Raw genomic sequence first — 123,120 nt, 5'->3', positions numbered from 1 at the left:
TATAATGGATAGATGACAAGAATGTGAAATGGAATGAAAAGAAAAAGGAAGAAAGGATATAATCCCTTTATGATATGTGTAATTAACATTTTGTGGTCTGTGGAAAATGTAAAGAAATGCTATTGTTTGACTATAGATGAAAATGACTTCATATAGGATACAAGTAATACAACTTGACTCTGATTCAGAGGGGTTGGGATAAATGCGGTAGACACATTTCAGTTGAATGCATTCAGTTGTACAACTGATAAGTTGTCCCATTTCACTTCCCTTTCATATATGTAGGCTATGTGATATTTCATTTGATTCTCTTCTGGCATGTAGTTAATGCAAGCTCTCTAGCTATCCGGTTTTACTTGATGTAGCCTATAGCCTATATATATTTGTATTGTTTAGTTGTAATGAATTACCTGGAACAAAGTAGCAGTCTGTTTCAATTGTTTTTGTTGTCTTACGAATTAGAACTACAACCTGCTTCTTCTGCATTCACAAAACTGACATGAATTTCCATGTAGAAAATCTTGTTTGTTTATAAATATTTTATGTTTTTCATGTAGGGTTTTCTGTGATGCTTTTAGGTCGAATTATTTATCAATGGGCTTTCCAATATTCAAATAATTAAGGGTAGGCTATATAATTATTGTTCGGCCTATAGCCTACAATTATTGTCATTATTATTTATTTCACGAATAACCTCTTTGTCCAGCCAATATGCTTTTTTTTCTCTTGTCCATAATTCCCAGGTCACCTCTCCCTAAGTGTGTGTGTGCATGTGCCCGCCCGTGTCCCGGGGGACGTGGCAGACAGATGGGCCGTAATGTGGTTGTCTCGGCTCGTCTGGAGGAACACCTGCCCCGTCCGTGGGGAGAGCGTCTGTCCGCCGACTACAGAGCGAAGCTCCAGCTCGGACACTGGCCCAGTGCCCCAGACCTCGTCTCTCCAATCTGGAGAAAATATGAAATAGCCTGGCGTCACCGACATCTTTAGCAGATTTTTTTGTTTTTCGAAATTCCACATGAACGTCTGTCTATCTATCCAGAATGTCCATACAACACCAAACATTTAAGAATATTTTAAATTAAAAAGCTGTTTATTTGATTTAACAAATTCTATTTCTATGTTTCATATCCATGGGTTACTACGAAAGGACACCCTGAAATGTTAAGCAATCTTTGGAAAGCAGGTATTGGCTACAGTAAACTATGGAGTTTTTGTCACCCCCCAAAAAATGGTCTAAAAAAAAGCAAGAAACCAACAAACTTCTGGACAATCGAAAAATCTAACAATTAAATTGTCAGCCTAAATCTGAAACTGTCTCACCATACTAAACGAAATATTGCTATTTCCCTTGCAACCTTTGGACTTAACAAGGATATCACCTTTTTGGGGAAAAATGTTAAACAGATCAAATCTCATAAAAACTGCAATTAAAGAGCAGCAATATCAGTTCTGTTGTCAGAGTATAAATGATTGTTATATAATTAAAATAAATATGCATGTGCAAACACCAGACATAAGAAATTACACAATGTAAACATTCATTGACAAATAAATAACTTACCAGGCCTAATCCACAAACCAACAACGAATACAATATAAAACATCTAATTTCTGTAAATAAGTGCAGAGTTATATTCTACTTTGAACATCAGTGCTGATTTCAGCACGTCTCTGCAGCTATAGGTCCTTTAAATCAGCCCTGTCCATGGAGAGAAGTTTGGCCCTGGCAGTAAAGTCTATAAGCTAACAGTACTATAGCTTTCAATACTAGGAACATAGGCCTATAAGAAGTAGGACAACCCGACATTATTGCATTTTCTGACAACAAATTTGGATTGAGGTGACTCAGCAGCAGCACTGAATAAGTCTGTGGGGAAGTCCAGTGGGGCAGCAGTTTCTTTCCATCACAGCACTGTGAAAGAGAGAGAGACATTAGGTCCTGTTTTATTATGTGTCCCTGGCCTAGTGGCACCACACCAGGGGACTTCGGCAGACACCATAGGCACGACAGGGCTCCGAGGTCAGATATGTGGCAACAATGTCCACCCTTCTCGGTCTCCATGGGAAGATCTCAATTACGTACTCCTTGTGTCCTCTCTTCTCTCTCCTTGTCTCCTTTTCAAAACCCATTGGAGGAGATGGTCAGAGAGGAGTAACCTCTGGTTTTCTCATCCAATTCGTTTTGAGAAGGAGAAGAGAAGAAAGGAGAGAGGATGCGAAGAGTATGCACTTGAGATCTTCCCCATGTTCAGTCTTCTCTCCTTCACTGACAGATGTCTATCCCTAATGCGTTCCCTACGCGTCCAGCACATGGTTGAGGTAGGTGATGTAGCAGATTGCCAGCCGGAGGATCTCGATCTTGGACAGCTTCTTGTCTGGCGGAAGTGTCGGGAGAAGTTTCCTCAGCTCGGCGAACCCAACGTTGAAGGCCTCAACGCGGATGCGCTCTCTCGTGGCGTGTGCGGACCGGTACTTGTCTGTGGCACGCCGCCGCCTCCTCTTCTCCTCCCTGCTGAGGGAAGGCATGGACAGAGATCGCGCCTTGCCCTCGCCTTCTGCGGGCTCCGCGGGCATGGGGGCGCACTCCATCTTGATGCCGTTCAGCAGGGTCTCTGTGGGCAGCCCGACATCTGGCTGGTCTGGACTTAGCATCATCTTCAAGCAGTCTGTTCTGTGATCAGTTTTCAGATCAAAGGTTCAACAACCCCTGTGTGAGATATATGGGTTTAGTCTTATAACAGGAGAGATCAGGCGTGAGAATGTGTTAGGTTTCTGTGGACAATTAGATTTTTAAAAGTGAGAAAATATTTTGGTGAGATGCATGTTCGCACTCCTGTTGTGCACTGTCCTTGGTGCTGATTCTAACAACTCACTTCATTGTCTAGGCCTATTAGGCAGCTCAATTCTGATCTTTTTCTGGCCAATCAGATCAGCTCTGAAAAAGATCTGATGTGATTGGTCAAAAGACCAATTAGTGGCAAAAATATCAGAAGTGGACTGCCTGTGTAAACACAATCCATATGGATTGTCTTATCTGGATTTTAAAAGCCCTATTTAGTAGGGTCTATCGAAATAGCCTATTAGCCTACTACTCATAAAGTTTAGCAATTCTAGCTAGTCTGCCCATTTTAAAACTGTCTCGTCTGTCCATTTCATGGGAACAAATTTCCACAGGCTGCATTCGATTAAATCCGATAGCTACGAACATACATCACAAAACAAGGCAGACATTAATGAAGACTTAATTGAAATTAATTATTGGGAGAGCTCTGAATTCACGTGAGCAGCTGACCATCTGTCTCGCAGACGATTCGCGTGCTGTATAGGCTATGATTGGATGACGCGCGTCTGAAATATGCTGATATACAAACGATATATCCTTTATGCGCGTTATATAAAGGCACAATATTTATCATGTTAATTTTAGATTAGAGGGGATAACATAAATAATTATACAACACTGGAATTATTTCCATACCAAAATAAACATCATTGGAAAATGGAAACAGATAGGCCTATAAAACGTTCTTATGTTCTTCCAAAATGTTTGTTTCAATTGTAGGAATGTTTAAACTCACCTTATACATTTGTTGAACTTTATCCAAGAAGTGTGTACCGCTGAGGAGTTATTTCCACGTTAAAAACTGTGACTTGGTTTCTCTCACGGCCAAACATTTCCAACCCTTCTCATCAACATTTCATGTTCGAGGAAAAACTACATTTAAAGGTGATGCCATCAAAGGTCTTCAAATGAAATGTTTGACTATTCAAAACTATTTTACGTGACTATTAACTAGGCCATAACCAGGTGTTAATGTTTTCTTTCACTTTTTCGGAGCATCACTTGATTGTCTGAGGATAAAGATCTTCAGAAGTGTTGTCTCTTGACCTCCGCTATAGGAAAACAAAGAAAGTTGTCGTCGTGACAGGGTGCGCTCGTGGACAAAACGACTGCTCCTGTAGTCCGTCTTGTTTTTCCGTGATATTATGATCATATCAGACGCACTATAGTAAACTGCATGCCAGGGGCCATTCTTCTGTGAGGGGACCGATTACAGGGAATCCTCCTGCCTCCTCTAGACTTGTCTCTCCTCCACACGTGCTGCCCTCTTGCGCGTGCCAGATCGTGTGAGAGATAAGACGAGCCGACCCCTAATAAAGCCTCCCGCGGAGTGACGGCACAAGAAGCAATACATGTGGAATTGTATTGTCTGCTTTTTTCTTCTTACACCCTCTTTCCTTCTTTCCCCTGCAGGGATATATGGACACCAATGGTGACATATGGTAGTGTGTATTGGACAGATCCCGGTTCTGGACACATACTTTAATCATTTGACTAAATGTGTTCCTGAGATGATCATGATGTCCATAAGTGACAGGACACCATAGTGATGAATCAGTTTATTGATGTAATGCAACTGTTCCAGTAAGGATTTTCGTCTGTTTCTGTGCCTTGTGGCTGCACTGTGTGCTTCATTTGTTGTATGTGTTGTTGTATGTGTTCTATGTATGTTTCGAACTGCTTTGCTTTATCTTGGCCAGGTCGCAGTTGTAAATGAGAACTTGTTCTCAACTAGCCTACCTGGTTAAATAAAGGAGAAATATAAAAAAACAATTAAAAAAAATGTGTATCTATATGTCATCTCCAAAACACAAATCAACTCCATTACTGAATCAACCTGAAACAGCTGCTATCTTACTCCCCCATCCACTCACACATAGCTGACCACCACAGTCAAAGCAGATAGCCACCAGCCTGTTTTAGGAGCACCTTTAGTATTGAATAAGTAAAACGGTCTAATGGTCCGAGGCAGCCCAGCCTTGGTGGACATGGTCCTGGTGATGAAAAATGCAGGTTTAACAGCTCAATACGCTCATAGACAGGTCTGGGAGCAGTAAAGGAGGAGAGAAGATAGGGCTTTGTTACCTCATATGCTGTAAAACTACAGAATTACACCTGCTCTGCTATCACTGTCACTTTAATAGGCCTGGGGAGTTAATGGAGCTACTCTACAAGGTTGGTAGGGTGAGGTGGAGGAGAGATGGAGGATATATTGGAAGTCACGTGTTTCCCTGTATAACCAATGAGAAACATAAACAGACCAACAGCAAGCTCAATAAACGTTACTCTATTACTTGGACCAGTTTCCTGAAATATCATTATATTAAGCTCATGCTACCACAATACATGTACAATATGCCCCCTCACACTCAGAAAAACAAGCAGACTCTAATAAATGAATGAAACAGCATCGATGAGAAAGGAACATAAGGTGTGGTGTGGCCCCATCCCAGTCAGACTGTGTAGGGGTGTCATGGGAATAAAGAGGCCATACTGCCAGAATGAACACACACTGTCACAGGGGAGGGGTGTGTATAGGTGTGTGTGTGTGTGTGTGGGTGTAGGTCAGACAAAAAAGTGTGTGTGTATAGTGTGTGTGTGTGTGTGTGGGGGTGTACGTCAGAACAAAAAGTGTGTGTGTGTGTGTGTATAGTGTGTGTCCCAAGGTAAAACAGCTGTTTACAGTAATTGGACCTTACAGAGGGCAGAGTATTGCACCTCTCACCTTGGCTCAGAGGCCAGGGGTGAAGTAGAACAGGACCGAGCCAGACTGAGGAGTGTCATACAAGGCCAGGGGTGAGGAGTGGGGAGGCTCAGTGCTATCATGTAATTAGGCTTTCTCTGTCAAACCAACTTCCCCCTCCCCCCCACACACACAGACCCTGTCACCACTCATCACAGACTCACATATAAACTCACTGTTTCCCTGTAACTCTACAATGCATAATATGACAACGGTACCACATGAAAACTAACTTATGAATTACTTTGCTATTAATGCTTGAAAAAGACTTGCATAACGGAGCCCAGAGGTTATTGTTATGGGAGGAGTCATGTTGTGTACTATGAAAAGGAAGTGTCTCAGTTCCATGTTGTCATCATTTTGCAGTAATGTAATCGTGCAACAGCATATTCAGCTGCCTGTCACCCAGACCGGAAGGATAGATCACACCTATTGATTTTCTGTGGCACCTTTTGACAGGATGATGAATTGGGAATCCTTTCAACAGCTTAATTCACCTTAAACACTGAATCAATGGGGATGGATTCTACCAACTTTCAGTGGGGATGGATTCTACCAACTTCCAGTGGGGGTGGATTCTACCAACTTTCAGTGGGGATGGATTCTACCAACTTTCAGTGGGGGTGGATTCTACCAACTTGTGCTCTCTCCAGCGTGCTGTAGCCTACCAACCAGTTAGCCACCCAAACAATGGACCCTTATGGGAAGCCCTCATTGTATAGTACAACAGTAACAATATGCCAACTTCATTTTCAAGTATATTTCTGTATGGATAAACCAAAGTAAGACTCTCCCCCTTTTCTTCTTCCTCTGCTCCACTCTCTCTCATTCTCCCCCTCTCTCTCTTCTGGGTACCCCAGGTCTGCTCTAGCATGGAACCCATCTGTTCCATCATGTAAAAGGATGGAGGGAGCCCCAAACCTTATCTCTCATCTGTCTGTGTGTGTGGAACCAAGTCAATCTGTGACCCTTAAAATATGGATCCTTCCTTGTATGTGTAGGGACATTTTATGAGAGTTGTTATTTTCTGTTTCACTGTTGGTTAGTCAAAAAGAGTGTGGAATCAGTTGTTTGGAATGGTAATTTCTATTGAGTATTTATCTAGAAACCACCTTGCTGTTTTGTGATTGGTGGAATGTGAGTTAATTTAAAGAGAGAACAGGAAGTAGCTGAGTTCCTGCATGACTGTATCTGTGTGCAGTTGATGATTAAATCTACGAAATAGTGATCAGTCTCCATCCCAGTTTATGTCCTCTGTAGAGAGTCATCCATCCACCATTGAAAGAACCCTCAAACTACATACGTGTTATTGTGGAACCAAATAAAATATTCAAGTGTGTGTCTGTGTGTGTGCGTGCGTGTGCTCTCCCAGTCTCCCTTGAGTCTAGGGTGTTTGAGGACCATCTGTTACTTTGTATTAAGCCTTCTTTTTCCTTCATTTCACCATTCCTTCTCTTTCATCCCTTTCATCTTCCCTCTCTTCCTCCCTACAGTGTTTTCTTGTCCAAGGTATCGCCAAGGTCTGTATCGCCAAGGTTTTGAAGCCGTCCCATTTCTCTCACTCATATTCTGACTGTTTGCTTGTTTCTGTATCTTTCATTGTTTGAGTGGAGACTCTCATCGACTGCAGATGGTGAAGTACCATGATTGACCAAAATGCAGAGTGAAACTCAGTTCATTTCTCTGTTCTCTGTTTTCTCTATCTCTGTCTGTCTGTCTGGTTGCCATCTGCTGTCATCTTTTGTTTCTGGTGGTCTGGAATCAGATGGCATCTAATCGATCACCTTTGTAACCATGGCTACTGGAAGACAGGAGAGGGAGGGCATGAGGAGTAAGGGAGGGAATGAAGGAAAAAACAAGGGATGGAGTGATTATTCCATTGCTTCACACACACACACACACACACACACACACACACACACACACACACACACACACACACACACACACACACACACACACACACACACACACACACACACACACACACACACACACGTGTGCGCAAAAAAACAAAACATGTAATAGTTAAAGAAAATAATAATAAATCCTTTTTGCTGCATGTGTGTTGAAAATAATTTGGGTAATAATTCATCCCCTGCTTTTTGGTTCATGCTGAGACTGAGACTGAGCTCAGGAAAGGTGCCTGCAGAAATCAATACAAATTATTCCAAGGTTTTCCATGTTATATTGATCCGATTTGGAATGCAGTTTTACAGGCAGAGGTATTTTATTTATGGAATAATACTAGCCCAACTGTATGGCTGCTAGATGTCACAGACATATACACACATTGTGTGTGTGTGTGCGTGCGTGTCCCCACACACTTCCCTTCAGTCATCTCCTCTCACCTGAAGCAACATTCCCCACCCCTCTGACTAAGAATGGTAGGAATACAATAGAATATAGAAAATAGTACAATACAATACTGTACAGTAGTCCATCCATTGCATGTTAGCTTTGAAATCCATTCCAGTTTTTCACCCAAGCTTCCTTCCACTTAATTCCCACACTGAACAGTGATTAAAATACAAGCAAGAAAAAACAACAACAAAGCAGCAGAAAAACAAACGCTTAGCAAATGTGTAATTGGTTCGGAGAAGGGTGAATGAAAAAGGAGAGGAGATGTATTCGCTGTGGGCAGAACACACACCTGAGACTGAGAGCATCACTGCTGGGCATCCCCATGTATGCATGACTGTTGGTGAAATGCTAATGTTAGCTTCCCCATTAAAAAATCCATCCACTTCAATTAGCGACGCACGCTAAGCAGCTAAATGCTACGCAAATCTCAGTGATGTATTGAAATAGGCATCAGACAGGACACCTGTTTCTGGTTTACAGGGTGTTCAGGAGGGAACTGGATGGGTATGTCAATGTCACAGAGATTCCTCTGAACTGAGACCTGTAATCAACAGGAGAGAACTGGATGGGTATGTCAATGTCACAGGGGTTCCTCTGATCCACAGAAATGGTGAAAGAGAGAGAGTGAGGAGAGAGAGAGAGAGAGAGAGAGAGAAAGGTTAGAAAGAGAGATTACCACTTGCCTCTACCCTACCATAATGACCCATAGTGTCACAAGGAGTGATTCTGAACAACATATGTCAGGATCAATGAACTAGTATATGGTAGATCTGTAACATGCTACAGTAATGTACAGACCCACACAAGATACTTTCAACAGAATGTCCATTATAAACTCCCTCTGTGTTGGGGCTCTCTCTGTTATGGATGAGTGAACATCACTTCAGCCCCTTGGCCCTGTGGGAGTATGGGTAAAGAAAACAGAAAACATCCAAAGATGGGTGCCCAATCATCCTTGAGAGGAGAAGAAAAAGGCAGAGAGGAGTGAAAGGAGAGGTGGGGAGGAGGGAGGAAAGGAGTGAATAGGAGAGGAGAGGAGTAAAGCAGAGGACAGGAGATAAGAAGAGGAGAGTAACACACTCCCTTAGAGGATGTGAGTGACCTTTCCACTATACGACTATGCAGTAAACTCAGGGTCTAATACATTTATTCAGTCCTGACTGTGACACACTGTGCTCTGAAGGTCTTCACCCAGCTCAGTACAATCTATACAGGCTGGACATCACTTATGTGTGCTGCACTGGGACATGCAGAATGTGTGTGTGTGCCTGTGCGACAGGACCACTCTTGCCTGTTTGCTCACTTCCACAGATGTGTGTTTGCCTGTAAGCTCTGAGTGAGTCTGATAACAGTCTGTTGTATGTCTCTGTCTCCATAGATGCCCATCTCTCCCTCTAGGGATCTATCCAATTTTCCAGACACTGATTAAGCCTAGTTTAGGACTAAAGCATTGAAAGAGCTTTTTAGTCCAGAACTTCACTGAACCTAAATGGTTCCATATAGAACCCTACATGGTGCAATTTATGAATTATGGCTACTACTATAAAATAGTCATATTTTGAGCTAAGAATGTATTTTAATAAACAAATAAATAATGGACAAAAGTATACCAGCATAGTTTTCAGAAGTTATTGTCATTATATGCGTTGGTGGCTCGGGGGGAATCTCTTCGTTTGAATGATGGCCTCGTCAACTCTGGCTGACTTCTTTACAATACATTACAATACAATACAATAAAATGCAATATACTTTGGCCATTAGTTACAGTGAACAACAGAAATGTATCTTCTGCTCCATTCTCAACCCCCCCCCAAACAGCAGACCTCACACATACAGTTAAGATTCAAGCTTCAGGTTCAAGCTGGTTCAGGCTGCGTGCAGTGCCTCTGGATGGAAAGCATGTTGTGGGGTTAGGAGCCTTGCGCAAGGGCCCAAAGGTAGTGGAACGTTTTGAGGATGTGAACACCCAGCAGCCCTCCAGTTGTCAGATCAATTCCACCCATTTTTGTCCAGCGCCCGTCCCGGGATTCAAATCCTTAGCTGCAGGGCTACCTGTTTGACTGGTTCCAGAGAAAAATAAAAAAAGAGCAAAAACATGAGTTAATCTGCAGAAATAAACAAGAGTTCATCTGCAGAAATAAACATGAGTTCATCTGCAGAAATAAACATGAGTTCATCTGCAGAAATAAACAAGAGTTCATCTGCAGAAATAAACATGAGTTCATCTGCAGAAATAAACATGAGTTCATCTTCAGAAATAAACATGAGTTCATCTTCAGAAATAAACATGAGTTCATCTGCAGAAATAAACATGAGTTAATCTGGAGAAATAAACATGAGTTAATCTGGAGAAATAAACATGAGTTAATCTGCAGAAATAAACATGAGTTCATCTTCAGAAATAAACATGAGTTCATCTTCAGAAATAAACATGAGTTAATCTGGAGAAATAAACATGAGTTATTAATCTTCAGAAATAAACATGAGTTAATCTGGAGAAATAAACATGAGTTAATCTGGAGAAATAAACATGAGTTAATCTGCAGAAATAAACATGAGTTAATCTGGAGAAATAAATATGAGTTAATCTGGAGAAATAAACATGAGTTAATCTGGAGAAATAAATATGAGTTAATCTGTAGAAATAAACATGAAGACAAAATGCTATGAAGACATATAATTATTACAATGTAGAAGAACAATTTACATGCATTTATTGTTAGCACAAACCAGAAGAGATATCATCTGCCTCTGATAGTTCGAAGTTATTGGCAGTTTGAGGAAAAGATAGTGCGTTTAAAGTCATGTAATGATTAAATAGGCTATTGAATCACCAAGACTTGTTATAAATAATTTATACATACTGTACCTCCTCTCAGCCAGCAGATAAACAGCAGATAAACTTTGTTTATCTTGACTATAGTTTATCATATGACCTTGGCTTAATATATTTGAATTAAATAATCAACTTTGCTTAACTTGGTAGGCTACTTGCAAGTTGGTTCAACCACCATCCTCTTGCCTCATCATGCTGGATGGATTGGCAGTTGTTTTTTTAATCCAATGGCATTGGGAGTTACATTTTGAATTGACTGATCCAAACGGTTCTATATAGCAGGGGTTCCCAAACTTGGTCCTGGACTGAGTTTGGGAAACTCTGCTAAATAGAACCTCTTTACTTATCTGATTTTATGCTTTTAATAAACACAATATCTCCTCTTGCTTCTAGCTAGCATTTAGCTTGCAGCAGCACAGGTTTGTATGAACCTTGTTGTTTGCCACTTACACCTCGGCAACAATGTTGCAAAATATGAATTTCCCCTTGCCATAGAGAGCTGTGTCGGATGTCTGCTAGCCATTTTTCTGATCAGGCAAAATCATGCAGCATCATTAATATGGATACAAATGTCAATGGAAAACAGTTACAACAAATTAAAAGTTGATTTCAGCTGTAATTTCAGAGTTTGATGTAACTGGTTTAGCTTTTCTTAGCTGTTGATTTCTAAAATCCCCATTACACTCTGGGGTAGGGATAGAACCCCTCAAAGTTCTTTGCCTTCAATGGGTATATACACTTATTGGCCAGTTCATTAGTTGCCCCAATCTAGTACTGGGTCGAACCCCCTTTGCCTGCAGAACAGCTTGAATTTTGTGGGGAATGGAAACATCGCTGAATAGGTATCAAGAGACCTTACGTGTGCCAGGAAGATTTTACCACATCTTTACACCACCACCACCAGCCTGTACTGTTGACACCAGACAGGATGGGGCCATGGCTAATGCTGCTTAAGCAAAATTCTGACTCTGCCATCAGCATGATGCAAGAGTAACAGGGATTTGTCAGACCAGGCAATGTTTTTCCACTCCTCAATTGTCCAGTGTTGCCTACTGGAGCCGCTTCTTCTTGTTTTGAGCTGATAGGAGTGGAACCCGGTGTGGTCGTCTGCTGCAATAGCCCATTTGTGACAAGGACCAACGAGTTGCGCATTCCAAGATGCTGTTCTGCACACCACTGTTGTACTGCGCTGTTATTTGCCTCTTTGTGACCCACCTGTTAGCTTGCACGATTCTTGCCATTCTCCATCGACCACTCATCAACAAACTGTTTTTGCCCATATGTCTTCTGCTGACTGGATGTTTTTTTGTTTGTGGCAGTCTCAGTAAACCCTAGACACTGCCGTGCAAGAAAAGCCCAGGAGGCCTACCGCTTCTGAGATACTGGAACCGGCTCACCAGGCACCGATGATCATATCACACTCAAAGTCGCTTAGGTCACTAGGTTTGCCCATTCTAACATTCAATCAAACAGTAACTGAATGCTTCAATGCCTGTCTGCCTGCTAGCAAGCCATGGCCATGTGACACTGTTTGTAGGAGCGAACCATTTTCGTGAACGGGTGGTGTACCTAATAAACTGGCCACTGAGTGTCTATATATGAACCTTTTTTAGTAGTGTTCTTTAATCTCATCCAAAGAACCAAAAGGTTAGAACCCCCCAAAAAACGGTTTTCTAAGAGTGAATACACTATTTTCTGGGCTTAACATGTTGCTAGGTAACCCTGGGTCACAGCTGTTGGCTAAGTCAGACCCTTATTCTACCATTATGGTAAATCTGGGCCTAATTTATTAGTCTGATACAGGCAGGATGAGCCAGGATGAGCTTGTACAGGAGTAGGGCCTTGCAAAACGCTACTGCACACATTTCCACTGCATTTCTTATGAGACTGTAAAGACATTCTATTTCATATGTACTATTTCTGGAGATAAATTGGACCTGCTACCTGTCTGATGAGGACCTACAGTATATATCTGCATATCTGTCTCACCCAGCAGTCTGCTTTAGACCGACTCCCATGGTGACGTTGTTAGCATGATTCGATGTTTGTGTGCCATGGGGAAACAGGGCTTCATGCCCTCTTCTATCTCGATTGTCTGTGTATCCCACACATAGGCCTACCACAGGACGATTTATTATGGGATGATGAGGTCACACTAACCCGCGGGAGCGCCAAATAATTCAGCCCCATGGACAGCACACCATTATTGGCTCTATTGAAAGATTGACAAAAATTGTGCTCAAAATCAGCACCATGGACGAGCATTGGTGTGGCTCCACGAAGCTGTCCATGGTCTTGAATTGTAGTTTATATTGACAGCTCTTAAAAGTGTCCTGCTGTGACATCCATCAATTTGAGGTTTGGACATATTTGGTAGGACATGGCCTACTAAAATTTCATGAACACTATTAAGCGGTGGAACCAATCAATCCCCCTGTTTTAACTCCATGGACTTAATTGGAGCATCCACGTTCTCTAATTAAGTAAACACGCTTTTGAGAAGTTGCTCTTCTGGTGAGAGGATAGTTTTTTTGATGCTTTAAATCTCGGACAGTTCTGCTAGGCCGTTTTTGATCAAAACCCAACGCACCTGCACTTCTAGAAACACTCTCCCTCGAGACCCTTGGGGGCGTAGTCTCCCCTGGCTTGCGCCTCAACCTAATTACGCGCCATCTGCCCATCTCCTCGCGCCTCCACCAAAGCCGTGGCTGATTGTTATAATATTATACGGAGCAAAGGGATGCAACTGGGGGACAGGGAATGAAGAGTGACGGAACGGGAATTAATCGAATCTAGCAGCAGAACCGAGCCATTCCCTTCAAGGATGGATGGCCGGACCCGAACCTGCCCAAAAACCAATCCCATTATTTATAAACCCACAGCTGTAGACCAAAGGATGGAAAATTAGGGTTTGTTTGGACATTTTAACTGTTATTTTTTCTTGGGAAGTCCATACACTGTGGAATAACACATGCAAATCGATTGCTCAGTTTGTGCGTTGAATGTGATTTACCAGATCTAGTGACAAAAAATGTGTTGAAGTTGAAGTTAACTATAGGACAGGAAAATCTCATGGTTCCCTACCATGCCTAACCAAGATATAGGCCTACATACAGACCTCATAGGCAGCTTTTTTGTCTGCTCGTAGGCCTACATTATTGGATGGTGGCACAAGAACAGAAGGATTTATACTGAACAAAAATATAAACGTAACATGTAAAGTGTTGGTACCATGTTTCATGAGCTGAATAAGAGATCCCAGGAATTGTCTATACTCACAAAAGCTTATTTCTCTCCAAATTTGTTAACATACCTGTTAGTGAGCATTTCTCCTTTGCCAAGATAATCCATCCACCTGACAGGTGTGGCATATCAAGAAGCTGACTAAACAGCATGATCATTACTCAGGTGCAGCTTGTGCTGGGGACAATAAAAGTCCACTCTAAAATGTGCAGTTTTGTCACACAACACAATGCCACAGATGTCTCTAGTTTTGAGGGAGCATGCAATTGGCATGCTGACTGCAGGAATGTCCACGAGCGCTGTTGCCAACATCGTTTTAGAGAATTTGGCAATACGTCCAACCGGCCTCACAACCACAGACCACGTATATCCACGGCAGCCCAGGACCTCCACGTCCGGCTTCTTTTCCTGCGGGATCACCTGAGACCAGCCACCTGGACAGCTAATGAAACTGAGGAGTATTTCTGTCTGTAATAAAGCCCTTTTGTGGGGAAAAACTAATTCTGATTGAATGACCCTGGTTCCCCAGTGGGTGGGCCTGGCTCCCAAGTGGGTGGGCCTATGCCCTCCCAGGCCCACCCATGGCTGCACCCCTGCCCAGTCATGTGAAATCAATAGATTAGGGTCTAATGACTTTATTTAAATTGACTGATTTCCTTATATGAACTGTAACTCAGTAAAATCGTTGCATGTTGCGTTTATATTTTTGTTCAGTATATATGCATAAGAAGCCACACCAATAATGTTGGAATCCATCTCGAATATAACCGATAATTTAACACTGTTTGACAGCATTGCAAGGAAACGAGAGACAACGAGACCACATCTAATGCCTCTATTGGAAGTTGTTCCATGTAGCCCAAGCATTTCATCAGAATTTCCTTATAATCAATCAATCAATTTTATTTTATATAGCCCTTCGTACATCAGCTAATATCTCGAAGTGCTGTACAGAAACCCAGCCTAAAACCCCAAACAGCTAGTAATGCAGGTGTAGAAGCACGGTGGCTAGGAAAAACTCCCTAGAAAGGCCAAAACCTAGGAAGAAACCTAGAGAGGAACCAGGCTATGAGGGGTGGCCAGTCCTCTTCTGGCTGTGCCGGGTGGAGATTATAACAGAACTATGCCAAGATGTTCAAAAATGTTCATAAGTGACAAGCATGGTCAAATAATAATCATGAATAATTTTCAGTTGGCTTTTCATAGCCGATCATTAAGAGTTGAAAAACAACAGGTCTGGGACAGGTGGCGGTTCCATAACCGCAGGCAGAACAGCTGAAACTGGAATAGCAGCAAGGCCAGGCGGACTGGGGACAGCAAGGAGTCACCACGGCCGGCAGTCCCGACGCATGGTCCTAGGGCCCAGGTCCTCCGAGAGAAAGAAAGAGAGAAGGAGAAAATTAGAGAGAGCCAAGATTTTCAAAATGTTCATAAATGACAAGCATGGTCAAATAATAATCAGGAATAAATCTCAGTTGGCTTTTCATAGCCGATCATTAAGAGTTGAAAACAGCAGGTCTGGGACAGGTAGGGGTTCCATAACCGCAGGCAGAACAGTTGAAACTGGAATAGCAGCAAGGCCAGGCGGACTGGGGACAGCAAGGAGTCACCACGGCCGGTAGTCCCGACGTATGGTCCTAGGGCTCAGGTCCTCCGAGAGAAAGAAAGAGAGAGGGAGAAAATTAGAGAGAGCCAAGATTTTCAAAATGTTCATAAATGACAAGCATGGTCAAATAATAATCAGGAATAAATCTCAGTTGGCTTTTCATAGCCGATCATTAAGAGTTGAAAACAGCAGGTCTGGGACAGGTAGGGGTTCCGTAACCGCAGGCAGAACAGTTGAAACTGGAATAGCAGCAAGGCCAGGCGGACTGGGGACAGCAAGGAGTCATCATGCCCGGTAGTCCTGACGTATGGTCCTAGGGCTCAGGTTCTCAGAGAGAAAGAGAGAACGAGAGAATTAGAGAGAGCATACTTAAATTCACACAGGACACTGGATAAGACAGGAGAAGTACTCCAGGTATAACCAACTGACCCTAGCCCCCCGACACATAAACTACTGCAGCATAAATACTGGAGGCTGAGACAGGAGCGGTCAGGAGACACTGTGGCCCCATCCGAAGAAACCCCCGGACAGGGCCAAACAGGAAGGATATAACCCCACCCACTTTGCCAAAGCACAGCCCCCGCACCACTAGAGGGATATCTTCAACCACCAACTTACAATCCTGAGACAAGGCCGAGTATAGCCCACAAAGGTCTCCACCACAGCACAAACCAAGGGGGGGCGCCAACCCAGACAGGAAGATCACGTCAGTAACTCAACCCACTCAAGTGACGCACCCCTCCTAGGGACGGCATGAAAGAGCACCAGTAAGCCAGTGACTCAGCCCCTGTAATAGGGTTAGAGGCAGAGAATCCCAGTGGAGAGAGGGGAACCGGCCTGGCAGAGACAGCAAGGGCGGTTCGTTGCTCCAGAGCCTTTCCGTTCACCTTCACACTCCTGGGCCAGACTACACTCAATCATATGACCTACTGAAGAGATAAGTCTTCAGTAAAGACTTAAAGGTTGAGACCGAGTCTGCGTCTCTCACATGGGTAGGCAGACTGTTCCATAAAAATGGAGATCTATAGGAGAAAGCCCTGCCTCCCGCTGTTTGCTTAGAAATTCTAGGGACAATTAGGAGGCCTGCGTCTTGTGACCGTAGCGTACGTATTGGTATGTACGGCAGGACCAACTCGGAAAGATAGGTAGGAGCAAGCCCATGTAACGCTTTATAGGTTAACAGTAAAACCTTGAAATCAGCCCTTGCCTTAACAGGAAGCCAGTGTAGGGAAGCTAGCACTGGAGTAATATGATCAAATTTCTTGGTTCTAGTCAGGATTCTAGCAGCCGTATTTAGCACTAACTGAAGTTTATTTAGTGCTTTATCCGGGTAGCCGGAAAGTAGAGCATTGCAGTAGTCTAACCTAGAAGTAACAAATGCATGGATTAATTTTTCTGCATCATTTTTGGACAGAAAATTTCTGATTTTTGCAATGTTACGTAGATGGAAAAAAGCTGTCCTTGAAACAGTCTTGATATGTTCGTCAAAAGAGAGATCAGGGTCAAGAGTAACGCTGAGGTCCTTCACAGTTTTATTTGAGACGACTTTACAACCATCAAGATGAATTGTCAGATTTAACAGAAGATCTCTTTGTTTCTTGGGACCTAGAACAAGCATCTCTGTTTTGTCCGAGTTTAAAAGTAGAAAGTTTTCAGCCATCCACTTCCTTATGTCTGAAACACAGGCTTCTAGCGAGGGCAATTTTGGGGCTTCACCATGTTTCATTGAAATGTACAGCTGTGTGTCATCCGCATAGCAGTGAAAGTTAACATTATGTTTTCGAATAACATCCCCAAGAGGCAAAATATATAGTGAAAACAATAGTGGTCCTAAAACGGAACCTTGAGGAACACCGAAATGTACAGTTGATTTGTCAGAGGACAGACCATTCACAGAGACAAACTGATATCTTTCCGACAGGTAAGATCTAAACCAGGCCAGAACTTGTCCGTGTAGACCAATTTGGGTTTCCAGTCTCTCCAAAAGAATGTGGTGATCGATGGTGTCAAAGGCAGCACTAAGGTCTAGTAGCACGAGGACAGATGCAGAGCCTCGGTCTGACGCCATTAAAAGGTCATTTACCACCTTCACAAGTGCAGTCTCAGTGCTATGATGGGGTCTAAAACCAGACTGAAGCATTTCGTACACATTGTTTGTCTTCAGAAAGGCAGTGAGTTGCTGCGCAACAGCTTTTTCTAAAATTTTTGAGAGGAATGGAAGATTCGATATAGGCCGATAGTTTTTTATATTTTCCGGGTCAAGGTTTGGCTTTTTCAAGAGAGGCTTTATCACTGCCACTTTTAGTGAGTTTGGTACACATCCGGTGGATAGAGAGCTGTTTATTATGTTCAACATATAATATAATAATATAATGTATAATGTATAATGTATAATGTATACAATGTATACATAATATAATGTAGCCTGTGTGTTCCCAATACATAGGCCTAAGGTTGGGGAGTAACTGATTACATGTAATCAGATACCTTTGAACAACTAGATTACTTATTGGATTAGTTTTACATTTAGAAACTCAAAAAGGTACGTTACTGATTAGTTTTGGAAAGGTAACTACTAACGGATTGCTCTAAGCACAAAATAAAACGTTTTATTACATTTTAATTCATTATATGAAGAGTGCCTTGGTCCTCCTTTCTTTTTGATAGTAACAGATTGCATTTAGAAAGTAACCTACCCAACCCTGGTAGGGCCTACAGTATTATAACTGATATTGCCACCATCAGAATAAACACAAATGATCAATGGATGATGGTTCAAAACAGCAGAAATGCTAATAAAATAAAAGTGAACATGGCTAACATACCATTAATCGATGCTGTACCTGGTACCATCACAACCCGTGTAAGGCTCAGTGCAGTCGAACTTCAGTTTTTCCATATTGTACAACAGCTTTTGAAACTAGTGTTATTTCCTGATAGTTGCTGGTTGAAAATACAATATACACAGGATCTTCTAATCAGGTTTGCATTGGCAGGAATTTCAGCTTTCCATGGTGGCATCCCAATGTGGTAAATTGGTTAATAGTTCCAAACCTCTGCCAATGAGAGCTTGTTTTCCCCTCGCCACTCAATCTACACCCCAAATAGCCCTAGCAAAATTCTTGCTTGAGAATACACTAGTATGTGAACACCCCTTCAAATTAGTGGATTCGGCTATTTCAGCCACACACGTTGCTGACAGGTGAATAAGAGAGCACACCGCCATGCAATCTTTATAGACTAACATTAGCAGAAGAATAAACCGTACTGAAGAGCCCAGTAACTTTCAACGTGACACCGTCATAGGATGCCACCTTTCCAACAAGTCAGCTTGTCAAATTTCTGCCCTGCTAGAGCTGCCCCGGTCTGTAAGTACTGTTAATATGAAATGGAAACGCAAGCAGCAACAACGGCTCGGCAGCAAAGTGGATTGGCCTCACAAGCTCACAGAACAGGACGGCCGAGTTCTGAAGCGCATAAAAAGATGGTCTGTCCTCGGTTCATGAAATGGGTTTCCATGCCAAGTGTCGGCTGGAATGGTGTAAAGCTTTGGACTCTGTATTCTCATTGGACTCTGGAGCAGTGGAAACTTGTTCTCTGGAGTGATGAATCACGCTTCACCATCTGGCAGTCCGATGGACAAATCTAGGTTTGGCAGCTGCCAAGACAACTCTACCTGCCCCACTGAATAGTTACAACTGGAGGAATAATGGTCTGGGGCTGTTTTTCATGGTTCGGGCTAGGCCCCTTAGTTCCAGTGAAGGGAAATGTTAACACTACAGCATACAATGACATTCCAGACAATTCTGTGCTTCCAACTTTGTCACAACAGTTTGGGGAAGGCCCTTCCCATTACAGCATGACAATGCCCCCATGCACAAAGCGAGGTCCATACAGAAATGGCTTGTTGAGATGGGTGTGGAAAAACTGGCCTGCAGAGACCTGACCTCAACCCCATCGAATACCATTGGGATGAATATGGAATGCTGACTGCAAGCCAGGCCTAATTGCTCAACCATATTAAATCATGATTTTGGAATTGGATGCTCGATGAGCAACTTTTGGACATGTAGTTATGCTAAAGAGCCATTTGGCAAATTTAATGGAACTCAAATCACAGTAAGGTACTTAATTGTCACCCAGAAATGATTTATTAAATTAGCTGCATTGAACCGTAGATGGTATATGCTGGTTCCCAGATGCTCCTCTTATGAACCACACATGGGACCTGAGAACATGCAGAATTCTGCTCCTTGGTGGATAAATTGTGTCATGACACCATGATGTCAGCATGACTGATACTTGCAGCACAGTAGTCAGTCCAACAGGTGTAAGACTGACCTGGTTGACCGTAATAACTGAAATGACAAGATTGTGGACTCTTAAGCAATGTACTTTGAAGGTAGTCTTTGGTCACCTATGAATAAATTAAGTGAACGCACCCATCACCACGCCTTAACCAGTCAGCGCGGCTGGTCATTTTAATTTGTTTGCTACCCAAATGAGCAATGTTGTGCCAGTGCTAAAGGATTAACAGTAAATTGTGTTTGTTACTGATTAGATCAGTGACATTAATTTGGTTTAAGTTTAGTGTTTGTGCCTTTGAGGCAGCGAGTCCTTCCAAAATACAGCCACAACTCATGGACCGCCATCTGGGATGCTCATTATTCACATTCAATGAAACATGTCAGACAATGGGAAACCAAATGATTCAACCATGAAGTCTAAGATAATTACAAACAACTCCACTGGTACAGCAGGCTAACATCTGTCTCCATCTAGTGGAGGAGTGGCAGCAAGAAGCCCATCATGCATTCTGCTGGCCAGCTGAACATTAAGTCAGTGAACCACCGCCAAGCAAAGACAAAAAATAATTAACACACAGCACCCAGGGAGGTAGAGAAAATGCATTGCTGCCATGTTTATTATTCATTTCAGTTAAAGGTTGTGGGTAAATCACTGGAGTAGGTATTGGGCTTGTTCCTCATGTACAGGACAGTTACCAGAATGCCCACACAGAGAAGGCCCAACACCATCACCAATCCCACCACAACTGCCTCTGCAGAGACACCTAGGATACAAAAGGACTTGGATTTAACGTGATCCAACAATGCGCAAGGCTACATGAAACAATGCGCAAGGCTACATTTAACGTGATCCAACAAGGCTACATGGAACAGTTTATTTTAAGATTAATAACACTCAATTAAGGTAAAGTTTGTGTTGTAGCATAGTTACCTGCTTCAGATGGATCCTCAGCCAACATATGAGAGTGCTGTGCTTCAGCCTGCACTTCCTGCTCTCCAGCATGTACTTCCTGGTCCCAATTCACGTAGGTGTCCTGGATGAAGATTGGCCCCAGCATAGCATCCTCTTCCCACACTACATCTGGAGAGAGAAGAACCCCAGTCACACATAGCTCTTGTATAGGGCTAATTTAGCCATTGAAATCACTTAAACAACTTTTCTCCATATAGGTCAGATTCATTCTAGCACAATTACACTTTTCTTCATCTTCAAGCATTCCCCTGCTCCGATGTTGCATGCATTAACCAATGGTCACGTACCATGTCGTTGGGCACCAGATTGCTATAACATGTTATTTGACATGCAAAATACCTATCCAGGCATTGTAAGACCTGGCATGCATCAGCAGAATCTGAGGGGGAACACAACCCATACCTGTATCAGAGGGCAGACTCCTCCCCTTCCTCTGGCCACAGGAAGTCTGACAGCAGCCACACACCTCATCATCGCCATCAGCTCCTACCCAGCTGGAGAAGAGTGGATTATGACGCTATACCATTGATAGGCCTCTAACAATACCAATGCCAAAGAGAAGCCCATGCATACCGGTTGGATCCTAAAGCAAAGGAGCAGGCCTTGTGCTCCATGTCTAGGGGAGCAGTTGCTACAGAGGCCTTCAGGCTACAGGTGATGTAGATCTATGAGAGATTTCTATTAACTGGTGGAAATTTAATATGGACTCCACACACCATATGCACACATCCCAAGTCAAATACATTCCCTTTGTTTCTGATATTTACATTAACAGTCCTAAGCCGTGCATACATATGGCCCACATTCAAAGCATCTCAGAAGTGCTGAACTACGATGAGTTTGACCTTTGAAACAAAGAATTTAAGAGTAGACCTAATTCTAGATTAGAATTACTTTGAGACACTGAATACAGGCCCAGATTTGGCATGTTTTAAGTAAACGCCATAATGGTATAACCCCATCAAAGGCCTGTCCGCAGCCCAGACAAAGTGACTCACATTGGGGCTGGTCTGCTGCTGGAAGCGGAAGGCCTCTAGCTGGAGGTGGAGTCTGTCCAGCTGAGAGCGGACCAGGAACTGGGAGACAGAGCCTGTCTGCAGGGCATCAGTTACACACCTGGATGGACAAAGGTAGGTTAGGAGGGTAGTGGGACATCCTGGTCCCTCTGATGGTAGCTACTTGCGTTCTACCATAGCTATATATGGATAAGGGGAAACATTAATTTCCTTAGTACAAGAGTGAGGTGTGGAAAGCACTCATTGAGGGGAGTCTAAATTCAAGACAGTTGCAGGAGGGGGGTGAATGCAAATTTAAAGACAATAAGATATACTTTCATATTGGCCCTTACCCATGGTTCTGGATGAAGTCATATATGGGAGTGGAGTTGGTGTCAGGGACCAGGGTGGCCACACAGCTGTCCACAAACACACGCATGGGCACATGGTGATACTGCTGCACAGATGCCACCAGATGAATAATGTCTCCCAGGAAGTAGACATTAGATGACCTCTCATACTTCCAGTCATCTATGAAACATTTTAAAACAGATGCACTCACTGTACAGTAAACAGAGCAGATGTGCATAGATGGATTAACAGTAGGTGTGCTCTATTGAGCCCAGATTGTTCAGAGGATTACCCACCATTCATGAGTGCAAGGGTGAAGGTCAGGGAGTCCTCAGCTACTTTGGTAGCACCATAGGGAAGCCAGGTGGGCCTCAGGGCATTGCTACTCGCATTGAGTCTCCTGGGGGTAGGCAGAGGGTAAGGGATCAGGTTTCCATTGATCATAGTATAATGGTACATTGATTCTGGAACTATAGTACGCCACACACCTCAGATAGTGGCACTCAATGCAGACTGTGGCATCATTGGTCCTGACAATGGAACTGACACCTTCCGGTGTTGGGGTGTAGATCAGGGTGAAGGCATAGACAAGGTAGTCCTCTGTCATCTTACACCCCAAAAAACATTACACCATATTTAAGTAACCTTTATGCAGTGGAAGAAATCACAGTACATGTAGAACCGTATTAAATTACTACCTAGCTATTCCAAACACTGAAGCCCTTACCGTCAGCACACTTCCACAGGCGTGCAGCTCCGACTCAAACAGCAGGACCTGGGCTGAGAGGTCCAACTCCGTGGAGACGCAACCTCCCAGGGAGACATCCTCCGCCTTCACTAGCTGGCCCGTCCCAAACAGGTCCAGTTTGGCCTCCACCCGCACCCTGCTCTCCCCACAGCGGGCCCCCACACTCCTGACAAGCTCTGGAGGGGTCAACACCACCTTCACAACAGACTCGGGATCAGGAGCCCAGGCTGTGACCTGGGGCCTGGCTTGGTCCTGGACTTGCTCCCTAAGCTCAGGTTTAGTTGGTGACACATCATCGTAGCTCAATGAGACAGGTTGTCGAGCAGGCCCTCTCTGTGAGTTCCAATGTGCTTCACAAACCCAGCCCAAACAGAGAAGCACAAATAAATATAGAGATCCTCGCGCCAGCTGCCCCATGATGATGTTGATGACGATGATTATTATTATGACTATGGTCTGCTTTACAGCAACCACAATAAAGACCTCTCTGTACTAAGAACATCTTTTATAGTCACATGACTCCTCCCTGTTTCTCGTTTAGTGAATTGCCTACCAGCTAAGATTATTACACACACCTGTCAGCATTGTTTAAACACACTGATTGGCTCTGTTCTTACACTTTGAAAAAGCCTTAGTATTTTTTCCCTTCCTTGAAGTTATCACTGATTTAACACAATCTAAGATGGTTGAAAACAAGGGTTCCACTACAGCTTTTACCAATCCCGTCATGGGAGATCAGTCATTACTCAAACTTTCAGCACAGATAATATCAGCATCTTTGTCTTTGTAAATGGATTTCAAATGTAACAAGTAAAACATGAAAAATGTATCAATATTCCTATCTTAAAATGTTCCATTCAGTATTTACACCAAGGATGAACCCATGGCTCGTTTTCATAAAATGCACTGGAACACTGTACAATGACCACAAGATGGCAGTAATACCTCCCATTTCCCAACCCAGAGCATCATTGGCGCTTCTGTAATGAAAATGTGTGTGTACATGAAAGTGTTTGTGACATCTGTTCACTCTGTAAACTGCATGGTCTGCGTTATACGAGGGGACCTTTTAAAGGTGCGTTGCATATGTTTCCTTCGTGCTGTTATAAACCCCTGGAGCCTGTGTGCCCCAGTCTGATATCTAACCTTACGCAACACCACTGGTGTAAAGTACTTTAGTAAAAATACTTCAAAGGCACTTAAATATTTAGTATTGCCCATTCACCCTCTGAACGGCATACATACACAATCCATGTCTCAATTGCCCCAAGGCTTAAGCATCCTTCTTTAACCGGTCCCCTCCCCTTCATCTACACAGATCTAAGTGGATTTAACAAGTGACATCAATAAGGGATCATAGCTTTCACCTGGATTCACCTGGTCAGTCTGTCATGGAAGGAGCAGGTGTCCTTAATGTTTTGTAAACTCAGTGTATACCCCCCAGCACAACACATGATATAGGCAACACTCACAATAAACATATCCCCAAGCAAAACATATGACATATATTTGAAGTCGGAAGTTTACATTCACCTTTGCCAAATACATTTAAACTCAGTTTTTCACAATTGCTGACATTTAATCCTAGTAAAAATTCCCTGTTTTAGGTTAGTTAGGATCACCACTTTATTTTAAGAATGTGAAATGTCAGAATAATAGTAGAGAGAATGATTTATTTCAGCTTTAATTTCTTTCATCACATTCCCAGTGGGTCAGAAGTTTACATATACTCAATTAGTATTTGGTAGCATTGCTTGTAAATTGTTTAACTTGGGTCAAACGTTTTGGGTAGCCTTCCACAAGCTTCCCACAATAAGTTGGGTGAATTTTGGCCCATTCCTCCTGACAGAGCTGGTGTAACTGAGTCAGGTTTGTAGGCCTCCTTGCTCGCACACACTTGTTCAGTTTTTGCCCACAAATTTTCTATGGGATTGAGGTCTGGGCTTTGTGATGGCCACTCCAATACTTTGACCCTGTTGTCCTTAAGCCATTTTGCCACAACTTTGTAAGTATGCTTGGGGTCATTGTCCATTTGGAAGACCCATTTGCAACCAAGCTTTAACTTTCTGACTGATGTCTTGAGATGTTGCTTCAATATATCCACATAATTTTCCTTCCTCGTGATGCCATCTATTTTGTGAAGTGCACAAGTCCCTCCTGTAGCAAAGCACACCCACAACATGATGCTTCCACCCCCGCGCTTCACGGTTGGGATGGTGTTCTTCAGCTTGCACGCCTCCCCCTTTTCCTCCAAACATAACAATGGTCATTATGGCCAAACAGTTACATTGTTGTTTCATCAGACCAGAGGATATTTCTCCAAAAAAGTACAATCTTTGTCTCCATGTGCAGTTGCAAACCGTAGTCTGGCATTTTTATGGCGGTTTTGGAGCAGTGGCTTCTTACTTGCTGAGCAGCCTTTCAGGTTATGTCAAAATAGGCCTTGTTTTACTGTGGATATAGATACTTTTGTACCTGTTTCCTCCAGCATCTTCACAAGCTCCTTTGCTGTTGTTCTGGGATTGATTTGCACTTTTCGCACCAAAGTACGTTAATCTCTAGGAGACAGAACGGGTCTCCTTCCTGAGCGTTTTAATGACTCCAACCTAAGTGTATGTAAACTTCCGACTACATCTGTACCTTACCTTCACAACATACTGAGCATAATACATGTACCTTTACAGTGAACTGAGAAACATTCCAGTAAGAGCAACACATGATACACCATCAGCACCCTGAAAACACATCAGCATGGGCCAAACATACACTGAGCAAATATTTAAAACGCAACATATAAAAACTGTTTATTACATGTTTAATGAGCTGAAATAAAAGATCCCAGAAATGTTCCAGACACACAAAAAACTTATTTCTCTATCATGTTGTACACAAATACACACAAGTGTCGCAAATCAAGAAGCTAATTAAACAGCATGATCATTACACAGGTGCACCTTGTGCTGGGGACAATAAAAGGCCACACTAAAATGTGCTGTTTTGTCACACAACATAATGCCACAGATGTCTCAAGTTTTGAGGGAGCGTGCAATTGGCACACTGACTGTAGGAATGTCCACCAGAGCTTTTGCCAGAGAATTTAATGTAAATTTATTTACCATAAACCACATCCAACGTTGCTTCAGAGAATTTGGCAGTATGCCCAACCAGTCTCACAACAGCAGACCTCGTGTATGGCGATGTGTGGGCGAACGGTTTGCTGATGTCAACATTGTGAACAGAGTGCTCCATGGTGGAGGTGGGTTATGGTATGGGCAGGCATAAGCTACAGACAACAAACACAATAACATTTTATCGATGGCAATTTGAATGCATAGAGACACGGTGAGCAGATCCTGAGGCCCATTGTTGTGCCAGTCATCCACTGCCATCACCTCATGTTTCAGCATGCTAATGCACAGCCCCATATCTCAAGAATCTGTACTGAATTCCTGGAAGCTGAAAAGTCCTAGTTGCATACTCACCAGACATGTCACTCCCTGAGCATGTTTGGGATGCTCTGGATTGATGTATGGCAGCATGTTCCAGTTTCCGCCAATATCCAGAAACTTTGCCCAGCCACAGGCCATAATCAAGGTATCAACTCTACGCAAAGAGATGTGTCATGCTGCATGAGGCAAATAGGGGTCACACCAGATACTGACTGGTTTTCTGATCCACGCCCCTACCATTTTTTAAAGGTATCTGTGACCAACAGATGCATATCTGCATTCCCAGTCATGTGCAATCCATAGACTAGGGCCTAATGAATTCATTTCAATTGACTGAGTTCCTTATATGAACTGTAACTCAGTAAAATCTTTGAAATTGTTGCATGTTGTGTTTATATTTTTGTTCAGTCTATATCTTCACACTGGACTGCTACCATCTTGCAATGCCCTGTACCAGTCCACACATACCACACACAAAAAGACTCCCCAAAAAAGCACGTCTGTACTGACGTCAAGCAAACTTAGAAATAGAGATAGAGAGAATGGCGTGACAAACCAAACCCATATGTCTCACTCATGTTCTGGCTCATTCTGTGTTTACATGCATGCATACCCAAATGCTAATGAGTAGCAGTTGTTCCTTAGTACCCCCATGGAAACAGGGTTAGTGTGTGTGTGTCCAGATGTAGGCCTGCCCAGGCTTTGTTGTCTTTTCCGTGTTGGTCAGAGTTCCTTTTCATGAGACCGCATCCCGTGAGTCAGTTTAACCGCAGAGAGACCACTGCCTGGAGAGGGGACCTATAACAACATTACAGGAGCAACACAGCAGAGTAAAGTGCACAACTACTCAATCACATCTGCACATAGGGTTGCACAACTACAGGTTATTTACCACAGTTACCAGTATTTTCAGTAATTTTGGTAATTATCAGGTAAACTATGGTAACTTTGGTCATTTATACTTGAATAACACTTTTTTTCTTCATATAAAGTATTACTTTTTTATGTGTCCATAATGTCCATGTGTTGTTAGTAGATCGACCATATGGTTTAAGAGAAAAAAGCCTAATTAATGATTAAAGCATAATCAACAATGGTATTAACTTTGCAACTCCTCCAACTATTTACTTTTCACAACTTTGCACTTTCGTGCCAAAACATTTACAACAAAGACAGATTGACATAGCTAGAAAAATAAATATGGTGTTCACTAAACTGATAGGTTATCCTAAATATAACCTTTTATAGCCTTGTCATTATATTTTCTATTTTAAAATCAGATTGTTTTATATTTTGTACATGTGGTAAATCCACACAGGGTCACTGATAATTAGACACCTGTGATAATCTGGGAGGAAAAAGGCCACTAGATGTCATGTTATAAATTACATACAATCCTTGAAAGTTTACTGCTAAGCTTCGGATGTTATCAAAAATATACCATCCCTTTAGAAACCTATCTGCACCTATAGCGAACACACACACACACACACACACACACACACACACACACACACACACACACACACACACACACACACACACACACACACACACACACACACACACACACAAAACACCCTGATGCCAGCATGAAAATACTCTAAGCTCACACACAGATGCACACACCTGCACATGTACACATATACGAAAACCCAGGGATATAGTTTGGTTGGCCAAGGTCAGTCGTTCCACACTGTCTGCACCATAGGATACAAATATTGTCCAGAATAGCTTCAACAATGCTTGGCATGCTTCACAGGCAATAAGGAACACTGTCCAAAACTGTGATAAGGGGGGATATTCTCAATTGGAAAAAAGTCTGTCCTCTCCTAGACTTGTCCGTCCTCCTCTCACCCGAGATCTGGAAACCGATAAGTGGTCGAGGAGAGTGTCAATTTGTTAGTAGGCGAACAGAAGAGTGCCCTCCTCTCCTCGATAGCCTCCTTCTGCCGAGGAAGCTGTAGTGTATGGAAGTGCATGGAAGGGTTTTGAAATCCACCACACCCCCCTTTGAATCAGCTGTTGTTTTCTCTTATAGTAGAAAAACATGGACAGATTTCAAAACCATGTGCTACATATCTTTTATCTATAAAATGTCTGGCGGAATCAGCTAAAAGTCGCACAAGCCCATTTGAGCTTCTCCAGGGGAGAGGGAGAGAAAAATGACAGATTGATTGATTAATTGACAGATGATTAGCTTGATTGCTGATTGACAGGCAGCTGTGTGAGAGGGTATGTTCGGTCCAAAGAGCATTACAAAAGCAGCAGTCTCAGCCAATTTTCAGTCACAGTCAGTTTCCTCTCCAAGCCACCTTTATCCTTAGTGCAACACTATACAAAATGGGTGAGTGATGTGTAACAGTCCTAAATGTTTGTGTGTGCCATTTTCATCTCATTTTTTTGATCTTCTGTTGCAGCTGATAAGAAGGTTCTGATCGTGTACGCCCACCAGAGTACTGGGTTGTTTAACGCTGCAGCCAAAGACACGGCTGAGACAGTTCTGACTACTCAGGGCTGTAAGGTGGAGGTGTCTGACCTCTATGCCATGAAGTTTAAAGCCTCTGCTACTGCTGAAGACATCACTGGTAACAGACTGAACAATGTGTTGCTTAATTGCAGTAGTGAATAATCTGTAAGCTTGAGTGCCTGTTAAATGCTTAATAAGGTCATAACTCTTTTCTGTGGGCAAGTGCTTTTTATTCTCACTTCTGGTATTCTTTACCAGGGGAGGTGAAGGATGCTGAGCACTTCCAGTATGGAGAGGAGACTCTCTGCTGATATCACTGAGGAACACCGCAAACTCTCTGACGCGGAGGTTGTCATATTCCAGGTGATCTGCTGTAGTATTGTCTAGTGATTTAGGAAAATTGACTAAATCAGCTTGAGCCTAGAACTTATTTTAAGTGTAGACCCTTCAGCGCTTTACTTTTTGGATGGTGGCTGAAATGCACCCATTCATGGTACTGGTTGACTAGTGTCTCCCATATCTCAGTTCCCCATGTACTGGTTCACTGTCCTGCTGTCATGAAGGGCTAGATGGACCGGGTGCTCACACTAGGATTTGCCTACACCTCAGAAAATAGGTACAGCCAGGGCATCAAGGTAAGGAATGCAATCCCATAATCACTGTTGAAAGCCAAATGCAGCTGTTAAACTGGAAATTATTTTGTCTAAGTACCTCATTAACAGTATTGCAACAATAATGGTCTTTTAGCAATTTACAGCCAGGGCATTTTCAAGTTAAGGTATGCAATCCCTTAAAATCCCAATGCAGGTCTGTTGTCATTTCTGGTTAACAATTAAGGCACTAGTGTTTCATTAAAAAAAAAAAAAAGGTAAAAAAAAGAATTGCTTTTTAGCAACTTTCTCAAGCAAGAATTTTGCTACCACAGTGGAGGGGAAACTAGGCTGGGGAACTTGTTTAGTCTAACTAGTTTAGTCTAACCAGTTTACTGCCGGGTTTGATGTCACTGGCAAGCATCTACTCCAATGCAAAGCCTGCTGATTAGAAGGCCATGTGTAGATGGAATTGTCAACCAGCAATGATCAGGAATGACTCTGATCACACTGTTTCATCAGCTGTTATACAATATGAAACAGGAGAAATGTACAGCAATGGGCCTTGAATAAACTTCAAATGGTTGGTTTTGCCATTCTCCTTCATGGTTCCCTTTCTGTTGTCCCTCAATGTCTCACCTCGTTTCCCTACAGGAAAAGCCATGCTCTTTTTCACCATGGATCCCAGGGTCTGTTCATTGCCAATGGAGACATGATTGTCACCTTGTGGCCACTGCAGGTATGTTAGGCTTGGCTGACACTACCAGCATGTAGACTGCTGTACTGCAATGAGCTTCTGCGTTCATCTGTTATCCCGACTGGATGTCTGCTTTTATTATAAGTATTTGACTTACAGGTTGCCATTGCTAATTGGCCAATTATTTCAGTTGGCTATATCAATTAATGTTTTATCTACTTGAGCAGCGTTATTGAATAATTTAATTGCCTCCCTATAGAACGGCATCATGCACTAGGTTCCAGGTTCTGGCTCCACCCCACATACCCTCTGAGGCTCGAAAGCATGCTGGAGGCATGGCGCACATGGCTGCAAGGGCTTCTGGGTGAAATACAGCGTACCTTCACCCCACTCAGACAGCTTTGATGGTGGGTGGGGCTTCCAGCTCAGAGGATGTCCAGCAGAAACTCACAGCCAATGAGTTTGGCATTCTGTTGCAATCCACTTGGGCATGCCCCTCCCACCAACAGCATGCTCAAAGCTAGTGTGTGAAGGACACTTGAGGAATGTCATGTTCTTCTCTGTACATGCTGTTTATGCTCTAAATCACAAATTGGTTTCCTTAAACCTAATGGTTTTCACTTTAACAATTGTGACATTAAAGGGGACAAACTCTTGTATTTAGAACACCAGTCAACTAAATCGCCGTATTGGCAGTGTTGCATCACTGGCAAACATTTTTGGAACTCCCACAAATGGCACAATCAAGTATGAGTTGCTCAGTCTGAGAATAAGTTTTAAACATTAGTTAGGGATCCAATAAAACTACTGAAGCCGTTCATGTGGAGCCTATCGTTGCCCCAGCTCAGAGTTATGCAGCCTGAAACACCTCAGCTAGAGAGTCGGCGTAGTGGTGACAATCTGGAATGAGTGATGCTGCTACCAGATAAAGGCTAGGGAGTACACAATTGTGGTGACACATGACAAAATCCTGGTGGCTGTACTACATCAGTCAGTTAGCTGTTTGGATGGAGATGTATTACTAATCTTTAAGGACTTCCTGGCAAAAGAGGTTACTTGACCAGTCAGCAGCCGGTATGCCAGTAAAATAATTGAACATATTTTGACAATTGTTGAAAGCTAACAGTGGGTAGGTGCTCTACATACAATGGTAACTAATGTTTATCGCAAGCGCAACGGTGACGCAGTCCCCTTTTGATAAGAGGACCAGAGTACATAAATCGTGATGCTGTCTGAGATTTGAAATCTCATTTTAAACAATGGGATGTGCTCATAAATACATTGCTTTAGTTTTGGTGTCAGACTAACTTTTCTTAGTATTTTGTTTGCGTAGCATACAGGCTGGCTGGTGTCTTATTGCCAGTTCACCCTATGGGCACAAGGGAGAATTGGACGAGGTGTATAGCGTGTCATCCCTGCGTGTTGTCTCAAGGCAGCATACCCAGAAACAAGTGGCATTTACATAGGGTTTGAGTTTGCATAAAACCAGTTAATTTAGTAAATCTAGCCTGCTGTAATTTAAGACATGCCTGTGCTTTATGTAAAAATATGAGTTAGCTTGTAACAGGTTCAAGCATAACCAGCAACTTGCTTTGAGAACTTCTTTCAACGCGCACTAACCCTGTTCCCAAGAAAGTGAAGGTAACTGAGCTAAATGACTATCGCCCCGAAGCACTCACTTCCGTCATTATGAAGTGCTTTGAGAGACTAGTCAAGGACCATATCACCTCCACCCTACCTGACACCCTAGACCCACTCCAATTTGCTTACCGCCCCAATAGGTCCACAGACAATGCAATCGCAATCACACTGCCCTAACCCATCTGGACAAGAGGAATACCTCTTGTCCAGGAATACCTCTTGTCCAGATGATCCAAGATGGCGTAGGCGTGTTTCGTTTCGTCCTCTCGTGTACTTTTGTATTTTTTTGTATATATTTTATTTTTTTCCCTTTTTTTTTTTTTTTTATTAATTTGATTATACCTTCCGGTTACCTACCTCACCCAATGTGATACGGAATCGCTATTATTTTCTAACTTTGGAACACATTCAAGAACCCCCAGTAGCTTACAAGCTATTTAGTCATTTTTAGCCACTCATTTTTAGCCACTGCTAGCAGCTTTTACCTTCTGCACAGACACCAGCCCTGTTATTAGCCTGGATATTATTTACCAGCATCGGACTGTCTCTCCACAACAACGCCGGATTCCTGCCGTAATCCCTGAGCCACTACTTCTGATCCTCACAGCTAGCTTGCAGCTAGCGCCACTGCCACGAAGCTAGCACCAGTTAGCAAACAAAATTCTACAATACCTCTTTCGCCATCTGGCTTGGATTCTCTGTCGACACGGCGCCCCGCCGCACCACCACGTCTGGTCTGCCGACAAATACCCCATCCGCTGTGCCCTCAACCGGCCTCCGTCTGAGCAGACCCCCTCCGTCTGAGCAGTCCACCCCCGGGCTACTAACTTTAAACGCCGCGTGCTAGCGTAGTGGCGGCTTCCCTGCTCCATCTACGGCTGCCCCCTGGACACTATGATCACTTGGCTACATAGCTGATGCCTGCTGGACTGTCCATTAATTCACGGTACTCCATTCTGTTTATTTGTGTTTTATCTGTCGGCTCTGTGTGTAGTTAATCCGACCCTCTCTGCCTAGTCATCGCCATTTTACCTGCTGTTGCTGTGTTAGCTGACTAGCTGCTGTTATCTCACCTGTTTTAGCTAGCTCTCCCAATCAAGACCTGCAATCACTTTATGCCTTACTGTATGTCTCTCTCAAATATCAATATGCCTTGTATACTGTTGTTCAGGCTAGTTATCATTGTTTTGGTTTGCAATGGAGCCCGTAGTTCCACTCCCCGTACCTCTGATACCTCCTTTGTCCCACCTCCCACACATGCGGTGAACTCACCCATTGTGACCAGCATGTCCAGAGATACAACCTCTCTTATCGTCACCCAGTGCCTGGGCTTGCCTCTGCTGTACCTGTGCCCCACCATACCCCTGTCTGCACATTATGCCCAGAATCTATTCTACCACGCCCATAAATCTGCTCCTTTTATTCCTTGTCCCCAACGCTCTAGGCGACCAGTTTTGGTAGCCTTTAGCCGCACCCTCATCCTACTACTCCTCTGTTCCTCGGGTGATGTGGAGGTAAACCCAGGCCCTGCATGTCCCCAGGCACCCTCATTTGTTAACTTCTGTGATCGAAAAAGCCTTGGTCTCATGCATGTCAACATCAGAAGCCTCCTCCCTAAGTTTGTCTTACTCACCGCTTTAGCACACTCTGCCAACCCTGATGTCCTTGCCGTGTCTGAATCCTGGCTTAGGAAGGCCACCAAAAATTCTGAGATTTCCATACCCAACTATAACACTTTCCGTCAAGATAGAACTGCCAAAGGGGGAGTAGTTAGCCTGCAAAGTTCTGTCATACTTTCCAGGTCTATGCCCAAACAGTTCGAACTTCTAATTTTAAAAATTAATCTCTCCAGAAATAAGTCTCTCACTGTTGCCGCCTGCTACCAACCCCCCTCAGCTCCCAGCTGTGCCCTGGACACCATCTGTGAATTGATCGCCCCCCCATCTAGCTTCAGAGTTTGTTCTGTTAGGTGACCTAAACTGGGATATGCTTAACACCCCGGCAGTCCTACAATCTAAGCTAGATGCCCTCAATCTCACACAAATCATCAAGGAACCCACCAGGTACAACCCTAAATCTGTAAACATGGGCACCCTAATAGACATTATCCTGACCAACTTGCCCTCCAAATACACCTCTGCTGTCTTCAATCAAGATCTCAGCGATCATTGCCTGTATCCGCTACGGGTCCGCGGTCAAACGACCACCCCTCATCACTGTCAAACGCTCCCTAAAACACTTCTGCGAGCAGGCCTTTCTAATCGACCTGGCCCGGGTACCCTGGAAGGATATTGACCTCATCCCGTCAGTTGAGGATGCCTGGTCATTCTTTAAAAGTAACTTCCTCACCATCTTAGATAAGCATGCCCCGTTCAAAAAACGCAGAACCAAGAACAGATATAGCCCTTGGTTCACTCCAGACCTGACTGCCCTCGACCAGCACAAAAACATCCTGTGGCGAACTGCAATAGCATCGAATAGTCCCCGCGATATGCAACTGTTCAGGGAAGTCAGGAACCAATACACGCAGTCAGTCAGGAAAGCAAAGGCCAGCTTTTTCAAGCAGAAATTTGCATCCTGTAGCTCTAACTCCAAAAAGTTCTGGGATACTGTAAAGTCCATGGCGAACAAGAGCAACTCCTCCCAGCTGCCCACTGCACTGAGGCTAGGTAACACGGTCACCACCGATAAATCCGTGATAATCGAAAACTTCAACAAGCATTTCTCAACGGCTGGCCATGCCTTCCTCCTGGCGACTCCAACCTTGGCCAACAGCTCCGCCCCCCCCCCCGCTGCTACTCGCCCAAGCCTCCCTAGCTTCTCCTTTACCCAAATGCAGATGTTCTGAAAGAGCTGCAAAACCTGGACCCATACAAATCTGCTGGGCTTGACAATCTGGACCCCCTATTTCTGAAACTGTCTGCCGCTATTGTCGCACCCCCTATTACCAGCCTGTTCAACCTCTCCTTCGTATCATCTGAGATCCCCAAGGATTGGAAAGCTGCTGCGGTCATCCCCCTCTTCAAAGGGGGAGACACCCTGGACCCAAACTGTTACAGACCTATATCCATCCTGCCCTGCCTATCTAAGGTCTTCGAAAGCCAAGTCAACAAACAGCTCACTGACCATCTTGAATCCCACCGTACCTTCTCCGCTGTGCAATCCGGTTTCCGAGCCGGTCACGGGTGCACCTCAGCCACGCTCAAGGTACTAAACGATATCATAACCGCCATTGATAAAAGACAGTACTGTGCAGCCGTCTTCATCGACCTGGCCAAGGCTTTCGACTCTGTCAATCACCATATTCTTATCGGCAGACTCAGTAGCCTCGGTTTTTCTAATGACTGCCTTGCCTGGTTCACCAACTACTTTGCAGACAGAGTTCAGTGTCAAATCGGAGGGCATGTTGTCCGGTCCTCTGGCAGTCTCTATGGGGTACCACAGGGTTCAATTCTCGGGCCGACTCTTTTCTCTGTATATATCAATGATGTTGCTCTTGCTGAGGGCGATTCCCTGATCCACCTCTACGCAGACGACACCATTCTGTATACTTCTGGCCCTTCCTTGGACACTGTGCTATCTAACCTCCAAACGAGCTTCAATGCCATACAACACTCCTTCCTTGGCCTCCAACTGCTCTTAAACGCTAGTAAAACCAAATGCATGCTTTTCAACCGTTCGCTGCCTGCACCCGCACGCCCGACTAGCATCACCACCCTGGACGGTTCCGACCTAGAATATGTGGACATCTATAAGTACCTAGGTGTCTGGCTAGACTGTAAACTCTCCTTCCAGACTCATATCAAACATCTCCAATCCAAAATCAAATCGAGAGTCGGCTTTCTATTTCGCAACAAAGCCTCCTTCACTCACGCCGCCAAACATACCCTTGTAAAATTGACTATCCTACCGATCCTCGACTTCGGCGATGTCATCTACAAAATAGCTTCCAATACTCTACTCAGCAAACTGGATGCAGTTTATCACAGTGCCATCCGTTTTGTTACTAAAGCACCTTATACGACCCACCACTGCGACCTGTATGCCCTAGTCGGCTGGCCCTCGCTACATGTTCGTCGTCAGACCCACTGGCTCCAGGTCATCTACAAGGCTATGCTAGGTAAAGTGCCGCCTTATCTCAGCTCACTAGTCACGATGGCTACACCCACCCGTAGCACGCGCTCCAGCAGGTGTATCTCACTGATCATCCCTAAAGCCAAAACCTCATTTGGCCGCCTTTCCTTCCAGTTCTCTGCTGCCTGCGACTGGAACGAATTGCAAAAATCTCTGAAGTTGGAGACTTATCTCCCTCAACAACTTTAAACATCTGCTATCTGAGCAGCTAACAGATCGCTGCAGCTGTACATAGTCCATCGGTATATAGCCCACCCAATTTACCTACCTCACCCCCATACTGCTTTTATTTATTTACTTTTCTGCTCTTTTGCACACCAGTATCTCTACTTGCACATGATCATCTGATGATTTATCACTCCAGTGTTAATCTGCTAAATTGTAATTATTCGATTTATTGCCTACCTCATGCCTTTTGCACACATTGTATATAGATTCTCTTTTTTTCTACCATGTTATTGACTTGTTTATTGTTTACTCCATGTGTAACTCTGTGTTGTCTGTTCACACTGCTATGCTTTATCTTGGCCAGGTCGCAGTTGCAAATGAGAACTTGTTCTCAACTAGCCTACCTGGTTAAATAAAGGTGAAATAAAAATAAAGTAAAACCATGTGAGAATGCTGTTCACCGACTACAGCTCAACATTTAACACCATAGTACTCTCCAAACTCAGCATTAAGCTCAAGACCCTGGGTCTCGACCCTGCCCTGTGCAACTGGGTCCTGGACTTCCTGACGGGCCGCCCCCAGGTGGTGAGGGTAGGTAACAACATCTCCACCCCGCTGATCCTCAACACTGTGGACCCACAAGGGTGTGTTCTCAGCCCTCTCCTGTACTCCCTGTTCACCCATGACTGCGTGGCCATGCATGCCTCCAACTCAATCATTAAGTTTGCGGACGACACTAAAGTGGTAGGCTTGATTACCAACGACGGCCTACAGGGAGGAGGTGAGGGCCCTCGGAGTGTGGTGTCAAGAAAATAACCTCAACATCCAATGTCAACAAAACAAAGAAGATGATCGTGGACTTCAGGAAACAGCAGAGGGAGCAGCCCCCTATCCACATTGACGGGACAGTAGTGGAGAAGGTGGAAAGTTTTAAGTTCCTCGGCGTACACATCACGGACAAACTGAAATGGCCCACCCACAGACAGCGCTGCAGCGTGGTGAAGAAGGTGAAGAAGTACGGCAACTGCTCCGCCCACAACCGTACGGCTCTCCAGAGGGTAGTGAGGTCTGCACAACGCATCACCGGGGGCAAACTACCTGCCCTCCAGGACACCTACACCACCCGATGTCACAGGAAGGCCAAAAAGATCATCAAGGACAACAACCACACGAGTCACTGCCTGTTCACCCCGCTATCATCCAGAAGGCGAGGTCAGTACAGGTGCATCAAAGCAGGGACCGAGAGAAGCTGTTTTTCAGTCTCTCAAGGCCATCAGACTGTTAAACAGCCACCACTAACATTCATAAAATTGCAATACAATATTTTAAGTTACCACAGCAGCTTAAATCAAGAACAATATCAAATAAAAACCAGAAAGTCTGGTTGCTGCTGCCAACATACTGACTCAAATCTCTAGCCACTTTAATAATAAATTGATGTAATAAATGTATCACATGCCACTTTATGTCATGTTTACATACCCTACATTACTCATCTCATATGTATATACTGTACTCTATACCATCTACTGCATCTTGCCTATGCTGAACGGCCATCACTCATTCATATATATATATATATATTTTTTTAATCCCATTTTCTCCCCAATTTTCGTGGTATCCAATCGCTAGTAATTACTATCTTGTCTCATCGCTACAACTCCCGTACGGGCTCGGGAGAGACGAAGGTCGAAAGCCATGCGTCCTCCGAAGCACAACCCAACCAAGCCGCACTGCTTCTTAACACAGCGCGCCTCCAACCCGGAAGCCAGCCGCACCAATGTGTCGGAGGAAACACCGTGTACCTGGCCCCCTTGGTTAGCGTGCACTGCGCCCGGCCCGCCACAGGAGTCGCTGGAGCGCGATGAGACAAGGATATCCCTACCGGCCAAACCCTCCCTAACCCAGACGACGCTATGCCAATTGTGCGTCGCCCCACGGACCTCCCGGTCGCGGCCGGCTGCGACAGAGCCTGGGCGCGAACCCAGAGACTCTGGTGGCGCAGTTAGCACTGCGATGCAGTGCCCTAGACCACTGCGCCACCCGGGAGGCCCTCATTCATATATTTTGATGTACATATTCTGATTCATTCCTTCACACTTGTGTGTATAAGGTAGTTGTTGTGAAATTGTTAGATTACTTGTTAGATATTACTACATGGTCGGAACCAGAAGCACAAGCATTTCACTACACTCGCATTAATATCTGCTAACCATGTGTATGTGACAAATAAAATTTGATTTGTCCCTGTTGCTAGAGTAGTGACTTCAACTAGCTTTGGCTTCCATCTATTGGAATGGTAACTACTAGTTGGCAGAATCAAAATTCACTTTTAATAATATGCCATTTAGCAGATGCCCTTATTCAAAGTGACCTGGCTACATGGTAGTTGAAACAGATCATAGAAACAAGATTACAAAAATAGATAGTAAATTACAGGGTTTTTAATGTGTTTTTACAAGTTCCAATGAAACAAAAGGATTCACATGAAAGGCTTGTGATTGCATGTCTTTGCCTTTGAGGCAATCAGCAGCGGTGACATCCATTTTTTGCACTTATAAATTAATGATAAGTAACCATTGATTCAAGATTCAAACTTACAAATGCCTCATGAATTTAGTTCAACAGTCGTACCCGATCAGAACCCCAAATATAAGCTTGTTTTACTCCGTTTGTAAAACACAATACAGCCTCAAATCATGGTTTAAAACCATCATTTTGATATCATGGATTGCTAGTCTTTGCATATATAGCTCTATGAATTTGAGTGGTTACATTTCTCCAGCCCCATCCTAGCAACTTTTTACTGAAAGAGGAGCAGTGAGGACACTTATTGTTTCTACTACTGATAGCCACTTTAAGGAGTTGCAGATTAAATACACACCAATGTTAGATACTACAACAATGTCACATCACTCAGTGAATATGCAGCACAGCAAACAATCAAATGTATTTTACAAAGCCCTTTTTGCGTCAAAATAATAACCTCAGTGGTTATAGAGGGTTCAACACCTCAGGAACAAATCTGTTGGCTTTTCATAGCTGAGCCTTCATAGGTTGAGACAGCAGGTCAGGGACAAGGTAGCACACCCGTTGAAACAGGTTGAAATCCACTCCGATTCCCTTTATGGATGTGTGTGTATCTTTGAATTCCTTGTTTAATGGCCTGCACCTCCTCCATTTTTGGAACACCAGCCCGCTCCCCCAAAGTGACTGCTACTCTCTCTCTTTGGGCACTCAGGAGAGTCCACTGGGATGGTCCTAGAGCCAGATATGTTACACAAATCAAGGTTCTGATTTTACTATAAAACATATGACAGTACCTCTGGCTTCCCGATGGCCAGGTGTCACAGTTCATACTCATGCCAGATATCAGCATGTGAGTCCCTCAAGTGCACCCTCACACTTGGATGCCTGTCAGTGGCCAGGGTTTCAATACTGTACCCACGGGCCTGTTAGTAATAATGGTTTTATTATTATTATTATAACCTGAAGGTACCTACATCCTCTTCATATTTCCACCAAATACATACTTACAACCCTTAGGCCAGCTACAAAATATAGGTTAGGCTATAGCTTACTTCAATGTGTTGCAGGCCTCTCTAATCCCTCCCTCTCCAACCAGTAGCTGTTCTTCACTTCGGTTACATGTCTCCTGGGCGAGGATCAGGTGGGAAGCAGTGTCCAGGATGGTGTTAGAGCCAAAGGAGGCACAATGCACGTGTGAATAGCCAGGCCGTCTCCAGATACGATCAGTGGACTGTCACCAATTGTAGACAGAATGGTCTCTGTGTGCTGGGTCCACATGTGGATAACCTCTGGCACAATGTAGATGCGCTGTTGTTTTGCCAACTGTCGCAGCGTCATGGACCCCAGGCTGAGGAGGTGACATGACTCTACAAATATGGAGTGGGAGCTGCCAGTAAGGAAGACCGCTAATGGCACCACTAGTGGCCCACACCACACTGTCTCCATGGTGATGGCAAAACCATTTATTTTGATTTATGACAACTGCTCGACATCCTGGCTCATGGCAGACATTGAACAACTCCTTCAGCTTGCTATCAATAACTATGTATTTCAGATCTTGCACACACTCTTCGATAGTAAACTCAGCAAAAAAAGAAACGTCCCTTTTTCAGGACCCTGTCTTTCAAAGATAATTCGTAAAAATACAAATAACTTCACAGATCTTCATTTTAAAGGGTTTAAACCTGTTAACCATGCTTGTTCAATGAACCATAAACAATTAATGAACATGCACCTGTGGAACGGTCAATAAGACACTAACAGCTTACAGACGGTAGGCAATTAAAGGTCACAGTAATTAAAACTTATGACACTAAAGAGGCCTTTCTACTGACTCTGAAAAACACCAAAAGAAAGATGCCCAGGGTCCCTGCTCATCTGCGTGAACATGCCTTAGGCATGCTGCAAGGAGGCATGAGGACTGCAGATGTGGCCAGGGCAATATATTGCAATGTCCGTACTGTGAGACACCTAAGACAGCGCTACAGGGAGACAGGACAGACTGCTGATCATCATCGCAGTGGTAGACCACGTGTAACAACACCTGCACAGGATCGGTACATCCGAACATCACACCTGTGGGACAGGTACAGGATGGCAACAACAACTGCCCGAGTTACACCAGGAATGCACAATGCCTCCATCAGTGCTCAGACTGTCCGCAATAGGCTGAGAGAGGCTGGACTGAGGGCTTGTAGGCCTGTTGTAAGGCAAGTCCTCACCGGACATCATCAGCAGCAACGTCGCCTATGAGCACAAACCCACCGTTGCTGGACCAGACAGGACTGGCAAAAACTCCTCTTCACTGACGAGGTGCGGTTTTGTCTCACCAGGGGTGATGATCGGATTCACGTTATCGTCGAAGAAATGAGTGTTACACAGAGGCCTGTACTCTGGAGCGGGATCGATTTGGAGGTGGAGGGTCCGTCATGGTCTGGGGCAGTGTGTCACAGCATCATCGGACTGAGCTTGTTGTCATTGCAGGCAATCTCAACGCTGTGCATTACAGGGAAGATATCCTACTTCCTCATGTGGTACCCTTCCTGCAGGCTCATCCTGACATGACCCTCCAGCATGACAATGCCACCAGCCATACTGCTCGTTCTGTGCGTAATTTCCTGCAAGACAGGAATGTCAGTGTTCTGCCATGGCCAGCGAAGAGCCATGTTCTCAATCCCATTGAGCACGTCTGGGACCTGTTGGATCGGAGGGTGAGGGCTAGGGCCATTCCCCCAGAAATATCCAGGAACTTGCAGGTGCCTTGGTGGAAGAGTGGGGTAACATCTCACAGCAAGAACTGGCAAATCTGGTGCAGTCCATGAGGAGGAGATGCACTGCAGTACTTAATTCAGCTGGTGGCCACACCAGATACTGACTGTTACTTTTGATTTTGACCCCCCCTTTGTTCAGGGACACATTATTCCATTTCTGTTAGTCACATGCCTATGGAACTTGTTTAGTTTATGTTTCAGTTGTTGAATCTTGTTATGTTCATACAAATATTTACACATGTTAAGTTTTCTGAAAATAAACGCAGTTGACAGTGAGAGGGCGTTTCTTTTTTTTTGCTGAGTTTATATCTTGGCTCGCACTGTGATTGTGAGTCTGAGCTCTCAAGTTCTTACAGGGAGTTAAGGTCTTCACTGATCTCACTCTCTATTAGCTCCATCTGTGGCGTATAGGGGCAGGACCCAGTTGTATACTGATGGTCGTGAGCGCAATCTAGCTGGACCTCGGTCAAAATGGCCTCAGGGATGACAGATTGTTTCTTGAACTTAACAATAGCCTTAGAATTAACATGGATTTGCATGTACCTCCTCCTGCACAGTCTCCTCCAGGATGAAAACCTTTTCAGGGATGAAGATGTCAACCTGAAAACAAACGTTTGATCCTGAAAACAAACGTTTTGTTAAGATGACTGAACCCAAATATATCAGTTGGCGTTAGCATACAAGACAGGTAGCTTGTTATGTCAACACACACGGACATTTATTTTTCAGAAAACATAAGCTATGTCAACTTCAGTCTAGCTAAATGAGGTGGAGCTAACAAAGCATTTAAAAAAAAAATCTGTCAAAAAAAAATATTACAGTACTGAGGTGGAAGCTAGCTACAGTAACTACCTAATAACAGGGCTACAAGGAGAAACTGTATTGCAGTTGAGTTTCTTGCTAATGTTATTTGCTGGGGGGTGTTACACAAAACACTTCAGACGCAATTAGCTGGTTACCTTCAACTAGAGTTGCAACTCTCTTGACCGGTTAACGTTACCTCAGGCTCTCCATTGACTCACATCGTCTTCTCCATTCAGTCCGGCTTTTGCTAGACTCCGAAGTCAGTGATGTTGATGATGGTCGGTCAGTAACCCCTACACCACAACCCTTAAATTGAGGGGCAAGCAGAGCACTTCAATGTAGTCCTATGACTCCTTTCCATTCGGAAACTCCCGGTTACCGCATCGAAAGTGCCCTTCATCCGCGATGTGCTGGCTGCAGATCCTGCTAGCTCGAGCTGACATGTCCTTCCTCTTCAGGACATGGAGCCACTTCTTCAAAAATTGTGGGTCCTCGGGCAGCTGATGGTAGCTTACTGAGGGATTATTTGGAGCAAATTCCTACAACATGGCGCTATACAGTTCATGTTGGAATTACTACTTGTTGTCCGCACCTTACTTCACTCTCTTCGATCCACTCTCCGCGTGAAAACTCAATACCACTGACAATTTGCTGATTCCTGCCAGCAACGCACTGGCGTCAGTCATTACTAAGGCAATTTAAAATGGCGCTCACCATTGCTAAAATAAACCTTGTCGACGATCAAAATACTAAATATATATAGAGATGTTTTTATGTTAAATACACATGTTTAGTATAAGTGGATTGAATACATCTCTTTGCTTAGATTTACTTCCTAAAGTGTTTCCATTCCCCTTTAAATTATTTAACCTAGGTTGCTTAATTAGTCAACTGGGTAATTCAAACTCTTCCGCAGTCTGTCGCAGTGGTTTGACTCAAATCAGACATTTATAGGCATTTATAGTTCACTAATATTGTTATTTTGCATCTACATCATGCCACCTGGCCTTTTTGTAGTGTCAGTCCTATACCCGCTCCACACAGACATGCTGCTGACCTGTATGCCTTCTCCCACTGAAGGGCTGGGTTTGGAGTGGCTTGAGACTTCAGACCCTTCTCCCTTTCTGTCAGAGAAGAGGCTTTGGTTTGGGTCGCTACGAAGGGCCTGTACTCTGCCACTTGAAGCCCTCCACCTCATACAGAGAGGAAATTGATCCATGTAGACGGTCTGATGTGTAGGAGCTAGAAGGCTTCCCACAGGTCTCACAATCAGACTTTACATCAGAGTGATGTTCAGCAGTTACTGCATTGTGGTGTGACTACTCCGCTTGTTCATTCCATTTCAGGCTTTTTGCAGCCATCAACCATTTGAAGCTGTTCAGTAATGTTGATAAATCGTTACTGGAGAAATGAGACCAAGTTGAGACATTGGACGAGGTGGATAAGGTATAATAGAGGCAGTTTATTCAGAGGTAAAGATATCTGGCAAAGCGTGCTGCACGGCCCCTTTCGTCTAGCTCGTATGGAACCGTCGGAAGAGAGGCCCGAAACATATTGTGCAGTTCATTTATGCAATAAATGACGTAGGTTGAATCTGGTAGTCTGGCCTTCTGATTGGTCGATCTGGGTCGTGGGTAGTCCTGTTCGGGCCTGGTGTCGACGTTCCATTGGCTCTTAACATTGCTCTTTGTCTTGAGTCCCAACCTTGGAAAGAATGTGTGTGCGTAATGTTGTTGCAGGGGCCTGTTCTGGGTGGGGGTGTGTGTGTGTCTGTGGTTGGTGTCTGATAAGAGCAGAATGTGTCTAAAGGGAAAGAGGGGGTGGGTGCATGTTGTACAAAAGATAGCTTATGTTGAGAAGTTGTTATAACAAGTTTCCAGTATCTATTACAATTTCTTACAAATCCCCCTCTTCACGTCTAAAAGACGTGACATAGTAAAATTTGTCAGAAGACAAATTTTTTAATTCCCCCTCTTCACGTCTCACCAGAGACGTGACAATAGTAAAGCAAAACAGGGGAAAATTTGTCAGAAGACAAATTTTTTAATTCCCCCTCTTCACGTCTCACCAGAGACGTGACAATAGTAAAGCAAAACAGGGGAAAATTTGTCAGAAGACACATTTTTTAATTCCCCCTCTTCACGTCTCACCAGAGACGTGACATCTAGTCATCAGAAAGGTAACCAGGTTCACCATCCTCAAAAGCAAGTAATGGAAACATTTGAGCCCTATCAGTTTGGCTTGGGTCTATAGCAGCGGTGATAACTCTAGTAGCCAGAGTGCGAGCGCATGGAATGCAACAGCAACCACAAAGCACGAGGATAGCGGTAAAAACAGCGATTGAGACAAGGATAGAGGAAACAAGCGTTTTATATTTACTAAAAGCATCCATCCAGGAGTCCCACATAGTGGTATCCACACCTGAGTGTTGTTTCATCTTACCATTAAGGGTACGAAGTCCCTCTAAGGCCAGAGTCAGGCTTCCATCAAAAGCTGTATTGTTAGGAATAAATGTACAACATTGTTCTCCAAACATGGCACAGACTCCCCCTCTTTCTGCCAGGAGCATGTCTACTGCAATACGATTTTGGAAGGTCATAAGAGAGGTTGCCGCCAATTGGCCATGCACAGCCTCAAAGCCTTGTTGAGTCCAATTTCCTAGTTTCTGAACATTAAAATGAATGTAATTGATTCGGTCCACATTTTTATTAACTGTGCACCACCAACAAACAGAAGATTCAAACCCAGCTGCCACTTGGTCCACCAGTTTATATTCATCTGGCACCCCCTAGGGACACCAATAGCATCAATGTAAGTTGGGTCGTAAATGAGCAAGGACCAAAAAGGAGACCACTCCAATAACTACACCTGGAGTGGCCAATCACACATTAGTAACCAAAAAACGAGAATATGTTAAACCCTTAGGTCCATCCCTCCATACAACCTGTACCAGGTGGGCTCGTCGCCACCCGGGAATTTCAAACCTTCACAACAGGGAGGACAAACATCACTTTTTATTCATTCGACAACATCAACTACAGCAAACCAAGGGTCCTCCTCTGTCAGGCCCACTCTCCTGCGGAAGCTTGATTTCGTATCAGCCTCTCCAACTGGAGCATCAAGCAACGGCATCATACCAGAGGCCCTTTCCACATCTGTAACAGACTTCTTCAAACAAGGTATGATACAGGCAACACAGCACATGAGCATACGAAAAACAACAACTAGGGTCTCATCACTGCAGTGTACTTACCAAACCAACCACCCAGCCAGGGGAACAGTCCACTCTCCTCCACACCTGCAAGACCCTTCATCTCCACCGATAACCTTGCCAACCCACTCAGAGCTTTAGAAATGCTCCCATCCGGACTAGTATTGTTAGGGACAAACGTCCAACACTGTTCTCCAAACATTTTACATACACCTCCCTGGTTGGCCAGAATCATGTCCAGTGTTAGTCTGTTTTGTCTACTGGTTTGAGAGGTAGCATCCAATTGTTCAGCCATCCCCGTAAGTGCTGTGTGGGTGTATTTAACAAATCATTATTAATTATAGTAAATATAATTGATCCAGGCATTTTGTTTAGCATCAACAATAGCTGGGCATCAGATGCCACAGGCCATCATTCCTGTTTAATGTCTGGAATTCGTGGGGGACCCCTATTGGGACCCCCAACAGGTTGGTGTGGATGTTATCTGTACCCTCGGACCAAGGAGCGTCACGTTTCTGCCGCCTCCTGGGTTGGTCCCGAGCCTCTGTGTCATGTGCAGCTCCCAGAAGTTGGTTAGCTGTAACCTCAATAATAAGCAATGGTGTTTATCAGACTGGCCAAAGTACATGTGCCCTGACAATCTCCTTTCAAAATGGGGTCAACCGCCTGGCAGGTCCACACATCCACCATACATCAGCAACACCTCTATTTAATAGTGACATTAGTGATGCAGGCAGTAGTAGGGAACCTCCCATAGTCTATACCTCTACCTGTACCAGTGATACAGCTGTAATATCCCCCATATGCCTTAACTCCCCACGGTGCCTTCTGGGGAGGGACTTCTGGGAACACAAGACTCAGAGTTTTACACAGGGTTGAATTTGGCTTAAACTTTCCAATATGCACATCCAACCTTCCCCATTACTTAGGGCAAATGGGTGAGCAGCCAGAATAGGTCTGGCATGTCCACATACGACACAGTCCTTTCTATTAAGTGTTTTGTAGGCCAACCACATATTCTCCCTTCCCTCATAACCAGTTTCAGTCCCCAATTGGTCACTATCTGAGATGTCTTTACATTTATTACCTGTACCAGATTGGAGAGCTTAGGTGATGGCGTGGGACTTGGTCTTGAAGTGGTGGAGGAGGCCGGCTGAACCCTGGTCTGTTGGAACTGGTGGTGGTTCTGGCGGTACTGTGATAGTAACATCCCCATCGTATCCCAAACAGACAGCTCAGGACTACAAGCAGTCCTGTAAAGCCCCATCCTCTCCCAGAGAACACATCACCAGCCAGAGATCAAGCAACACTTTCACTTCTATGAACGTACACAGTGATGGAAAGGCGGGGTCAGGGAATTTTCATTAAGGAGTTGACCCCCGAACTCTATTAGCAACGGTTCTTCTCCTTAACTCTGTGATCATTCGGCAGTGTCAGTGTGTCTCACCCTCCAAGTGCGATATGCCCCCAGGTCGGGTGAATCACCTTCTCCTTTAATTCACCTGTAATGCATAAAATCTTGGACATACAGGTTTGGTTAACAAACAGTTTCTCATTTGTTCTATCTGATTATATATTTAACTTCTATGCCTATTTTTTAGCTAGAAATTTTTAATTTTAAATTAGTTTATTATCCAATAGGCCCCATCCTATCCTAAACCACAATGTACCCCTCCCCCGTTTGATACCTGGCTCTGGCCAGGTATCAACCTTACCTACTCTAAATAATGACTTAGGTAAGATTATGGTCAAGAGTTATAAACTCTATTATAATCATTTTAACTCAAAACTAGCATCCCAAATGACCACAAATTCATTATTCTCACTACATCCCCCCGTGAGTGATCAAGTCACAGGAAAATGCAATGAAAAACAGGTCAAAAGGTTACACCTACATTCGTGTTCCATACCATATCTAGACATACCAAAAGAACCCTTTATCATAACAAAGTCCCTTGTCTAAATAAAACTCAGAAAGTAAAACTCCTATTCCAATATGAGTGTACTCCTTTAAGATATCTTGTCTCTGGGAACACGAAAAACCCCTTAACCCAAAACGTTTACCACAAAAACAAAACCTAATAATTGTGATAATACCCTCAAACCATTCGTTTTAAATTTCCCCGATGTTTCATGTACTAATCATACAACTGTGATAAACGTGTACTGTTCCTTTAAAAACTCCCAGGCCGTCTTTCCACTCTGCGGGCCGGTCATTGTTCACCATAATGAAAACAGATCACGTTTAGAATACGTTTACTTATTGTTCGAATTCTCTGGTGTTACCTAAACAAAAACCAATAACTTTTAGCAACTCTTGAAAAGTAACTCAAATCTATAATGCACACATTTTCCCTCTATATGACACAACCAATTTTCTCTAGCATAATTTAATAAGGCCACACCCGGTGGGGAAAGTACAAATTGTATCCCATTCCTCCTATAATACCCAATGCTAAATTCAAAGTTGTGGTTAAATATATGGATTTGCCAATCATTATCAAATGTTAAATATACAGGTTTAGTACTTTTATCAAATAGATTAGTATAGTTCAAATAAAGATATGCGTTTACTAGCGCTCAACCTGTGTTCAGAACGCAGCAACTAGCCAATACAATACCAAAAATGACTGTCTTATTCATGCCTCTAGGCAAAACATCTAGTTACTCCAACTGGGTTTAGCAGCAAAACTATCGTATAAGTAAAATCAACTTCTCAACTTTCTCCATTCCAAGTGTAAACTTACCATATACTTCGCTAAATTTATATCGCATGTCAGCCAATCCATAACAATATTAACATTAGTCTGTAAATTTAACCTAAATAAGTTATTAAATGTATTCTCTCTACTCCGAATTGGTTTTAAGTTTTTCTCTGTCATCAGCATACAAACATATCTCTATCTTTAGCTCCGCTTCTGCTCTCACTCTCTCTTGCTTTCTCCACTGCGTTCTCTAGCCCTTTCTGCATAGATTGGAGTTTCCCCCCTCTAAAGTAACCTGCTTGTGTCCATTTTAGTTTTCTCCCTAGCCTTGCCCAGGGAGGGAGAAATGTCCCTCTAACTGGGCGAGGTTCCTTTTTCAGGGGAGGCGGAGTTTGATGCCGCATCACCTGAGTCAGGAGTGTCTTCATTTGGAATCGAATTTAGGCCGCTCAAATCAGCTCTGACTTCTGTCTGTGTTCTGGAAGGAATTGGAGCTGGAGTGCAATGTGTGAGGTGGTGTCAAGGTGCGCCTGATTTACCTTTGACCTGAACTGAGTGTGAAGTAACCTCCTTCACTTCGTACAGTTCAGTCCACCTGGGTTCCAGCCACTTTCTCTTGTGGACTTTAACCCTCACCCAGTCACCATTTTACATTCAGTGGTGGCGTGCCTCCTGGCAGCTCCCCCTCTTGGACCTTGCGAACCTGGGTAGAGAGTGCTACAGAGAGTTCCGTCATTAGTTTCACATAATTACATCAAGAGCGGGCATATGACCTCCCTCTCTTGGTGGACCAGGCATGACTCTTCCAGTCATTATCTCATGAGGAGAGAGATGGGTGCCTGCCCCTGGAGAGGCTCTCATGGCCATCAACGCCAGAGGCAGGGCTTCAACCCATGTCAACTTCGAACCTGCACATACCTTAGCTATCTTAGCCTTAAGGGTCTGATTGTCGCGTTCCACGAGACCCTCTCTGTCTTATAAATTAAGTACTATGTGTGTGTAATCTATCCACTATCCTTGTATACTTAGCCCGTCCCTGGTTAAAAACCCGAGATGAATTCTCGGTGCAAGTGCAGACTTATCTCTTGCACTTCACCCTCGCACACAAAGAGTTTTATTACCGTACATTCAATGAATTATTTTTTCGTTTTCCAACAATATTTCAGCTATATCCTTTTGGAACAATATATTAGTATATTCAAGCGCTCCCAAAATAATTGGAATAATAACTTTAGGAACTTTTTCCCAAAAGTTATTATTGTTTTTCACTTATTCGATTAATTAAATATTTTGCCAAAATATTTCAGAAATGTCCTTTTGGGACAATATATTAGCAAATTCAAGCGCTTCTAAAATAATAATAATAATAATTTTAGGAACTATTTTCCAAAAGTTATTATTGTTTTTCACTTATTCAATTGTTTAATTATTTTCCCAACATTTTTCAAAAATGCCCTTTCGGGACAATATATTAATGGCCTCGAGCGCTTCTATAACAATTGTCAAATTAATTCTAACTTTTAAGGAAATACCAACATCACAAGAGGGAAAAAGTACAAGTCAGTTTTCAGCGAGGCGGCTGCACAACAGGCCAAATGTGACACGGGGGTCAACTCAACACAGTTATTCAATGATCAGTCTCGTGGAATGGTCAATCTGTCACATTTAATTTGGAGAGTTTCAGGTTTAATACCTTCTACCATTAATCTCGAAATGTCAAGCTCAGACTTATTGCTAATGCTTCTAGTGGGATGCCATCTCCGCTAGGCCCAGATTTGCTAATACAACTTGAACATACAATATCACATTAGATTCCTCACGGTAACACCTAGCTGATCAACTATTGCCCGACTATATGAACCTTATTTTTATTTTTATTTTATGGGTCCTCACGGTAACACCTAATTGATCAACAAATCAACTATTGCCCGACTATATGGACCTTTTCTTTTAATTAAGGATTCCTCACGGTAACCCCTAGCTGATCAACAATCGACTATGGCCCGACTATATGAATCTTCTTTTTAAACTCGGATTCCTCACGGTAACCCCTAGCTGATCAACAAATCAACTATGGCCCGACTATATGAATCTTTTTATCAAGTCTCAGGATCCTCACTGTACATCTGGTTGATCAACAAATCGACCAGTGTCAGACTATGTGGATCTTTGTCAATTCCCAGATCCTCACTGTACACTCAGTCGATCAACACATCGACTGGCGTCAGACTATTTGGATAAAATTGACTTTCTATCTCTCAGATACCTTTACACACATTTGCCTTTGTTCATAATAATGTCTCATAAATTTAACAGCAATTCATACTCACTCTCAGTAACACTGATCTTAAATTTAGTTATGTTCTATAATACAATATGCAGATTTTGATTTAACAGGCTCTGCGTACCTTTAGTTGTCGAGCTCTTAGATCAGTTTCCTGAGGCGAGTTGAATCCCCGACTCCCATGTGGCCAGGTCACCCGTCCTTCTTAATCAGTCTCCAACTTGTCTCTTCTCTTATCAACTTTCTATGGACCGAATTCAAAGATTTAAACAAACCATCCTCTGCTACCATTTTGTTGATAAATCGTTACTGGAGAAATGAGACCAAGTTGAGACATTGGACGAGGTGGATAAGGTATAATAGAGGCAGTTTATTCAGAGGTAAAGATATCTGGCAAAGCGTGCTGCACGGCCCCTTTCGTCTAGCTCGTATGGAACCGTCGGAAGAGAGGCCCGAAACATATTGTGCAGTTCATTTATGCAATAAATGACGTAGGTTGAATCTGGTAGTCTGGCCTTCTGATTGGTCGATCTGGGTCGTGGGTAGTCCTGTTCGGGCCTGGTGTCGACGTTCCATTGGCTCTTAACATTGCTCTTTGTCTTGAGTCCCAACCTTGGAAAGAATGTGTGTGCGTAATGTTGTTGCAGGGGCCTGTTCTGGGTGGGGGTGTGTGTGTGTCTGTGGTTGGTGTCTGATAAGAGCAGAATGTGTCTAAAGGGAAAGAGGGGGTGGGTGCATGTTGTACAAAAGATAGCTTATGTTGAGAAGTTGTTATAACAAGTTTCCAGTATCTATTACAATTTCTTACAGTAATCCTGTATGTACCTCGGCAACCTGGTATCTGCTATATTTCGATTTTGAGTCGGAACTGTCAGCACAAAGTGACAATGAAGGGGCTGTGCCCTTTGACTTCAAAGTGCCACCTTATGCTGGTTGGATCTCCCCGTTCATAATTGAACAAATCATGATACATTTTATGAATCATGATACATTTTATGTATCATGCAGTGTTGAATGAGCTTCCGGATTTAACCTGAAACGTCCTTTTCATTTAATTGACGACGGTGTAAGGGCAGCTGGAATTGCGCAGCAGTGAAAGGTAAGTAATATGTTTGTTTTACTATATTTCTTTAGAAGTTAGCTGGTGACCAAACTTGTTATATGGCTAAGTGAATGGTCAAGATCTTTGGTTGCTAGCTAGCTAACGTGGTTAGTTAACGTTAGCACTAGATTAATTAGCTATGTAGCCAAATGTTAGCAGGAACTTTGTCTCAACTTCATTAGTTTGCTAAAATTAGCTAATATCTACTAATTTGATCTTTAAAATGCTTATAACTAAAAATGTTTGTCTGGTCAAAAAGTGTTAGATAGCTAGCTACAACACCGACCTCAACATCTTGTAATTGAGCGCTAACGTTAGCTAGCTAGTGCACGTGGGCAGACGTGATAGGATTGTCCTCGGTCATATAGATTAACATGTCTGGTGTGTGCTTGTTAATCACAGATCAGACATTGTGTTCAAGCCAATACGGATTGAAATGTATTGGCCAGTTTCTTTCCTATAGATTTGAGTGCTGGTGGTAACTGTTTGTAACTAGTTAGATGGCTAGCTCGGTTGGTTGGTTGATTTCATTGTAAAATTGCCTTGCAAAGCCCCAGTTCCGCAGGCAGGCAGACACCTGTTACATCATTAAAGTGGCATTTGGAACAAATGGTTGATCCACTGCAGGGATGACAAAGGGGAGAGGGTATAAGGGGGCATTTTGTGTGATTGTTTCTATATGTACAGCTACACCATAACATTTTTGCAACCAAATTGAACTTAAATATGACATTGTGTGTCGTTGCATTTTGCAGGAGTGCAGTGTAACATGTTGGTGAAGGTCCAATACCAAAAATGCAAGAAGTTCATGAAGTTGCAGCTTGGTTTCTCTTTGAGATTTCATCAGTCAAGGTGAATATATATATATATATATATATATATATATATATATGAACTGTCTGATGTGTTTTCTTAATTGAACCTTTGGGCTTGATTTGGGTCAGACCCATTCTGTTGCCCCCTAGGTGCCTTATCTCCCTGTATTCTGATTAGTCTCTCTTTTTTTGTAGTCCAAAATAGGTTTGGACTGCCCACTGCAGCACAAATACAAATGTTTGATGATTCCCAAACTGAGGTGGAGGAGGATGTCCTGCTGGACCTGAATGAGGCCAATCCAGACCTGTGCCTCACAATCAAAGATCTTGATGAATGTATCTTTCTACAGTCTCACATAATTATATCGAATAACATGAATGTATAGATTGATTGCTTTGATCCATTGTTTGTGCTAAGACTTTTCTCATGCAGGCTGTTCGACACCTAGTTCGTGCACAGACACATTATCCCTCTCGTCAAGTGATTTAGACCTGAGATCTCCAGGAATCTCCATAGACATTCCCTTCCTAAACCAGACTATATTATCTCTCTCTCTCGCTCGCTGACGCTAAGAAGACATCCTTTACCAACAGGCTACTCAATTTCTTATAAGCCTATCATGCAAAGAAACACTTATTACTCATTACGTTTGTACAAAAACAAAAATTGCAATCAATCATTCACTGGTGTGTCGTCATCACTATAATTTCCATTTCGACATTACATGTATCCATCGCAGTGCCATTCTATACCGTCGTAGTAAAGTTCTAGGTCATTGTACATACCATATGTAGGCCAGTGGCGGTCAGTGCCGTTTAAGATGAGGGAGGGCGATTTATTATATATTTTTTCTCTCCATGAGCAAGGCCTTATTTCTATTACAGCATATTGGATGACTCTCATTCATATTCCATTGTAATATCGATAGGTTTAGGCTACTACATGATACTCAAATTTTCCCTATACCCATCATGAGGTTACAACAACCTAGCCTATGAATGAAAGTTTACAACGTAGGTGCACACTTGTCGGGAGACAAATTTGATGTGATAGTGACATTCAATACCGCCTTGCACACTCTTGCCTGCATCTAGCTGACATAGGGTGTAATCATTAGTCCAACAGCTGCAAAAAGAGTTTCTGTTGGACAAATTCGGGTATGTTTATCCCCGTTTGGTTCAGTTTGCTTCCGTTTAAGAATGTTTTCCAACAGAATCGGCGGAATGAATACACCCCTGATCACGCGTAAACAGAGTTCACTCTCATAACAGCCACGTTGTATTCCTTCCCTTCGCTTGTGCACAACACATCAGCTGAATGTGACCAGGTGAAAAAAACTTTCCAAACCATGTCATAACCGCTACACATAGCCTACATCTTTTGTCACCATATTAGCTAAAGTAACATAGTCAGCATAGCTAATAGAACTAACGCGTAAGTAAACCCGCTATAATCGTGCAGAAACGTTACTGTACAGTCAGTAAGCAGTTACACCAGCAGGCCCCGGTTGCAATAATTTAGTAATACCAACAGCTTACCTTGACTTGGAAGAGTTCAAGTGTTGTGTTGGATAGTCATAGCCAGCTAGCTAACATAGCATCCCTTGTTTCAGTAGGCTAAACTAGCTAGCTGCATTTGCTAGCTAAGTAAGTGAAACTGGAAAAAAATGACAATCTCTCTTGCTTCTCCTTAATTTTGGAATAAATTAATTTGTTAAACTGTTCAACTATTGTCTTTCTTTCTATTTGAGTCAACTACTCACCACATTTTATACACTGCAGTGCTAGCTAGCTGTAGTTTATGCTTTCAGTATTAGATCAATTCTCTTATCCTTTGATTGACATGTCATGCTGCAAAAGCTCTGCTGCAAGAGCTCTGCTGCAAAAACTCTGCTAGGCTGGAGGATGTACTCCAGAAGTTCAAATCGAATGTTATTTGTCACATACACGTGTTTAACAGATGTTATTGCGGATGTAGCGAAATGCTTGTGGTTCTAGCTCCAACAGTGCAGTAATTTCTAACAAGTAATATCTAACAATACACACAATCTAAAGTAAATTAATGGACTTATGAATATATTATTTTTGGATGAGCAACGTCAGAGCGACATATATTAAGATACAGTAGAATAGGATAAAATACAGTATATACATATGAGATGAGCAATGCAAAATATGTAAACATTATTAAAGTGGCCAGTGATTTCAAGTCTGTGTATATAGGGCAGCAGCCTCTAATGTGCTAGTGATGGCTATTTAACAGTCTGAAGGCCTTGAGATAGAAGCTTGTCATAATTACTGTGTAAGTCTATGGAAGGGGGTGAGAACCATGAGCCTCCTACGTTTTGTATTGAAGTCAATGTACACAGAGGAGGACGAAAACTTTCTGTACTCCGGCTACACAATGGTGCTACCCTACAGTGCTGTTAAGGCTACTGTAGACCGTCTTTGCAAAATAATGTGTTATAATCAATTATTTGGTGACGTGATTATAGTTTTATCAACATTTTTTACTTTTAAATATTTTACAATTAAAGGTTTTATGAAATTCACTGAGGATGGTCCTCAATTTCCTCCTCTGAGGAGCCACTACTGATGTAGGCCATATGAACTTCATCCTTAACAATTCTGACGATTTTGGAGCTGTATTGGACTGAAGCCAACACATCTCTCCCTGTCTTCCCCAACCGTCTCTCCGAACTTCCGAAGACAAGGTTGCATTTACTTTCCCATATAGCATTATTGTCTTCCTCCACAACCACCGCTCAGACCCAGGGCTGTTGCCTCGCGGATTTGTTCTTCCATCCACCATGGACTTTAGCATGTAGAGGATGTTTTCATTGCTTCTTGAAGACTAGAACTAGCTAGCTGGTAAATGAGGCTTTTACCCAAAGCCCGTTGGCAAGACCGCTAATATACAGTACATCCTCCCCTCACACAAAGGCTGGAAATGCTTCAAGTTACTCCTATTTTAATTAAATCCCTAAGTTGGTCAATACTATGTGGCAGTGTCATCTCTCTATCTTCTTTTCAGAAAGCTCTATCACTGAGTTGTTTTCCCTACAGTTTTAGTTAGCCAGCTAGCCTAACTTTATCTTGGCTCTAGTGCGGCGTAGCAAATTGATGAGGAAGCATGGGGGGCGTTGCGCATGCAAATAGCGTGCATATGAGAACCAATAAAAAAATTGCTAAAAATTTGAGCTATCCTCCCCCTTTTACAAGCCGGAGTTTCCAGACCAGTGAGTTGCAGCTCGCGCATCAGCCAGGCAATGTATCTGTGGCTGCTTGTTGTGAAAAGCCTTGTTCAAGTCCTTTTTTGGGTTTTTCATATTCTAATCTGTTATTTTTCCTGCAGTCTGAACAGCCAAAAAGCACATGGAGTTGGGTATTTCAAGCCACATTTCAAACCACCTTCGTAGGTGGTTTGAAATCAGATACAAATATGATTCTTGGCCATGTGACAAGGCTGAATGGTAAAATCTGATTTATTTGCCATCAAGTGGTTTTTAGACTTATTTGGCATATCTTGTAGCTTGCTAGCTACTCTGACAGTTTGACAAGAACATGTGGTAGCTAACTAGCTTAATTGTTTATACAAACAAATGAGTGAATGTGCTAGAAAGCTAAATGGCTACCTAACTAGTTGACTGCTGTGGCTAGCCAAAAATGACTTGTTTTGAAAGTTGGATCATCTTATCCTTTGAGGCTTTAAAAGTGTTCCTACACTATTTTGAACATTCAAAGCAACTGCAAAACGTCCATGGCAGGCATTGTTGTCACCTCATCTCAGGGTTTCCCAAATTTGGTCTTGGCCCAAGACAGACCCTGCCTTAGCTTGCTACATAACTTCTGAGTGATAGGAAGCACAAGCACTACCACCAATCAGCCTACACCACTGTGCACACACCAGTCGTTACTATGACACCTACCATAGCATGTCAGCAAATGACTGCTGTCTGAACACACACATCCGATTTGGTTACTTGTAACTTGCTGTTTGGACAGTCAGTTTCCAAAACAGATTTGAAAAACCAAAACTGATTTGAGCATTAAGTCCTGTATTGTGAACAAGGCTTAAGAGGCCTCTTTGATCTATGACTCCTATGTGGTGTTTGGAGCCAGTGCGAGCATCCTCATTTCGTCTGAACTCGACCCTTGCCACACGCCCCTCACCACACAGCAGAGGCACACCGGGAACATGGTCAGAACGCTTGGGGTTAACTGGGAAGGCTGTTCCAGAACATAGGAAGCCACACAGATAAGGGGGAGCTCATGCTTTTTGTAGTGTTTATGTGAGCAAGACAGTGTTTATGAGGTAGGACCAGGAGCTTTCCCTGAACGTATAAATGAGGTTTCTGGCATCTTAACATTCGCCAAATCAAAAGTAGTTATACTTAAGCATGTACAGGCTCGGAAGTAGCCATGATTGTCAGAAATAGTTTAAGTGTTTGGCTGAGGTATGTCTTGAGGGAGAAATCCAGTCCTGTACCCATCCTGCTCTGCTATTGCCCTCCATGGTTCTCTTCTCCCACATTCTGACAGGTAGGAAATCTATTTTCCCCACAATGCTAGGAAGTGGGTACTCTCTTGCCAGTCCCAGAGCCCAGCTGTCCGGAAGATCACATCTGGATCTCTCAGGGAGCCAATTATCCATTCAGAGAACCCTTTCTGGCACTGTGTTTGAAGCTGGAGCAACAGTTGTGAAACACACAAATCAACAGAAGTTTTTAAAGGCACTGGTTGAAAATATCCAAAAGGAACCAATAGTAACTCAAATGAAGCACACAGTAGAACCTACAGTGACTCTGACATAGTAGACCCCTTACAATGAGCCAAATCAATGTATTAAATGGATATGACACTTTTAAGAGCAGTAACTATTTATCAGGGGAGAGGTTTGAATGTATGTTTATTAGATAATGCAGCGATGAACCATATACGTGTGCTGTGATTGATCTTTTTTCCGCTGGCCACGGGGTGTTTTGACTGGGCAGTAAATTAGTCCCTCTGTTTGGGCCAGACATGAAAAAGGGTTAACAACAGGTCAGTCATTAAAAATGATGAACTGCCACAGCAGGCTACCAGGAGAAAGAGATGACAAATACAGAGATGGCGAGAGAGCAATGGAGTGGAAGAAAGAGATGGGGAGAGTTGGGCAGGAGTGGACTGAAAAAAAGTGAGGGAGAGAGAGAGTGAGAAATGGAGGTGGAGAGGTGAAGACTGAGGGAGATTTATATGACCCATGTGTTATCCTTTCACTCTGTCAGAGGACACATTTAAAAACAAGCAATTACCACCTGTGCAAGAAATGCAGGGGTTGTGTGTGTGTGCGTGCATGCGCATGTGTACAATGTGTACAGTATGTTAGGGGGGAGTGAGCTGGATTTACAGCAGCTGGATTGAGATTGACAGGCAGGAAAAGTGTGTAATCAACCACCAATGTCTAGCTGCCCTCCTGCTCCACCTCAAATGAATAGCTGGTGAATAGCATGCTATTCTCATGCTTAAATTCAAGGTCAGAATAATCATAGAGAAAAGTGCATTAAAAGGGAATCCCCCTTAGACTTTAGTACTTTTAGGCTTCTAACACACTGCCTTTTGGGTCAGAGCTCAGCAGGTGGAGAGCTAAACCTAACATACAGAGATAAACATACAGTATGACTCTCATAAATTGTGGAAGTGACTCACTGAACTGTAGGTTAATACAGTATATCCCATCTCTGAACCACACTCTATTGTGGTGAATTCAGACACAAGCCTCACGCCAGTACTAGCCACACCGTAGCCAGCCCGATTTACTGGCGTCTGCTCTAAGGAAGACGTTTCTATGGACTATATTCCTTCTGTCACTCATTTAGAGCGTGTGTGTGTGTGTCTGTGTGTGTGTGTGTGTGTCTCAGCCCCAGAGAACAGTCAGAGAGATGTCAACAAATACGCTGTGTCTGTCGGTATTAATACAGTGCTCTATTTGTAACATTTTTAATAGAGGGAAAATAACCCTCAGGGAGAAAATACCACAACAAACACCAGTTCCTTCCTTCACTTACTGGACTGCACATCTTTCATCTGCTTTTTCCTCCACTTCTCCTTCCACTGTGAAAATATACTCTCTGTAGGAGGAGCGTAAAGGAAGCTATGTTGACTGGAAACAGTGGAACGTCGCACACACCTTATGGTAATTACAGTATGCTTTAGGTTAAATGGTCCATGATTCAAATCAAATCAAATGTTATTGGTCACATACACATGGTTAGCAGATGTTAATGCGAATGTAGCAAAATGCTTGTACTTCTAGTTCCGACCGTGCAGTAATAATAAAGTAATTACTAACAAGTAATCTAACAATTTCACAACAACTACCTTATACACACAAGTGTAAAGGAATGAATAAGAATATGTGCATATAAATATATGAATAAGCGATGGCCGAACGGCATAGTCAAGATGCAGTAGATGGTATAGAGTACAGTATATACATATGAGATGAGTAATGTAGGGTATGTAAACATTATATAATGTGGCGTTGTTTAAAGTGACTAGTGATACATTTATTACATCCAATTTTGTATTATTAAAGTGGCTAGAGATTTGAGTCAGTATGTTGTCAGCAGCCACTCAATGTTAGTGATGGCTGTTTAAAAGTCTGATGGCCTTGAGATAGAAGCTGTTTTTCAGTCTCTCGGTCCCTGCTTTGATGCACCTGTACTGAACTCGTCTTCTGGATGATAGCCGGGTGAACAGGCAGTGACTCGGGTGGTTGTTGTCCTTGATGATCTTTATGGCCTTCCTATGACATCGGGTGGTGTAGGTGTCCTGGAGGGCAGGTAGTTTGCCACCGGTGATGCATTGTGCAGACCTCACTACCCTCTGGAGAGCCTTACGGTTGTGGGCGGAGCAGTTGCCGTACCAGGCGGTGATACAGCCCGACAGGATGCTCTCGATTGTGCATCTGTAAAAGTTTGTGAGTGTTTTTGGTGACAAGCCAAATTTCTTCAGCCTCCTATGTTGAAGAGGCGCTGTTGCGTCTTCTTCACCACGCTGTCTGTGTGGGTGGACCATTTCAGTTTGTCCGTGATCATCTCCTTTGTTTTGTTGACGTTGAGTGTGAGGTTATTTTCCTGACACCACACTCCAATGGCCCTCATCTCCTCCCTGTAGGCCGTCTCGTTGTTGTTGGTAATCAAGCCTACCACTGTAGTGTCGTCTGCAAACTTGATGATTGAGTTGGAGGCGTGCATGGCCATGCAGTCATGGGTGAACAGGGAGTACAGGAGAGAGCTGAGAATGCACCCTTGTGGGGCCCCAGTGTTGAGGATCAGCGGGGTGGAGATGTTTCCTACCCTCACCAACTGGGGGCGTCCCGTCAGAAAGTCCAGGACCCAGCTGCTCAGGGCAGGGTCGAGACCCAGGGTCTCGAGCTTGATGACGAGTTTGGAGGGTACTATGGTGTTAAGTGCTGAGCTGTAATTGATGAACAGCTGTTACGGATACAGGTATCCTGTGTGTGTTTCTTTTCTCTCCTTCTCCCCTCACAGGTGGCAATCATCATTCCCCAATCAGTCATCAATCAGAAGACACACCTCCTGTTTCCATTACCCAATCACAACCCCTTTCCCTTGGTTTAAAAACCCATTCAGTTGTTCTCTCTGGAGCTCGATCTCTCTGTCATGCAATCTCTCTGTAGAGCTCTTGTTTTTGCAACTACATGTCACTTTGTCCGTTACCCTGTGAGTATTGTTTTTGTTATGGTGTTTGACTGTTTGTTTTATGGTGGGAAAAGGGGGTACCAAGACAAGTTGCGCATGGGCAGACACTACCCGTAGGTGAACTTTGTCTAAATACACTAGTTAGAACTGGGCGGACCACCCTCTGTATTTTTGGTTAGTTAGCTATCCAGTATTGAAGTAGGCTAGTCTAGCTTAGGGGTGTTTTTAGATATTTGTTTCTTTCCTTGGGTCCCCCCTTTACCATTTGTTTACCAAATAAACCATGAGTGTTTGACGGTAATTTAGTTGTCTGTGGTTTTTCGTTCTCACTGTTACGTTTTCACTATTATACTTTGCATGAGTTATGTTACGGGTCTCGTTACCATCCCCCCTAGACTGCCGGGCCAAAGGGATTCCTAACAGCATTCTTACATAGGTATTCCAGATGGGTTAGTGCAGTATGCAGTGTGATTGCGATTGCGTCGTCTGTGGACCTATTGGGGCGGTAAGCAAATTGGAGTGGGTCTAGGGTGTCAGGTAGGGTAGAAGTGATATGATCCTTGACTAGTCTCTCAAAGCACTTCATGATGACGGAAGTGAGTGCTACGGGGCAATAGTCGTTTAGCTCAGTTACCTTAGCTTTCTTGGGAACAGGAACAATGGTGGCCCTCTTGAAGCATGTGGGAACAGCAGACTGGGATAGGGATTGATTGAATATGTCCGTAAACACACCAGCCAGCTGGTCTGCGCATGCTCTGAGGACGCGGCTAGGGATGCTGGTCCGGCAGCCTTGCGAGGTTTAACACGTGTAAATGTTTTACTCACGTTGGCTGCGGTGAAGGAGAGCCCACAGGTTTTGGTAGCGGGCCATGTCAGTGGCACTGTATTGTCCTCAAAGCGAGCAAAGAAGATGTTTAGTTTGTCTGGAAGCAAGAAATTGGTGTCTGCGTCGGGGCTGGTTTTCTCTTTGTAATCCTTGATTGACTGTAGACCCTGAGCCGTTGAATTGCGACTCTACTTTGTCTCTATACTGACGCTTAGCTTGTTTGATTGCCTTGCGGAGGGAATAGCTACACTGTTTGTATTCAGTCATGTTTCCAGTCGCCTTGCCATGATTAAAAGCAGTGGTTCGCGCTTTCAGTTTTGCGCGAATGCTGCCATCAGTCCACGGTTTCTGGTTGGGGAAGGTTTTAATAGTCACTGTGGGTACAACATCACCGATGCACTTGGTAATTAACTCGCTCACTGAATCAGTGTATACATCAATGTTGTTGTCTGAGGCTATCTGGAACATATCCCAGTCCACGTGATTGAAGCAATCTTGAAGCGTGGAATCAGATTGGTCGGACCAGCGTTGAACAGACCTGAGCATGGGCGTTTCCTGTTTTAGTTTCTCTGTATAGGCTGGCAGGAACAAAATGGAGTCGTGGTGAGATTTGCCGAAAGGAGGGCGAGGGAGGGCTTTGTATGCGTAGCGGAAATTAGAGTAGCAATAATCCAGAATTTGCCAGCCAGGGTCGCGCATTCAATATCCTGATAAAATTTAGGGAGCCTTGTTAAAATCCCCAGCTACAATAAATGCAGCCTCAGGATATGTGGTTTCCAGTTTACATAGAGTCCAATGAAGTTCTTTCAGGGCCGTCGAGGTGTCTGCTTGGGGGAGATATACACGGCTGTGATTATAATCAAATAGAATTCTCTTGGTAGATAATGCGGTCGGCATTTGATTGTAAGGAATTATAGGTCAGGTGAACAAAAGGACTTGAGTTCCTGTATGTTATGATCACAACTCGTTAGTCATAAGGCATACACCGCCGCCTTTCTTCTTACCAGAGAGATGTTTGTTTCTGTTGGTGCGATGCGTGAAGAAACCGGGTGGCTGTACCGACTCTGATAACGTATCCCGAGTGAGCCATGTTTCCATGAAACAGAATGTTACAATCTGTAAAGGTAGTCATTGTTGTTCTCCCCCTTAGACGAGGAGGAGCATGGATAGGACCAAGATGCGGATTGAGGGAAATAAGCCATCTTTTAATGACAACAGCAAACAAGACACTACAAAACTACAAAACAACAAATGTGACTAACCTTCAACCGTCCATGTGAGGACACAGGAACAAACACCCACCAAAACCCCAGTGAAACCCTGGCTGCCTTAGTATGACTCTCAATTAGAGACAAACGATACACACCTGTCTCTAATTGAGAATCATACCAGGCCGAACACAAAAACCAACCTAGAAATACAAAACATAGACTGCCCACCCAAAACACACGCCCTGACCATAAACACATACAAAAACAACATAAAACAGGTCAGGACCGTTACACAATCTCTGATGTCTCTCTGGATGGCAAACCTTGCTTGAATTTTGTCTACCTTGTTGTCAAGAGACTGGACATTGGTGAGTAGTATACTCGGGAGCGGTGAGCGATGTGCCCGTCTACGGAGCCTGACCAGAAGACCACTCCGTCTGCCCCTTCTGCGGCGCCATTGTTTTTGGGTCGCCTACTGGGATCCGATCCATTGTGGTGGACCAAACAGAGGATCCACTTCGGGAAAGTCGTATTCCTGGTCATAATGTTGGTAAGTTGACGTTGGTCTTATATCCAATAGTTCTTCCCGGCTGTATGTATTAAGACTTAAGATTTCCTGGGGTAACAGCGTAAGAAATAATACATAAAAAAACAAAATACTGCATAGTTTCCTAAGAACGCAAAGCGAGGCGACCATCCCTGTTGGCGCCATCTCCTTCCAAGTTCAGGGTATCAACTGTATTTTATCCTCTGAGGAGTCACACATTCTCAGGCCAGACCCCTGACAGATCCTTTATACCATGGATTAAGATTGATACAGCCCAAGGCACACTCACACGTTAATTCCGGCTCTAATGAATGTCTCGACATCAGCCTGCATTGGCCTCCATTCCGGCTCTGATGAATAGAGTGCCAGGCACTAAGGGGCTGACATGAGACAGCGACGGGCTGTTTCATATTTAATGGTATAGTGTGAGTGTGACTGAGAGGCTCAGTGTGGGGCTTGGTGGTTGGGGGTGGCAGGGCAGGTTTGAAGTGACAGGGTTAAAACTCGAGTCAGCCATTAGACTCCTCTCTAAAGCCCCACTATGCTGAAATGAGAAGCAGACCTCCTCAGACAGACCACTACTGCACTAGCTAAAGCAGAGGCTTGGTACTAATGGGAGAAATAGGCAGCCACATGGGGAGCACTGCTGTCTGTCTCTCTCTGTCCCTCTCGCTCTCAATTCAATTCAAGTGTCTATCTGTCTGTCTCTCTCTCTCTCTCCATTTGTGTCTCTCTCTCCATTTGTGTCTCTCTCTCCATTTGTGTCTCTCTCTCCATTTGTGTCTCTCTCTCTCCATTTGTGTCTCTCTCTCTCTCCATTTGTCTCTCTCTCTCTCTCCATTTGTCTCTCTCTCTCTCTCCATTTGTCTCTGTCTCTCTCTCTCTCCATTTGTCTCTCTCTCTCTCCATTTGTCTCTCTCTCTCCATTTGTCTCTCTCTCCATTTGTCTCTCTCTCTCTCCATTTGTCTCTCTCTCTCTCTCTCTCTCTCCATTTGTCTCTCTCTCTCTCTCCATTTGTCTCTCTCTCTCTCTCTCTCCATGTGTCTCTCTCTCTCTCTCTCTCCATTTGTCTCGCTCTCTCTCTCTCTCTCTCCATTTGTCTCTCTCTCAATTCAATTCAATTCAAGGGGCTTAATTGGCATGGGAAACATGTGTTAACATTGCCAAAGCAAGTGAGGTAGATAATATACAAAAGTGAAGTAAACAATAAAAATTAACAGTAAACATTACACATACAGAAGTTTCAAAACAATAAAGACATTACAAATGTCATATTATATATATATATATATATATATACAGTGTTGTAACAATGTACAAATGGTTAAAGTACACAAGGGAAAATAAATAAGCATAAATATGGGTTGTATTTACAATGGTGTTTGTTCTTCACTGGTTGCCCTTTTCTTGTGGCAACAGGTCACAAATCTTGCTGCTGTGATGGCACACTGTGGAATTTCACCCAGTAGATATGGGAGTTTATCAAAATTGGATTTGTTTTCGAAATTCTTTGTGGATCTGTGTAATCTGAGGGAAATATGTCTCTCTAATATGATCATACATTGGGCAGGAGGTTAGGAAGTGCAGCTCAGTTTCCACCTCATTTTGTGGGCAGTGAGCACATAGCCTGTTTTCTCTTGAGAGCCATGTTTGCCTACGGCGGCCTTTCTCAATAACAAGGCTATGCTCACTGAGTCTGTACATAGTCAAAGCTTTCCTTAAGTTTGGGTCAGTCACAGTGGTCAGGTATTCTGCCACTGTGTACTCTCTGTTTAGGGCCAAATAGCATTCTAGTTTGCTCTGTTGTTTTGTTAATTCTTTCCAATGTGTCAAGTAATTATCTTTTTGTTTTCTCATGATTTGGTTGGGTCTAATTGTGCTGTTGTCCTGGGGCTCTGTGGGGTGTGTTTGTGTTTGTGAACAGAGCCCCAGGACCAGCTTGCTTAGGGGACTCTTCTCCAGGTTCATCTCTCTGTAGGTGATGGCTTTGTTATGGAAGGTTTGGGAATCGCTTCCTTTTAGGTGGTTGTAGAATTTAACGGCTCTTTTCTGGATTTGGATAATTAGTGGGTATCGGCCTAATTCTGCTCTGCATGCATTATTTGGTATTCTACGTTGTACACGGAGGATATTTTTGCAGGATTCTGCATGCAGAGTCTCATTTTGTGAAGTCTTGGTTGGTGAGCGGACCCCAGACCTCACAACCATAAAGGGCAATGGGCTCTATGACTGATTCAAATATTTTTTGCCAGATCCTAATTGGTATGTTGAAATTTATGTTCCTTTTGATGGCATAGAATGCCCTTCTTGCCTTGTCTCTCAGATCGTTCACAGCTTTGTGGAAGTTACCTGTGGCGTTGATGTTTAGGCCAAGGTATGTATAGTTTTTTGTGTGCTCAAGGGCAACAGTGTCTAGATGGAATTTGTGGTCCTGGCGACTGGACCTTTTTTGGAACACCATTATTTTGGTCTTACTGAGATTTACTGTCAGGGCCCAGGTCTGACAGAATCTGTGCAGAAGATCTAGGTGCTGCTGTAGGCCCTCCTTGGTTGGTGACAGAAGCACCAGATCATCAGCAAACAGTAGACATTTGACTTCGGATTCTAGTAGGGTGAGGCCGGGTGCTGCAGACTGTTCTAGTGCCCGTGCCAACTCGTTGATATATATGTTGAAGAGGGTGGGGCTTAAGCTGCATCCCTGTCTCACCCCACGACCCTGTGTGAAGAAATGTGTGTGTTTTTTGCCAATTTTAACCGCACACTTGTTGTTTGTGTACATGGATTTTATAATGTCGTATGTTTTACCCCCAACACCACTTTCAATCAATTTGTATAGCAGACCCTCATGCCAAATTGAGTCGAAGGCTTTTTTGAAATCAACAAAGCATGAGAAGACTTTGCCTTTGTTTTGGTTTGTTTGGTTGTCAATTAGGGTGTGTAGGGTGAATACATGGTCTGTTGTACGGTAATTTGGTAAAAAGCCAATTTGACATTTGCTCAGTACATTGTTTTCATTGAGGAAATGTACGAGTCTGCTGTTAATGATAATGCAGAGGATTTTCCCAAGGTTACTGTTGACGCATATTCCACGGTAGTTATTGGGGTCAAATTTGTCTCCACTTTTGTGGATTGGGGTGATCAGTCCTTGGTTCCAAATATTGGGGAAGATGCCAGAGCTAAGGACGATGTTAAAGAGTTTTATGGAGAGAGTCTCTCTCTCCATTTGTCTCTCAAATTCAAATTCAAGCTGCTTTATTGGCATGAAAAACATTGTGTCAATCTTGCCAAAGCAACAATGTATACAATATACATTGTAATAAAATTATAAACAATGACAAATAATAATATAGAATGGCAGTAAATAATAATACAAAATTAAATATAAAAATAGTAACAATAAAATGGTAACAGTCAATAATCGAATGTAATGTAATATCTTTATTTTTTATTTTTTAAATGAAACTATAACTAACTTATAACTAAATAACGGTCATCTTCACCATTACATCGGTACTACAACTACTATCATCATTACCACTACCACCACCACCATCATTAAACTGCTATCATTATCATTACCATCCATACCACTATTATTTGTAATGATAAACAATAACAATAACAGTAATAACAATAACAGTAATAACAATAACAGTCATAATAAGTAAGTTACTGCTTACTATGCAGATGTTATTATTCAGTGTCCCTCAGTCTATGGCAGGCAAATACATATTTGGCTGCAAGAGGAGCCATTGCTCCTTCGCCCATGAGTATTTTTAGTTTTTCCTCTGGGTTTAATAAGTTAAAATTTGGAATAAATGTAGTCATTTCTGTGAATAATGAATCTCTTGGTGAGGAATATTTATCACAGTAAAGGAGAAAGTGCATCTCTGTTTCTACCTCCCCTGTCGTGCAGTGACCACATAGACGCTCCTCTTTGGGTAGCCATGTCTTTTTATGTCTGCCGGTTTCTATTGCCAATCGGTGGTCACTCAGCCTGTACTTGGTAAGGATCTGTCTCTGCTTCGTATCTCTGACAGAGTAGAGATAATCAGCCAATTCATATTCTCTGTTTAGGGTCAGATAGCAATTTAGTCGGCTTTGGGATTTTGTTTCGTTTTTCCAATGTTGTATATATGAGTCCTTTGATTGGTTCATGATTTTGTTTATTGGAATTCTTTCTTTTGAAGCAGTGCTGGTGTCAGCTTGTTTGGTTAGGTCCAACACCAGCTGACTGAGAGGGCTCATTTCTGGGCTCAGCTCTTGGGTTTGAAGTGCTTTAAATTGCAGACTCGAATTTGGACTTGAATTTAGATGTAGCCAACATTTTAATGATCTTTTCTGTATTTTCATTATTACTGGAAAGCGGCCCAATTCTGCCCTACATGCATTAGTTGGTGTATTTCTCTGGACTTGTAGGATTTTCCGACAGAATTCTGCATGTAGGGCTTCAATTGGATGTTTGTCCCACATTTTAAAGTCCAGTTTATTGAGTGGCCCCCAAACCTCACTTCCGTAAAGAGCTATTGGTAGCATTACGCTGTCAAATATTTTGGTCCAAATTCTAATTGGGATGTTGATTTTGAATAATTTAATTTTTATTGCATACAATGCTCTGCAGGCTTTTTCTTTGAGTGCATTCACTGCCATATTAAAGTTTCCCGATGCAGATATGGTCAGACCAAGGTAGGTGTAATTTTTAGTGTGTTCAATTATGGTGTTGTTCAGGGTGAATTTATATTTGTGTTTCTGACATCTATTTTTTTTTGGAAAATCATGGTTTTAGTTTTTTTTAAATTTACTGCCAGGGCCCAATTATGGCAATATTGCTCTAGAATATTAATGTTCTGTTGAAGACCTTTGGTTGGTGATAGAAGTACCAAGTCATCAGCATATAGCAGGTATTTCACCTCTGTGCCAAATAGTGTGAGTCCTGGGGCTGGAGAATGGTCCAACATGTCTGCTAATTCATTGACATAAATGTTGAAAAGATTTGGACTCAAACTACAGCCTTGTCTCACACTCTCTCTCTCCATTTGTCTCTCTCTCTCTCTCTCCATTTGTCTCTCTCTCTCTCTCTCTCTCTCTCCTTTTGTCTCTCTCTCTCTCTCATTTTGTCTCTCTCTCTGTCTCTCTGTCTCTCTCTCTCTGTCTCTCTCTCTCTCTCTCTCCATTTGTCTATCTCTCTCTCCATTTGTCTCTCTCTCTCTGTCTCTGTCTCTTTCTCCATTTCTCTCTCTCTCTCTCTGTCTCTCTCTCTCTCTGTCTCTCTCTCTCCATTTGTCTCTCTCTCTCCATTTGTCTCTCTCTCTCTCTCTCCATTTGTCTCTCTCTCTCTCTCCATTTGTCTCTCTCTGTCTCTCTCTCTCTGTCTCTCTCTCTCTGTCTCTCTCTCTCTGTCTCTCTCTCTCTCTCTCTCTCTCTCTCTCTCTCTCTCTCTCTGTCTCTCTGTGTCTCTGTGTCTCTGTGTCTCTGTGTCTCTGTGTCTCTCTGTGTCTCTCTGTGTCTCTCTGTGTCTCTGTGTCTCTCTGTGTCTCTGTGTCTCTATCTCTCTCTATCTCTCTCTCCATTTGTCTCTCTCTCTCTCTCTCCATTTGTCTGTCTGTCTGTCTGTCTGTCTGTCTGTCTGTCTGTCTGTCTGTCTGTCTGTCTGTCTGTCTGTCTGTCTGTCTGTCTGTCTGTCTGTCTGTCTGTCTGTCTGTCTGTCTGTCTGTGTCTCTCTCTGTCTGTCTCTCGCTCTCTCTCAAGTTCAATCTAAGGAGCTTGTTTGGCAATGCGAAACATATGCTTATATTGCCAAAGCAAGTGAAATTGATAATAAACAGTAAAAAAATGTATAGTAAACATGTCTGTCTGTCTGTCTCTCTGTCTGTCGGTCTCTCTCTGTCTGTCTCTCCTCTCCCTCTCTAAGGGGATTTATTGGCATGGGAAACATATGTTTATATTGCCAAAGCAAGTGAAATTGATAATAAACAAAAGTGAAATAAACAATAAAAAATAAACATTAAACATGTCTGTGTCTGTCTGTCTCTCTCACTCTCTCTGTCGATGCCTGTCTGTCTCTCTCTCTCTGTCTCTGTCTCTGTCTCTTTCTGTGACTGTCTCTCCTCTCTCTCCCCCTCTATGTCTGTTTAAGGGGATTTATTGGCATGGGAAACATATGTTTACGTTGCCAAAGCAAGTGAAATTGATAATAAACAAAAGTGAAATAAACAATAAATGAACAGCAAACATTACACTCAAAAGTTCCAAAAGAATAAAGACATTTGAAATGTCATTATTTCTATACACAGCGTTGTAATGACATGCAAATAGTTGAAATAAAAAATGATAATAAATACACATAAATATAAGGTGTATTTACAATGGTATTTGTTCTTCACCGATTGCCCTTTTCTTGTGGCAACAGGTCACAAATCTTGCGGGTCTGTGTAATCTGAGGGAAATGTGTCTCTGGTCATATATTTGGCAGGAGGTTTGGAAGTGCAGCTCGGTTTCCACCTCATTTTGTGGGCAGCGTGCACATAGCCTATCTTCTCTTGAGAGACAGGTCTGCCTTCGGCGGCCTTTCTCAGTAGCTTTTTTTCTTAGTAGTTTTTGTAAATTCTTTCCAATGTGTCTTGTAATTATCTTTCTGTTTTCTCATGATTTGGTTGGGTCTAATTGTGTTGCTGTCCTGTGGGGTCTGTTTGTGTTTATGAACAGAGCCCAAGGACCAGCTTGCTTAGGGGGATCTTCTCCAGGTTTATTTCTCTGTAGGTGATGGCTTTGTTATGGAAGGTTTGGGAATCACTTCCTTTTAGGTGGTTGTAGAATTTAACTTCTACTTCATCACAATCCCGGATCCGGGAGCACCCCCATCAGTAAAAAAGCTGACTAGCATAGCCTAGCATAGCGTCACAAGTAAATACTAGCATCTAAATATCATTAAATCACAAGTCCAAGACACCAGATGAAAGATACACATCTTGTGAATCCAGCCATCATTTCTGATTTTTAAAATGTTTTACAGGGAAGACACTATGTATTTCTATTAGCTAACCACGATAGCAAAAGACACAACTTTTTTTTCCCACCATTTTTTTCCTGCATAGGTAGCTATCACAATTTCGACCAAATAAAGATATAAATAGTCACTAACCAAGAAACAACTTCATCAGATGACAGTCTGATAACATATTTATTGTATAGCATATGTTTTGTTAGAAAAATGTGCATATTTCAGGTATAAATCATAGTTTTACATTGCAGCCACCATCACAACTCTCACCAAAGCAACTAGAATAACTACAGAGACCAACGTGAATTACCAAAATACTCATCATAAAACATTTATGAAAAATACACAGCGTACAGCAAATGAAAGACAAAGATCTTGTGAATCCAGCCAATATTTCAGATTTTTTAAGTGTTTTACAGCGAAAACACAATATAGCATTATATTAGCTTACTACAATAGCCAACCACACAACAGCATTGATTCAAGCCAACAATAGCGATAACGAATAAACCAGCAAAAGATATTAATTTTTTCACTAACCTTCTCAAACTTCTTCAGATGACAGTCCTATAACATCATATTACACAATACATATGGAGTTTGTTCGAAAATGTGCATATTTAGCGGCACAAATCGTGGTTATACAATGAGAATAGTAGCCAAGCTGCCAACAAAATCTTGGGAGAAATCTTGGGAGAGGCACCTAATCTAATCATTAACTAATCATAAACTTGACTAAAAAATACAGGTTGGACAGCAAATGAAAGATACATTAGTTCTTAATGCAACCGCTGTGTTAGATTTTTAAAATTAACGTTACTACGACATACAGCGTGCGTTAAAGCGAGACTGCACCGAAATTAATGGCGGAATAGGAGTTTTACATTTTTAACATCATAAATAGTTCTTACTTTTTGATGAGCTTTCATCAGAATCTTGGGCAAGTTGTCCTTTGTCCAAAAGAATCGTTGCTCGGTTGTAGATTGTCGCCTTCAACTTTGGAATTAGCAGTAAACATTAGCCATGTGGCCCAGACGTGCCCAACTCACTATAACGCAGCACAAAGAAATATCCGAAAATCGCAATATATTGATATAAACTGATATAACTCGGTTTAAAATAACAACATTATGATGACTTTAACACCTATATCGAATAAAATCAGAGCCGGATATATCTAAGGCCTATAACGGGAGCTTTCCAGAACGCCATCCTGAGGTCTGTCTTGCGTCATGGCGAATGTTGAAAAGACTGCACCCCACGTTCCAAGACCCTTTATATGGCCTCAGATCTGCCTAGCAACTCCATTCCAATTCTCACTATTTGCTGACATCTAGGGGAAGGCGTATGCAGTGCATGTCGACCAATAGAAGACATGCAAATTAATAAACTGACCCCAGAACAGCCTGCCTGATTTCAGATTTCTCACTTCCTCACAGGAAGTTTGCTCCAACTTGAGTTCTGTTTTACTCACAGATATAATTCAAACGGTTTTAGAAACTAGAGAGTGTTTTCTATCCAATAGTAATAATAATATGCATATTGTACGAGCAAGAATTGAGTATGAGGCAGTTTAATTTGGGAACAACATTTTTACAAAGTGAAAACAGCACCCCCTATTGAGAAAAGGTTAACGGCTCTTTTCTGGATTTTGCTGATTAGTGGGTATCGGCCTAATTCTGCTCTGCATGCATTATTTGGTGTTTTACGTTGTACAATGAGGATATTTTTGCAGAATTCTGCATGCAGATTCTCAATTTGGTGTTTGGCCAGTTTTGTGAATTCTTGGTTGGTGAGCGGACCCCAGACCTCACAACCATCAAGGGCAATGGGTTCTATAACTGATTCAATTATTGTTAGCCAGATCCAAATTGGTATGTCAAATTTTATGGCATCTCTCAGCTCGTTCACAGCTTTGTGGAAGTTACCTGTGGCGCTGATGTTTAGGCTGAGGCATGTATAGGTTTTTGTGTGCTCTAGGGCAACGGTGTCTAGATGGAATTTGTATTTGTGGTCCTGGCAACTGGACCTTTTTTGGAACACCATTATTTTTGTCTCACTGAGGTTTACTGTCAGGGCTCAGGTCTGACAGAATATGTTTAGAAGATCTAGGTGCTGCTGTAGGCCCTCCTTGGTTGGGGACAGAAGCACCAGATCATCAGCAAACAGTAGACATCCTCTTTGAATCTGCGTATTCCTCCAGGGCTTAGCTGTCCTGGATCTGCACAGCTCTGCGAGGGCCTGGGATCGGGAGAGACACTTAAGTGTTTTAGTACTATATCTCTTGACACAATGATGAAAATAATCATGGCCTCTAAACCTTCAAGCTGCATACTGGATCCTATTCCTACTAAACTGCTGAAGGAGCTGCTTCCTGTGCTTGGCCCTCCTATGTTGAACATAATAAACAGCTCTCTATCCACTGGATGTGTACCAAACTCACTAAAAGTGGCAGTGATAAAGCCTCTCTTGAAAAAGCCAAACCTTGACCCGGAAAATATAAAAAACTATCGGCCTATATCGAATCTTCCATTCCTCTCAAAAATTTTAGAAAAAGCTGTTGCGCAGCAACTCACTGCCTTTCTGAAGACAAACAATGTGTACGAAATGCTTCAGTCTGGTTTTAGACCCCATCATAGCACTGAGACTGCACTTGTGAAGGTGGTAAATGACCTTTTAATGGCGTCAGACCGAGGCTCTGCATCTGTCCTCGTGCTACTAGACCTTAGTGCTGCCTTTGACACCATCGATCACCACATTCTTTTGGAGAGACTGGAAACCCAAATTGGTCTACACGGACAAGTTCTGGCCTGGTTTAGATCTTACCTGTCGGAAAGATATCAGTTTGTCTCTGTGAATGGTCTGTCCTCTGACAAATCAACTGTACATTTCGGTGTTCCTCAAGGTTCCGTTTTAGGACCACTATTGTTTTCACTATATATTTTGCCTCTTGGGGATGTTATTCGAAAACATAATGTTAACTTTCACTGCTATGCGGATGACACACAGCTGTACATTTCAATGAAACATGGTGAAGCCCCAAAATTGCCCTCGCTAGAAGCCTGTGTTTCAGACATAAGGAAGTGGATGGCTGAAAACTTTCTACTTTTAAACTCGGACAAAACAGAGATGCTTGTTCTAGGTCCCAAGAAACAAAGAGATCTTCTGTTAAATCTGACAATTCATCTTGATGGTTGTAAAGTCGTCTCAAATAAAACTGTGAAGGACCTCAGCGTTACTCTTGACCCTGATCTCTCTTTTGACGAACATATCAAGACTGTTTCAAGGACAGCTTTTTTCCATCTACGTAACATTGCAAAAATCAGAAATTTTCTGTCCAAAAATGATGCAGAAAAATTAATCCATGCATTTGTTACTTCTAGGTTAGACTACTGCAATGCTCTACTTTCCGGCTACCCGGATAAAGCACTAAATAAACTTCAGTTAGTGCTAAATACGGCTGCTAGAATCCTGACTAGAACCAAGAAATTTGATCATATTACTCCAGTGCTAGCTTCCCTACACTGGCTTCCTGTTAAGGCAAGGGCTGATTTCAAGGTTTTACTGTTAACCTATAAAGCGTTACATGGGCTTGCTCCTACCTATCTTTCCGAGTTGGTCCTGCCGTACATACCAATACGTACGCTACGGTCACAAGACGCAGGCCTCCTAATTGTCCCTAGAATTTCTAAGCAAACAGCGGGAGGCAGGGCTTTCTCCTATAGATCTCCATTTTTATGGAACAGTCTGCCTACCCATGTGAGAGACGCAGACTCGGTCTCAACCTTTAAGTCTTTACTGAAGACTTATCTCTTCAGTAGGTCATATGATTGAGTGTAGTCTGGCCCAGGAGTGTGAAGGTGAACGGAAAGGCACTGGAGCAACGAACCGCCCTTGCTGTCTCTGCCAGGCCGGTTCCCCTCTCTCCACTGGGATTCTCTGCCTCTAACCCTGTTACAGGGGCTGAGTCACTGGCTTGCTGGTGCTCTTTCATGCCGTCCCTAGGAGGGGTGCGTCACTTGAGTGGGTTGAGTTACTGACGTGATCTTCCTGTCTGGGTTGGCGCCCCCCCTTGGTTTGTGCTGTGGTGGAGATCTTTGTGGGCTATACTCGGCCTTGTCTCAGGATTGTAAGTTGGTGGTTGAGGATATCCCTCTAGTGGTGCGGGGGCTGTGCTTTGGCAAAGTGGGTGGGGTTATATCCTTCCTGTTTGGCCCTGTCCGGGGGTTTCTTCGGATGGGGCCACAGTGTCTCCTGACCGCTCCTGTCTCAGCCTCCAGTATTTATGCTGCAGTAGTTTATGTGTCGGGGGGCTAGGGTCAGTTGGTTATACCTGGAGTACTTCTCCTGTCTTATCCAGTGTCCTGTGTGAATTTAAGTATGCTCTCTCTAATTCTCTCGTTCTCTCTTTCTCTCTGAGAACCTGAGCCCTAGGACCATACGTCAGGACTACCGGGCATGATGACTCCTTGCTGTCCCCAGTCCGCCTGGCCTTGCTGCTATTCCAGTTTCAACTGTTCTGCCTGCGGTTACGGAACCCCTACCTGTCCCAGACCTGCTGTTTTCAACTCTTAATGATCGGCTATGAAAAGCCAACTGAGATTTATTCCTGATTATTATTTGACCATGCTTGTAATTTATGAACATTTTGAAAATCTTGGCTCTCTCTAATTTTCTCCTTCTCTCTTTCTTTCTCTCGGAGGACCTGAGCCCTAGGACCATACGTCGGGACTACCGGCCGTGGTGACTCCTTGCTGTCCCCAGTCCGCCTGGCCTTGCTGCTATTCCAGTTTCAACTGTTCTGCCTGCGGTTATGGAACCCCTACCTGTCCCAGACCTGCTGTTTTCAACTCTTAATGATCGGCTATGAAAAGCCAACTGAGATTTATTCCTGATTATTATTTGACCATGCTTGTCATTTATGAACATTTTGAAAATCTTGGCTCTCTCTAATTTTCTCCTTCTCTCTTTCTTTCTCTCGGAGGACCTGGGCCCTAGGACCATGCGTCGGGACTGCCGCCCGTGGTGACTCCTTGCTGTCCCCAGTCCGCCTGGCCTTGCTGCTATTCCAGTTTCAGCTGTTCTGCCTGCGGTTATGGAACCGCCACCTGTCCCAGACCTGTTGTTTTTCAACTCTTAATGATCAGCTATGAAAAGCCAACTGAAAATTATTCATGATTATTATTTGACCATGCTTGTCACTTATGAACATTTTTGAACATCTTGGCATAGTTTTGTTATAATCTCCACCCGGCACAGCCAGAAGAGGACTGGCCACCCCTCATAGCCTGGTTCCTCTCTAGGTTTCTTCCTAGGTTTTGGCCTTTCTAGGGAGTTTTTCCTAGCCACCGTGCTTCTACACCTGCATTACTAGCTGTTTGGGGTTTTAGGCTGGGTTTCTGTACAGCACTTCGAGATATTAGCTGATGTACGAAGGGCTATATAAAATAAAATTGATTGATTGATTGATAGACATTTGACTTCAGATTCTAGGAGGGTGAGGCTGGGTGCTGCAGACAGTTCTTGTGCCCTTGCCAATTCATTGATATATATGTTGAAGAGGGTGGGGCTTAAGCTGCATCCCTGTCTCACCCCCCGGCCCTGTGGAAAGAAATGTATGTTTTTTGCCACATTTAACAGGACACTTGTTGTTTTTGTACATGTGTACATGGAATATCACATGTTTTCCCCCCAACACCACTCCATCATTTTGTATAGCAAACCCTCATGCCAAATTTAGTCGAAGGCTTTTTTGAAATCAACAAAGCATGTGAAGTCTTTGCCTTTTTTTTGGTTTGTTTGTTTGTCAATTAGGGTGTGTAGGGTGAATACATGGTCTGTGGTATGGTAATTTGGTAAAAAGCCAATTTAACATTTGCTCAGTACATTGTTTTCTCTGAGGAACTGTACGAGTCTGCTGTTAATGATAATGCAGAGTATTTTCCCAAGGTTGCTGTTGATGCATATCCCCCAGTAGTTATTGGGGTCAAATTCTTTTCCACTTTTGTGGATTGGGGTGATCAGTCCTTGGCTCCAAATATTGGGGACGATGCCAGAGCTGAGGATGATGTTGAAGAGTTTAAGTATAGCCAATTGTAAATTTGTGCTCTGTATATTTGATCATTTCATTAAGGATACCATCAACACCACATGCCTTTTTGGGTTGGAGGGTTTTTATTTTGTCCTGTAGCTCATTCAAGGTAATTGGAGAATCCAGTGGGTTCTGGTAGTCTTTAATAGTTGATTCTAAGATTTGTATTTGATCATGTATATATTTTTTGTTCTTTGTTATAGAGCCAAAAGATTGGAGAAGTGGCTTATCCATACATCATCTTTTTGGAAAGATAACTGTTTCGTGTTTGTTTAGAGTTTTCCAATTTTCCCAGAAGTGGTTAAATTCAATGGATTCTTCATTTACATTGAACTGATTTCTGACGTACTGTTCCTTCTTTTTCCATAGAGTATTTCTATATTGTCTTAGGTTGTCTGCTTGAAATTTTTAGATTTGATAGATATTTTTGGTATTAGCTGAGGGAATCTGAGAGGTCAAATATACTGTTTAGGTTTTCTTCTGCCAAATTTACACCTTCATTATAAAAAACATATTTTTTTGGGGGGGGGGGGAGAGTTCCACACTATTTTCCCTCCATCTATAGCATTTCTTAATATTAATTAGTTCCTTTGGCTTTGATGCCTCATGATTGAGCATAGCTCTGTTCAAGTAGAGTGTGATTTTGCTGTGATCTGATAGGGGTGTCAGTGGACTGACTGTTAACGCTCTAAGAGACTCTGGGTTGAGGTCAGTGATAAAGTAGTCTACAGTACTACAGCCAAGAGATGAGCTATAGGTGTACCTACCATAGGAGTCCCCTCGAAGCCTACCATTGTTAAAATGGCGCTGGAAAGAAATAGCAGCAGTTTTACGGGCACCTAACCAACTGTGCTATTATGTGTTTTTTTCGCATTATTTGTAACTTATTTTGTACATAATGTTTCTGCCAGCGTATTTTACGGCAAAAAAGAGCTTCTGGATATCAAGACAGCGATCACTCACCTCGGATTAGACAGATTTTTTTTCTTCAACTGCGAACACCTGACAAGGCCGACATCCCCGTTATTGGCAAGAGAAAGAGACACAGGTACAGAGGACACAGAGCGAGGTGCCTCGTAAGGATCCGGAGAAGGCGAATGGGAAAGCTGCCGTTACCATCAATATTACTCGCCAACGTACAATCATTGGACAATAAATTAGACGAGGTAGGCTCACGAATATCCTACCAACGGGACATCAAAAACTGCAACATATGTTTCACGGAATCGTGGCTGAATGATGACATGGATATACAGCTAGCTGGATATACGCGGCACCGGCTAGATAGAACAGCACACTCCGGTAAGATGTGGGGGGGGGGGTCTGTGCATATTTGTAAACAACAGCTGGTGCACAAAATCTAAGGATGTAGCACTCACATCCGTGGCCATCAACACCATTATCCCAGAAACCCTAGACCCACTTCTATTTGCATACCGCCTAAACAGATCCACAGATGATGCAATAACTATTGCACTCCACACTGCCCTTTCCCAGCTGGACAAAAGGAACACCTATGTGAGAATGCAATTCATTGAATACAGCTCAGCGTTCAACACCATAGTACCCTCAAAGCTCATCACTAAGCTAAGGATCCAGGGACTAAACACCTCCCTCTGCAACTGGATCCTGGACTTCCTGACGGGCCACATCCAGGTGGTGAGGGTAGGTAGCAACACATCTGCCACGCTGATCCTCAACACTGAAGCCTCTCAGGGGTGCCTGCTCAGTCCTCTACTGTACTCCCTGTTCACCCACGACTGCGTGGACAGGTACGACTCCAACACCATCAAGTTTGCAGACAACACAACAGTGGTAGGCCTGATCACCGACAACGACAAGACAGCCTATAGGGAGGAGGTCAGAGACCTGGCCGGGTGGTGCCAGAATAACAATCTATCCCTCAACGTAACCAGGACTAGAGATGATTGTGGACTACAGGAAAAGGAGGACCGAGCACGCCCCCATTCTCATCGAGAAATACCAGCAACAGTGTGTGAAAACCTTGTGAAGACTTACAGAAAACATTTGACCTCTGTCATTGCCAACAAAGGGTATATAACAAAGTATTGAGATAAACTTTTGTTATTGACCAAATACTTATTTTCCACCATAATTTGCAAATAAATTCATTAAAAATCCTACAATGTGATTTTCTGGATTTTTTTTCCTCATTTTGTCTGTCATAGTTTAAGTGTACCTATGATGAAAATTACAGGCCTCCCTCATCTTTTTAAGTGGGAGAACTTGCACAATTGGTGGCTGACTAAATGCTTTTTTGCCCCACTGTACATACCCAGCGTCCGACAGAGCTGCAGGAGTTGTCACCCATTTTTGTTCAAATCAAATGTATTTATAAAGCCCTTCTTACATCAGCTGATATCTCAAAGTGCTGTACAGAAACCTAGCCTAAAACCCCAAACAGCAAGTAATGCAGGTGTAGAAGCACGGTGGCTAGGAAAAACTCCCTAGAAAGGCCAGAACCTAGGAAGAAACCTAGAGAGGAACCAGGCTATGAGGGGTGGCCAGTCCTCTTCTGGCTGTGCCAGGTGGAGATTGTAACAGAACATGGCCAAGATGTTCAAATGTTTCTAGATGATCAGCAGGGTCAAATAATAATAATCACAGTAGTTGTCGAGGGTGCAGCAAGTCAGCACCTCAGGAGTAAATGTCAGTTGGCTTTTCATAGCCGATCATTCAGAGTATCTCTACCGCTCCTGCTGTCTCTAGAGAGTTGAAAACAGCAGGTCTGGGACAGACACGGCCAAACAGGCAGGATATAACCCAACCCACTTTGCCAAAGCACAGCCCCCACACCACTAGAGGGATATCTTCAACCACCAACTTACCATCCTGAGACAAGGCCGAGTATAGCCCACAAAGATCTCCGCCAAACCAGACAGGAAGATCACGTCAGTGACTCAACCCACTCAAGTGAAGGACCCCTCCTAGGGACGGCATGGAAGAGCCATGGGTAAGCCAGTGATTCAGCCCCTGTAATAGGGTTAGAGGCAGAGAATCCCAGTTGAGAGAGGGGAACCAGCCAGACAGAGACAGCAAAGGCGGTTCTTTGCTCCAGTGCCTTTCTGTTCACCCTCACACTCCTGGGCCAGACTACACTCAATCATAGGACCTACTGAAGAGATGAGTCTTCAATAAAGACTTAAAGGTTGAGACAGAGTCTGCGTCTCTCACATGGGTAAGCAGACCATTCCATAAAAATTGATCTCTATAGGAGAAAGCCCTGCCTCCAGCTGTTTTCTTAGAAATTCTAGGGACAGTTAGGAGGCCTGCGTCTTGTGACCAAAGCATACGTGTATGTACGGCAGGACCAAATCAGAAAGATAGGTAGGAGCAAGCCCATGTAATGCTTTGTAGGTTAGCAGTAAAACCTTGAAATCAGCCCTTTCCTTAACAGGAAGCCAGTGTAGAGAGGCTAGCACTGGAGTAATATGATACATTTTTTGGGTTCTAGTCAAGATTCAAGCAGCCATGTTTAGCACTAACCAAAGTTTATTTAGTGCTTTATCCGGGCAGCCGGAAAGTAGAGCCTTGCAGTAGTCTAACCTAGAAGTGACAAAAGCACGGATTAATTTTTCTGCATCATTTTTGGACAGAGTTTCTGATTTTTGCAATGTTACGTACAGTAGATGGAAAAAAGCTGTCCTTGAAACAGTCTTGATATGTTCGTCAAAAGAGAGATCAGGGTCCAGAGTAACGCCGAGGTCCTTCACAGTTTTATTTGAGAAGAATGTACAACCATCAAGATTAATTGTCAGATTCAACAGAAGATCTCTTTGTTTCTTAGGACCTAGAACAAGCATCTCTGTTTTGTCCAAGTTTAAAAGTAGAACATTTGCAGCCATCCACTTCCTTATGTCTGAAACACAGGCTTCCAGCGAGGGCAATTTTGGGGCTTCACCGTGTTTCATTGAAATGTACAGCTGTGTGTCATCCGCATTTATTCTACGGGACAAAACTAGGTCCAGAGTATGACTGTGGCAGTGAGTAGGTCCGGATGTCACGTTCGTCATAATGATTGGACCAAGGCGCAGCGTGGAATGTTTCCATCCTTTTATTTGGAATAGAAAACTCAAAGGGGAAAAAACAATAAAGCAAACAAACTAAACGCTCAGAGTAGTGCTCACAGGCAACTATACCTAGACAAGATCCCACAAAGCACAATGGGGAAATGGCTACCTAAATATAATCCCCAATCAGAGACAACGATAAACAGCTGCCTCGGATTGGGAACCACACCAGGCCAACATAGACATACAATTCCCCTAGATAACACACCCTTAATCACACCCCGACCTAACCAACATAGAGAATATACAGCTCTCTATGGTCAGGGCGTGACACCGGAGACATGTTGGACAAACCCACTGAGTCGATGATTGCTCCAAAAGCCTTTTGGAGTGGGTCTGTGGACTTTTCCATGTGAATATTAAAGTCACCAAAAATGTGAATATTGTCTTCCATGACTACAAGGTGGGATGGGAACTCAGTGAGGAACGCTGTATATGGCCTAGGAGGCCTGTAAACAGTATCTATAAAAAAGTGATTGAGTAGGCTGCATAGATTTCATGACTAGAAGCTCAAAAGACGAAAACATATATTTTTTAGTAAATTAAAATTTGCTATCATAAATGTTAGCAACACCTCCGCCTTTGCGGGATGCGCGGGGGATATGGTCACTAGTGTAACCAGGAGGTGAGGCCTCATTTAACACAGTAAATTCATCAGGCTTAAACCATGTTTCAGTCAGGCCAATCACATCAAGATTATGATCAGTGATTAGTTCATTGACTATAACTGCCTTTGAAGTGAGGGATCTAACATTAAGTAGCCCTATTTTGAGATGGGAGGTATCACAATCTCTTTCAGTAATGGCAGGAATGGAGGTCTTTATTCCAGTGAGATTACTAAGGTGAACACTGCCATGTTTAGTTTTGCCCAACCTAGGTCGAGGCACAGACACGGTCTCAATGGGGATAGCTGAGCTGACTACACTGACTGCTAGTGGCAGACTCCACTAAGCTGGCAGGCTGGCTTTCAGGGTGCAGGCCAGGCAGCAGGCTATCTCATTGTGGAGCTAGGGGAGTTAGAGCCCTGTCTATGTTCGTAGATAAGATGAGAGCACCTCTTCAGCTAGGATGGAGTCCGTCACTCCTCAACAGGTCATGCTTGGTCCTGTTTGTGGGTGAGTCCCAGAAAGAGGGCCAATTATCTACCAAATCTATATTTTGGGAGGGGCAGAAAACAGTTTTCAATCAGCGATTGAGTTGTGAGACTCTGCTGTAGAGCTCATCACTCCCCATAACTGGGAGGGGGCCAGAGACAATTACTTGATGCCGACAAATCTTTCTAGCTGATTTACACGCTGAAGCTATGTTGCGCTTGGTGATCTCTGACTGTTTCATCCTAACATCGTTGGTGCCGACGTGGATAACAATTGTGCCTCAATGGTGCCGACGTGGATTTACTGTTGTGCCTCATCTCTTACAAAAGCTTTCCAGAACTTGCAAACTGCTTTTTATACTGTTCAACATACCTTGTGTCAATTGAAGCTTATCCTCAATACTGACAAAACTAAACTAATGGTGTTTTCTAATGCAAGAAATAGACCTCTGAACCTTTCACCTGTTACTACCTGTCAGGGCAAGGAGATTGAGGTTGTAACCTCATACAAATATCTTGGAATTCTAATTGATGACGGCCTCTCTTTTAAATTGCATATTCAACAACTTACAAAAAAATTGAAGCTGAAATTGGGATTTTATTTTAGGAATAAGGCCTGTTTTTCTTTTGAAGCCAGAAGGAGGCTAGTATCAGCTACATTTATGCCTTTACTAGACTATGGGGATATTTTCTATATGAATGCTTCCGCTCAGTGTTTGAGATCAATTGACACTCTTTACCATGGCACTTTGAGATTTATTTTAAACTGCAAAACCCTTACGCACCACTGCACTTTGTATACCAGGGTTGGCTGGCCTTCTCTAGTCACTCGTAGGCTCAGTCACTGGTATACTTTTATTTACAAAGCCATTTTGGGTTTACTACCTTTTTATTTGGGCATTTTTATTGTTCAGAAATGTGGTGGGTACTCTCTTCGTTCACTGGACTTTATCCTGCTAACTGTTCCAAATGTCCGAACTGAATTTGGTAAAAGGTCTTTTATGTACTCTGCGCCATCGTCTTGGAACACCTTACAAAATAATTTTAAACTGGAAGAACTTGTCCCGATTGGTGTTTTTAAATCACTGATGAAGGATTTTGAGGCTGATTCCCTGACCTGTCAATGTTTTTAATTTGCTGTTTTTGATATTGTTATACTCTTGTGAATTCATGAATGGTTTTTACTAGATAACTTGTAGTTTTTCATGTTGTCTGTCTGTAATTTTTTGTAATGACTTGGTGCTGCCTATCTTGGCCAGGACGCTCTTGAAAAAGAGATTTTAAATCTCAATGAGCCCTTCCTGGTTAAATAAAGGTTAAATAAAAAAATAAAAATAAAAACAATATCTCTATATTCTCTACACTCGCTAGTTTTAGCCTTAGCCAGCACCATCTTCAGATTAGCCTTAACGTCGGTAGCCCTGCCCTCTGGTAAACAGTGTATGATCGCTGGATGATTCGTTTTAAGTCTAATACTGCGGGTAATAGAGTCGCCAATGACTAGGGTTTTCAATTTGTCAGAGCTAATGGTGGGAGGCTTCGGCGTCTCAGACCCCGTAACGGGAGGAGTAGAGACCAGAGAAGGCTCGGTCTCTGACTCTGTTTCTGTCGGGTGAATGAGCGACACCGGTTGAGCATTCCTACAGCATTTCCCTCCAGAAGCCATGAGAAAATTGTCCGGCTGCGGGGACTGTGCGAGGGGATTTATACTACTGTCTGTACTTACTGGTGGCACAGACGCTGTTTCATCCTTTCCTACACTGAAATTACCCTTGCCTAACGATTGCGTCTGAAGCTGGGCTGCAATTAGAAGGCATAATGTTAATGTTACTACTTAGCTTCGGCTGGTGGAGGTCCTGTAGAACCATGTCCAGATAAAGCGTCCGGAGTGAAAACGTTGAATGAAAAATGTTGAGCGAGGGAAAAACAAAAAATATAAACCGTAAAGTTGTCAGGTAGCAAAGTAAGGTTAGCAGCATAATGCTGGTTATGTTGGTTATGTTGTCGTAGTTGTGTCTAGGGGGGCATATGGGGGAGGGAATGCTGTCACCTCCAGGTAGGTGTTTGTCCCCCTGTGTGCTGAGAGTGTCGGCTTCTTGTCCAGTTCTCGCATTTAGGTCCCCGCAGACTAGTACATGTCGCTGAGCCTGGAAATTGTTGATCTCTCCCTCTAGGGTGGAGAAGCTGTCTTCATTAAAGTACAGGAATTATTTGGAGGGATATAGGTAGCACCCATGAGGACATTTTTCTATGTTGAGATAATTTCCTTATTATTTTCTAGCCAGATGTAAAATGTTCCTGTTTTGACTAATTTAATAGAGTGGGTTAGGTCTGCTCTATACCAATTTAGCATACCCCCTGAGTCTCTTCCCTGTTTCACACCTGGTAGTTTGGTGGATGGGACTACCAGCTCTCGTAACCTAGAGGGAAACCAGTGGGTCCGTCTCCTGTATACCATATTTATTGTAGGATGACAATGTCTGTCGTTCCAATTTCTTTGAAGTCTGGGTTCCTGGTCTTTAGGCCAAAGGCAGATGACCTCAGACCTTGTATATTCCAGGATGAGATATTTAAAGCTTTGTGTTCCATTGTGTCTAGTGTTGTTTTTGTGTAGTTTATGCCCGGACCTCTCTCTCTCTCTCTCTCTCTGTCTCGCTCTCCCTGTTTATCTCTGTCTGTGTGCCAGTATCTCTCTCTCCCTGTTTCTCTCTACATGTCTGTCTCTCTTCTCTCTCCCTGTTTCTCTGTCTGTCTCTGTCTCTCTCGCTGTTGGTCGGTCTGTCAGTCTGGCTATCTTTCTCTCTCTCTGCTTATGCAGATCACAACATAGTATAAAACCACAAAACACTACTTTGTCCGTCATATCTTCTTTCTGTGAGTAATGGGTGCACGGTGGTATTACTGTATTTACAATGCAACATAAGTGAAGCGCTTTTTTATATACAAGCCCAGAGGGAGGAACGGAGAGAACAGGGAGGATGGATGGATGAATGGGAGTGTTAGCTTTCCTATCCCACACTAGGAGCTCCAGGCACACAGGGATCGACTCCAGATGGGGGTTGGGTTGCCACATCCTGGAAGTAATGCCCCCATAGCGCTGCGTTCGCCCAGTGTGGACCATAAGAGGATAAAACCATGAATGGGAACTAAATGGGATGGAGAAATAGCCAGAGGTAACTTCCCATCGCGTGATGTTACCCTGGACTAGATTGTTCTGAAAACTGTTATTAGTATAGGTTTGGGTCCAGCTGTATGATCCGTCCCCATAGCTGGGTGTATGCCAGCTGTATGATCCATCCCCATAGCTGGGTGTATGCCAGCTGTATGATCCGTCCCCATAGCTGGGTGTATACCAGCTGTATGATCCGTCCCCATAGCTGGGTGTATGCCAGCTGTATGATCCGTCCCCATAGCTGGGTGTATGCCAGCAGTATGATCCGTCCCCATAGCTGGGTGTATGCCAGCTGTATGATCCGTCCCCATAGCTGGGTGTATGCCAGCAGTATGATCCGTCCCCATAGCTGGGTGTATACCAGCTGTATGATCCGTCCCCATAGCTGGGTGTATACCAGCTGTATGATCCGTCCCCATAGCTGGGTGTATGCCAGCTGTATGATCCGTCCCCATAGCTGGGTGTATGCCAGCTGTATGATCCATTCCCATAGCTGGGTGTATACCAGCTGTATGATCCATCCCCATAGCTGGGTGTATACCAGCTGTATGATCCATCCCCATAGCTGGGTGTATACCAGCTGTATGATCCGTCCCCATAGCTGGGTGTATGCCAGCTGTATGATCCGTCCCCATAGCTGGGTGTATGCCAGCTGTATGATCCGTCCCCATAGCTGGGTGTATGCCAGCTGTATGATCCGTCCCCATAGCTGGGTGTATACCAGCTGTATGATCCGTCCCCATAGCTGGGTGTATGCCAGCTGTATGATCCATCCCCATAGCTGGGTGTATGCCAGCTGTATGATCCATCCCCATAGCTGGGTGTATGCCAGCTGTATGATCCATCACCATAGCTGGGTGTATGCCAGCTGTATGATCCATCCCCATAGCTGGGTGTATGCCAGCTGTATGATCCATCCCCATAGCTGGGTGTATGCCAGCTGTATGATCCATCCCCATAGCTGGGTGTATACATTTCTTTATGTTATTTCTTCTATCCAGCTGTTCTGAGCCATGTAGGTTTATCCTGTATATCCTATTAGCCTTCAGTGTTTTATAGTCTCTGTATGTTTATGTCTGCTGTTGCTAAACTTTCTGTTTGAATAAGGAATGTCCCGATTCACATCTCAAAGATGAGATGGTCTCTTTGTTTGTACTTAGACAACATTCTGTTTAGATGCCTGTGTAGATGTTCATAACTCACCAGTGACTAGTTAGTTTATCCAGGCAATGTAACACAACCTTGAGCCCTCTGGGCTATGGTGACACGGTATCTGTGGCTGTGAGCAAGGCTTATTTTGTTTCTTCTGTCACTGTCAAGACAGCACATTCCAGTTAAGTCCTGAGGTGGTTAATTTCTCATTCACTGTTTGACAGCACAAAAGAGCCACCTTATCCATGAACTCTCTCTGTCTGCAACATGGAAAGGAAAACTGGCTTTCTCAGGAGCAGACATCAGGATTAGGGAATTAGTGCCGTAAGTGTATGAGGAACAGTGTTTGAGCGTACTCCATGTCCTGTCCTGAGTCTGTCTGTTAGCGCTCACTCACTGATCCATCGTGGATACAATCTGAGTCCTCAGGGAACACCTGTCCATGACCTATTATCTACATGGGCAGGATACTATATTGAGTTACAGATCATAAAGTTGTGTGTCTGTGTGTGCTTGTGTGTGGTGTGCGTATGCGGGGGCAATAAAGGGTAGGCGGGTCATTCCACCAATTCGGTGCCTTTTGAGAAGTGTAATTCAGTCATAAAAAAAAGATTGGCCTAACTTCACCTAGGGCTGTTCCGGTGATAGTATTACCGCCACACCGGCAGTCATGAGTCGTGGCCGCAGTCAAATTCCACTTGACTGTTGAGTCACAGTAATCTCCTCTTATGCACTCTGGAAATGTGTTGAAAGGACCCAACTCACTAATGACTGTCCGGTCGCTAATGGCCTGGTACTCAACACTCTATTGTCCCTCTAACCACTCTGACATTAATGCAAATGAAAAAGTCATCAAAACACTACCATGCTTTTAAAATTCACCTCACTGTGATTGATCAATTTGAAGAAAGTTGTTCGAAAACAGGATGAAACTAAGTGGAAAACATGGTCGTTGAGGATGTTGTTTCAAGCCAAACAATGAAATGGACAGCACTTTCTAAGGTGATGATTCATTCAAAACACCCATACACATATTAGAGCTTAGGCCTATATATGACCCCAAGCCCAAAACCCCCCAGAATTAAAGTCATGATTGTGCCATTATACAATACATGCCTAGCACATACAGTGGCAAGAAAAAGTATGTGAGCCCTTTGGAAATACCTGGATTTCTACATAAATTGGTCATAAAATCTGGTCTAATCTTCATCTAGGTCGCAACAATAGACAAACAGTCTGCTTAAACTAATAGCACACAAACAATTATACATGTTCATGTCTTTATTGAACACACCGTGTAAACATTTACAGTACAGGGTGGGAAAAGTATGTGAACCCTTGGATTTAATACCTGGTTGACCCTTCTTTTTGCAGCAATAACCTCAACCAAACATGTTCTGTAGTTGCGGATCAGACCTGCACAATGGTCAGGAGGAATTTTGGACCATTCCTCTTTACAAAACTGTATCAGTTCAGCAATATTCTTGGGATGTCTGGTGTGAACTGATCTCTGGAGGTCATGCCGCAGCATCTCAATCGGGTTGAGGTCAAGACTCTGACTGGGCCACTCCAGAAGGTGTATTTTCTTGTGTTGAAGCCATTCTGTTGATTTACTTCTGCGTTTTAGGTCGTTGTCCTGTTGCATCACCCAACGTCTGTTGCGCTTCAATTGGAGGACAGATTGGCCTAACATTCTCCTGCAAAATGTCTTGATCAACTTGGGAATTTTTCCATCGATGATAGCAAGCTGTCCAGGCCCTGAGGCAGCAAAACAGCCCCAAACCATGATGCTCCTTCCACAATACTTTATAGTGGGGATGAGGTTTTGATGTTGGTGTGCTGTGCCTTTTTTTCTCCACACATAGTGCTGTGTGTTCCTTCCAAACAACACAACTTTAGTTTCATCTGTCCACAGAATATTTTGTAAGTAGCGCTGTGGAACATCCAGGTGCACTTTTGCAAACTTCAGACGTGCAGCAATGTTTTTTTTGGACAGCAGTATCTTCTTCTGTGGTGTCCTCCCATGAACACCATTCTTGTTTAGTGTTTTACATATCGTAGACTCGTCAACAGAGATGTTAGCATGTTCCAGAGATTTCTGTAAGTCTTTAGCTGACACTAGGATTCTTCTTAACCTCATTAAGCATTCTGCGCTGTGCTCTTACAGTCATCTTTGCAGGACGGCCACTCCTAGGGAGAGTAGCAACAGTGCTGAACTTTATCCATTTATAGACTATTTGTCTTACCGTGGACTGATGAACAGCAAGGCTTTTAGAGATACTTTTGTAACCCTTTCCAGCTTTATGCAAGTCAACAATTCTTAATCTTAGGTCTTCTGAGATCTCTTTTGTTCGAGGCATGGTTCACATCAGGCAATGCTTCTTGTGAATAGCAAACTCAAATTTTGCAAGTGTTTTTTATAGGGCAAGGTAGCTCTAACCAACATCTCCAATCTCGTCTCATTGATTGGACTCCAGGTTAGCTGTCTCCTGCCTCCAATTAGCTTTTGGAGAAGTCATTAGCCTAGGGTTTCACATACTTTTTCCAACCTACACTGTGAATGTTTAAATTATGTATTCAATATAGACAAGAAAAATGACGCATGGATTTAAGATGTCTTTGGTACATAATTGGTTTAGCCTATATTCCATAATTAAACAAATTCTAGTAATTACCTTTGAATGTGGACTTTATTATGCATACTGGATGGACTGGTTACCTTATGCTACGTTCTAAACTTTCTATCCATGAGTCTGTGAGAGAAAGCAGGCAATGCTGTTGGTTAATTGATTGTGCAGGGCATCTTACAGAGTTCGCTACAACTATAGTGAATTTGTATTTGATTTTGAATAGGCTAGTAATAGGGCATTTTTTATATTTTCATAATGAATAGGCTGACAAACTTTAGCTACAGAATATCTCACCACTGTGCCTTTATATCTTCTCTCTCTCCTTCATTCCTTTTTCGAGCGTGCAGAGAGAGGAGCGGTGAATAGTTTCAATAAATATATTTTGTTGTGAGAAACAGATTTGTTCCTGAACTTTGTACCCAAACTAAACCCTGGATAGCTGCAGGAACAGGGTAGGAGAGCCCATGGCATACAACGTTTGGGCGGAATATCCAGCTAGGTCACCTGTGACACAAGAAACATGGATGAATGTCTAACTCTGACGTGAGACTTTCAGAGCTGGTAGCAGCATCACCTGTGCGCAGTGAGGCGGCATGCTCCTCTAACAATGGTTGATGCATGGTGTGAAATAAGTGTTGTTATAAGCCCAGACATTTCTATATGCAATCCTGTGTGAAGAGTTTTGATGGTTTCCACTAAAAGAGGAGGATCCCAGCCTTCTACTGCTACAATATTTATTTCTCAGCTTTTGATATTAAATCAAATCAAATGTATTTGTATAGCCCTTCTTACATCAGCTGATATCTCAAAGTGCTGTACAGAAACCCAGCCTAAAACTACAAACAGCAAGCAATGCAGGTGTAGAAGCACGGTGGCTAGGAAAAACTCCCTAGAAAGGCCAGAACCTAGGAAGAAACCTAGAGAGGAACCAGGCTATGAGGGGTGGCCAGTCCTCTTCTGGCTGTGCCGGGTGGAGATTATAACAGAACATGGCCAAGATGTTCAAATGTTCATAAATGACCAGCATGGTCAAATAATAATAATCACAGTAGTTGTCGAGGGTGCAGCAAGTCAGCACATCAGGAGTAAATGTCAGTTGGCTTTTCATAGCCGATCTTTCAGAGTATCTCTACCGCTCCTGCGGTCTCAAGAGTTGAAAGCAGCAGGTCCCATAGTCGCAGTCAGAACAGTTGAAACTGGAGCAGCAGCACGTCCAGGTGGACTGGGGACAGCAAGGAGTCATCATGCCAGGTAGTCCTGAGGCAGGGATCTAGGTCTCAGGTCCTCTGAGAGAATGAAAGAGAGAATTAGAGAGAGCATACTTAAATTCACACAGGACACCTTATTAAGCATTGTCCCGCTATAAAACCAGAGGAGTCTACCAGCCTCCATTCACTATTCAAGTGCATATGGATGGCGTGTATTTTTTCCCTACACCTGTTCTTGCCCATTTGATAATGGGCCATTCTAAATCAAAACTAATTTTATATATTAAATAGTTAATTTGAGAATAGTTGTATGGGGAAAAATATGATCGCTTGATGAGAAAACAGCGTGTGCAGCCTGAGGAAAGAGTAACAGTATTGCTTCAAGTCTCAGAGCAAGTGATGTCCCCGATTTGAAACGCTATTAGCGTGCACCCCGCTAACAATTTCACACCGTTTACACTCACCCCCCTTTTCCGCACCAACCAGTGATCCAGGTCAACAGCATCAATGTAACAGTTTCGCTTTCGTCCCTCTCCTCGCCCCTAACTGGGCTCGAACCAGGGACCCTCTGCACACATCAACAACTGCCTCCCACGAAGCATTGTTACCCATCACTCCACAAAAGGCACGGTTACACAAGGAACAGAGCGCAAGCCTTTTTAAAACTTTTTTATATCAATGGCTTATAGTCGCATCATGCAGCCCATATTAGTTTTGATTTCTAAGACATTCCAGAGTTTGTAGCATTCACAAATACATTTGCCAAGTAACTCTAAATCTGGAGTATAGGACCCGTTTCAAATTATGACTTTTATGCACAATATAGTTACTTCTTAAGCTAAACCGTAATGGACCAGTTTCAAATGATATACTTTTACGTTCAACATATAGTCTCTTCATATGCGCACTCGCTCCGGAATGGGAAAAATATTATTTATATTTTATTCAGCTATGTTCAAGTATATTCTTCATACTATAAAGTCATATAATATATTAATTAATGGCACGGGACTTATACGCATACCTTGTCTGCTAAGTAAACTAGCCTACAGCCTATGGCATGGCGCATACAGTAGCCAGCATAGCCAGCTAACATACAGTTGTCTGACTCATATTCTGTTCTTCTGGAATACATTTCTTCATATCATAATGTTTCTTTAGACCAGTGGATGCGCCTCAGAGGAGGAAGGGGATCACCTTCGATTGAGTGGACAACATGTCAGTTCATGCTACAAGAGCTCTGATAGGTTGGAGGATGTCCTCTGGAAGTTTTCATAATTACTGTGTAAATCTATGGTAGGGGTTGAGAACCATGAGCCACCTAGGTTTTGTATTATAGTCAATATAATCAGAGGGGGACGGTAGTTACAGTAGCTGTCCTCCGGTGACACAATGGTGCTACCCTATAGAGTGCTGTTGAGGCTACTGTTACCTTCATTGCAAAAGTGTGTGTTTTAATCAATTATTTGGTGACTTGATTATATTTGATTTATTTAACCAGGTAGGCTAGTTGAGAACAAGTTCTCATTTACAACTGCGACCTGGCCAAGATAAAGCACAGCAGTGCGACACAAACAACAACACAGAGTTACACATGGAATAAACAAACATACAGTCAATAATACAATAGAGAAGGTCTATATACACTGTGTGCCACTGAGGTAGGATAAGGGGGGCTGACGCAATAAATAGGCCATAGTGACAAAATTATTACAGTTTGTCAAATTAAACACTGGGGTGATAGATGTGCAGAAGATGAGTGTGCAAGTAGCGATACTGGGGTGCAAAGGAGCAAAATAAATAACAATATGGTGATGAGGTAGTTGAATGGGCTATTTACAGATAGGCTATGTACAGATGCAGTGATCTGTGAGCTGCTTTGACAGCTGGTGCTTCAAGCTAGTGAGGGAGATATGAGTCTCCAGCTTCAGTGATTTTTGCAGTTCGTTCCAATCATTGGCAGCAGAGAACTGGAAGGAAAGGCGGCCGAAGGAGGAATTGGCTTTGGGGGTGACCAGTTAAATATACCTGCTGGAGCGCGTGCTGCGGGTGGGTGCTGCTATGGTGATCAGTGAGCTGAGATAAGGAGGGGCTTTACCTAGCAATGACTTATAGATGACCTGGAGCCAGTGGGTTTGGCGACGGATATGAAGCGAGGGCCAGCCAACGAGAGCATACAGTTCGCAGTGGTGGGTAGTATATGGGGCTTTGGTGACAAAACGGAAAGTTGTATGGCATTGAAGCTCGTCTGGAGGTTAGTTAACACAGTATCCAAAGAAGGGCCAAAAGGATAGGGAATGGTGTCGTCTGCGTAGAGGTGGATCAGTCTGAGAAGTAGTTGGTGAACCAGGCGAGGCAGTCATTTGAGAAACCAAGGCTGTTGAGTCTGCCGATAAGAATGGTGATTGACAGAATAGAAAGCCTTGGCCAGGTCGATGAATACAGCTGCACAGTAATGTCTCTTATCGATGGCGGTTATGATATTGTTTAGGACCTTGAGCGTTGCTAAGGTGCACCCATGACCTGCTCGGAAAACAGATTGCATAGCGGAGAAGGTACGTGAGTAGTTGACTCAAAGAGAGAGAAAGACAATAGTTTAACAGTTTTGAACAAATTTATTTCTTCCAAAATGAAGGAGAAGCAAGAGAGAGAGTAATTTTTTCCCACTTTCAGTTTCACTTACTTAGCTAGCAAATGCAGCTAGCTAGTTTAGCCTACTCAAACACCCAGCTCAAACAGAGGGATGCTATGTTAGCTAGCTGGCTATGACTATCCAACACCGGAACTCTTCCAAGTCAAGGTAAGCTTTTGGTTTTACTAATTTATTGCCACCGACATGGCTGAAGAATTGCAACATTTGCCTAGAACTAAAGCTACAGATAGCAATACTGGGTGATTTGAAAAGCCATAGTCAATCAATCAATAAAATAATTATTTTAGCAAAAATGTTTATTTTTAATTTACAATCTGTAGAAGCTATGAGAATAGGAAGGTTAAATTATTTTGTGAAACAGCACAGTTGAGAAATATATGGCAAATAGAAATACGAAATGGATGATGTTGAGAGATTGATGGGAGGGGTTGAATGGAGCTGAAGGGTGGGACTAATAACAAGATAAACAATGTAAAACATACGGGATCTGTAAAATGTATATAGGTTCGGAACTTTTGTGAAATAGCACAGTTACAAATAGAAATCAAACTGGATGGACATCAGAAATAGAGGAAGGACTAAGAACAAACGAGTGAACTATTGTAAATTAGACTGTGTCTGTAAAATGTGTATAAGATGTATAAATTGAAGGTAAAAGCAGAAGTGTTTATTAGTTTACTCCAATTGGGGGATCGGTGGTAGGGTTTGCGGGGAATAATAATAAAGGTATATTCTTTAAAAAAGTATGTATGTGTATATGTATGCATTCGTGTATGGATATATTTACAAAAAAAATATGGGGGATTGGAAATGATGCAGACAATTACATTGGAAGCAACATTCTTTCTGCAATATTAAGCTGATCCACCCCTTAAAAAAAAAAAAAATTATTAAAAAGAAAGAAAAAAGAAGGAAAAATAAAGATTTTTTTATTGCAACCGGGGCCCACCGGAGTAAGTGCTAAACTACTTACACTGTAACTTGACTGCATGATTGTAGTGGGTTTACTAATGCGTTAGTTCTATTAGCTATGTTGACTATGACGTTACTTTAGCTAATATGGTGACAACTATCTAGGCTGTGTGTAGCGGTTATGATATGGTTTGGCTTGAAAGGTTTTTTCACCTGGTCACATACAGTTGATGTAAGTCCACAATCGAAGGGAAAAAGTGAGAGGAGGAGAGTGCATAGATGCGAGAAGGCATACAACGAGGCTGCTATGAAAGTGAGCTGTGTTTACCCATGATCAGGGGTGTATTCATTCCGACGATTCTGTTGAAAAACGTTTCTTAAACGGAAGCAAACAATTTTTTGCAACTGTTGGAGTACTGATTACACCCTATATCAGCTAGGCGGTATTGAATGTGTGTGCAAGGCGGTATTGAATGTGTCACTGTCTGTCCATGCGTCACTGTCTGTCACCTTCGTGGTAAACTTTCTTTCATAGGCTAGGTTGTAGCATGATGGGAATAAGGAAAATGTTTGTATCATGTAGTAGCCTAAACCTATCACTGTTACATTGAACTGGGTGAATGGAATATGAATGACAGTCATCCAATATGCTGTAATAGAAATAAGGCCATGCTGATTAAAAAATTAAACTGATTTAGACCTGCCTAAATAAAATAATGGATTTATGATGATGGTGTAGGGCAGGCTATATTCAATGGATTTATTATACTTTTTTAAATTAAGCTGTTCCAAAGTTCTGCATCAGCGGCTTGTGTGCATGGAGGCCTGGAGATGCTAAATGTGTTTATGCTCATTAATAGTACATTACCATGAGACCGGCAGTCATTTGCATAACAATCGCCAGCTGACAAAATGTAATGACTGCCAGAGCCATAATTTCACTTAATTTTAACATTCTGTTATAAAAAAAACGAGTTTTCCCATCTCAAGAGGTTAAATAAAAAATGAATATAGTAAGTGCCAAATAAAGTAGCTAGGTCACCATAACAGGGTTTTCTATTTCTTCTTAAATCAGCCATAAACCCCTAGCTTGTGACAGGGGAAATGGAGGCTTGCTATGTGAAAAAGAGAAGGGCAATGGAATACAAGCTTGATTTAAAAAAATAATAATTTTAAAACATTTTTAGCCTGCTATCCTCGACCTGCTCAGTTTTCCACCAGAAAACACCAGAACATTTCCAAAAAGAGTAGAACCAGCTCACCTGCTTTTAGATTTTCAATGTTCTTTTTTTAAAGGAATAGTTTCACTATATTAAAATGAGAGTTCATGTTGGGGTTGACCTTAAAATGAGTGACAGACGTAAATGAATCACTAATTACATCTTCAGAAATGACTTTGTCAAAGCAACAAAATAACTAGGGCTTTACAATGATGGTGAAACGGAGGGACAGGTCAAAATGCTGGATTTTGGCAGTTTAGCAAGCCTTTATTCGCATAAAAATGTGAATGCTGCATGTGGTCTACAGTATGTTACATCATTTAATATATAAGGCTTTTAAAATTCAATGTTGGGGCACAGTTTCTACTTAAATTATCAAAGGGATGCAAAGGCACTCTTTCCGTGGAACGATCCAGGAAAAGCCAGGTGAACCCTCATTCGTAGAGGTCATACTCAGGTGAATGAAGCTCGAGACATAATGTCTTTTCTCCAGTTATTAAACTGTGATGATAGAATGATAGACATCCTCAGGCTGGATGAGATGTGTTCAAGATTACAGTACATAGGGGCTCTGAGTGACTGAACAAGTGAGCACTACTGGAGAGGGAGAAAGAGTGAGAGAGAGAGAGAGAAGAGAGCGAATGCGAGATAGGGAAAGACAGAAAGAGAGAAAAAGTTGTCACTGTCTCTCTTTCGCTCTAAGACATTTCAAGCGAAAGGTAAACTGAGAAGAGGTAAGAAATAAGTATTTCACACCTGTATACCTCCATAACAAAGCGGCTTGGTAAACTCTGGCCTTTCCTGCATGTTTGACATTTAGTCATTAATAAGGATTCAACTGTGGTCTATTCATGGTCACTGTGAGGGACACAGTCAGTGTATGGAATGTCTTTATGACCGTGCTACGTGACAGGAACACACTCTCTCTGCCAAACATACACCTGCATGAGTCTGACCCAGAGACACAACATAAGATCACATGACTCTCCTCCTACACACACGCAAAACAACAACAGGAGAGTGTGTCACGTTTTCTTATGACACACACAACAACATGACATCCACAGAAATACAATTTCTATGATAACACCTGATATCTCTTCACCACACAAAAGCATGTAATTACGTATGTTGTCTCATCTCTAGGAGCTAGGAGTTGAGGAGGGTGAGAGAATATGTGGAGAGTGAGAGTGGGGGTGTGGTGAGAGGACAGAGGTAGAGAGGGGGTGAGGTTGTGTGTAGCAGGAGGGTGGGTTGTACAGTGGAGACAGGGTTGAGAGGGTGAGGAGTATGGGGTTGAGGAAGGTTGGGGAGTAAAAGAGTGGGTCAGGGTGAATAGAGTACATGGGGTTGGAGAATTGGAGAGGGACCCTCTGAATGGAGATTTGTACCTCTGTCTCAGCCCCCCTTAATAACTCTTAAGGATCTTTTTTTCAATTTTCACCTAAAATGACATACTCAAATCTAACTGCCTGTACCTCAGGACCTTAAGCAAGGAAATGCATATTCTTGATAATATTTGAAAGGAAACACTTTACAGTTTGTGGAAATGTGAAATTAATGTAGGAGAATATAACACATTAGATCTGGTAAAAGATAATACAAAGACAAAAAACATGCGTTTTTTTTGTATACCGTCATCTTTGAAATGCAAGAGAAAGGCCATAATGTATTGTTCCAGCCAAGGTGCAATTTAGATTTTAGCCACTAGATGGCAGCAGTGTATGTGCAAAGTTTTAGACTGCTCCAATGAACCATTGGATATCTGTTAAAAATATTGTATCAAGACTGCCAAAATGTGCCTAATTGGTTTATTAATACATTTTCAAGTTCATAATTGTGCACTCTCCTCAAACAATAGCATGGTATTCTTTCACTGTAATAGCTACTGTAAATTGGACAGTGCAGTTATATTAACAAGAATGTAAGCTTTCTGTCCATATCAGATCTGTCTATGTCCTGGAAAATGTTCATGTTACTTACAACCTCATGCTAATCACTTTAGCCTACATTAGCTTATTAACCGTTCCGTGGGGGGGACACGGATCCTGTAGAGCAGTGGATCCCAAACTTTTTATAGTCCCGTACCCCTTCAAACATTCAACCTCCAGCTGCGTACACACTCTAACTCTGCAATGTTGGGTTGTATTGGAGAGTCTCAGTCTTAAATCATTTTCCACACACAGTCTGCCTGTATTTAGTTTTCATGCTAGTGAACGTGGTTGCAAAGGGCATCAGTGTCTTAACAGCGCAATTTGCCAAGGCAGGATATTCGGAGCGCAGCCCAATCCAGAAATCTGGCAGTGGCTTCTGATTAAATTCAATTATCAATGAACCGCTTGTTGCAATTTTGATGAGGCTCTCTTGTTCAGATATCGGTAAATGGACTGGCGGCAGGGCATGAAAGGGATAACAAATCCAGTTTGTGTCATCCATTTCGGGGAAGTACCTGCGTAATTGCGCACTCAACTCATTCAGGTGCTTCGCTATATCACATTTGGCATTTTCTGTAAGCTTGAGATCATTTGCACACAAAAAATCATACAATGATGGAAAGACCTGTGTGTTTTCCTTGTTAATGCAGACAGGGAAGAGCTCCAACTTCTTAATCATAGCCTTAATTTTGTCCCACACATTGAATATAGTTGCGGAGAGTCCCTGTAATCCTAGATTCAGATCATTCACGCGAGACAAGGCATCATCCAGATAGGCCAGTCATGTGAGAACAAGAGTTCAGGGGCCTTGCTTTAACAGAGTTAACCATTTTCACTGTAGTGTCCAAAACATCTTTCAAGCTGTCAAGCATTCCCTTGGCAGCAAGAGCCTCTCGGTGGATGCTGCAGTGTACCCAAGTGGCGTCGGGAGAAACTGCTTGCACGCGCGTTACCACTCCACTATGTCTCCCTGTCATGGCTTTTGCGCCATCAGTACAGATACCAACAAATCTTCACCACCAAAGTCCATTTGATGTCACAAAGCTGTCCGGTGTTTTTAAAATGTCCTGGTTTCCAGTGGTTTGCAGAAGAGGATGTCTTCCTTAATTGACCCCCCATAAATGTAACGGACATATACCAGGAGCTGTGCCAGGCCCGCCACATTTGTTGACTCATCCAGCTGTAACGCATATAATTCACTGGCTTGTATGCAAAGCAGCAATTGTTTCAAAACATCTCCTGCCATGTCACTGATGCATTGTGAAACAGTGTTGTTTGATGAAGGCATTGTCTGTATAGTTTTTTGGGCCTTTTCCCCCAGCATTGTCCCAGCCATATCCGCGGCAGCAGGAAGAATTAAGTCCTCCACAATAGTATAGTGCTTGCCTGTCCTAGCCACTCAGTAGCTCACCATATAAGACGCTTATAGTACCTTCTTATGGTATCTGTTGTTTTTATACATGTCTACTACTCGAAAGTCCTCTTAATTCTCGCTCAAAAACCCACGTGGCTTATTTTTCATATTGATATGTTTTGTTCTAAATGTCTGGGCAAGAGTGAAGGTTTCATTGAGTTGTGAGATAGTACTTTTGCACATATAACACACTGTGGCTGAGGAAAGGCCCTACTCCCAATATAAGTGAACCCCAAATCAATGTAGTTCTCATCATATTTGCGCCTCTTTGATGGTCCAACGTCTCTGTCTGTTGTTCGGTGCTTTCCCGGGTAAGGGGGCAGTAGCTCTTTGGCTGCATCAGATTCACAACTTTCAGTGTCCATAATAGCTGGGCTAACAACAAATGTAGAATTACTTTTGCTAGCATTGGATGTGCTCGTGGAAGCAAAACAACTTGTGTCTTTGACAGGTGCAGGTGTAGTACTGCTGCTAGTAGTAGTACTACCAGTAGAGCTGGAATGTGTCTCTATGGACACAGTCCCTACTTTTGTAAACTATTTATCCATTTTCGAGCAAACGGAATGAGCATCAGCTACGTTTGGCTACATTTGGCAGTGAAACGAGGCTACTCAGGCACAAAAAAACCTCACCCAAATGTATAGCTCCGTTCGGAAAATATAAATTAACATTTCGAAAATGTGAAGAAAAATATAATAATATATATCTTTAAAAAATTAAGATTTGTATTTGGCGTACCCCCGACGACATTGCGCGTACCCCTCTATTGTAACACTCTCTCAGCCTCCTCTACTGCACCGCTCTATCAGCCCCTCTATTGTAACTCTCTCTCAGCCTCCTCTACTGCACCGCTCTATCAGCCCCTCTATTGTAACTCTCTCTCAGCCTCCTCTACTGCACCGCTCTATCAGCCCCTCTATTGTAACTCTCTCTCAGCCTCCTCTACTGCACCGCTCTATCAGCCCCTCTATTGTAACTCTCTCTCAGCCTCCTCTACTGCACTGCTCTATCAGCCCCTCTATTGTAACTCTCTCTCAGCCTCCTCTACTGCACTGCTCTATCAGCCCCTCTATTGTAACTCGCTCTCAGCCCCCCCTACTGTAGCTCTCTCTCAGCCCTACTGGTATACAGGGTGGGAGGACAATGCCACGCTGAAGAGGGCTTAACATGAAGGATTCTTCACTCCTTCTCTTTCTTGTTTCTTTCTCTCGCGGTCTGTCCTCCATCTCTCCCTGTCTCTGTCTCTAAACCATCATGACCTTGAGTAGTGCCATATGAGGATAGTTTACAGTGACCACCCTGTCCACTGTTGAACATTACTAAACTACAAGATTGCAGATAAAAACAGCTCCTGTTGAACAAGTGTATAAGTAAACCCAAACTGAGAGAGAATGTCTTGTATGCCAGTTGAGAAATAAACAAACCCGCAGGCCAACAGAAACAGGTACATGGGCTTAGACTGAGACACTACTTTGGATTTCCTTCTGTCTAACTCTGTCTCTAACTCTAACTCGGTCTCTGTCTCTAAGGTTGCATATTTTGGGGAATATTCAGAGGTGGAAACTTTTCTTGGGAATTAACGGGAATATATGGGAATTAACGGAAATATATGCAAATTAATATTAATACCATTTAAATGTAGATGGTTTTTGCATTGGATATATTTACCATATCATATGGAAACAGAAACAGAAACCTTTTACCTTATCATAAGTAGACATAATTGCAAATGATTACGAAGTTAATTTACGAATTTAACTTTAATTAAATGAGTTGACACTTCACATGGGATGATTTCACTGAACAACAAAAGAAAGGGAATATTGAATGATCCCCAGTGATCCATCGCATCTCCCAAAAACATTTTCAACATACATCTGTAAAATGATAGTCTAGAAACTAAAGCTTTGGTTGTCTTCCTCTCGGGTATCCATGTCTTCTCCCTGGACCTCCTCAATGTCCACCTCTTGGACATCAGACTGAGACCTCATCTTCACTGTCACTTTCCAACCTTGTTGAGGATGGCTCGTTGTCAGGCTGAAAAAGCCCAAAATTTGCCCGGATGGCTCCAATTTTTCAACCCTTGTATTGGTCACCTTGTTCCGTGTTTTGGTGTGTGTGTGTGTTCCCAAACAAGGACCAGTTGCACTCTGAGGCGGCTGATGTTGGTGGGATTTGGAGGATGATGGATGCAACAGGAGAAAGAGCCTCAGATCCACAAAGTCCCTTCCACCAGGTGGCTGATGAGATATGTTGGCACGACTGCCATATTATATTGCATCTCCATCCCAAAGCCCTGGCTTGAAAGTGTACTCCGCCAGACTGCCAAGAACCTTGCCCTCGTCCAGTCCAAAGTGGCGAGACACGGTAGTGATGACACCATAGGCCTTGTTGATCTCTGCACCAGACAGGATGCTCTTGTCAGCATACTTGGGGTCCGTTCTATCAGCCCCCTCTACTGCACCGCTCTATCAGCCCCCTCTACTGCACCGCTCTATCAGCCCCCTCTACTGCACCGCTCTATCAGCCCCCTCTACTGCACCGCTCTATCAGCCCCCTCTACTGCACCGTTCTATCAGCTCCCTCTACTGTAACTCTTTCTCAGCCCCTCTACTGCACCGTTCTATCTGTCCCCTCTACTGCACCGTTCTATCAGTCCCCTCTACTGCACCGTTCTATCTGTCCCCTCTACTGCACCGTTCTATCTGTCCCCTCTACTGCACCGTTCTATCAGTCCCCTCTACTGCACCGTTCTATCAGTCCCCTCTACTGCACCGTTCTATCTGTCCCCTCTACTGCACCGTTTTTTGCCAATTTTAACCGCACACTTGTTGTTTGTGTACATGGATTTTATAATGTCGTATGTTTTACCCCCAACACCACTTTCCATCAATTTGTATAGCAGACCCTCATGCCAAATTGAGTCGAAGGCTTTTTTGAAATCAACTAAGCATGAGAAGACTTTGCCTTTGTTTTGGTTTGTTTGGTTGTCAATTAGGGTGTGCAGGGTGAATACATGGTCTGTTGTACGGTAATTTGGTAAAAAGCCAATTTGACATTTGCTCAGTACATTGTTTTCATTGAGGAAATGTACGAGTCTGCTGTTAATGATAATGCAGAGGATTTTCCCAAGGTTGCTGTTGACGCATATCCCACGGTAGTTATTGGGGTCAAATTTGTCTCCACTTTTGTGGATTGGGGTGATCAGTCCTTGGTTCCAAATATTGGGGAAGATGCCAGAGCTAAGGATGATGTTAAAGAGTTTTAGTATAGCTAATTGGAATTTGTTGTCTGTATATTTGATCATTTCATTAAGGATACCATCAACACCACATGCCTTTTTGGGTTGGAGGGTTTTTATTTTGTCCAGTAGCTCATTCAAGGTAATTGGAGAATCCAGTGGGTTCTGGTAGTCTTTAATAGTTGATTTTAAGATTTGTATCTGATCCTGTATATGTTTTTGCTCTTTATTCTTTGTTATAGAGCCAAAAAGATTGGAAAAGTGGTTTACCCATACATCTCCATTTTGGATAGATAATTCTTCATGTTGTTTGTTTAGTGTTTTCCAATTTTCCCAGAAGTGGTTAGAGTCTATGGATTCTTCAATTACATTGAGCTGATTTCTGACGTGCTGTTCCTCCTTTTTCCGTAGTGTATTTCTGTATTGTTTTAGTGATTCACCATAGTGAAGGCGTAGACTCAGGTTTTCTGGGTCTCTATGTTTTTGGTTGGATAGGTTTCTCAATTTCTTTCTTAGATTTTTGCATTCTTCATCAAACTATTTGTCATTGTTGTTCATTTTCTTCGGTGTTCTATTTCAGATTTTTAGATTTGATAGGGAAGCTGAGAGGTCGAATATACTGTTAAGATTTTCTACTGCCAAGTTTACACCTTCACTATTACAGTGGAACGTTTTACCGAGGAAATTGTCTAAGAGGGATTGAATTTGTTGTTGCCTAATTGTTTTTTGGTAGGTTTCCAAACTGCATTCCTTCCATCTATAGCATTTCTTAATGTTACTCAGTTCCTTTGGCTTTGATGCCTCAGATTGTGTATTGCTCTGTTCAAGTAGACTGTGATTTTGCTGTGGTCTGATAGGGGTGTCAGTGGGCTGAACGCTCTGAGAGACTCTGGGTTGAGGTCAGTGATAAAGTAGTCTACAGTACTACTGCCAAGATATGAGCTATAGGTGTTCCTACAATAGGAGTCCCCTTGAAGCCTACCGTTGACTGTGTACATACCCAGCATGTGACAGAGCTGCAGGAGTTGTGACCCGTTTTGTTGGTTATGTTGTCATAGTTGTGCCTAGGGGGGCATATGGGGGAGGGAATGCTGTCACCTGCAGGCAGGTGTTTGTCCCCCTGTGTGCTGAGGGTGTCAGGTTCTTGTCCGGTTCTGGCATTTAGGTCGCCACAGACTAGTACATGTCCCTGGGCCTGGAAATGATTGATTTCCCCCTCCAGGATGGAGAAGCTGTCTTCATTAAAGTATGGGGATTCTAGTGGGGGGATATAGGTAGCACACAGGAGGACATTTTTCTCTGTTAAGATAATTTCCTTTTGAATTTCTAGCCAAATGTAAAATGTTCTTGTTTTGATTAATTTAATGGAGTGAGTTAGGTCTGCTCTATAGCAAATTAGCATACCCCCTGAGTCTCTTCCCTGTTTCACACCTGGTAGTTTGGTGGATGGGACTATCAGCTCTCTGTAACCTAGAGGGCAACCAGCGGGTCTGTCTCCTCTATACCAGGTTTCTTGTAGGATGACAATGTCTGTGCTTCCGATTTATTTGGTGAAGTCCGGGTTCCTGCTCTTTAGGCCAAAGGCAGATGACCTCAGGCCTTGGATATTCCAGGATGATATAGTGAAGGCTTTGTGTTCCATAAAGTGTCCAATGTTGTTGGTCGTGTGGTTTGGCCTCAGGACAGTAAGTGTGAGAAGAGCCTGCTGAGCATCTGGTACATGCCATTGGCTTGGGCTAGTGTAAGAGTGGGGGTTAGGCCTGTTTGCCCGCTCACTGCCTGGGCGTATGTGTGACTTCCATGTTGAGGCCCTCTTTGCGGGAGTGGGGTGCATGGGGTGGGCAGGAGGGGCATAGGTCTGATCTGAGGGGGCCTAAATGGGGTGAGGGTATGGTTGACGTGGGGGGGTGTTGATTGGTGGGGGTGTGGATGTGGCTGGGGTTGCTGTGGTCTGGATGTAAGTCCTCTTGGCGTGGGTCCTCTATGTGTAGGTCCAGGGGGGGTCCCGCAGGTCTGGGATCGTGTCTTGCTGGTCTGGGCGGGGTGTCTATTGATCTGTTGCTCCTGTGTGAAGTGTTGGGGCTACGTTTGAGAGCGATGTCCTTAAGAGTCCGGGCGAAGGCGGGCACTGCTGCCTTGTAGAGGTGGACCTGGTCATAGAGGCTGTTCAATTCCAGGGTGGAGTGGTGGACCAGGTAAACATTTGGGTTTGAGGCACAGTCACGGGAAATACTTGCGTTTATCCGCTGTATTGTGGCAGGGTGGAAGTCTTTTCGTGGTAGCAGGGTGGAGATAACCACTTGTGCGTTGGGGAAAGTAGAATAAGCTTTTTCAATCACTCCCTTCAGTGCTGTGGCCACCTTTTCCTGCTGTGCTCTCAGGTCGTTTGTGCCTGTGTGTATTATTATGTGGCTAGGTGAACCTAGTTGGTCCTCAGACAGAAGGTCTAGGGCGCACTGGGTGTATTATTATGTGGCTAGGTGAACCTAGTTGGTCCTCAGACAGAAGGTCTAGGGCGCGCTGGGTGTATTATTATGTGGCTAGGTGAACCTAGTTGGTCCTCAGACAGAAGGTCTAGGGCGCTGGGTGTTTGGACACCAGAGTTTAGACACACTGTGTTTGGGACAAAGTTTTTTTTTTCTTGTATATATTTCCCATTTGAGTCCATAAGGAGAACAATCTGTGTCTTGTGTATATTCCTCAGTGGGTGTGGGGGGGTTGTCAGAAGGGCTATCAGGGTCTATATCTAACTCTATATCTAACTCTGTCTCTAACTATTTCTCTGTCTCTAACTCCGTCTCCGTCTCCGTCTATAACTCTGTTTCTGTTTCTAACTCTGCCTCTGTCTCTCTGTAACTCTGCCTCTGTCTCTGTCTCTAACTCTGTCTCTGTCTCTTTCTATAACTCTGTCTCTTAATCTGTCTCTTTCTCTAACTCTGTCTCTTTCTCTAAGTCTGTCTCTTTCTCTAAGTCTGTCTCTAAGTCTGTCTCTAAGTCTGTCTCTAAGTCTGTCTCTAAGTCTGTCTCTAAGTCTGTCTCTAAGTCTGTCTCTAACTATCCCTTTAACTCTGTCTCTAACTATGCCTTTAACTCTGTCTCTGTCTCTAACTCTGTCTCTGTCTCTAACTCTGTCTCTGTCTCTAACTCTGTCTCTGTCTCTAACTCTGTCTCTGTCTCTAACTCTGTCTCTGTCTCTAACTCTGTCTCTGTCTCTAACTCTGTCTCTAACTCTGTCTCTGTCTCTAACTCTGTCTCTGTCTCTAACTCTGTCTCTGTCTCTAACTCTGCCTTGAATTCTGTATCTTTCTCTAACTCTGTGTCTGTCTCTAACTCTGTGTCTGTCTCTAACTCTGTGTATTTGTCTAACTCTGTCTATGTCTCTAACTCTGTCTATGTCTCTAACTCTGTCTATGTCTCTAACTCTGTCTATGTCTCTAACTCTGTCTATGTCTCTAACTCTGTCTATGTCTCTGACTCTGTCTATGTCTCTGACTCTGTCTATGTCTCTGACTCTGACTCTGTCTCTGACTCTGACGCTGTCTTTGTCTCTGCCTTTGTCTCTGACTCTGCCTTTGTCTCTGACTCTGCCTTTGTCTCTGACTCTGCCTTTGTCTCTGACTCTGTCTTTGTCTTTGTCTCTGTCTCTGTCTCTTACTCTGTCTCTAACTCTCTGTCTCTAACTCTCTGTCTCTAACTCTCTGTCTCTAACTCTCTGTCTCTAACTCTGTCTCTAACTCTGCCTCTAACTCTGTCTCTAACTCTGTCTCTAACTCTGCCTCTAACTCTGCCTCTAACTCTGTGTCTGTCTCTAACTCTGTCTCTAACTCTGTGTCTGTCTCTAACTCTGTCTCTAACTCTGTGTCTGTCTCTAACTCTGTCTCTAACTCTGTGTCTGTGTCTAACTCTGTGTCTAACTCTGTGTCTAACTCTGTGTCTGTCTCTAACTCGGTCTCTAACTCGGTCTCTAACTCGGTCTCTAACTCGGTCTTTAACTCGGTCTTTAACTCTTTTTGTCTCAGTCAACGTTTTTTGTCATATTTTTGCACATGATTTTGCCGGTGTTTCTTGACTATACCACATCCACTGCGTTTGACATTGTGCTCAGGATGTCAGACAGACCTCAAAGTAATAGACAGTTTATAATTGCCATACATTTTTTTCAGTTGGTACATCTTTTAATCATATTGGGTGGTTTTGGTCTCACATGTCTGGAGAGGCTGGGTTGAGCTGATTTTTGTGGTTGCTCTGAGGGAGTGGAGGGCTGTGGGTGTGAGTCTATGGGTAGCTTTATGTTGTTGACCTCAGTTTCATAAATAGTCACTGACAGTTGAGAGGAACTGAGAGAAGACGGGTGTGGACTGTGAACTTTATTTGTGTGGAAGGGAACAATACATATTTTCATACTCACAATTGAATAACACATTTTAAATACAGTATTCATGGTATAGGGTACAACCACAAGCTTGAATTGGCAAATGCAATACATGTTAGATGGGTCTATCACCCAAACCACAAGAATGAAAATGCCAACAAAATGAGTCTAGTTGCTATACATTGAAATGAGGAATGTGCACACAAAAAAGTATAGATTTCTATCATAAACATATCTCAGATGATATATGACTACTATTAGCGTCTCTCTTTGGCAGTCTGCACACCAAAAATCCAGCTGTGTACAAAGCACAAACGTGTTTCAGTCTCTTGGGCAATTGTTTGTGGGATGTAAAGTGGAAGGAAATCTGACGCATTTTCCACTCTTGTAAGATACATCAATGAATGTGTTGCGGGACTTGCCTTGGAAGGCGTATCACTCACTACGCAGTATATTAACAAGTGCAGTGGGAGGTATGAGGCCAGGTTCACTATCGCTGGGAGGAGACGGGACACTCACCCACTCAGTCAAAGCCAGATAGCGGAGAGCTCACAACCACCATCTCTCCCCATCTCGGACAAAGCCTAACGTAACTGAACATCACTTCGCACTAGAGACACTGTGCCATTTCTTCGAAGAGGCCACAAGTAAGGGATTTTTTTCTCAATTACAAGTAAGGCATTTTACATAAATTGTAGTTTATTTTGCTAACCACTTGACAGGAGCATCTCCATAACAAGAGGCTGTGGACCAAAGAGCTGCACTCCTAAAATATCGGTTCCAGAAACACTTTTTGTTTAACCAAATGCCCAATACGCAAGTTTTATGTTTCAGCAAACACTGCATTTGTTATGCTAATGGTGTATTGTTGCAGCGGAGTTTTGGGTAACATATTAGCCTAATGTGACTACTGGCCTCTGAAACTCCTCAAGTCATTCTAGCCATAGATAGAGACATCCTGTTTCGCAGCGGGGCGCGCGGATTAGCTGTGCCCATTCAATGAGCGCCGCCAGTTTACTACACCGAGTCCCCTGGCATTTGATAAGGAATGTGGTTTGTTGTCACGGCAGATTTTAAACCTGATTACAATGGGACTGAATTGAATGTGCACTCAGATAGGCTTCAGGTCGTGTGTAAAGGTGTCGTTCCACGAAATGAGTCCCTTTTGCGACCCGTTTATATTTTATTTTGTAGAAATTGTGCACCTATATTGCATTTTAAAACCCTGTCATATTAAATGTGAAGTTCCCGTTAATATTGACAATACATGGACAATTCTATAAATCAGATTTATAATATGAACAGAGACTTTATAAAGTGCAAAAATTGGCCCTCTGTGCAACCTCTGTGACTTCTAAGAAGATTTTAACCCACTCAACCCCAACATTTCTCCAATCATTTTAAAGCCCAATCATTTTTGTTGCTTTGTCAAAGTCATTTCTGAAGATTATTATTTATTTCATGCAGTTAATGATTCATTTAAAACTGTCACTCATTTTGCAAACTGGTCTCAGTGCATTTTGTATTATTCTGTACATACACACCCTTTAGTATGATATGCAGGGTTGGGGAGTAACGGATTACATCTAAGGGATTACAACAATTACACAATTTTAAAAAACTGTAATCCGGTACGTTACCAACAAAAATATTGTAATCAGATTACAGATACTTTTGAAAAGCTAGATTATTACTTCGAGGATTACTTTTAAATTCAGAAAGGATGTTTGCGGAAAAAAATATATTTTACACTTCTCTGTTTTCCCAATGACATTCAAATCAGCATTGAAAAAAAGCGCAAATTTAAATTTGTTCCACCTGAGTGAGTCTGATCACAAATCAGAGACCACTATGATGACACACCAAATTTGTTTGATGGATCGCGGGAAAATAGCAGGAATAGGTTTTGTAGGCTACAGTCCAAGTTATGTCTTCCAATGATGCGACTGCTGTCGGCATCCAAAGATGATCCAATTTGAATAAACGCTTGGAGGTAAGGATGACAGCAGTGGTGTAGTCTACGGCGATACAGATATCACTTATTATTGATATCTACATAGCGCATTGATGTAAATCATTGCTGCGCTCTCATTTAGCTATTTGCGCCTTACGGACTGTGGATGTTGTGGATAGCTGTTCACAAATCTAAATGTGTATTTGAAACCAATAGTCGTTGAATTCAAGAAGTTTAAGCTGCCTATCATCATTGTTCTTGAAACCAGTGGACAGACAGTGAAAAATGCACTCTTGCAACAGCTGCACAGTGCAGATCCAAGCCTATGGAATAAAAGTGGGGCTTTTATTGCTCCATCTAATTCATGCTGATTAAATAAATAAATCCATAGGCCTAATGGACACAAGCTCAAACTCGCACACTTTTGATAGACTTAAATGGGCAATCTGTAGTTGCTACATCCATTTTTGGACTAATAAATATCCATTGATTACTGAAGAATATAACTTATAAATGCCTCATGAGCTTAGTTCAACTGTCACACTCCATGAGAACCCCAAATATAAGCTTGTTTTTCTCCAATGTTTGTAAACATTGTAAATGTAAACAAACACTGTATAGCCTCATAACATGGTTAAAACAATCATTTTGATATCATGGATGGTCAGTCCTCACATCCATAGCTCTGACTATTAATCTGAGAGTGGTTACATTTCTCCAGGTCCATCCCTCAGCCTTTTACCAAAACAGAGGCGGGGCGACTGTTTTGTTATTGTTTCATCTGTGGATTTGCTCTTTAAACAGCTGCATATTATCAAGATATCAAAGTGTCACTAACAAAAAGATAAACAATAGACCTATAGCAATTGCAGCATATGGCATTCATTTTTCACATGTAAATAGCACTTTTCAGTAATGCTCAAAGCATACCGTTCCATGAGCGCAGCATTTATTTTTCAACTCGAATCAATGACCCCAATCAGTCCTTCATGACAACAAAATCATAAACAACAGAGTAGCGCTGGCTAATGTCCTTAGTTTTGGGGTCATTCTCAGGTAAAACAATTTGGCTAATCTATACTTCCATATTTCCAAGTCCTATTCTTGAAGATCAAGGGGTTTAACATTTATTGGAATGACTGGAATTCTGATAGACTGGTTTTTAATGTAAATATATATAAATTAATTGTATTATTATATGTAGTAGAAAGTGATGGGTTAGAAGAAACCTACATAACCAACCCATAAAGTAAAATGTAACATCCATATATGGGAAGCTATGTGAAGTTTAACATTGATTTATCCTGCAATAATGTTGTTCAATTGGTAACATACATTTGTCTTCTTCTAATGCCTCTTAAGGGGAAAGTAATCTAAAAGTAACGGAATGTAATCAGATTAAGTTACTGAGTTTGGGTAATCCAAAAGTTACGTTACTGATTACAATTTTGGACAGGTAACTAGTAACTGCAACGGATTACATTTAGAAAGTAACCTACCCAACCCTGATGATATGTTACGTTTGGTATGGTTACATAAGACAGATGGTTACTTAAGGCAAAAACAAAAGTAGGGTGGTTGGTCGGATTGTATGGGTAGGTGTATAACGCAAACGTCTAGCAACCCAAAGGTTGCGAGTTCAACTTTCATCACATACAACTCCTAAACTTAACCTTAACGCCTAGCTAACGTTAGCCACTTAGCTAGAATTCGTAACATATCATATGGTATGCAAATTTATAACATTGTATGTTTCGCAAATTTGTTACATATTGTACGTTTTGCAAATTCGTAACATCCTGTTATGTGAACTGAACTCTTGTTTTAATATGATGACACTAACCCTTATTAAAAGAAATAATCTAAAGAAGCATTGAACGTCTGTTAGTCAAATGTAAAAGCAGGTGAACTGGTTCAACTCTTTTTGGCCATTTTGTGGTGGAAACTGAGTGGGTTAAGCATAACATGTCAACCCTGTTACCCATAGATAGACGGGCTAAAAATGTTTGAACAAGAAAAAAACATTGTGAGGCTTGCATTCAATTACTGCTCGCTGTTGCACACAACAATCTTCCATTCCCCTAGTCACAAGGGGCACGTTCACATAGCACCTTAGCCCAGGACTAAGAGCTTCACCAGCCCTGGACTAAGGGAGATTTTAGTCCGTGGCTAATGCAAGTGTTCACACTTGCACATTCTAATGTGGGATAGCACCAACCCTAGCCCAGAAGCACGGTGCCAAAGTAGCCAGTGTGAAATGGGGTCAAGAACAACACATACAATGTTCTCTGTATAATCACACACACATAAAATGTTCTCTGTCCAATCACAAACACATGAAATGTTCTCTGTCCAATCACAAACACATGAAATGTTCTCTGTCCAATCACAAACACATGAAATGTTCTCTGTCCAATCATAAACACATAAAATGTTCTGTCCAACTACAAAAGCTGCACTTAATTTGCACATCCTGTGATGCGTTCCTCACACTATTTTAATAAGTCAATGTATACGATTTCATCTTTTCATCTGAGGACAAAAACCTGACAAAAAAACGAAATACTTTCGTCCATGCAAAAACATTGGTTGCTATGGTTAACAAAAACGGTTGCTATGGAGGCTGGCTGACGTCTTATTTTTCTAGCCAACTGCTCCACAAACTCTACAACTGAATGGGCAGAAAACGCTCAATTGTCATCAGTTTTCATAGCTTTTCTATTGATATTTAATTGGATATATGCTAGCAAACCATTATAATAATAATATTGTTGCATGATTTCGCATAGATCAGAAAAGTTAATGTCTCGTCCATGCACAGCATTCTCTGTACAGGGGCAACATCACATTTCAAAAGCGAAACATTGTTTCCGAGGTCTGACAGGCAGACAGGAAGGTTTATACAAACCATCGCTGTTGGAAATCGAAGTCTAGAAGCAAGAGGAAATAATGGGTTAATAAATGCCTTAATGCTTATAACATTGGTCGCTTGGTAGAGATAGAATGTTGGTTCCATGTGTGTTCGTCTGTTAGCCCAGGACGTTGGTATACAAGTGTGAATCCTTAGCCCAGGGCTAAAGTTTAGCCCGGGTTAACAAATGCTTATATGTACAGGTTAAGCCTGGGGCTATGAACAATGCAGTGTGAAAAGGCCTAAGGGGATTTATGTAATAAATCATAAGTATGTGTACAAAGTATGTGGACACCCCTTCAAATTAGTGGATTCGGCTATTTTAGCCACATCTGTTGCTGACAGGTGTATAAAATTGAACACACAGCCATGCAATCTCCATAGACAAACATTGAATGGCCTTACTGAAGAGCTCAGTGACTTTCAACGTGGCACCTCTATAGGATGCCACCTTTCCAACAAGTCAGTTCGTCAAATTTCTGCCTCGCTAGAGCTGCCCCGGTCATCTGTATGTGCTGTTATTGTGAAGTGGAAACGTCTAGGAGCAACAACAGGTCAGCCGCGAAGTGGTAGGCCACATAAGCTCACAGAACGGGACCCCTTGAGTGCTGAAGTGCGTATGTAACGGATGTGAAATGGCTAGCTAGTTAGCGGGTACGCGCTAGTAGCATTTCAATCAGTTACGTCACTTGCTCTGAGACTTAAGTAGTGTTGCCCCTTGCTCTGCAAGGGCCGCGGCTTTTGTGGAGCGATGGGTAACGACGCTTCGTGGGTGACTGTTGTTGATGTGTGCAGAAGGTCCCTGGTTCGCGCCCGGGTCGGGGCGAAGGGATGGCCGTAAAGTTATACTGTTACACGTAGAGCGTACAAATTGATAGTCCTTGATTGCAACACTCACTACCGAGTTCCAGTTTGCCTCTGGAAGCAACGCCAGCACAATAATTGTTAGTCGGGAGTATCATGAGATGGGTTTCCATGGCCGAGCAGCCGCAAACAAGCCTAAGATCACCATGCACAATGTCAAGCATCGGCTGGAGGGGTGTAAAGCTCGCTGGCCTGCACAGAGCCCTGACCTCAACCCCATCGAACACCTTTGGGATCAATATGGAACGCTGACTGCGAGCCAGTCCTACTCGCCCAACATCAGTGACTAACCTCACTAATGCTCTTGTGGCTGAATGGAAGGCTGTTATAGCAGCAAAGAGGGGACCAACTCCATATTAATGGCCATTATTTTGCAATGAGATGTTCGACAAGCAGATGTCCACCTACTTTGAGTAATTTAGTGTATATGGATGTTTGTGGGCCATCCCGTGATCCCTCTCCTTTGAGTCCTTTCTTTTACAACACAAAAGCCTAAACCAACAGGAGAGAACTCTTCCAGCAAGAGAGACTGTCAATCTTTTATTGTCGCACCTGCAGCATTCTCTGGTCTTGGGTTAACACAGATAAACAGCTTTCATTGCTCCCTTTTTGTCTTGTATTGTAATGCATCATCGGCCCTGCATGCTGCTTGCCTAATGTGTAATCATCAGCGATAATAAGATACAGCCACCCTTACAGTGGTGCCAAATATAATAATATAATGCTCAAGTTCATACATACTGGCTTTGAGCAGGGCATAACATTTACTTTTTGGCCTTACTTACCGTGTCAGGTAGATTAAAAAATCTACCTGTCAATCAGATTTTTTACCAATCAAAATATTGTTTTCTGGCTAAAATTACACAAATAAAACACAAACTGATGATCATGCTTTGTAATGTTTCTAGAACAAGAACTGTGTTACTAGTAAGAAGTCATGTGGTATATTGTTTAATTTCATTTAAAAAAACAACTTTTTAACCAAAATATATTTGTGTAATGTGTAACTCTGTGTTGTTGTTTTTGTCGCACTGCTTTGCTTTATCTTGGCCAGGTCGCAGTTGTAAATGAGAACTTGTTCTCAACTGGCCTACCTGGTTAAATAAAGGTGAAATAATATATATATTTTTTTAAATCACAGATGAGACCAGCATGTTCACCTGCTCCCTTAACTGCGGGAGGTTACCGTGGTAGCGCGATTTGAGTCATGTTTGCACTTGTGAGATCGAGTCTGACTAGACTAGAGGCATTGTCTTCTCATCCGTAGCAGTTGAAACTCAAACATAGAAAAACAAACTAGCTTGTCAACAAAACAATGTAAATAGCCAAGAAACACAAGGACAAAATCTCACTTCTATAGACTTTTGTTTCAAGTAAATTAGACCAACTGTTATGCCTGTGCACAGCGCTTCTAAAAATCGATCTTTCAATCAGCTCTTCACGCGTTCACAGCCGCCAGCCAGGCAGTTGTAGTGCGATTCATTTACCAGCTATGAAACAAAACGGCAGAAATACTTTGAAAACAGCTACTGAGGCATTTCTTTAACTATAAATAATCCTACTTGACTATACATGTGATCACACTTGACTATTTTTATTCACAAAATAATGTGAGTGAAATGCTCACAATGTGAAGCGCTGACAGACATCTTACCTGCCAGTGCTAAAATCTACCCGCATGTGGCATGTGTTAATTTTAGGCCCTGCTAGCTCTCATGGTAGGTAGTCTATCTATGTTGTAACCAGCTCAGCCTCATTGGGTGTTTGGAGTGTGGCGAAACTAAAGGCTTGTGATCTGAATTTTCCCCTTTTGCTTTGGGGGGCAGATGAGAGGGGGAGGAAGGAGAAAGAGCAAGAGAAAAGTGTGTAGCTGCTGCTATTAGGGAGAATGACAAAACTACTGTAGTAAAGGGCAAGAAGTCACGGACACCGACGGCTCGCTTCTAGACAAACTAAACACCTTCTTTGCCCGCTTTGAGGATAATACAGTGCCACCGACGCAGCCTGCTATCAAGAACTGTAGGCTCTCCTTCTCCGTGGCCGACGTGAGTAAGACATTTGAACGTGTTAACCCTCGCAAGGCTGCCGGCCCAGACGGCATCCCAAGCCTTAGAGCATGTGCAGACCAGCTGGCTGGAGTGTTTACGGACATATTCAATGTCTCCCTATCCCAGTCTGCTGTCCCCACATGCTTCAAGATGGCCACCATTTTTCCTATACCCAAGAAAGCAAAGCTAACTAAACTAAATGACTATCGCCCCGTAGCACTCACTTCTGTCATCATGAAGTGCTTTGAGAGACTAGTCAAGGATCATATCACCTCCACCTTACCTGTCACCCTAGACCCACTTCAATTTGCTTACCGCCCAAATAGGTCCACAGACGATGCAATTGCCATCACACTGTACACTGGCATATCCCATCTGGACAAGAGGAATACCTACTGTATGTAAGAATGCTCTTCATTGACTATAGCTCAGCATTTAACACCATAGTACCCTCCAAGTTCATCATTAAGCTTGAGGCCCTGGGTCTCAACCCTGCCCTGTGCAATTGGGTCCTGGACTTCCTGACGGGCCACCCGGTGGTGAAGGTAGGAAACAACATCTCCACTTCACTGATCCTCAACACTGGGGCCCCACAAGGGTGCGTGCTCAGCCCCCTCCTGTACTCCCTGTTCACCCATGACTGCGTGGCCATGCATGCCTCCAACTCAATCGTTACATTTGCAGATGACACAACAGTAGTAGGCTTGATTACCAACAATGACGAGACAGCCTACAGGTAGGAGGTGAGGGCTCTCGGAGTGTGGTGTCAGGAAAACAACTTCTCACTCAACGTCAACAAAACAAAGGAGATTATCGTAGACTTCAGGAAACAGCAGAGGGAGCACCCCCCTATCCACATCAACAGGACAGCAGTGGAGAAGGTGGAAAGTTTTAAGTTCCTCGGCGTACACATCACGGACAAACTGAAATGGTCCACCCGCACAGTCAGTGTGGTGAAGAAGGCGCAACAGCGCCTCTTCAACCTCGGGAGGCGGAAGAAATTTGGCTTGTCACCTAAAACCCTCACAAACTTTTACAGATGCACAGTTGAGAGCATCCTGTCGGGCTGTATCACCACCTGGTACGGCAACTGCACCGCCCACAACTGCAAGGCTCTCCAGAGGGTGGTGCAATCTGCACAACGCATCACCGGGGGCAAACTACCTGCCCCCCAGGACACCTACAGCACCCGATGTCACAGGAAGGCCAAAAAGATCATCAAGGACAACAACCACCCGAGCCACTGCCTGTTCACCCCGCTACCATCCAGAAGGCGAGGTCAGTACAGGTGCATCAAAGCTGGGACCAAGAGACTGAAATAAGCTGTTTATCTCAAGGCCATCAGACTGTTAAGCAGCCATCACTAACACAGAGAGGCTGCTGTCTACATATAGACTTGAAATCATTGGCCACTTTAATAACTGGATCACTCGTCACTTTAATAATGTTTACATATCTTGCATTACTCATCTCATATCTATATACTTTATTTTATACCATCTATTGCATCTTGCCTATGCTGCTCTATCATTGCTCATCCATATATGTATATGTTCTTATTCCATTAATTTACTTAGATTTGTGTGTATTTGGTAGTTGTTGTGGAATTGTTAGATATTGCTGCACTGTCGGAACTAGAAACACAAGCATTTCGCTACACTCGCAATAACATCTGCTAACCATGTGTATGTGACTAATACAAATTATTTGATTTGAGGTTGTGTGCCAGAGGTGAAGTGGTCAAGTGCCAAATAGCACTGAAAGGGGCTATCGATTGAATAGCGCCATGATCGCTGAAAGAATGAGCTGAAACCACAGACAGCCCTAACACAACACACACATCTACTGGCACCTGCTCCAGGTACATGCATTAACACACTGTCACAGATATCGCAGACAGCTTGGCGTGGGCAACGTGGTGTTCTGCGGTCACACACTCTCACACAGCTCTCACACACCCAGCTGCTCTAAGCGGTCACGTTTCAATGCACTTTAACACGCTGTGTCGCCCAGCGGCGCTGACTGTCTTTGACCGTGGCTGGACTGGGTCTAAAGTAGTTAAACCCCCTGGTAACCCAGTGTTTTCCAGAAGCCCACAGAGTAGCCAGCCAAATAGAAAAAGTAGCCAGCCAGGATCCTGAAAATGTATTCATTCAGTGTATTGTTTTTTTTGGGGATATATTCTAGGCTTATATGATCAGGACTATTTTTTAGGTAAGACAACTTAAACCTTTTTTGACAATTAACCTGTCCTCTCTTGAGATTAAAGTATTTTATAGTAAGATATGAATTTCCACAATTATGGCTCCCCAGTGGGTGGGCCTGGCTGCCAAGTGGTTGGGCCTATGCCCTCCCAGGCCCACCCATGGCTGAACCGCTGCCCAGTCATGTGAAATCCATATTCTAGGGCCTAATTCATTTATTTCAATTGACTGATTTCCTTAAATGAACTGTAACTCAGTCAAATCTTTGAAATTGTTGCATATTGCGTTTATATTTTTGTTCAGTATAAGTGGAAAATGTACCCAGCTGGAAATTAGTGTGTAACCTGTTGTACAGCCGGCACTAGTGGCAAACACTGATAACCCGGCTCTGATGTCTCAGTCTGTGGACATGTGTGCCAATTAGGAGGAAAAGGAGAGGTTATATCACTCATGGTTTTGTCACGGTTGTCGTAAGAACGGGACCAAGGCGCAGCGGATGTTGAGTTCCACATATTTATTTCAAAGTGAAACTTAAGCAAAAAAAACAATAAATCAATAAACGAACAACGATGCGTGACTACGTGGTGCTACATCCACAATATCCCACAAACACAGGTGGGAAAAATAGCTACTTAAATACGATCCCCAATTAGAGACAACGATTACCAGCTGCCTCTGATTGCCCTTATGCTCATTCCATGATCGAACGTTCTAAACAAACTTCCTATCGGTTTGGCAATTTCCGGTCAGTCTAGTTATCGACGATATAACGTTACTACCACTATGTCGCAGTTTTCTACTAGGTGTCTTCAGGACTTGCCTCAAATTAATATTAATGATGTACATCCAATTGTTACATCAGCCTCCGAGACTCCAGATAGCAAGAATGAAAAGGGGTTCAAGATGTATATAGGAAGCTACATAGACAACTATGAAGGTGAGTACCAAGTCAGTGACATATATAACGTTAGCTAGCTACAATCATTAGCTAGCTAATTTAGCTAGCTAGTTACTTCGTAAAATGACATAACTTTGACAGACTCTACCTGAGTGTGTGTATTTTCGTTAGCTTGGTTATGCTTACTAGCTATATTTGCTAGCTTAAAAATAATTGTTATTCATGTCTTCTACACAGTAACAAAGATACATTGACAGGGGAGATCACAGTGAGGGCTGCCTGTCACAGGTCCATGAGGAAGAGTGAAAAGCCGCACAGCATGAGAGTAGTGAAAGGTTGTAGATAGTTACTAGGGATCTTGTGTCACGACTCCTACCGAAGGTGGCTCCTCTTCCTGTTCGGGTGGCGGTCGTCGTCACCGGCCTACTAGTTGCCATTGATCCCTTTTCTGTTGGTTTTGTCTGATTTGTTTCACCTGTTTCTTGTTTAGATTTTGAGTTGGGCTATTTAGCCGGCAGGCCCGCCTGCTCTTTGTGCGGGCTTGTTTATTTTTTCCCACTGGGTTTACGTGTGGTAGTGCGTTTTGTGTAGTTACCTGTTTTGGGCATTTGTTTGATTACGACCAGTTTCATGGAGAGTACTCCTTTTCCCTGTGCGTAATAAAACGCTATTCTGAACTTTCTGCCTCCTGCACCTGACTCCGCACCCACTACGCCTAGTATGTTACTGCACCTGACTCCGCACCCACTACGCCTAGTATGTTACTGCACCTGACTCCGCACCCACTACGCCTAGTATGTTACTGCACCTGACTCCGCACCCACTACGCCTAGTATGTTACACCTTGTTAAACATCTCCTGTGAGACACTGTCATCATGGTCAAAATGTGTTGGAGACAGTGTCAACGTTTAATCTTATCAGTAGATAGATTTTAATGATGGGTCTCAATCCCAATTTTAGAATTGCCCACTTAACAGGTTATTTGGTAAAGATCTGTTGATGCAGTGTTTGGTAGTTTTGTTACTGAAACACAATGTATTCCTGTATAGTTAAATGAGCCCCTAGTTAAGAAGACTAGACACTACTATGTTTATTGTTATTCATTCTCAATTCAGTCTTTCATCACACTTATCTTCACAGATGGTGTTAAAGCACTCCGTACAAGTGATAGTGATCCAACGCCACTGCTCATGTGTTGCAGGAAGTGTTCTGTGTATGGAGATGAAGAGGGGGCTAGCCATGGAGCCAGTGGCTGTACAGGAGTACTGCACACTGAAGAATGTTAACTTCTTTCTGTGTGGCTTCGTAGTGCACCCAGATGCTCCGTGGTTAGGATCCTCTCCAGATGGAATCACATTTGATCCCAGTGTAAGAGCACACTTTGGACTCTTAGAGGTCAAGTGCCCAAATGTACCAAGTTATGTTGACTGCCCTTACCTGAAGATACAGAATGGAGAGCTGAAGTTGAAGAGATCTCATGCTTAACTACTGGCAGGTGCAAGGTCAAATCCTTCTCACAGGTTGTAGCCGGTGTGACTTTGTCAGCTGTGCACAGGAGGACATCCTAGTTGAAAGGATATATAAAGATCTACAGGTTTCAAAAACTGTAAGAGAGAAGGTTAACCACTTTTATTTTTACCACTACTTGCAGAAGTGTCTCTCGCACCTGAATGGATCCCCTGCATGGGTGCCAAGTTTAGTGGTTTCATGAAAAATATGTATTGATGTTCTTGTGAAGAAATCTACAGTAGAATAGATTTGTTTAAACAAATCTATTTCAGCAAATGTTCAACAGTTCAGTTAATCAATTACACATCTCCAACATTGTATTCAATCTTGCATTCTGGCTATTCTGTGTTTACTTGATTTCTTTCCCCCACCCCTGTTACTCATTGCCTAATTAAAGCCAATACAAGCTCCACACCAACTGATATTCACTACAACACAAATGGTTGATACATGTCATAGATAAATAAATTATTATTTTGCTGCTAGTGTAACGGATGTGAAATGGCTAGCTAGTTAGTTAGCGGTGGTGCGCGCTAATAGCCTTTCAATCGGTTACGTCACTTGCTCTGAGACCTTGAAGTAGTGTTTCCCCTTGCTCTGCAAGGGCCGCGGCTTTTGTGGAGCGATGGGTAACGATGCTTCGTGGGTGACTGTTGTTGATGTGTGCAGAGGGTCCCTGGTTCGCGTCGGGGCGAGGGGACGGTCTAAAGTTATACTGTTACACTAGCAAATAAACACATGTACATTTACACTGGCTTGGCCCATGCTCTGACCAAAGGTCTGTTTTGATAGTTGACCAACAGGCACGCCACTGCAAATAACTGGTTGATGGCTCCTGAGATGGTCAGGGGGATGACTGTGTCAAACAGCCTGCCTGAGATGGTCAGGGGGATGACTGTGTCAAACAGCCTGCCTGAGATGGTCAGGGGGATGACTGTGTCAAACAGCCTGCCTGAGATGGTCAGGGGGATGACTGTGTCAAACAGCCTGCCTGAGATGGTCAGGGGGATGACTGTGTCAAACAGCTTGTGCTCCTTTACTCTGTGGATCATTCTTTCAACATGCACTCTCAGCCTGGCAATGGATTGGGTCTCCCTAACCTCATGCGCTGGCATCTGTGTGCGTCTTGACCGAAAGGCTGGCCGGTAGACCTTGCACGGAACAATGTCATCTACGAGAAAGCCCTTATCCACCATAATGGCCATGTCAGGGGTGAGTAAGGAAATAATTCCAGACTGTTTGAAGATCTCCTTGTCACTCACAGATCCAGCATACAACGATGACACAAAAGTGACAGCTCCATGTGATGACATGCCCTTAAAGGTAAAGATGGTGTCTGGCAGTGGAGTTCAGTGCAGTCGATCACTACCTGGGTGTCTGGATAGTCCTTGAACTCAGGTGGCAGGTGGGCTTTGATGGTTTTCTTGGGGATCCATATCCGTGCTGATCCAAGCAGACAGTAGAGGAAGTTGGCCCAAGAGATGATAATCCGGCTCACTGTCGATTGGTGGATGCTGAACAGATGGGCTAAATCCTTCTGCTTCAGACCCAGCGACAGATGAGTCATAAACAAGAAGAACTCGTCGATTGATGACAGTGTCTGAACGTAAAGAAACCCATTTTAGTACAATAGTCCTTATATTCGGTCCATAACAAAAAGTAAATAATGTTTAACAATTACAGTAAGATCAAATAATATACTCAAGTATTTAATGAAGTTGTCCCTTACCGGTTTTCTTCGAGTAACACTTGTTTCAGATGGATTGGTGCTTATGACTCTTATAAACTTGGTCTCTGCTGCCCGCTCAATCAAGTGCCAGAAGGCCATCAGGTGGGTGCAGCTTGCAAATCTAAAGATGGACCCAGAGTATTTGAATACCAAAAAAGCTCATTACTGTTATTTCCCATCTTTAAGCCCTAGCACTAGACATGACCTAGCTGCTATTGTAGCCTGTTTTCTTGTTACTGCAATTCGTACTGTAATTCACAGCAGCTATCACAGCAGTGAATTTGTTTTAAATGTTCTGTTATTTAACCTGGGAAGTGGACTAAGAACCAAATCTTATTTCAAGCAACGACCTGTGAGCATTTTTGGGGGTTAACTGAAAACTAATGTAAAGACAATATACACTGCTCAAAAAAATAAAGGGAACACTTAAACAACACAATGTAACTCCAAGTCAATCACACTTCTGTGAAATCAAACTGTCCACTTAGGAAGCAACACTGATTGACAATAAATTTCACATGCTGTTGTGTAAATGGAATAGACAACAGGTGGAAATTATAGGCAATTAGCAAGACACCCCCAATTAAGGAGTGGTTCTGCAGGTGGTGACCACAGACCACTTCTCAGTTCCTATGCTTCCTGGCTGATGTTTTGGTCATTTTTGAATGCTGGCGGTGCTTTCACTCTAGTGGTAGCATGAGACGGAGTCTACAACCCACACAAGTGGCTCAGGTAGTGCAGCTCATCCAGGATGGCACATCAATGCGAGCTGTGGCAAGAAGGTTTGCTGTGTCTGTCAGCGTAGTGTCCAGAGCATGGAGGCACTACCAGGAGACAGGCCAGTACATCAGGAGACTTGGAGGAGGCCGTAGGAGGGCAACAACCCAGCAGCAGGACCACTACCGCCGCCTTTGTGCAAGAAGGAGCAGAAGGAGCACTGCCAGAGCCCTGCAAAATGACCTCCAGCAGGCCACAAATGTGCATGTGTCTGCTCAAACAGTTAGAAACAGACTCCATGAGGGTGGTATGAGGGCCCGACGTCCACAGGTGGGGGTTGTGCTTACAGCCCAACACCGTGCAGGACGTTTGGCATTTGCCAGAGAACACCAAGATTGGCAAATTCGCCACTGGCGCCCTGTGCGCTTCACAGATGAAAGCAGGTTCACACTGAGCACATGTGACAGACGTGACAGTCTGGAGACGCCGTGGAGAACGTTCTGCTGCCTGCAACATCCTCCAGCATGACCGGTTTGGCGGTGGGTCAGTCATGGTGTGGGGTGGCATTTCTTTGGGGGGCCGCACAGTCCTCCATGGGCTCGCCAGAGGTAGCCTGACTGCCATTAGTTACTGAGATGAGATCCTCAGACCCCTTGTGAGACCATGTGCTGGAGCGGTTGGCCCTGGGTTCCTCCTAATGCAAGACAATGCTAGACCTCATGTGGCTGGAGTGTGTCAGCAGTTCCTGCAAGAGGAAGGCATTGATGCTATGGACTGGCCCGCCCGTTCCCCAGACCTGAATCCAATTGAGCACATCTGGGACATCATGTCTCGCTCCATCCACCAACGCCACGTTGCACCACAGACTGTCCAGGAGTTGGCGGATGCTTTAGTCCAGGTCTGGGAGGAGATCCCTCAGGAGACCATCCGCCACCTCATCAGGAGCATGCCCAGGCATTGTAGGGAGGTCATACAGGCACGTGGAGGCCACACACACTACTGAGCCTCATTTTGACTTGTTTTAAGGACATTACATCAAAGTTGGATCAGCCTGTAGTGTGGTTTTCCACTTTAATTTTGAGTGTGACTCCAAATCCAGACCTCCATGGGTTGATAAATTTGATTTCCATTGATAATTTTTGTGTGATTTTGTTGTCAGCACATTCAACTATGTAAAGAAAAAAGTATTTAATAAGAATATTTCATTCATTCAGATCTAGGATGTGTTATTTTAGTGTTCCCTTTATTTTTTTGAGCAGTATACATTCAATGTGCCTACTTAGGCTAAGATATGCTAGCCTAGTTTCAAATAACAATGAACATGTACTTAAAGGTAAGATGGACTTTGGGATAATAATACTAATAATTAATAGTAAATAATAAACAATAGTAATGCTGGATAATAATAAATCATTACTGTACCTTGTGTAAAAACGTATATCCTCGTCAGAACCAGCAAATCGCTGTAGACCAAAGCCGCGTTGGGTGGTCATTTTCTCCAGCTTGGCTCGAAGCTCCTCAATTTCTCTTACGTGCTCATGGTTTGCTATTAGGGCCATGTCCAGGGCTGCGGGTTCAGGGACTGCACAGTAATCATGGGTCTGGACCTAATCAGAGACGGCACAGTCCATAGGCAGCGCACCTTGTTCTTCACCCCCTCAGTCGGAGCAGGAGGTTTCAGTCTTCTTTCCCAAACACCAGGTCTTTTTTTAATGGGCCAGTTCCAGGCGAAGACAGTAGGAACAACACCTCTTTTTAGGTATTGTCGGCCCCCCAATTCTTCCCCCAACAAAGTCACTTTCGACGAAATGTGTACTACACACCTTTGTGTGTTTGGTGACAGTAAAGTTGTCAGGACGTACTGCCACCAACCACCTTTTTCTGAGCTCTACATCGACGGGAAACAATAGAAGCTCACAATACCATTACATTTGGAAGAAACTGAACACAGAGGCACTGAACAATGTTCATTAGCACCTCCTTCGCGGGGCTGTAATTTAAACGTAGTCATTGCGAACTATTTCAGTCAGAAATGCATCGACGATAGCTAGTAAGCTAATGATAAAAACAATAGTAGAACTCGCTCCAGAAGTCATCAACCCGGTCAGAAGTAGATTAGAACGTTGGAGGCGGTATAATGCATAGAGCCTATTGGGAACCATACAAAACACCAACATAGAAAATATAAAAACTAGAATACCCCCTAGTCACGCCCTGACCTACTACACCATAGAGAAACAAGGGCTCTCTATGGTCAGGGCGTGACAGTACCCCCCCCCCCCCCTCCCCCGAAGGTGCGGATTCCGGCCGCAAAACCTGAAACCATATGGGGAGGGTAGGGGGGTGATTAGTGTCGGTGGCGGCTCCGGTGTAGGTCGTAGCCCCCGCCCAGACCCCGGATCCGACCATCGCGCCGGGCTGAATGGCGTGCCTGGACTGGGCATCGGCACAAAGGAGGGCTCCGGCCATGGAGCTGGGTTGGACGCCGTGCCTGGACTGGGCACCGGCGCAGAGGAAGGCTCCTGCCATGGAGCAGGACTGAACGCCGTGCCTGGAGGTTCCGGACAGTGAACCGTCGCCGGAGGTTCCGGACAGTGGACCGTCGCCGGAGGCTCCGGACAGTGGACCGTCGCCGGAGGCTCCGGACCGGGGACCGTCGCCGAAAGCTCTGGACCGGGAATGCGCACTGGAGGCCTAGTGCGTGGAGCCGGTACAGGTGGCACTGGACTGGTGGCACGCACTTCAGGGCGAGTGCGGGGAGGACGCACAGGACGTACTGGGGAGGCGTACTGGGGAGGCGTACTGGAGTCCAGATGTGTGGAGCCGGCACAGGTTTCACCAGACTGCTAACTGGATCCTCTGGTCGAATGTTGAGCAGAACACACTTGCACAACATCTCTCTCATCTCTCTCTCTCCCAAATTCTCCATTGCCTCCCTGACGGTCTCTGGCTCTTTAGGGCGAATGCAGGGAACCGGCACATGACGTACCGGGCTGGGGAGGTGCACTGGAGATCTGATGTGTGGAGCCGGCACTGGTTTCACCAGACTGCTAACCGGATCCTCTGGTCGAATGTTAAGCAGACCACACTTCCACAACATCTCTCTCATCTCTCTCTCTCCCAACTTCTCCATTGCCTCCCTGACGGTCTCTGGCTCTTCCCGCGGCTCAGCCGCCAGCTCCATGTTCCCCCCCCCAAAAGAATCTTGGGGTTTCTTTGGCAGCGGACTGACGACACGCTCCTCATGGCGAGTGCGAGGAACCGGCACAGGACATACCGGGCTGGGGAGGCGCACTGGAGATCTGGTGCGTGGAGCCGTCACAGATGGCACCGGACTGATGACCCGCTCTTTCACTCTCCGCTGCTCAACCGGCCACCCCTTATGCCCCCCCCCCCAAAAAAAAAAATCTTGGGGTTGTCCTTGGGCTTTCTG

General features: G+C 43.3%; 3 protein-coding genes and 1 pseudogene across 3 annotated transcripts in view; 2 read left to right on the top strand and 2 right to left on the bottom strand.

The window, feature by feature from the left end:
• Nucleotides 1-2,295: 2,295 nt before the first annotated feature.
• On the bottom strand, nt 2,296-2,655 carry LOC120058091 (helix-loop-helix protein 2-like). The gene has a single exon (XM_039006567.1). It carries the CDS (start codon nt 2,653-2,655, stop codon nt 2,296-2,298), a length of 360 nt encoding a protein of 119 aa, XP_038862495.1.
• A 17,913-nt stretch (nt 2,656-20,568) lies between these two features.
• On the bottom strand, nt 20,569-23,593 carry LOC120058090 (zona pellucida sperm-binding protein 3-like). The gene is made up of 10 exons (XM_039006566.1): nt 23,584-23,593; nt 22,988-23,184; nt 22,749-22,867; nt 22,557-22,660; nt 22,263-22,440; nt 21,913-22,030; nt 21,488-21,579; nt 21,317-21,408; nt 20,873-21,022; nt 20,569-20,705 (listed from the first exon to the last, which is right to left on the bottom strand). The coding sequence occupies exons 1-10, from the start codon at nt 23,591-23,593 to the stop codon at nt 20,569-20,571; spliced, it is 1,197 nt and encodes a 398-aa protein (XP_038862494.1).
• A 5,207-nt stretch (nt 23,594-28,800) lies between these two features.
• LOC120058089 lies at nt 28,801-102,534 on the top strand (annotated as a pseudogene).
• A 13,090-nt stretch (nt 102,535-115,624) lies between these two features.
• LOC120057962 (atypical chemokine receptor 3-like) overlaps nt 115,625-123,120 on the top strand; it is an 11,860-nt gene continuing 4,364 nt past the window's right edge. The window contains exon 1 of the mRNA XM_039006445.1: nt 115,625-115,770. The gene's annotated coding sequence lies outside the window, so the exon portion shown is untranslated. The remainder of the gene's footprint in view (nt 115,771-123,120) is intronic.

Source organism: Salvelinus namaycush, chromosome 13 (assembly GCF_016432855.1).
Source record: "Salvelinus namaycush isolate Seneca chromosome 13, SaNama_1.0, whole genome shotgun sequence".
In the NCBI taxonomy this organism is placed as follows: domain Eukaryota; kingdom Metazoa; phylum Chordata; class Actinopteri; order Salmoniformes; family Salmonidae; genus Salvelinus; species Salvelinus namaycush.
The sequence above is the reverse complement of the archived record's forward strand: the minus strand, read 5'-3'. Positions and strand labels throughout refer to the sequence as shown.

Excerpts from the sequence above, each read along its gene's own strand:
- LOC120058091 (XM_039006567.1), bottom strand. The coding sequence starts at position 2,655 with ATGATGCTAAGTCCAGACCAGCCAGATGTCGGGCTGCCCACAGAGACC.
- LOC120058090 (XM_039006566.1), bottom strand. Across the intron at positions 22,868-22,987 it reads CCTGTGGAAGTGTGCTGACG|ATGACAGAGGACTACCTTGT; the intron begins GTAAGGGCTTCA and ends TTGGGGTGTAAG. Across the intron at positions 22,441-22,556 it reads CACCCTTGCACTCATGAATG|ATGACTGGAAGTATGAGAGG; the intron begins GTGGGTAATCCT and ends AATGTTTCATAG.